The following is a 144,179-nucleotide window of genomic DNA, read 5'->3' on the forward strand; positions in this document are numbered from 1 at the left end:
TCATGTGTTGAAGATGTGACCCCTCCCCAGCTGGTAGCACTCTTTGAGAAGTTTGGGTGTGGGACCTTGCTGGGGGAAACAAGTCACTGGGGACGTGTCTTTGTAAGCTAAATCTCATCTCAGCCTCCTTCCTCCCTCTCTGCGGCTTCCACTGTCACGTCTCTCTCTCTCTCTCTCTCTCTCTCTCTTTCTCTAGATTCCTGGCTACCATGAGATGACAAGCCTTCTCAGCCACAAGCGTCTACCATGATGCTCTGCTGACTTTCCCGGTGCTAAGGAACCACAGACTGAGCCTTCCGAAACCATGAACGAAACCAAAATGTTCCTTAAGTTACTTACACAAAGCATTATGTCAAACAGATGAAACGCCCACATAAAATACGTTCCCTAGTCTATAGGATAATAACGTAAGTATATTTCATGGTTTGTAACATGTATCTTGCAGGGACATAGAGTGGATGCATAAAACGTTGTTAAGATCGACATCATTCCTGGAACAAACGTTAAGCTTTCAAGGTGATTGCTTCAATTGTCAATATAATTTGGGGTGCGATGAGGTTAGCAATCATTTCTTCCATCAAATCCTGCGAAGTGCCGTGAAAGAATCTAATGCGATATGGCCATAAAGAAGGTCGTGAGAAGAGTCGGGCAGAGCAGCAGCAACACAGGAGAAATGATGGCGTGTGTGGGTGCTCTCGGGTGGGCATTAGTGCAGATATCTTGGCATCAAAAGGAAGCCTCAGAAACAGAGTTTGAGAATCTGAGATCATGATCTAAGGAGGAGGTGGGAAAGGAATTTAGCGAGCAATTTGATCGCTCTTGCAGACCTGGCGGGAAATGTATTTACAATCTTTAACACATTCTTTTTACCAGTCATAACACAGACTTTACCTCCCCACCACACCCCAGGTTTCCTATATCACAGAGCCACGGTGGAAAGAGTTGACATCATACAGAATTTGATACCTATCCTCTATACCCAATAGGCTCTTCTCTGGCCCTTCTGTAGAGCCCTTAAGAAAGCTGTTGTCCATGAACTGTAGGCACTACTGCACTGAATTACAAGAGGAAAGGCTATACGGTTCCTTTCCTTCCAGAGGCCACATGTGTAAGATGACATCATTGTCTCCTAGATGCACTCCTGGTAGCGCTAAGCATAAGAATAATAATAAGACTGGGCAACTCCCATGAGGCTTGGCTCTCCTCTGGAAAAGGAGAAGTTGCCCGGGGTGGGGTTGGGGGTGCTCCTCAGACTATGACGGCAGCTCACTGATGCAGGGGAATCTCACAGCATTTGGTTAGCAGGAGGACGACATGGTTTTAAAACTCCCAAGTGAGTCTCAACCTCCCTCCTTCTTGGGGAAAGGACATTCTCCTTCAAGGCTTTCACTATGGTTTGAATGTCAAATGTCTCAAGTGTTTCAACAGTCCATCCTCATCAATGACATTGGGGAGGTTGTAGGACCCATGGGGCACAAGGCATAGCCAGAGAAATAGGTTTGCTGCCAGCAGCATTGGGTATTATAGCCTGGCCCCATTTCCGCCCTAGTCTCAATTTCCAATGCTACTCTGGGAAGGAGCTCCCTCCTGGGAGGTGCTCCCATCATGGTGGCCTCCCTGAGCCAGTAATAAATGAGTTTCCTCCTGTCCTGGGTTGTTCTGTCAACCAGCAAGGATTAAATGGGTATTGTAACCTTCTCAGAGTTCTATTGAACACACGGTGGAGAGGGCTTTTATGTTATAATTACGATCTGAGGCCACCCTGGGAAAATCATTCTTTCTGAAGCCACTATTCTGCGTGCCTCAATGAGAGGTTCGGATTGGACGGCTTTCTGATTTTTCACCTCTGGTTGTAAGTTCAATGCTTTGATGGGCAGCAGGGTGAGGTAGAAAATACCTGAAGACTGAGTTTGTAAAATATTGCAGGAGTTTGAGCTTTTCTAGTTTTACTAGTCACTTGAGGACAAGCCCTACCTGTCTGTGCCCATCTCCTCATTTCTAAGAAACAATAATACATAATTTAACTCCTTCTAGTGTGAGATCACGAGACAATAGACTTACTACTTAAAAATTGTAAATTGTGGGGCTGGAGAGATGGCTCAGCAGTTAAGAGCATTGCCTGCTCTTCCAAAGGCCTGAGTTCAATTCCAGCAACCACATGGTGGCTCACAACCATCTGTAATGAGGTCTGGTGCCCTCTTCATGGCCTTCAAGGCATACATGCAGAGGAGAATATGTATACATAATAAATAAATAAATATTTTAAACAGGAATACTTTAAAAAATTGTAATTGTACAAAGATTGTTGTGAGTTGTATTGCAGGTAACTGTAAGATGCCAGAAGGGTGTTGAGATTAAGCCCTGAATCCTCTGGAAGAGTGATGTGGGATTCACTTCTGTATGTTGTGAATATCATTGGTTAATAAAGAACTGCTTTGGGCCTATGCAGGGGGGAACAGAAGCTAGCGGGAAAACTAAACTGAATATGGGGAGAAAGGAGAGAGAATCAGAGAGAAGCCATGTAGCCCTGCCGGAGACAGATGCCAGAACTTTAGCCAGTAAGCCACAGCCACATGGCCATACACAGATTAATAGAAATGGGTTAAAGTTATATGTAAGTGTTAGTCATAAGAAGCTAGAGGTAATAGGCCAAGCAGTAATATAATTAAAACAGTTTCTGTGAGATTATTTCGGGGATAAGCAGCCGGGGAACCAACAAGTGGCTCTTCCTTCAACGAAGAGCAATTGCTGGTTTTAATCACGAGCCATCTCTGACCTTCTCATAGCTTCCTGAGTCATAGCCCAAATGGAAAAGCTTGCCCTTTGTGTGAAGTTATCCATCATGACATATATTCACATCTCTGCAGCAAAATACCTTCTTTAGAATTGTCACCAGAAGTTATAATCAGGAGGGCTAAATCAGGAGGGCTGCAAATAGAGCCTCTACTAACAAGACATTCCCAGTCAAACACACAGTTCCAAAATCTGAGGAACCTTAAAAATATTTCAGAATGAAAAGGTTGAAAAATCAAAAACTTTTTAAAAACCCTCACATTGACATTTCTGTGTGCATGTCCTTTATATACGTCAATTTGTCCCTTTGCGGCCACCCCCTTCCCTGCACTGCCCCAGGCAAGCACTTCCTCTAAAATGCCCTTGTTACAGTTCAACCACAGCGTCCAACTGAGAGTCTCTGCTAATGACAGCAAGGATTCTCTGGCAGAATTTCAAAAGCAGCAGGCAACAATTTAATTAGCTCTGAGTCAATAACTCTCCACGAACCCCAGCTGGTCAGTAAACCATAAGCCTTATAGCAATTATCTGCAATAGAGCATCATGAGGGGCTATGGTGCTGAATTCTTGGCAATACCCAGCACAGGACAGTCACAGGGTTTAGTTTTGTTTTAGAGTGACCAGAGATGAAGAACGACATTTAAAGGACTCAAGGATTCTGCTGGAGCTCTCGATTTAGGAAGAACTCACAGAAATACATAGCATGCAGGCAATCCCAAAAAGTCAACGGAAGAGAAAAAATTTGTAATTAATAATAATAATAATAATAATAATAATAATTTCATAGGCACTTTGTAAAGTTTGGGGATTTTGATATCTCTAGAATGACAACATGGGGAGTTCAGACAGCAACAGTGTTGATCCTAGCCATGGTCCACACCTGTTTCTCCTATATGCTTTATATAGATTCACCATATAATTCCTTCACTTGATTCATTCCTTATGTTAAGCATCCCTTGGAATGTGTCCCTCCTCCCAAACTCATCAATGATTCAAACTTACTGTGGGTGATTTTTCAGCTTTGATAGTAGTGTTCAGATTTGAGAAGCTGTGAGTTTTGATCGAAGAATATAATAGTATAATAATATTGTAATAAGATGAGCCTTGGAACTTGGTTCCCAGATCCACCTCCTTCACAACACACCCACTATGTTGTGGAACATTAGCGGAAGACGTGTTACATTCATTGATGCTGTGAAATAGTTGTTCAATGATGTAAAGATACGTTGCATTCTCTATGTTGTATTTGTGTAACTCTGTGAAGCTGTGTTACTGTGCCTGTCTAAAACACCTGGTTGGTCTAATAAGGAGATGAAAGGCCAATAGCTAGGCAGGAGAAAGGATGGGTGAGGCTGGTAGGCAGGGGAGAAATCTAGGAAGAGAAGATAGAGAAGAGAGAAAAGGAGGGGGAGAGGGAGGACATCAGGGGCCAGCCATGAGCCACCCAGCCATCCGCTACCCAGCCAGCCACCAAGTAAGAAGGAAAGAAAGGTACATAGAATAGAAAAGGTAAAAACTCAAAGGCAAAAGGTTGACGGGACAATTTAAATTAAGAAAAGCTGGCTAAAAACAAGGCAAACTCAGGCCAGGCATTCATAAGGAAGAATAAGTCTCCGTGTATTTATTTGGCAGCTGGGTGGTGAGACCTCAAAGAGTAACCTGTAAAAAGAAAGCCAACTGCACCATTAAGAGCCATACAGTCTCAGTCCTCAGAATTACTCAGTGTTTTAGGGCTTCTCTTTGACTACACATAGCAGGTCAGATACAAGATTTCTTCCTACAAAGATTAGTAAGTCACGCTTATAAGAGGTTGGTGAGGTGTTTTTCCTATTCTATCGTATGATTACTCTTGTTGCCTAATTTCTTCAGGGTGGTCATTGCTCATCCTGTTGACCTTGGTAATCAGCAGAAATTAGGTTTAGCTGTGTGATGCACGCCCTCTTCCAACAGCTGTGTGTAGGGAGCTCTAGATATCATCTTTGTAAGCAAGAAAGAAGACCCTAGGTAGTTTCGAATGGTTACTGTGATGTTCCACAATGATGTGGATGTTTTGCTTCTCTATGATAGCTGCTTGCTTTTGGACCAGGATAGTGGAGAGTTACATTCTAGGCAGTAGGATGGAGGGAAAGAAGAAAGACAGAGAGAGAGAGAGTACAAAGACACATACATACCATGTCTTTACACAGACAGACAGACAGACAGACAGACAGACAGACACACACACACACACACACACCACTCCATACACGGGCCTTTGTGATGTCCCTAAACAAGTCTCTGAAACTCCGTGCCAACCATCAAGAAGTGTCTCCCACATGCTCCTCCCTTTGAACCTGTGTAATCCTTTGGAAACGATGCTGAGAAGCTTCCGGATGTGTAGAGCACAAAGCCCTGACTTTCTAGGACATTCACGCTGGGCTTCTTCAGCCATGAAGAAGCAACGGTGATGTGCCAACATACCAGACCTTGTAATAAGTGACGGTCTCCCTAGGGAGAAATCGGGGGAAAAAAGTATCCGTCAGAAAGAAGGGACTTGTAAGAGAGCTGAGTCAGCTCCTCTGTGTCCACCTCTTTCTGTCTAGTCCGCCAGGCTACTGGACGGTGCTGTGCCACATACTTGGTGGCTCTTCTGCTGTTCCCTCATAGACAAAGGGGGGGTGTCACTAGTCCTCTAGGTATCTCTCGGCCCAGTCAATGACAGGATTAACTGTCACATGAATCCTCTCAGAAATCACATTTGTCTACAGGACCACAGGTGTGCACTTCTTAAAAATAATGCAAAGTAGTGGCATGCTTCTTTAGTCCCAGCACTGGGGAGGCAGAGGAAGACAAATCTCTGGGACTTTAAGGTCCTCCTGGCTGACAGAGTGAGCTCCAGGACAGTCAGAGGTACTGAGTGAAACCCTGTCTTGAAAAGACAAAAACAAAACAAACAACCAAAGCAAAACAAAGTAAATACTAGCTGCCTATGATCCCCGCACCTGGAGTTGGAAGGAGAAAGGGAAGGAGCTCGGTGCCACCATTTGTCTACATAGTGAGTTTGAGGTCAGCTTGGGTGATTTGGGACCATGTTACCAATAAATAAATAATATGTGTACACAATAAACAAACCATACTATATATTGTAAGTACAACTTTATACTAGATACAAATTTACAACTAAATAGAAACTATATACAAATATATATTATATACTGTAAATGAGAACTTACTTTTTTCCTATTAAAATAAATTTGGGACATTTTTTCTTATAAAATTAGGCATTCATAAACTTATTTGTATACAAATTACTCACATTTAAATTGTAGTAAATTTCCATCAATATAATTTTACCTATCAATAGTTAATTTTATTTTTGCTACGTTGTATGTGAAAATAGATAGATAGAGAGAGAGAGAGAGAGAGAAAAGAGAAAGAGAGAGAGAGCTATGTAACATCACTCCCAGAGAGAAATGCAGAAATGTCATATAACTATATAATTTTCTGTCCTCTAGATAAAAATAATTAGTGACAGATCAAGGTAACCATATCACTAGTCCAACTTGTAAACTAATATGTTTATTGGGGTTACTTACAGGCACACAGATGAGGGGCTACTCAAGAGAGCACCGATGGACTCAAAGACAATTGTGTCACCAAAAAGCCCCCCCAGCATGGCAACTGGAAGGCAGCTCTGCAGGTCAGAAAGTCTCTCCTCTACAGTCCTTACCCCTTATATAACCTCAGGAGGGAGAGGTCCTGCGAATCCCAGGATGGGTTAGTTTTAGGATATAAGAGCTATCTGCCAATATGCTTAAGCTATTGGCCAAACGTATTGCAAATATAATATAGTTTCTGAGTAGTTATTTGGGAGTCCTGGGTGGCCGGAAATGAACAAGCCGCCTCCACCAACATAAACCCATCTCCATTAATCTGTGCATCACCACGAGGTCATGGCCTACTGACAAAATTTTGGCAGGCTCTGGTGGAGGCACCTGTCCCCTGTGGTGGCATCTGTCCCAGGTGGAAGTTACACAACTTCTCCCTGACTCTGCCTTCTTTTTCCCAGCATTCAGTTTAATTTTACCGCCTAGTTCTACTCTGCCCTATCAAAGGCCAAAGCAGCTTCTTTATTCATTAACCAATAAAAGGCAACACATATACAGTCCTCCCACACCAGTTTATTTTCTCTAAATTGAGAACATTCCTAAATACAATGACAAATGTACCAAGAAAGAAATCAGGAAAACAATAGCCTCAAAATAGATAAATTGATAATAAATAATCTTAGAATAAATCTAGCCAGGGGAGTGAAAGACTGGTAGAATGAAAACTTTAAGATGCTGAAAAAAATAAATTAAGGAAGATATCAGAAGATGGCAAGGCCTCTCACAGCCATGGCTTGTCAGGATTAATACTGTGAAAAATGACCACCCTACACTTTAGTGATTCAATACAATCATCATCAAAATCCTAACACAATTCTTTACAGAAATTGAAAAAAAAATCTTAAATTTCATATGAAACACCAAAGACATCAGATGGCCTAAGCAAACCGAACAGTAAAAAAAGCTTCTGGAAGAATCGAAATACCAAATTTCATACTACAGAGCTCTCTTGCTGAAAACATTAGGACCTGGCATAGGAACAGACACATGAGCCCTTGGAATCGAATTGAGGACCCAGACATAAGCCTAGAGAGTTTTTCTTTCCATTTCCATTTCCCCAGTGCTGGGTGAGAAAAATCAAAAGTGAAAATTTCCCAAGGGAATTGGTAGTGTCTGCTTGGTCAAGGAGTCAATATCTAAAGCAAGTCTTAAGGTCATAGTTGGCACTTTATGCTTACAGCTGCTAAGAAGAAATATATACACTTTGAAAGATGAAGTGTCTCATTGGCTCAGCCTAATTCCCAGAGTAATCATTTGTGACCTGACCATTTTCTTTCTACATTATTTTAAAAGGGTGTATATGGTAAGAATATTTTTATTTTTTGTGTGTTCCATTTCCACCACGCCATGGGCTGGTAAGAACAGCTGTCTTTTACACATTGCCTTGTTGTAATGTGTGGTTCCTATGAGCCAGTGACTGATGGCTTCTGGTCATTGTCATTGCTGGCTACTTTAGATGTAGCACTTTAAACAGCTTTATTGTTCTGGCACTTATTGAAGACGACAGAGTAAATGATGCCCAGAAAGTACCTTCCACTAAGTACAAAGCACACGTCGACAAATAGCTAAGTCCTTGTCAATCCGCATTTCATGTGGAACATTGCTGTAGAACTTTTCTACTGCCATCCGCGGAGAGCAAAGCTAATATGTTTCTGTTCTGGAAATAGCTTAGGCTCCGTAATAACTTGTAAACAATAGATTTTGGAAGTCACAAGAGCGTCTGGATATAACGACCCAGCTTCGGAGAGCAGTCAGCTTTAGGAGACACTGTGGGAAGATGAGTCACTGTTTTCATGAGCAGCAATTGTCTGCGTTTGGTCATGCTTATGGCTGATTTGGAAGTAATTGTGTTTTTGTAAAAAATAACATTTAGGAGTTGAATGAGTCTTTGGGAACTTTGCTTAACACAGTGAGACAATCTCAGACAGATGGCAATCCATTTTTCTCAGAGGAAGGATGATGTTCACCCTGTTGTAGCAAATAATTCCTGTATAATTCCTCGTCATCCTGATGAGATCTTTGATCGTCATTATCCCCGTGCTCTCTGTGACTGTTGAACATAAGTGACTCTGAATTGCTTAGAAAGTTCTGTCCTTAACAGCATACTTTTCTGATTTAGTAATTCCTCCCTGTGAGCTCATCTCTCTTGGGAGGCTATGTGTCCTTCCTCTTCCCTCTGCCCCCACAGGGGCTCCAGCATCTTCTGTCCTACTTGTGTTATGTTAATATATTTGTTCCATCTCCTCTTACAAGTTGTAGGCAGAAAGTGGGATGGTGTAACGCTTCTACCTCATCTTCTACCCCAGGCCTTACCATACACATTTAATCAGTAAACTGGAGACAATTGAAGAACCAGCCTGCCTCCATCTTAGCTTAAAAGCTGTCTTATAGTAAAGACAAGCTAGGTTTATTCCTGTTTATGATTAAACCTCTGTTTCTCCAGGATTGGGCTATGTCCCACCTGTAACCTTAACTACAAATGGTTCTGCACTGCCTGTTCGCAGAATGGCATAATGTCCTTTGTTTCAGAAAGTTAATAACCATCCGCAACCCTACTTTTGTTTCAAAGTTTTGTTGTGGCTACCTTGTTATGACTACTGGTTGTCATGACCACCTTGCAATCATATCCTTGTTTCAGGAGGTTTGTTAGGACTAAATTGTTACATTTATATTCATTGCCCCTGTAATCCACCTATTTTGCTCACCAAATTCCCCATCTGGAAACCCCTACCCTTTAGCTATAAAAGCCTTGCCTTCTTCACATTCAAGGCCAACCTCTCAAACCCAACCTTAGGGGGAGGCAGCCCATGTGCAGAATTAAAAAGCTTGCTTTAATAAATTTGGCCATGATGGTTTGGGTGTGTAGTCTTTCTCCTCCCATCTTTGAGGTTAACACAATAAGTGTTGTAGCTTGTTTTCAGAGCTTTCAATCCCTCCACAGCCTCCTCTTCGTTCCCTGGTTCTCGTTCTGGTCTCTAGCAAAGCAATTTCACAGCTTTCAATGAGTAATAAATTTGCTTATTCTGATGGCAACAGTCATTCCTACATTTTACTATTTATTCTTATGTGTATGACTGTTTTGCCTGCAATGCATAGGTCTATGCACCATATTTGCACAATGTCTACAGAGGTCAGAAGAAGGCATCCTGTTGTCACTTGTGCCTGGAATCCTGGATGGTTGGGAGCTTCTATGTGGGTTGCTAAGAATTGAACCTAGGTCCCTCTGCAAGACCAGCCTGTTTTCTTCACCACTGTGGCCATCTCTCCCAGCCCTGAACAGCTATTTCTAATTTAATTGCTATTGAGAATAAATAGTGGCTGTTCCTTTTATAAAAAATGCCTTTGATAAAATGCATATGTTAAAGCTTTATTCATAAATAACATCCTATTTGTTTTTCCTGATAATCTCATTACATAGCCAAGTTTGGAAGGCAGCTCGTTGGGTTCTCCCTTTTCCTTCTCTTTCCTCCTTCTCTTTTTCTCACTCTTTCTCCCTGTCCACCCTTCTCTGTTCCTCCTTCTTGATCCTTCTTGGTTTGTGGGGTGTGTGTGCGTGTGCATGTGTGTGGTGTGTGTTTGTGTAGCAGGGTCCTTGCACCTATTGCTCAATTCCTTGTCTTTAGATAAGAACTTTGGCTTGGATGTTTTCTAAGATTTCCCACAATCTAGTGACCTCTTCTAAAGAGATTAGACCGGTGAAGATGTGGAACTTGCCTTCCTTTTGGAGAGGGGGGCTTCTCAGACATCAGCCTTGGGGATGTTTCCACAGCACCAAGCAGCTCCTCCTTCTTGCTCCCCTTGGCAGTGTTTTCCACAGCCAGAAATGAGCTGGTTTCCAGCATATGTCAACAGGGATGCGGAGCACATGGGCATTGCTCCTTGGGCGCCATTTTCTCTTCCTTGTTTGATAGCTCTGTTTGCTGATAGCCAATGCCTTCTCCAATCTTAAGTTCCTCTGAGCACCTCTTTCTGCAGTCATCTGGTTTTTCCTTTCATCTAATCAAATTGTATTTCTCTTGTTTTCCCAATTCTCAGCTCTCCTTTAGGTAAGAGCTTATGAATTGAATAATTCCTGCCAATCACAAACAAACAAACAAACAATTGTTAATCTATGTGATCCTCCAAGTCACTGGTGAAGATGCAATAATAAGATGCCAGCGGAAGGGAAATAAAACCCCCCTGAGACCTTTTCCACACGGTCCTCTCCTGCAAAATCAGCTCACCTTTCACCCGTCCCAACAATGCCTCTTAGGACACAGATGGGAGAGTGGGTGGGGGGAATGCTGCATTCGGGAGGTCCTGTTGCCCAGAAAGGTGAGGAAAGTGGACTATGAATTTGTTAGTGTTTTCTATCTTCTCTCAAGCATGCCTGCAGAGAATCCCACGTGTAACTGCATCACAGGAACATGCATTGTGCAAAGGACTAGAACAGGTGGTCTCGACCATGCCGAGGACGTGCTGTGCAGCTGAACTACAATCCCAGACATGTAGTCTTTACTGAAGAAGCGCATGTCCAACACAATTGTCTCAATACAAAGCAATTGTTATACTTTAGGAAGTCTGTATGTGGACTTTTAGGGTGCCCTTAAAATACTTTTCCCAAGGGAACTAAATTTCAAGCGACACCATTTGCAAACCAGTCTAAAAGGTCTTATGTAACCTAATCATTCTTTGTTGTTGTTTTGAGGCAGGGTTTCTCTGTTTAGCCCTGACTGTCCTAGATCTGGACCAGTCTGGCCTCTAACTCACAGAGACCCCCTGCCTCTGCCTCCCCAGTGCTGAAATTGAATTTGTGCCACCAGGCCCAATCCCTGATAATTCCCTTGTAGTTCTCTTAACAAAAGAATTAAGTCAAGCTCGTGTACGTGTGTGTGTGTGTGTATGAGTGTGTGTGTGTAGTTGTGTATGCATATGTGAGTGTATCTTGATAATGAAGATGCAATGCAATGTTTTTCTGTCTTTTCCACGTGTGGGAATTTCTATCAATATGTTGAAACAAATGAAATTTCTCTTTGGTGTCCTCCAACTTCCTGTCTACACTGTGATGTTGCAGCATGCTCTCACTAGCTACCCAGGAAAAGCCGGCCTTTTCAACGCCTGACCTTAGCCTCTCATTCCCCTGCCCCACCGAATTCTCCACTAAGGACTACCCATTCCTCATAGATGTTCCCTTTGTCTCAATCAGTAAACTCATCACATGAAAATTAATAAATGAGTGATGGACAGGTGGGTTAAGAATAAAATAAAAAAATGGAGGGCATTTGCAGCTTTGGGGGGGGGGGTAGACGCTAAGACATTGCATAATTGCAACCAGAATGTCTAGAGAATGGCAGACACTAGAGAGTGCAGATGCAGAATCAGTCCTGTCTTGGACCAAGGAGGAGATCCATACTAAGCAAATGACATTTACGATGACTCGTGAAGGGTGAGCTGACTGTCCTGGGTTGGGAGCCATCAGGATAACCAGAACCCTCTGCATTCATATCCATAAACCTGTGTATGATCTGGTGACTAAGAGGTAGCTTAATGATGTTGCCCAGGGGTGATATTTTGAGTGGGACACTAAAAAATACCTGAGAGTCGGCACAGAGGTTAAGGGCGCTTACAGCTCTTGCAGAGGACCCGGGTTTGGATCCCAGCATCCACACAGAAGTCTACAACTGCCAGAAACTCCGATTCTAAGGATCCTGTGTTCTCTTCTAACTGTCATGGGCTTCTACATGCATGTGGTACACGTAAAACAAACATTTTAAGAAGAAAAACAGGCTCAGGGCGCTTCAAATCTCAACTTACTCACATGTGGCTTCTCCTGAGGAGACATAAGCAAATGTCTGTTCACCCTAAATAGGTTATAGGTCATGAACAACAGACCCAAGAGACAATTAACCCACACCTAGCTTAGTGAACTAATGAATTTAGTGAGTTTACTGCCAAGGACATGGTTGAGGGGTTACTCATGGGAGCAGAGGTGACTGCAGGGTAGCTGAAAGCTGGAAAGTCCCATACTAGCCTCAACAGCTGTAGACAGTGTTCCTTCTTCAGCTAACCTCCCACCTTCTCCAGACTCTACCGCCTCCAAAGGTGGCAAGCAGCCAGGGCAGAACTTTACTGAGCCGGGGTGAAGGGTAGGGTGAGGCCCAGGAAGGAGGGAATGGGTGGGCTCCCAGGCGAAGTTCTAATGACCCTTCTGTGGGGGAACATCAACAGGCCTGATCTTGTGAGGTTTCGCGGTGATCTGATTAAGACGGTGATGGGTATGCGATGTTGCCAGTGCCCCACAGCTTGAAGAAGTCAATATGGGCTGGGAAAAATTGTCCAACATCCCTAAGCCTCTGTTTCCTCATTTCTAGAACAGGGAGAAACGCCGACTGTAATAAACAGAAACCCTTGTTTAAACTGGCTTAAGTGATAAAAGATGTGTTAACTCAGAGAAATGGAAACCTGCTCTGGGACAGTGTGTCTGAACTCTGGCTCGTGGCCATGCCCCACCCAACTCGCCAGCTATCCTCTCCCTCTCAAACCTACTTTATTTGTGTGTGTGTGTGTGTGTGTGTGTGTGTGTGTAAGTGTACATGCACAGAGGCCAGAAGAATCAGATGCGTCTGGATCTGGAGTTAAAGACAGTTGTGAGCCCCCAGGAGGATGCTAGGAACTGAACTTGGGTCCTCAACAAGAGCAGTACACATTCTTAACCACTGAGCCAGGTCTCCAGCCCTGGTTACTAATCCTGATTCTCCTGGCCCATGCTGTCCCCTGAGCAGGTTTCAACTCCAGGCATGTTGCAAGTCAGCAGCTCCAAAACAATCTCCTACTTCTCATGTTTCTCTTGAGGATGATGGAACACCCCAGACCTCTGGAGCGTGTCCCCTCCTTAGCTAAAACTGGGCCTGGTGCCCATTCCTGAAAAATGCTGAAGGGGCATGGGGAGACAAATCAGGTCTACCCTAAAGCAGAGTGTTGGGGGCAGTGGGAAGTGAGAAGAGGGAGTGAGTGGACTCTGGAGCAGGGTATCCTTGGTGCTGGGCGAGGGCTGCTCATGGGTGTAGGATGCCCAGGGCTAACCACTACAGTGCACTTGGACAGCCAACTCAGCAACATTACTACAATACAAGGACAATTCAGGAGACTTCTGGGGTTCAGTGGGGATCAAAATACCTACTGTGTTCCCTTCAGCACCAGTCAGAACACCGCACTGGACAATTTTCTCAAGGATGTCCCGTTTTCTAATAGACCTACTGTCAAAATAAATCATTGGGCAGTGGCTGTCAGTCCCTCAAGGGGGACATCTCAGTGAAAGATACTGGGTGTCCCCAGTTTTGAAGACCTGAACCTTAAGAAATCAGATTTCTTAAAGGACCACCTGAATCCTTTATGCAGCTTCTGTATGTTTCTTCTTCCATGTTCCTCCTTCTGGAACTATCTAGACCATGATCCTCAGACCGCTATTCCTGTTAGCTCTTTCTCCAGTGACTGTCTGACCTGGAACACTGATCCCAGCCACATTGACTTTTATCCACTGTGACAATGGGAGATTCAACTACCTTAGAATGTAAGCCTCCCATCCTCGTGGGAACATTCTATGAGACAGATCTAGGGAGAAGCCATGGGTAAGAACCTGGAGGTACTGGTGGGGCTGGCATTACTTTGGGTCTCTATTAGTTCTAAATGCAGTCCGCTGACCTCAGAGAGTGGTCTCTGGCTCCTTCTGGGAGATAGCACCAAGCCCTTCTTTCTGTTGTTTTGCTAACCCATTTGGCATCTTACCTTAGAGCTCACTCTCTATTTGGCTGTTGAGATCGCTGACCCAGTTTTACAATGTTTATTCTGGCTCCGACTTTGCATTCCTTGGGGACCTGACTTTCAGTATGTGCCTGTCTGTACATTGCCCGACTCCCGACAATTAATGCCTCACTTCTCTGCCACACCCAAGCCACAGTCGGAGTATGCACCTGGGCTAGGGCCCAGAGATGATCCTAGAATCCATAGTCACATCTCCTTTCCCCCTACCGTGGGAAAACCGCTGTTCCTCCTGAGCTCCGAGGAGGAGGCAGGCAATCAGATTAAACCGATTCTAGGTCATACAGGAATGACTAGAACCCATTCTGTGCACAAGGGTGCATCTTAAATATATCTCTGGTTTTTTAGACGTCAGTGTGTATAACGAAGTGCAGTGTTTAAAATGCCATGAGTTGATCCCTTCTGAGAGAAGGACTCTCCCCACCCCAGTCTCAGCTGGGCCTTTGAGGATGCCCCTGTCCTTACTTCTGAATCCATGGACTTCCAAAATGTTTAGAAATTTCAAATGGTTTCGGTGTATGTGCGTGTGTGCGTGCGTGCATGCGTGTGTGTGTGTGTGTGTGTGTGTGTGTGTGTGTGTGTAAGGCGGTGGCTCACACATGGGCATTCAGAGGCCTGTCTGAATGGCATGTTTGGGTTGTGAACAACATATTTAATTTACTTTAACCAATACTGGATCTTTTCTGTGTCTCTAAGTAAGCTGGTGCAAAGGGCACGAGTGTACAAGCCTTTGCTTTCAATTCTGTCTTGAACATTCACTTGGATAATTACTTTTGTGTTTGCTGCTTCACTCAGTGGAACTCCACAGGATGAAAGGCGTGGGGGAGGGGATTAGACATAGTAAAGGAAGAATTATCTCTCTCTCTTCTGTTTTCAACACCAGGGACCAAACACGGGGCTTTAGTGCAGGCGAGGCAACCACTTAACTCTTCTTGCTTTTATCGTCAGCCTTAAGTGAAATTTTAAGATGGGGTCTGTCTAGTGCTCTGTTTGGAAAGGTATCCAGTGAGGTTCTGTTCTTTTTTATAACCTGTTGTATTGAAAAGTCGGAGATTGCAGATAACCAAAACCTGCCTCTAGGCAGGGGAACCTGTCCTGCAGATATTTAGCAATACAATGAAAGGATTAAAGTCAGCAGACTGGTGGCTAGGGGCTCTCCCCAGGTGAGGTCTGGTTAAATCCAGGAACCGCAGGCAGATCCCTGAGTCACCAATGCAAACGAAGATACGTGTGACTTTATAGACTCTAAGGATGTAGAAATAGCTAGACGAAGCATTTATTATGTATCTCACCAAGCCTGTGTGAAGAAAACCTTCCCTACTGCTAAGTCAAAGCCTTTGAACTCACCTGCACAGACAGTCCTCATAAGTGCCAGGTTATTTTTATGAGGCTGGGAAAGAAAACGTTTGCATAAGCATGTTAAACTCCTTTTAATGCACGTCTCTGGGATCTTAGTGACATACATGCCTGTAGGGAGACCATGGAAAGTCAGCAAAGAACACAAACGCACCCTGGGATCTCACATGATGTGCCCCGTGCAAGAACACGGGACATTTCTCCACTCAAGGACATTTCCTTGAGCGAATGCACCACCCAGTACCTGCATCTGCTGGAACTGCGTTCTGCTGAGTCGGCTTATGCAGAAAACGGGAGGTACGTAGCAGAGTGAAGTTGATAGTAATGTTAACTGACAAGGTTTTCAGTTGGAACGCCTTGGGGTTACAGAGTGTGCGTGGTCTCGAGGCCAGATGCTCCCACGTAGTGATAATGATTTCGTGATTGTTTGGAAAAACTGGCATAGCTTCCGAAACATTTATCTATATACGTGGCAAGACCAGAAAATATGTCTGTTGACAAAATGCTTGCAGCTAGAAGAAAACCAGGAAAAAAAAATGCAGCATTTCTAAAACTGAGTATTTCTCAGATGCTGATGGACTCTGTTTCCTCTGAGTCACTGAGAACACAGAGGCAGATGCTTGACCCTTTCTGCGCTCCACTTCAGAAGCACAGCCGGAGAGGAGCCAAAAGAATGAGAAATTTAAAATTACTATAAAACTGCCCTTGCTTTTCCTAATTAAAGAGCAGGCTAGTCTGATTCACGGAAGGGCTAAATGAGAGAACGCCTCATAAGAAAGACAATTTATGGCAACTGACAGGAGGAGAATCAAATTAAAAGATTGAGGGGTTTTTTTTTTTGTACCAATAAAGACAGAACTATTGTAAATCATTCATTACTGCACACAAAGGATACACTAGACTGGTTTCTTGTATTCTATAGGGAAAAGCACATTCACGTCAATATTTATGAGACTAAATATGCCCTTTCTTTAATGATCACTGTCCAACTGTGTGGTTAGTCTGGAGGGACACCAAAACCTAAATCAAGAGTCCAAACTAATGAATTACATTGGTTGTTCCACTATTGGGCCAGTGAGAGTTTACATCAGTAAACACTGTTGGCTTTGCCAATAACACGGCTTGTAGAGCTCTGCGTTTAGGGAGATACAACTTTTAATATTTTCAGAAAAAAAAAATTGAGTGTGTGACGACAAAAATGCACATTTCCAATGTGGCCACCAGAGGTCTACTGGAACTGCAGAAGTGGCCGGCTGCCGCGGGAACTGTGGGCGCAAACCCGCGCATGCGCACTCTGCCTGGTGAGAGCCGCAGACTCTCCAGCCCTCCCCAGGCCTGCTGACTCAGAGATTTTCTGTAACCCCCACAGGTGACTCACATTTGCGAGGAAGAGTGAGAAAGACTGCTGCAAGGGATGAAAAGGAAATTTGGTATGTCCTATGTGTGAGGGAGATTAAGATATTTAAAAATTCAAGCAAAGGCACATGCCTTCAATCCCAGCACTCAGGAGACAGAGGCAAGTGAATTTCTCAGTTCAAAGCCAGCCTGGTCTACTAGTGGGTTCCTGGGCAGCCAGGGCAGCCAGGGCTTCACAATGACACCTTTCTTTGTCTGTCTCTGTCTGTCTGTCTGTCTGTCTGTCTGTCTGTCTCTGTCTGTCTGTCTCTGTCTCTCTTTGTCTGTCTGTCTCTCTCTTTGTCTGTCTCTCTCTGTCTCTGTCTCTCTGTCTCTCTCTCTGTATGTGTGTGTGTGTCCGTGTTCTCTCTCCCTCTCCCCTCTTCCTCCCCCCTCTCTGTGGCACACATATTGAGAGGAAGATGTCATCCACTTCCAAACTCACTCCCCCCCCACCATACACACTTAACACATTTTCCCTAACAGTGTTACAACTCAGATGCTACTTTCTTCTCAAAACCGCCCTACCTGGACCTGATGTCACAGCCTGTGACACCACAGCTCTAGATGATACAGAGGCAGGGGGATCACAAGTTCAAGGCCTACCTGGGCTACGGAGTGAACTCCTATCTCAAACAAGACTATCTCGAAATAAAAGGTTAAAATGGGTTTGGGGATACAGGTCAGTGGTAAATAAAAGTAAATGTTGTTATTTACTCGGCTTGCATAAAGCCATAGCTTCAACCTCCAGCACAAAAACAGTTTAAAATAAGAAGAAAAACACTACTCTGAGGAATTCCTTGTAGGGTACTATCTAACTCCGTAAATGACCAAGGCTGTATTTTTAATTCATTATTTGGCTTCCATACTTGAAAGGGGAAGAAGCCTTACATATCCCCCAATGCTAGTCTACATTTTCTTGTTTTACAGAAGAAACACATGACCAGGGATTGGCGTGGGAGTCCATGCTCGATATGAGATACTTGTCTCTTAATAGAACCCAAACCTCCAGAGGGGGTCACTGAGGCTGTGGGTTCCTACTATGTTAATCAAGATGTTCAGAGCCCTGAGGTACAGGGGTACTCTCACCTTGAGTCTGTTGGGATTCTCTGGAGGACATCCCTGAACAATTATTAGACTGTTTTTATTCAGGGACAGGATTTCCTGTTGCCATGTTTCTCTTTGTCTTGCCAACTCTCTTTTTAAAGAACATATTATTATCCAGTTACCGAGGTTCCAATTTCAATTTTTTTCATTGGGTTCCCCCCACACACACACACTCTAAGACAGTGTCTCACTACATAGACCCTGCTAGCTTGGAACTCACTATGTAGACCAGGCTGGCCCCAAACTCATGGAGATCTGCCTGCTTCTCACTGTAAAGTCATGCAGCACCACACCTGGCTCTCACTTGGTTCTTCTTCAAGTCAATCCCGTCAGTTCTTATAACTTCTTACTCCACTGTCATTCTCTCAGTTCACCAAACACCACTTCAGTATCCATTGTCCCTTTACACCAATCTTTCCCCATGCTTCTCCATGATTCTCTTAGCAGCCTGTCTTTTTTCTTAACTGAGCTGGGTTTACAGGCCAGGGGCAATTTCCAGGTGGGCTGGGAACACAGTCACCCAAAGGACCCTATCAGCTAACAGTTACTTTAAGCTTCAACCTGTGGTTTTTTTAAGCCACACAGACAGCAAACATTCTAGTTTTGAACACCTGTAGTTAGAAATTTTCATGAATTCACTTCTGCTTCTCCCTTTGTCCCACCACAACCACAGGTAACACAGGCAGACCCACTCCTTGCCTTTTCCTCCAGGACAAGGTCCTTCTTAATTCAAACTAAGCTTGTCACCCAGGAGTTACAACAGCCTTGTGACAAGGTTCTCAGGTGGGGCTCTCCACGCTCAGGTGCTAGGCTCAGTCTCACACATAAGGAAGTTTAGATCTTGTCTATGTTATTACTGGAAATGTGTCTGGTTGGTTATTTGTGTGCACACAAAACTTGTTGGTTTGCCCAAGAAAATCTTTTATGAGTCTCTGTGATGGTTTGAACGAAAATGACCCTCATAGGCTCACAGAGAGTGGTGCTATTAGGAGGTGTGGCCTTGTTAGAGGAAGTTTGTCACTGGGGTGGGCTTTTGAGGTTTCAGATGTTCAAGCCAGGCCCAGTGTCACTCTTTGTTCCTGCTGCCTGAGGATCTGGATGTAGAACTCTCAGCTACTTCTCTAGCACCGTGTCTGCCTGCTGCCACCAGCCCCCCAATAAATGTTTCCCTTTAAAGGCTTGAGAGATGGCTCAGTGGTTAAGAGCACTGGCTGCTCTTCCAAAGGACCTGGATGGATTCCATTCTCAGCACCCACATGGCAGCTCACAACTGTCTGTAACTCCAGTTGTAGGGGATCCTACAACCTCCCACAGACAAACATGCAGGCAAAACAAAAAACAAACAAACAAAAAAAAACAGTGCACATAAAAAACAACCCAGTGTTTTCCTGTATAAGAGTTGTCGTGGTCATAGTGTCTCTTCGCAGCTATAGAAACAGCTAAACAGCTCAAGGGGGTGATAAGGGTGGGAGCATTGGAATGGTGGAAGTCGAGAGGACAGAGTCAGACTGATGGAGGCTTGGAGATTGTAAAGAGCCACAAGAAAGTCTTGGCCACTAGAAGAGTACCAGAGAGGCCTCAGGCTCAGAGCAAGGGTCTCAGACACCCCAGATCTGGAAACTGTAGCACTTAGCACGGTCAAGGCTGATGCCTAGATCTAATGCCCACTGAGGCCTAAGGCTGGCCATGCTCCTCTCTAGGCCCACATGGGAAATGCAACACTTGTAACCTAAGGGTCCTAGGCTGAGTTTTATTCAGCAGCGTTTTGCAGATCCAGCTGGCTCCCTGCCCTCCCGTTACGCACCTTCCATAATTAATAATCAACTGTTGGAAATTAAGGAAAGGACATTCAGAAATTCAATCATCTCAGAGCAAAGGAATCTGTGTGTGTAGCTTGTGATTTCCTAGCTGGTGTGCTAAGTGTATATCAGTACACTCCCCTGAAACCTCGGAAAGTGTTCTCAGTCCCCCCCCCCCCCATCTTCAGAGCTGCCTGGGGCTAATTACTCACTCCAGGCATTTCTGGTAGGACAGAAAGGTGGGAAACTGTTTATTAACTTCTCTACTTTTTGTTTTCTAGTGCTGGAGTTCATGGAGGATAATATTCTGAGGGCAGGAAGTGGTTGGCTTCTGTTCTCTCTGTCCCTGTCTGTCTTTCCCTCTGTCTGTCTCCCTTTCTGTGGGAAGATCATGCAGTCCATTGACCTGGGAACCCGCATCCAGTCTTCAGTAGGGAGACTATTGAAACTGGGCATGAAGGATCCTTGGCAAAGGCAGGGGTGGCTGGTCTCCCCCACCCCCGAGAGGAAGTCCAGCAAGGGCAGGCCAAGAAACACACATGGGTCTTTTTTTCCCTAAGGACCAAGCAGACCTCCTGGGCCTGTGTTTCAGAGAAAAGGTGCAACCAGTTGCAATGATTTTACAGAATTTTCTGCTCGTCCCATCAGGAGGGGAATCATAAGTCACTGAGATTTTGTGTTAAAAAGAAATATTTCTTTTTAAAGAGTTTCTTCTACACACAGATGTAGGTTTACGAGCGCGTGCCCCTCACCCACCCCCAGGTATCTGTGACCAGACAGCACTGTCCGTTCTCAGGCTGGCTGCACACGTACGGGCCCCACTTCCACAGGAAGCTGTGGGAGTTTTGAAGCGGAGATACCTGCAAACCACAGTGATTCCACCCACTGTTGAGCAACCCTGGGTGCAGATATTTACCCAGTTCGTATGGCTGAAAGGGATTGTTTTTCAAATAAATATGTATCAGGTCTTGCTTAAAGGACTGGGAGTAAGACACCTGTGAAGTTCTGAGGGTCCCCAAATCAAATTGCTCTCGAGATTTATGTAACTGAGCTTCATGTTATAAGCTTTATGTTTATGTTTAAATCAATTCAAAGTTACCTGGAATAATTTTGAATCTCAAATTTGGCGATTTTCTTAAATTCAATCATTTTCTTTCTTTCTTTCCTTTAATTACTTATTTATTATCTATCTATTTATTATTTGTTATTTTTAGGATATGGTCTTACCTACTCTGTAGCCCCAGATGGATTAAAGGCCCGGTTGCCATGCCCAGTACCCAGCTGAAATCTATTATTCTTTAATTTGCTTGAGTAAACGCAGTTGTCATCTTGTGAGGCAAGTGTTTGTGCAGTATCAAGGATTTCATATGGTTCACCTATATGCATGAGAGGAATTCTGTTTTCTGGTCAATATGTAAAGATCTTGAGACAGGTCCCTCTTGTCTTCCTAAGCAAAAAAAAACAAGAGGACAAAGTAGAAATCAACAGCCGTTCTAAAAACTGCTGGAGGATTGAGGTTCCCGGGCTGAATGAGGAATTCTTTCCCTGGCAGGAATGAGGAGGTTCTCAAGGGAGCTACCTATGCCCTTCCTTTTGGCTATCAGACAATTGATCCAATGGCCCGAAAGGAATTTAAAGTCTCCCAGGAATCTCTGGGGGTGGTGGAATGCAGGGTAATGGGCCTTAAGCCTTGGTGTCAGGATGGGCCAGGACTGTTTAGTAATGTTTCCCTCTTGCTCTCCATTTAAACCTAAAATCTCACATCCGTGCTCTGAAGATAGAGGTGTGAGGAGCCCCTTCATTTGTCCCTCCCCGAGGTGTGGCCACACTGAATAGATCACCTCTCTCTGCTCTTCTTGTCTATTTAATTGGCCCATTGAAAATGAGTGGCCAAGCCTAGCTTGTTAGGGCTGAGAGCTTTGGGTCTTGACCTTTAACACTCTGATAACAACCCCCAGCCCCCACCCCACCCCACCCCGCACTCAACAAGAAATGACAGGCAGAGGCGAAGAACCTCAGCTGACTAGTTGCTGAGCAGGAGGCAGCCGCCTGCACTGCAGCCCAAATCAGCAACCTTACTTTCCTAGTAGTTATGGTCATTGCTGAAGCTCTGTGAATTAGCCTGAGAGTTCCTCAGGAGGCGACAGTCAATCTCAAGTTAGTGACCCCTCGATTTCCCAGGAGACTTAGCAGGTTTGGAAGACCAAAGAAAGATTATCTTTTGTTTCCCACAGAGAAACAGGTGCATATGTTTTTTTTGGTTTTTTTTTTTTTTTTTTTTTGAAATATCTCCCCAGGCTTTTTGTTCAGAGGAGACCTATCCACCGGGGGAACTGTATTGCCAGAACTTGACCAGGGTTTTGTTTTGACCAAAGCCTGATCACTAGGCTTAAGTGAAAAGACAGAACCGAAGCTCCCCGAAGGCCTAAGCCAAATGCCTCTTCTTTCCCAGCTGAAGAAATTGCCATCTGCACATCCTACTTAGGGAATCTCTGGGAAAGCTCATCCACAATAGAAACGATAAAGCAAAGACCCTAACCATTGTTTCGGTCTCTGACTCCATCGCGTTGGCAAACAGTAAGGGCAGCTGAACACCTGCCTGGATGACCATACAACCTCGCAGCAAAGACTGGCCCGCTACACCGTGTGTTGCCCCGTGGAAAAGAGCCTGATGCCATCAGAAGGCCCACAGAGGCAGGACGCGGGCGTGCCCTCTGAATCACACGTCCACCTAGGCTGCAGCGGTTACAGGGACATCGTCGCAAGAGCCTCGAGAAAAACAGGTCCTTTCTGGATGGACAGATCCTGAGCTCTTCAATTAGAAAATGTCAGTGCTGGAAGAAACCCCTCGGTGTGTTCGGACCCTTCTTGGTAAAGGGTGACACTGTCCAGCATACTGCAAATGATGGCAGAGTCAATGATGCCCTCTGAACTCAGCCTTCCTGTAAAAAAAAAAATAGCAGGTGGAATCAGTTTATATATTTAACACTCGGGGACTTGGGATGTTGTCATGAAGATAAATTCATTTTCTATCTCCCCCTGTCCATGGTGGTGGTTCTCAACCTTCCTAATGCTGCAACCCTTTAACACAATTCCTCATGGTTTGGTGACCCCCCCCCCCCCCCCCCACAACCATGAAATTGTTTTCGTTGCTACTCCAAAGCTGTAATCTTGCTACTGTTTTAAATTGCATTGTAAATATCTGATATTCAGTGTATCTGGTCTGAGATGCTCTCGGTGGGTCATGACCCACAGGTTGAGAACTGCTGGTCTATGAGGTGTTCATTCAGGGAACTCTTTCCTGATGGCTGAAAGAAGAGCCAATCAACTTCCCAACTTCCCAGCTCAGTCTTGGACAGTGCCAAAGCCTATAGGATGATCATAATTTCATGTCTAATTTACAGTAAGCCTTCCTGCAATTATTCCTTCTACTGCAATACCAGATGTCCCAGAGGGTGCTGGCTAAGGGCTGGTTGGTCCCTGAAATGAGAAAGACAACCATCTACTTTCTTCTGTTGCCATAGCAGCTTGTGATACTAGTAGGTTGATACAGGGAGAGTACTTGGACGTTGAAATATTTTTTCTTTAAGAAGGTTTCAAATCCTCTGGATATGCAAACCCATCGACGTCCAGCTCTTGAATAAACCCGATATTTCAGGAGAAGCTATGCCGGGGATCCATGGCTGTTTTTGGCAGCCAGCCAGCCAGATGGTCTTCCGTGGCAATCACTCACCTCTGCCTGAGAGCACCACAGCTGTGCCGGTGAATGGGAGTGGCTGGTTTCCAGTAACCCGCCTTTATGGCAGGCTGGCAGCCCATCAACCGCAGCTTGCCAGCTTCTGATCCACCCAGTCACAGGTAGGTGGCCCCACCCCTAGCTGGGTGGAATTAGTGTTGCATGAGCCGATGCCTCACTCTCCCCATCTGCACTTTGCTGGTAGGCCACGACCTCGTGATGATGCACAGATGAATGAAGATGGGTTAAATAAAAATGTGGGAGTTAGCCAATAAGAAGCTAGAGCTCATGGGCCAACCAGTGATTTAAATAGTATGGTTTCTGCGTGATTTTTCATTTCTGGGCAGCCGGGAGCAACAAGCGGCTCCTGCAACAGGAAGGAACTGCTGGCAGGGAAAATGAGACAGAAGAAGAGGGGCAAAGGAATTGGAGGTACCCGGCTATAGAGATGATGTGATGGTGCACCCATTGAGACACTCAGTTTTTCTTTTCAGGAAACTCTTTAGTGTCTGTTCCACCCCTCCACAGATTTCCAGAACAGTCGGCATTTTATTCCTCTTTATTCTCATGTTGGCAGGAGAGGTTAGCATCATAGGGCAGAGGTTGGCTTCAAGACGGTCCAGCTACGTTTGGGCTGCGGTCCACATTGTTGTAAAAGTAAAGAGTTGCCACGTAATTTCAAAGTGCCTGTGATACCAATAACAAACCACCTTTGGCTGGTTATGCGGCTCTGTGTTAGAGCGGTTGCCTGGAACGCACAGGACTGTTGGTTCAATCCTCAGTCCTAGCCAAGAATAAGAAGAAAACCTTGAAGGGGGTGGAGAGGTGGCTCAGTGATTAAGAGCATATATTATTGCAGAAGGCTGGGATCCAATTCCCAGCACCCACATGGTGGCTTTCAGCCATCCATAATTGCAGTTCTAGGGGCTCCACTGCCCTCCTGGGGTACCAGGTACACTCAAACATGCAACAAAAACACCCAGATCCATCAAATAAATCTAAGATATTTTTTATTATTTTTATTTATTTTTTAAGATATTTTTTAAAAAGAAGGTTGCCTTTTGTGATTCCCCCATTTACTCAGAGTAAACTTGATTATTGTCCGTTTTTCCAGCCTAATAAATAATGATGCTCCCCTTCCCCTCTCAAACCATCCATATTTGAATAATAGATTATGCGTCTCATTTTCTGTGACATTTAACTGTAGTTGTAGAATCTCTCACTGCTCGGATGGCCTTAGACTATACCCTGCTTTATACTGTCAAAAGCAGAAGTGGAAAGTTACTCCTACTGACAGCAGCAATTCATAACTTGGGAAAGAAGTCCTGTTCCAAGAGTCAGTCATTTATCTAGACTCTCTTGCATAGGGGCTGACTGAGGTGTGACATAAATGTAGCCCAAATGCTGCTAGCCAGCCTGGCATCTGTAACACCAGAAACCAGAGGAGTGCATTTCACCCATGGTGCCACACACAGGCATTTCTAGACACAAAACATCGTATCCCCTCCTCCCAAGCATAATATTTTTGAGACTTTCCAAATATTCGCATGTGTTTCCATCCCAGACTAACCACGCTAGTGTCCCCAATCTGCTCGGTTCCTCGTTTCCTGCTTGTCTCTTCCTTTGCCACGTCTGCTGCCTACAAAGACACTTGGAGGAGTCCCATTCTCAGGGCAGCCTCAAAGAAGGATGAGAATCTATGCAAAGCCCTTGCCCAGTAGCCCCAAAGCCACCCACATTAAGTGGCACAGCCAGTGTTGGATTCCAGAGGCCTTTAAAGGAATGCCTTCGTCTTTTACTACCGCAGATGGTCATTGGGTTCTTCAGAAGCTCCGTGTTTCATTGTCTGGCCTTTAGTTCTTATTTCCACGAGAGACTGAATCAGAACAAAGAGCAAGAAGAAATCCTGAACACTTGTATTCTGTTCCTTCTTTCTGTTCTGTAAGGAGCCCTCGCCCTTGCCAGGGTGTCCTTTTGAGCACATAGTTACTCAGCGACGGAGATGCCAACCTCCACTGGAATCCAGTCCTAGCCCCATATTATCCCCCGAGGACTTGGTGATAAATAGGCATGCTTGCAGCTACAATGACATGTCTAGTTGGGCCATGCTGTCTTCAAAATACTAGTGATGTCACAAGAATAGCTGCTCTGTGTCGCTATCCACAGAGGGAGTCTCTGCCATCCATGAGACTTCAGCTGTGAGTCCAGTGGGCTACCTGCAGTTCCGAGTCTGTCACTCTAAAGGGAAGCTGCTGCCTAGTGACATACTTAAGGAAATGGAAAATAGACCCGTAGTGAGCTGGGCATGTAGTTCAGCATCAGAATGTATGCTTAATGTGAACAAGGGATTGGATTTAATCCCTGGCAACCAAAAGGATAACTAAACCCATGATATATTTATTAAGTCGTGTTATTTCTGAGCTTGGAAAGGGTAAATGAACAAAGATGCACTTCCTAAAAAACGCTTTACCCCCGGTTCCCGCCTTTCTTGCCTCATGTGCCCTATACACATAGTTTGAGACCTGACATTCTTTGGCAGCTTGTCGGCCATCTCTGTTTAGAGCTGAATCTCGGAAGCTGTTTCAGCAGGCCGCGGGGTGAGCAGACCTCTCTCCCTCCCCTCCTGCATGTGTATGAAGTCCACTTAGTTGTCCCACCTTCTCCTGCCAGGAGATGTGGCCATGCCAGCGTGTTTATCACTTCCTTGTTTCCGGTCACATCCTATTCATCGGGGCAGGATGGCTGACAGGATGTGTGTGGGGCTATGAGTAATAGCTCTTCCCTGAGAGCACCTAATCTTTCATTTGGTTGCTGTTGCTATTTCACCATCCTTGCTACCCAGGCAAGAGGTCGGCTTGGCAGAAGAGCTGACGCACTGGGTAAAAAGGAGGTCACACCAATGCCTACTACTATGGTTCCATTTGTAGAAAACTTAGAACCTTGGAGAATCAAAGACATCTAAGAGCCTAACCAGCCTGAATACTTACAACATTGCATCTAAAAAATGTAGCTTTACGTACCATATATGGTATGCATATGCTAAGCATATGTAAAGTTCTATTTTTAGAGGCAATGATGTAAGTATTCAGGGTATTTAGGTTATAAATAAATAAATATAGTAGAGGAAGAAAGTATATGTATACCATATATATGGTGTATAAAAATATACACACGGTCTGGATATGTAAGGTGTACATATACCATATGCGTGGAATATATACATCGTATATATTGCACACATGGCATATGTGTGGCAGATATTATACACCATATGCTATTATTATACATATACATGTAGTGTATATATTATATATCTCATGTACATACAAATACATATATAAATACACCTTATATGATATATGCCATATATGGTCTCTTTAAAACTGTTAAGATGACATTTAACACATGGGGAAAAGTGGTGTAAGGAGACTCACTATGCAAAAAATACCTGCAGAACTGGAAATACTACCCTCCATTTTCCTCTTCTCTTCCTTGCACGTTTCCGTTATAATTTGATTACAGAACAGAGCAACACATTGCTGCTTCTGTTTGGTGCATTGAGTTGGGTGTCGGATGATCAACGTCTGAATGCTTTTCAAGGCTTAAGTAAAGCCTGGGACAACTCACTTCACCTGCTGCGAAGTCTTTTCGTGTTTACCTATTCCATCGCGCTGCTCGCATTTAGGAGAGAGGCAAATGTACCTACGGGAGCACAGACACTGAAAACACACCTGTGCAGGACGGCCACGCGTATTCCATGAGAAGTTGCTCTGAGCTTCCTTTGCTGTGATTTTATTCAGTGTAAGCTGAGACAGGCGATTCTGACTCAACCATTTCCACAACTGGCATAGGTCAGTTTGATGGATGGTAATTTTTTTTCCAGTTTGCTTTTGATAAGCAGTCAACATTCAGCAAAAGATTAGTTTTGTGTATAAACACATATTCCCTGTGCCCGGGATGTCAGGTGTGCACTAACCCCCTTTGTGTAAAGAGATCATGCTTAAATCCCTTGAGTGGCTGTTCAGCTAAAGTTTAGTCTCTTAATCTAGTATTTGATGCTAAACCAAATAGGCCCTTAGGGAAGAATTAAGAACAAGCCAGACAGTATAAAATTCTTGTTTTGTTCAAGTTGAACAGTTTCTGTGGTATGGGGTGGAACCAGGGCAGTTGCTGTGGGGGATAGTTAAGAACACTGTCTGTACACAAACCCTCTGAGATAAAGGGGTGTGGGAATGCACATGGGCTAAAGAGATGAATATTTTATCCTAGATTTTGCTATTCAAAGTCTTGCCCTTTTCAGTGAATGAAATGTCACTCAGATGAATAGATAAGGTCAAGCTGAAAACAGTAACAACTAAATGGGGCTAGTATTGAAAATCTTGACCCAAATGCCATATATTTTCTTCCCCCAAGACAGAGTTTCTCTGTGTAGCCCTAGCTGCCTAGAACTTGCTTTGTAGACCATGCTTCCCTCCAACTCAGAGATCTGCCTGCCTCTGCCTCCTGAGTGCTGGGATTAAAGGAGTACACCACTACCACCCAGCAACTTCTGTATTCTTAAGCCTCGGATCCTGTCTACAGAAACACTCTGGGATTATCCAAAAGGAAAAGACTCAGTGACAAATAGAAAAAAAAAATCCAGTGGAAAAATGAAAAGGGACATGAACTCCATGGAGCACTTAACACTTAGACCTGTAATGACTAAGTCTCCTTCAAGGCCAATAGTTTTTTTTTTTTTTCTTGCAAGGAAAATAATTGTGCATGAACATATTTTTTTCTGCTAAATCACAGATCTTACCTAAAGCCTAAATTGAAGTGAAAATCTCTTAAATATTTCCACAAGGCTGACTGGGTTTCCTTCTCATTGGGGGTTAGTGACATTTACGGTTCTCACTTGTTTATTGGCCCTGCCTCGTATTCTATTTTCAGGGACTCTTTGGGGGTTGTTCTTTGATCTATTTGTGCATAATATGTTTTTCTGTTTCTTCCTGGCTTTCAGCTTAGCCATCACTTCACTACATGTTTCTGTGAGTGGCAGGTCCCACCATTGCTTCTAGACATGGTGGCACACATTTATTTCTTCGATGCCTCAGTCATCTCAGCCAGGAGAGTTACATAAATTAATCAATATTTTATGCTCTTAAAATGCTTATGCAGGCACTGCTATTTAAATCTCAGCTATTATTATAATTTCCCTTTCTATTGATGTCGTCATCTCCTGCGTCTCAGAAGCTCTTGCAGCGGTTTCCACAGGTGACTTGTTTTTCTCTTTCTCACTTTTATTTTTGCCTTCTTACTTCCTGTGTGAGGGTTTTTCCTTTCAGACATCCTTCCTGCCTTTGTGTAGCCCTCCCCTTCCCCAGACACTCTCACTACATGGCCCCAGGCTGGCCTCAAACTCTCCGTACCCCTTCCTCTGCCTCCCTGGATGTGGGAATTAGACAGGTGCTGTTCGTTACACGGGGCTTGTATGTCATCTTTGCTGGGAGTCCTGTCGTGGTTGGTTTCTCTGTTCCTTTACTTGTTAGATTCATGATGTTTCTTTCCCCCCTCTATGCACCAAGTAAATAATACATTATTGCTAGGGAAAGTGTTGGATCTGGGTGACAGTCATCTAGCAACGAATGATCCAGAAGGAGACATGTTTTCACTACTCCCCTCAGATGTCTAAATTCAGACACTGCATGATTTTTTTTCATGGTGGCAGGGATTAGAAGTCCAGCCCTGTCTCTGCCTAACTTTCCCGGCACATACAGGCTTATTATTGTTCGTTCAAAATGCCTGAAACCGGAAGGAAGAGACCAGGAGTAAGACAGGTTTCCTGGTAGGCAGACAGATGGGGAAAAGGGCCTTCCTTGGCTGGGTGGTAAAGGTGGCAAATTCAAAGATGGCTGACTTCTTCCTCACTCTCCCAACCTGAGACAAACACCTGGTGGCCTCAAAGACCTGGCTAGTCTGTGACAATCCACCCCATGTCCGCCAACCCCCGGTAGGGCCCTCTGATGATGGATATGCTCTGATAAGTTCAAGGCCAGATCAGGATCTGTTTATACCAAAGTTGTGGGCCAATCGCCACCTTGTTTCTTTGATGAAATTGACCAATCCTAAATTAGGGGAGGAAGACCCCTCCATCCCCTCAAACCTTCAACCTCTGATGAAACTGGATTTTCAGATTTCTGAATTCCCTCTCTGCTTTGCCGAGCATCTTTTCTTCTTTGTGAGCTTGCTGTGTGTGTGTGTGTGTGTGTGTGTGTGTGTGTGTGTGTGTGTGTGTTTGCGTGTGTATGCTTTCTCACACCTAATAAAAGCTGTTCTTCATCAGCTGATTCTGTTTTCTGAGTTTGAGGTTTTTCCTGTTCCTAACTGTCACTCAAGGTTTTTCCCGCCTTTTGATTCTTTAAGTGTCAGAGAAAACAAACCCTATCAAGAACTCTAGATGGTAACAGAGTGTTTTTGGATTGGGCATTTTTTTAAATTTAAGACTATTAGTATACTGTATTAGTCAGGGTTCTCTAGAGGAACAGAACTAAAGGAATGAATATATATACATACACACATACACATGATTTATTAGACTGTCTTACAGGTATTCCAACAACGACTGTGTACCAATGGAAAGCTCAAGAAACCAGTAGTAGTTCAGTCCCGTGAGACTATCTTAATTGGTCTTCAGTATATGCTGGAATCTGAAGAAGTAGACTCTAAAGGCAGTAAAGGAATGGGCTTGCCAGTAAGAGCTACGATGGGCAGGCAAAGACCTCCTTCGTCCCTGATCCTTTATACATAGGCTGCACCAGAAGAAGGTGTGGCCCAGATTAGAGGTGGGTCTTCCTAGCTCAAAAGCCAGCCTGAGGGTGGGTCTTCCCACTTCAATGATTTAATTAAGAGAAATCCATCACAGGTGCTTGGGTTTCAGTTTAGTTCTAGATGCAGTCGAGCTGACAGCCAAGAACAGCCATCACGCACAGACACCCGGAGCTATCTCAGAGACGGAGCTCAGGACCCACAGAATCCATCTGGGTTACACACGCATCTTACGTCACAGCCAGAAGGCGATGCTGTGCAGTAGTTTCTGCATGAATGCTGACTGTCACCTGAGGTCAGATGCAGGATTTTCCAGTTGTGGCATCCTCGGTGCGCTCCAGAAGGTTCTAGAGCATTTCAGATTGCAGGCTTTCACATTAGGGGTTCTTAGCCCGTGCAAGCTGCTGTAAATTCTGACATGGCCGACTGCTGCTGCTTCCTGAGATGCAACATGATTCTCCAATCTTGGGCCGATTGAGTAGCCCTTCAGCTGTCAAGACCCGGCTTGAATCTGGGGCCTGTCGGCCCTTTGAGAATCCTCCCTCCCGTATCTTGACAACAGATCTCTGCTAGGGACCCACCTGATTTACTTCTTCCTACCAACAGTGAATATCCAATAGGTCCTCCTGAAGGTATAGGTAAAACTCTCTAGAAGGAAGACTGGGTCCTTGTACACAGTACACAAGTGTATGGAAAGGGGTGTAGCACATGGTAACTACTCAGTCATCCCTACACAACAGAGTGAAAAGGAGAAAGAATAACTGAGCAGCACTGACAGGAGAGGAAAGAGTTGGTATGAAAAGAGGGAGGCAGTGGACTCCCTTTAAAGCCTGCGTAGGCAGAGATCACCATGTCTAAAGAAGCCAGAGTGAGAGGAGACAATAAGTAAGAATATAGGGTTTTCTCTCCTGTAAATGAGGCACTTGATTGAGTTTTACCCTGTCTGCCCAGCTGGTCCGGCTGAAGGTCTGTGCCCAGTCATCATTGACTGACAGGAGATGAGGTCAAGTTTACTACCTTCCGTTTACTCCTTGATTGTGCAAAAGGCTGCTCCCAGAGTAATGAGAGATGCTGGGACCAGATCCAGCTCTAAAACACATCAAGCATGTACTGAGCATCAAAGCCCAGCAAAACCAGCTCACTACCCCTTCTGCCACAGGGTTTTTTGTTACCATGAAGCATTGTCCTTTACGCTCAGACCTTCCACAACTGTGACTTTCAGAGAACTTCAGAACCTAGAACACCAAACCCATGCTCCAAGTAACATACCTACCCAAACTGCAGTGTGGAGCCCCACTAGACTCCTCCTGGTTCCACCCTGGTAGGTAGTCGTTTCAGTAAGGCCCATGATATATTTAGAAATGAGTTGTCACTTGGAATCCTCAGGAAATGGAATCCAGTCATACCCCTTCCCCTAATGGATATCCAGATCCACAGGTGCTCATATCCCCTGTATGAAGCAATGTAATTACACATAACCTCTGTGAATCTGCTGCACACTGGAAATCATCTTCTAGCACTTAGAAAATACAATACAACCTAAATTCCAGGCTGTACTCTATTGTTTAAGGATGATGGTAGGAAAAGTCTGCACATGCTCCATGTAGACATAATTCTTTTCTTCCCCCTACATTTTTAATCTAAACTTGAATAAATCTAGAAATACAGAACCAATATAATGGTGTGGGGGGGCTGTATTTGGGGAATGACAATAGGCTGTACTCACTGCCAGGGCCACTGCAATCTTGTCTCACTCTCTCAGCTGCCAGTTTTTCACCTTTCCAAGTGCTGCACCCACCAGTGCTGATTCTGTGGCAGTGAATTTTGCCCTTCAATCTTTTCTTCAAGGAAAGATGACTCAGTGAGGGCTTAAGGGAGGGAGTTCTGGGACTCGGAGTAAACGCAGACCTTCCTATGTTCAACTCAGTGAGTCAACAGGTGTAGGTTCCGTACCATGTATAAGAACACCACACCACCTTGTCCTCTGCACAGGTTAAGATTTCCCCTCTTCCTTATGGCGGCAGCTGGTGGAGACCAGTTGCTTCCAAGTCATCAAAAGAAGACCCAAGTCATTCAGGAAAGAGCAGAGAGTTTCAGTTTGTTAGATGAGAATGTGCCAGTCTAGCTGGATGGGACTTGCGTTGAACCCAAACCTGAGTTCTAGCAACAGCCAAGTATTCCTCTGCTCCTCTGTTGGGGATAGCACATACTTCCTCCTTGTGTTTTTTTCTTTGCCCATGGCGTGCAGCTTTGCATGCGTCTACCAGGGCTCCTCTCTTGCTTCTGACTCACAGACCTCATCTTCAACCTTGACTGGAAGGAGTGACGCCCATAACATTCCATTGAGTTGACTGCAACAGTCACCACTGCCTCACCCACAGGGCACTTCGGCCATGACCACTGTCGGCTTGCCACCTCCCTTTTCACAGACAGGTCCTGGGAGAAAGCAGTTTTACTGGGAACTCTGCAAATGACACCTTCTCAGACGCCTGAGCATTTCCATATGGGGGTAAGATAGCGACAGAGCAGTGAGCAACCTTAAGAAGAGGCATCTGGATGAAAGAAAGAGAGCTCACCCAAACAGGACTCTAGGGCTTCTGGTTCAGAGAACATAGAACATTTTCTCCATCACAACCATGTATGGGGTGGAAAGGGGCTGCTAAGGGACCTTGAAGAGCCCCGGGAAGGCTCGCTAGCTGTGGGAAAGGAATGATTAATGGTCTCTTCTCCATATTCATGAGTCCATCCCATAAATCCCCATACATTTTTGGAAGCATCCTTCCAAGGAACAGAAAAAGACTGGATCAAGTAAAAGGCCACATTGAGTTCTGCTGATTCAGAGGATAAGTCAAATAAGATGATGAGAATCTGGGTCATCGTTGGCCTCCGAGTCACCGTGGAACCCAGTGATGCAGTCTTTGGCTTTGGTCCCATCCTCCCCTGATTTTAAACAGAGTTAATGGTATCTATCTCCAGCCATATCCAAATGACATGGGATCAACAAACGCTTAAACAGTAGTCGCAGTGTGGTCAGAAAAAAAAAAAACCAACAATCTCTACTCTGCCAGAACAAGACTGGGAAAGACCAAGTGTGGGAAGAAATTCCCCTTCCCACTGCTAGCGGATGGGTTAGTATCTTGGATCTGCAGCTCTGCTTTGGGAGGTGGGCAGACTCAGAAAGGAAATGTACTACTTCCGGAAGCACTGGCCACCTGGACAGGGCTGAGGACTCCGCTGGGAAATCCCCCTGGGTGGGGAAATTCTCTGGGAGTCTTTCAATTCATGGAAATGCCTTCCCACAGGCACAAAGTGGGAGAGAACCCAGGGAAGCCAGAGAGAGCCAAGAGAAGGGTAGCGTGAGGAGAAAAAGGGGTAAAGGAAGTTGCTTGTGAGTTGGGGGAGTCAGGGGCAAAGTCCTGCTAAAAGGCGACTTGAGCATCTCCAAATGGTCTTGACTTTGTACAGAAAAAAAAAAAAAAAAACATGAGCTGGACGCAGCAACTCTCAAGAGACATTTCGGACGAATGATGGTCCGAAAAGTGCGGTGGAAGACATTCTTCTTTAATGAACTCCACTATTAATGGTGAAGGTGGAGGCTCGGAATGGTCTGTATATTTCAATAATCTTCACTGTAAGTTAAGACTGACTGCATCCAGTTGCAGCTGCCAGTGCCAACCCCCGCCCCCCCCATATGCCCCAAGACAGGGCCTCCGAGGTGACTACAAACACAGGCCATGCCACTAGAATGTCCCTAAACACTACCAAAACAAATGGCAGCATCAGAGAACCAGCTCCTGCCCAGAGTCCATGGGATGATACATCCTGTGCCCTTGGACCTCCATTGGGGCTGGTTGTTGTATGACAAGAGTCATCATGCCCAGTTCCTCTCCAGGGTGGGACAGGACTGAATTCCCAGACTTAGCAGTAATGCAAAATGATGGGATTGTATACATTTTTTAAAAACCTTACTTTTAACTATATATTTTATGTGTATGAATGTTTTACCTGTGTATTAGCCAGAGTTCTCTAGAGTAATAAAATTTACAGAATGAATCTCTCTGTGTATATATATAGAAAGAGGATTTATTAGAATGACTTAGGGGCTGTTTATTATAATAGAGGATTTATCAGAATGACTGATAGGCTGTAATTCGGCTAATTCAACAGTGGATACCTAGGAAAGAAAGGTCCAACAATCAAGAAGTCGTTCAGTCAGTGTGGCTGGGTGTCTCCCCTGATCTTTTCTTTTCTCCCCATCTTTAGTTTACAATGGAACCTCAAAGAAGTAGGCGCTAATGCCAGTGAAGGGATTGAGCTACTTCCGGAAGAACTAGCCACCTGGACAGGACCTTGCTAGCAAGGTGAGGGCAAGCAGGCAAAACAGCAAAAGCTTCCTTCTTCCATGTCCTGTAGGCTTCCAGCAGAAGGCATGGCTGAGGTTAGAGGTGGGTTTTTCCACCTCCGAAAATCTGTATTGTTTTCCCATCTCAAAGATTCAGGTTAGAAGTGCATCTTCCCACTTCAAACTAAACAAAAATCCCTCATAGGTATGTCCCACTGTTCCGTTTTAGCTGATTTCAGGTGTAGTCCATTTGATAGTGTCTGTATATATGTGCACCACATGCATGTCTGGGACATGAAGGGGTCAAAAGAAGAGATCCGATTCCCAGGAAATGGAGTTACAGATGGTTGTAAGCCACTGTGTTGGTGCTAGGAACCAAACCCAGGTCCCCTGAAAGAACAGTGAGTGCTCACAGCCTCTGAGTCGTCTCGTCTGCTCCAGGGATTGTACTCATGATGAAGCCTTTCAGCATTTATGAAAGGAAAATCCACTGCTAGAAAGACAGAAGTTACTGGGCAGTGGTGGCGCACACCTTTCATCCCAGCACTTGGGAGGGAGAGACAGGAGTTCGAGTCCAGCTTGGTCTACAATGTGAGTTCCAGGACAGCCAAGGCTACACAGAGAAACCCTGTCTCAGGAAAAAAAGAAGAAGAAGAGGAGGAGGAGGATAAGGAGGAGGAGGAGGAGGAGGAGGAGGAGGAGAAGGAGAAGAAGAAGAAGAAGAAGAAGAAGAAGAAGAAGAAGAAGAAGAAGAAGAAGAAGAAGAAGAAGAAGAAAAGAAAGAAGTGGCACTTCTAAAATAGTCCTAAGAAAATTGTGTAACTGAAAAATATATTAGCAATTACCTTCTAATGTAACTTCAGGGCTGATTTTTTTTTTAAGCAGAATGATTATAAAAGTCAGGCATATTCACATGATTACAAATAAGTGGTTTGTAAGACAGAAAAAAATAAAATCTGTGTTTTAAATCAGGCTGTGAGTAGCTATAAGTAAACCCCATGCTTGGGTAGAAACTCCAGCCAAAGCCTGGAAACAGGCCCTGGGTGCTTTTGACAGCTCCTTTCCATTGTCACCCCAGGCTGCGGCTCCTGGCTCCCTACTTCACTGGCTTCCTTTACCTTGTCCTCCAGAGAGATGTACAGAAGAGCTGGAGAATCATAGCAGAGGCCAATGATCACAATAGCAAGAGAATTTGGAGGTGTGAAGCCCAGCAAGACAAAACCTTCACTAGGATGGTGAATTAGTTTGGGTGGATGTTATTTATAAAGATAATTTGTGATACAGAACAGGGAGCTGAAAATGCTCATATCATGTCTATGATTGTCTCTTACGGGAATCACCAGAAATTACCCCCTTCAACACACACCCGACGCAGACACAGATGGATGAAGTTAAAATGAAAAAGACTACCCTTGCCAGCTTATACGGAGGAACTAGAACTTCAATATGCTGCGTGTGAGATGCATTACTTTAGAAAACCCGAAAATACTTGGTTAACACCTACTCTGGAAGCCTCTTACTCTTAACATTTTTACCGGGATAACAGAAAGCGCATGTCTAACTAAAGTGTGTATATGTGAGTGCTCCCTATGAGTACTCCCTATGAGTGCTCCCTATGAGTGCTCCTGGCCATCTTACCTATTGTAACACCACACTGGAGGCATCACAGTCTCATCAAGAGATGACGATGACTGTACATGTTACTATTGAGAACAGTTATATACCATATATTATTTAAAAAGAAAACTACAAGAAAATATTTTGAAAGTTTTTCCATAGGGAAATATCAAGTGCTTAACAAGATAAGCATTCCTTTAACCTTACTTGAACACTGCCCCATGTGCACATTTGCCAGATAATCCATGGAACCCTAGTAATGGGCACAATTTTGATGCTCTTTGTTTACCAGATTAAAAAAGAAAAAGTTAAGGAGCACTATAAACTGTTTTGTATTCATACAACAGAGATGTCACCCAACAACAGGAAGGAATAAGGTATGAACACACACAGTAATATAGCTCCATCTCCAGAATGTTTAATACTAGATGAAGGACCAGAAGATCCATATTCTATGATTCTATTGCATGAAACTCTCAGAAAACACAATTTACCTGTAGTCAGTGGGAGCAACAGCAAAGGGATGGGTTATAGGGAACCATAAGAAACATTTCCAAGTAAATATATTCATTATTTCAGTCATGGCATTGATCTCATGGGTATATGTATGTTTATATACAGATATATGTGTTTATATACAGATATATGTGGAAAAGCCGATTGCATTATATTATATTATATTATATTATATTATATTATATTATATATATTATATCCCAAAATACATTAAAAATAAAATTTCCACCCCATCCTTGTCCAAATGATAGATTTCTAATTATCCTCAGCGTGTGTTTCCAGTATCACTTTATCTGTGATGTTTCTCATGCTTCTCTTCGCCCACCACATAAGGCAAATCTTTTTGCTCTTATACATTGTACTTGCACACAGAAGCATCTCCATTCTAGTGCACATGTATGTTTATGTTTGTAGCTCTTCCACGTATCACCATTTCTGTTGTTATTTCCATCACCATTAAGGTTCTAACAAAGGTTCGTGATATAAAGAGCACCCTAAAGATGGCCTGGCCAGCACCTTAAAGACCACAGATAGTTAGAAAGACATGCAGAAAGCTGGCATTCAACTAATGGCAAATGACTCTTTAAGCCTACGTCTGTCTTGCCTGGTAGAAATCAGGGGGCCCTACACAGTTCGAAGAGCCTACTAGTGAGGGGAAGGCTGAGAAGAAGGAGCCACTGTCTTGGACTTAGTTTCTGTATTATTATCTTTTGAAAAAGTCACTCCTTCCAACTGCCCTCAGCCATCAGTAGAAATGGGCAGTTCTGAAATATTGTTTTCTTATTGGTGCGCTACCCATACAATGAACTGAATGTCAAAAGACATTCTACTGCTCCACAGGCAAGGCAACCACGTAGAGCTCAGCTTCCTTGTGTTCTAAAAGGACACAGCTGGCTTTGTGTTCTATGAAGTCAGCATATAAAGGCTTCTGAACTGCAACACAAACTCAGTCTTATATAGAGAGAGATGAAAAGGGTCATATGAAAACCTGTTACTATAGAAGCTTCTTAAAACACATACATAGATGAAAGAAATATAAATGGAATAACCAAACAATGGGGGAGACAACGCCCAAACTGGACATCTTTTGGCAACAAATGAAACTTCTAATGCCAGGAATGGGTTACATCTAATTGAGTTGTTGGCCTAAGGAGCCCATCCCCCACACTTCCAAACAACTCAGGCTATTGCCATAGCTCATTGTCCTTTTTTGAGTTGTCCTCCAAAAACTGATGGTAAGGTTGTAATGCTTAAGACAATATTAACATACCTCATTGAACACAGAGAAGTCATGCTGGTGCTTGACTGTAGCCTTCACCCCTGCTGACTAATATTCATGCTCTTTTTTATGGGTTCTGTTTTTATGTGTGTTTCCTGTGCTCTTTCATTGTCTTCCCTTTTTCTTCCTTCCTTCCTTCCTTCCTTTCTTCCTTCCTTCCTTCCTTCCTTCCTTCCTTCCTTCCTTCCTTCCATCTGTCGTCTTCTTTCTGGTTCGTTTGTTTATTTACCTGTTTGTTTTCCAAAGGGAGAAAGAAAGAAGATGTGGAGTAAATGGTTGGGGAGATGGGGAGGATTTAGGAGGAGATGGGAAAGGGAAAACCATGATCAGACATACTATATGGATTTTCAATAAAAAATAACAATAAAATATGTCACGTAAATGTGCACAGCAATTGTAATCATTTTGCCAAATCCAAATATTCATCAGCTGGTGGGTGGCCAATGAATTTTTTACTAAGGATGTTGAAGTCATGTGGTACACAACTGGAAGTATCTTAGAGGTATCAAAGGGATTTGAGATAACTTACCAAGATTATTACAGTTCTTAATAAAGTAACATACCTCCAATTTCTACCCATCAAAAAAGCAGTGGCTGCTAAAGGCCTCAGAATATCAAACAATGATTTAATCACAGTGTGTAGATTGACAAAGGAAAGACATGACATACTCCTGGATTTCAATTTATGACATGTTCCACAAATGTTTGAGTGGAGATAAATTTCCTTGGGAGTTTTCTGGATGCGAGAACTAGTTAAATTGTTAAGATTTGCATATTTTATCTCCTGAGTGTCTTTTTTAAAAAAAATAATTTCAGGGTTGGGGAGATGGCCTACATACCAGAGTTCAATTCTTACAGCCTACCTAAAAGGTTGGCTGTAATGGCAGGTGCCTTTTATCCCATTCCTCCTACATTCATAAGGGAGGTGCAAACAAGAGACTCACCCAGAGGCTTTGAACCAGCCTGGAGTACCCTGCTCCATGGCAGACACAAGACCTTGCCTTGGAAAAGTAGGCAAGCATGGGCTCCTCACAAATTGGCCTCTGACCTCCAGATGTGTGCCCTGGAACAAATGTACCTGCATGCACACACATTAATATGTCTATTCTAATTAAAAGATAATGTAGATCTCTATCAAGATCTCAGAGTTTGCCAAGCATTGGGTGTTGCTAGCAACATTCCAGAGATAAGGTCTGAGGCCTTCTCACTCAGCAGGTTTTGATTGCTGGTCTCCAGTTCCTGGTGGTCTATGCATCTCTCCTCTCTCTCTCTCTCTCTCTCTCTCTCTCTCTCTCTCTCTCTCTCTCTCTCTCTTTCTCTCTCCCTCTGTCTCTCTCTTTCTGTCTCTCTCTGTGTCTCTGTCTCTCTCTCTGTCTCTGTCTCTCTCTCTGTGTCTCTGTCTCTGTCTCTCTCTGTCTCTGTCTCTCTCTGTGTCTCTCTCTTTCTGTCTCTCTCTTCTGTCTCTCTCTCTCTGTGTCTCTGTCTCTCTCTCTCTTTCTGTCTCTCTCTGTGTCTCTGTCTCTGTCTCTGTCTGTGTGTGTGTGTGTGTGTGTGTGTATGAGCTGGGGAAGCCTGCTTTTTATTGTCTTCACTTCCTCTGACTTTTCTGGATGATGGCAGCTGGGAGGAGCCAGTAGCTGCAAGCTTACCCTGCTACAGCCAGCAAGAGTCATTGCAGCTAGTCCCCACCCCCACCCCCTACTCCGGATGCACAGAAAATTGTCATTCTCAGCCAAAACAAACACTTTCCCATCTGGAAAAGCCCACTGAGTGACAAGTCGCTTTTGATGTAGACATCACTGCCCCAGAGAGCTATTTATTTGGAAGCAGGAAAAGGAGGAAGGAGCTTGTGTGCAGGGACCTGAGCTATCATATCCGCACTTCCGACAACACCATCTTCAGGGCCCAGGACTGGAGGAGATTAATTCCCCTGGCACTAGCAAAACAGTTTCTGAAGCCACGTTCTTCCTGCCATAGCTCTGACATGGCTTCAGAAGGACCCGTGAAATTATTTACTTGGGATTTAGCTTATTTTGACAGACCTTCAGACCAGAAATGGGAGCAAAATCAGGCAAGGTCTGAATCCGCTAAGCGCAGTGCAAGGGTACTGGGGTAGCTTCATCAGATTCCCGAGTCTCAGGAGCCAGAGAAATTACTTAGGAAAACCAAATTCCTGTTGTAAAAACCGAACAGTGGGAGGCAGCTCCGAATAAAAGCATCACGAGCCATTGCCAAGAAATAGAAGTGTATCTTTTAATGCAAATCCAAATTTGGGGAAATTCATCAATGGATTTTTTTTCCTTTCTGGAATTGGGACAGTATTCCTTTATAATGACAATGTTTAAAGGTTTTGTCTCTGTGACTCTAAGCAGAGAGTTGTGTATTCTGAGTCAACTTAACGCTTAGTGGCCCCAGAATAGTTTTATTTAGGAGTGGCTGGGACAGCCTTAGTTAACATAAAATGAGCACCAAACAAATTAGCCTTATAATAACACAAAGATTTCTAAACAGATCATAACAACACAAAGATTTCTAGAGCACAAAGCAGCTAAGGAAACCCTCATTGTGTAAAAGCCGAGGCAGGAGATCATGGGTCCCAGGCTAGCCTGGGCTGTATAGCAAGACTTTGTCCTTCAAAAGGAAGCTTTCCCTGATATGTTATCTCTCTCTTCATCTTGCTCGAGAAAGGCAGACAGTATTGCATGGCATGCCTAACAAAGCATAAAATGCTTGCTTGAGCTTCATAGTTGGTTGTCGCTTTGAGATAGGGCCTTCTTTTATGGTCTAGACTGGCTTTGAACTCATGGTAACCCTCCTGCCTCAACTCTCCAAATACTAGATTACAGGTGTGTGCCATCACACCTGGCTGACTTTAATGCTAATGGCGTACTATGCTGTCACCCTTGTGGTGGAAGCTGCCTAAGACAAGAAAAAAGAATGATCATCTTTAGTATGAAGGGCAGAGGTCTGTGGGTTTTTGGGCAGTGGCCTGTCCGCCTTTTCCAGAAACAAGGATGACACTATACCATGAGGAAAAGAATACTGGCTCTGAATATGGAAGAACTCCACTCTGGCTGTGCCCTGCCTCTTCTGAGGCATGGGACCCTCCAGCAACTCAATCTCTCTGAGGCTTCTTGCCCTATAGGGATGCTGTGTGACCCTAGATAGTTATAGGGAGAAAGAGCAGGTGAAAGCATTCTTCCCACTACAAACCTGGCACAGCTCGTGGGGAATCATTGGTTTGTCAATCATCACCTGTAGCCAAGCAACCATCAGAGATGTCATAACGTATTTGTTATGGTTTGAGTCAGAATGTCCTTCTCAGGCTCAAGTTTTGAGTTCTTGGTCCTCAACTGTTGTTACACATTTAAGGACTGTAGGGTTTTGGAAGGTACAACCGGGCTGGCAGAAGTGAGTCACTAGCGGGCCTTTGAATGTTGTACCTGATGCTGTTTCTGGGGCTGGTGGATTCTGCAGCTATGGCAGGAGTGGCTGCAGCTCCCATGCCTCTCTCTTTTATGACACACTGAAACTTCTAGGAAACAGTGAACCAAAAGAAATCTTTTCCCCTCTAAATCGTTTCTGTCACAGTGGTTAAAAAAGTGGCGTTGGCTTAATACTTACTGTATACAATACAAGAGACTAGGGAGATGGGAAGGTGTCCGGGACATTGTCAGTGCTGTCAAATGGCTTACGAGGTCTACTTAATGAAAAAGAATGTGCTTATGATGGAACAAAAGGATGGATCTCCCAGATCAAGAATGATCTAGAAGTGAAATGAGTTCAGAGAGAGAAAGAAGCGTTACTGTCTTGAGCCAGGGTGACTTGAACTGAATGTTGAAGGAATGCTAAAACATTAAAGACTCTCTCTCTCTCTCTATGTAGTAGACATTTAATAACCCATACGGGGCATAGGTGCTTAGCTTAGCAGAAAGAGAAAGGCACCCCGGCCAGACTCTAGCCTTGAATACACTTTTCTTTCATGTATGTAAACATTAAGCTTCTGTTAAACTCTGGCTTACCTGTCCAGATTTCCCCATAAAGCAGAGGTAGACTAATATTTCAAATATCAAGACTTGCTTAAGTCTTCTGGAATAGAGAAGGCAGGTATACAAAGAGACCGTTATTACACCATTCATAATTTTCCAGTATTTACACCAGACACTACACTAAACCCTCTTCTCATGCAACCATACTAGGTCATGGGTATTAACGAATAACTGTCTTGCCCCACAGACCACGGGGGTGTTTGAGTGAAAGCTACACAGAAGACCTGAATGTCCGGCCAGTTTCTCGTCACCAAAGGGAGTGCTGTCCACTTACAGACGCTCAGACACCACACAGAGCCCAGTCGTAGCATTCTTTCCCAGGGCTCCCTGCATGCTCTCAGCAACATTGCTCTCTCGGAATATTAAGTGTCTTTCTCTACCTCCTTTTTTTTTTTTTTTTTTTTTTGCCCCTTCAGAGAATTGTCCACAAAAGAGAAATTCCAGACCTCACAGGGCCTGTCCCCTGGAATGTGATAATACTCCCCCCCCCCCAGCAGAGCAACACCCACCCCCATGCCTGAGCCCCAGTAGAAAGCTCCTTTGTAGGGACACTTAGGCGCTGGGTGTTGCTTAGAAATGGTTATCCTACCAAAAGGACTCAAATGGCCTCCGTCTCCACTGAACAATGCCCTTGGTTTTTGTCATTCCAATGCTGTCCCCAGTGGGCTATTATTGCCTTTTCAGAATTGAAACAAAAGGGACTGTGGGGTGATAAGCCAGAACCCAGCAGCTGGCCAGGGTCTTGGCTGCTATCAAATGTGTGATTCATAGCTGGGAGGAGCCTGCCAAGCCCAGCTGCAGGGGCTCAGAGAATGCCACTGCCACCGCTCTGTACCCTTTGCTGTGGGTGCTCTCATGTCCCTCTCAGAAGCTTGTCCCCACAGGGGATGGTTCCCATTGGTTCACACCCAGCCAGCTTCATTCTATCCTTGCTCCATCGGGTGCTCAGTCGGTGACACAGACAGAGTCAGCCAACACTAATGACAGCAGGCTTTTTTTTTTTGGTCCAAGTTCCATAAATGATTTCGATGAGCGGAGCCCTTGTTGCTGCGTACATTGAAGCTCTCTAAAGTCATGGAAAGAGATGACCACAGTGGAGTCACCAAAAAGCCAGGGCACAGGGTCATACAGCCTCATTCTTCCTTAGACTCCCGTCTGGAAGTTTATGCTCAAGTGCTTTCCCGGGAGAACTGGCCGCACTCATCAGGCTGGGTTTGCTGCCGAAGTTCAAAGCCATGTTTTTGAAGTCGAGGTTCAAATGCAAACACTAGCAGCGTTGCTCCGGGCACCAACACGGACGTCCGGTTGAATTTTATTATTGAATTTAGGAGTTCGCTGCCAATGCCAACTGTGGGTTAGGGTACACCGGAAGATTTCCGTATGGGAAGAAATCAATCTTTAATTTCCCGAGGGAACCAAACCCAGGAGGCAAGACCAGATGAGATACTTAAATTTGCTGAGTTGGGACTGTCCGAGCCTGCAGAGAGGTGGCAGGCGAGACTTAATCTGACACAATGGCGAGATGGTGATGCGTGCTTTTTCAGGACTATTTCTGTTGAGGCACTGTGATGAGAGGAAAGCCAAATGCATTCACCTGCCTACTGTGTTAATTCAGCATAGGAAAGAAGCATATGATTATCCCTCCATGGTCCTGAAGACCCCCCCCCACCCCCAGCCTGGCCCACGAACACCCAGCACTTTGGATACTCAAGCTCTTTATATAATAAAGCAGAATCGTGTTTGCATATAGCTTATGCAATCCTCCTTGGTACTTTAAATAGTATTAGACTGCTTATGATGCCTAACACAATGTTGTTCCACAGTACTGCTTAGGGAATAATGAGAAGAAAAATGTCTTTGTGTGTGCAGTACAGGTGCAAGTTGTTTCATGAATATTCATAATCTCTGGTTGGGTGACTCTGCGTGCACAGAAGCCACTGGTGTCTGGCTCGGCTGTGCAAACAAAACACACGGAGGCTAAGGCAGAGACTGGGCAGTTTGGCTACTCTAGAAAGTGGCTAAGGAGAAGGAAGAAGAGAGGAATAAGAACAGTCTGGAAACATGGGGGAAAGTTATTTCTCTGGGTTTACTGTTTGGAAAATCTTTAACTTTTCATTGCATCTATTATTTAGATAACAAACGAACAAAAACCCAATGAGGTGAGGAGGAAAGGGGAGAGAATCCCATTGCTCATTTAGGAGAGCAGTCTTGTTTATATCATCATGGTGACAGAAAGTCTCAGTCGTGGACACAACAGAGGTGGTACCGCTCTAAGCTGAGGGGTAGCGCAGGGCTAACTGAGCATGCCCAATCCTGAATTTTACTTTCTGTGCCACAGAGGGGCAGACTCTTAGTCTTTTATTCTTTAAGGAATCTAGGACTGCCAGTTTGGAAACTGAACTCCCCACAATCTAGAAAAGGGAAAATAGGCACAGCTTCCTCCTTCCTGCAGATGTGTAAGAAGAGCACAGACAAACAAGTGTGTTTATCATCCCTGTATATGGCAGGCAGACACAAATGGCCTTCTAGGGTTGCTGGGACAGTCACAGGGTTGGATGTAAGCATGTGGGAATGTGGGCGGCCTGTCTTGTCATCTTGTACTCTCATTTATTCTTTCTCCTCCACGTTCAACTTTTCCAACTATCTCTATCTCTGGTTATCATTGAGAAGGAAGAACAGTGTCTAGGAAGAGCCTTTTAAGAAATGACCATAGGATTGGCAGTGGTGGTGTACACCTTTAATCCCAGCACTTGGGAGGCAGAGGCAGGTGGATCTCTGTGAGTTCGAGGCCAGCCTGGTCTACAGAGCAAGTTCTAGGACAGCTAGGGCTACACAGAGTAACCCTGGTGATGTGGGATGTCCTTCTGTATATGTGTTGTTCTTATTGGTTAGTGAATAAAGCTACTTTGGCTTATGGCAGGGCAGGATATAGCCAGGCTGGAAGAGATATGGAGAGAGAGAAGGCAGAGTCAGGGAGATGCCATGTAGCTACAGAAGGAAACAGACACTCAGAACCTTACTGGGTAAACCATAGCCTTGTGGCAATACACAGATAAACAAAAATAAGTTGATTTACGATATAAAAGCTAGCTAAAAATATGCTTGAGCCATTGACCAAGCAGTGTTGTAATTGATACAGTTTTTGTGTGATTCAGGTCAGGGCAGCCGGGGAATAATGAATGAGCAGTCTCTGCTTATATAAGAGCACCCAACATGGGGCAACTGTATCCACATAAAACCTGAGAGAGCTTGGGAAGGAATTCTAGACACAAAAGAACAGAATTAAGCACAGCTTCTTGGTAGCAGCATTTTCTCAGGTAGGTTATGTTTGTTAGAGGCAAACAGAGGCACAATTCCTTTAAGAGGTTTCCTGATTCAGTGTTAGCAGCAAAAACTGTATGGCTCCTTTAGATTCAGCTTCCTGGTTCGTGCTGATCCTGTTCAGGAGCCCTTAAATGAGGTCTGTGAGCAGCATTTTACAAATTGCTTAATGGCAACATAGACCCCACTGCATCCCTGGAGCTGAGGTAGTGAGCATGGCCTTCAGAGGCAGTGACTATGCCTCCACCATGTTGGACAGAGAGATACCAACAGGCAGGGCTGCAGAGTTGGCCCTAGCCATGCCTGCTTAACATTTAAAAAAAAAGGCACTCCTAGTCAGAAAATGATTATGGATACACAATAAAAACAGATTCAGATAAAAATAAACCTCTGAACAGGTCATAGTATGTTTTAAAAATGCACGTAGGCTTGAGTGAGAGAAGAAAAAGAATATAGACAGTTATAAAAAGAAATAGTTTTAAAAAATAAAACAAAGCCTTTATAAAAAGACAGTAAAAGTAATAAAAAAGAGTACAGAGGGTCATAGATAAAAAGAGTAAAGAAAAATAAGCCGTGTAAAGATGAAATATACACAGAAAGCCTAACCTGGATTATGTATATTATTGTGTTTTCTTTGAATTTTTTGACTGCAGAAAGGCATTTGATTCTGGGGGTATGCTATGTTAAAACAACATAAAGATATCTTGACTTCAAAATTTGGGTCTAAGTTACACCCTGGTTCAAAAAGCAAAACTAATAAACAAACAAGGAAAGAAATGACCATAATTATTTCTCCGGGGTAAAGAGCTGGTGTCTTCATGACTTCACACCAGCATTAGAATGTGTAACCAGTGTGTATGCTCAAGTTCTCCTTGTGGTAGAATGGAAAGAACTGAAGTTGATTTGACTTTGGTCCCCTGAATCCTTCAAGTTGGGATAAATAAGGTTCTGGGAGTTGGGGACAAAGACGACTGAATCTCCCAGATCTGGTAAGGACTCATTGAGTAATGGCCCAATCTCATTTTTACCTGAATTGATGAAATTATTCATAATTTAACGTGGCAATGTTTTTCTGGAACCATGAAACCCAGCAAGCTACCTCCCCTTTGCTGGGATGTAAGTTCTGTTTCTAGGACAATTGTTTGTTACACACTGGCTGCCCCTTTGCCTATATTAAATTGTACTGGAACAAAGGAGAGAAGCTTGGCTTGGCATTCATCCTTAGCACCTGAAATAAATATTTTATTTTTAAAAAAAGCAATAACATAAACTAGGTTGCAATTTAAGTTTTTACAAGTGTGTGCATGTGCGTGTGAGCATGTGAGTGTGAGTATGTGTACCCGTTAAAGTAAGTAGAAGCCAGAGGTCAACTTAAGTTGTCATTCCTCTATGTTACCCACCTTGTAAACTTGAGACACGGCTTCTCATTAGCCTGGAATTTATCAAGTTGTGCAGAAAGCTTCAAGGATCTGCATGTCTTCATAGCCCTTCCACTGGGATTACAAAGCATTCCATCATGCCTGGCTTTTAGTTTTTTGCAATAATATTTTTATTAATTGAGAATCTTCTGCAATGCATTTTATCATATTTATTCTCCTCCCCCAACTCTTTCCAGATTCATTACCACCTCTCTCTCTCTCTCTCTCTCTCTCTCTCTCTCTCTCTCTCTCTCTCTCTTTCTCTCTCTCTCTATCCCCATTAGTGAGTTCAATTTGTGTTGCTCTGATACTCTCAGATATGGGCCTGTCCTGCCCTGGAATGTTGATGACTTACCAGGAGTCATTACCTTAAAGAAAGCTGTCTCTCTGTAAACAGAGGCTGTGCATTGGTTTCCCAGCTGCCCAGACCTGAATGCCACAGAAACTATATTACAACACTGTTTGGCCATTAGCTTAGGCATATTCCTAGCTAGCTCTTACAACTTAAATTAACCCATTTTTATTAATCTGTGTATCCTCACAAGGCTGTGGCTTACTGGTAACATTCTAGCGTCCTTCTCCTTTGGCATCTCACTGACTCTGCCTTCTTCCTATATCTTTGTTTGGACTTTCCACCTAGCTATATTCTGCCCCACCATAGGCCAAAGCAGCTTCTTTATTCATAGACTACAGAGGAAATTCCCAACCACCTCTCCTTCTTCTGGCAGGTATCCAAATGACAGTACCTCCTTGGCTTAGGGTGGGCCTTCTCTTTATGCAGGGATTTTGCAAGGTTTGAGCTTGCATAGGTCACAACTGCTGTGAGTTCATATAGGCAACTTCCCTGAGTCTAGAAAGCATTCTTTGTAGCTACCCACCACTTCTGACTCTTCAAACTTAGCACTTCTTCTGTGATGACTGCTGGGGCTTGGGAAGAAGAGGTATGATGGAGATGTCTCACTTAGGGCTGAGCACTTTCAATCTCTTATTCTCTGCATGCTGACCAATTGTGGGTCTCTGAATTAATTGCTATCTACTGCAAGTAGAAGTTTCTCTGGTAATATCCAAAGATGTACTAATCAATGGGTGAAGCAACAAGTCATTAGGAATTGTTTTATTATTATAGGGTTTGCCCCTAGGTCTCATGATCGATCTAGTCTCAGGTTCTTGACCTTGAAAATGGTGTAAGCTATTGGATCCATCCCATGGAGCAGGCCTTAAACCCAACCAGATACTGGTTGGTTATCCACACAAATCTAATTCCAAGATTGCACCAGTGGGTGACTACAAAGAATGATGTTTTCTAAACTCCCTAGGTAGTTGCATATATGAACTCATGGTGGTTGTGACCTTTGGGAGTTCAAACCTGACAATATACTTGCCAGGACAATCATTATTGTAGCTCATAGGGCTTCTATCTGGCTAAGACTGCTGAGTACTTTTCTTCTCTCATTCCATAACGGCATCTTTGGGCATCATGAAAGCTAGTCACTAGGGATCTGTATTCACTTAATTTCTATATGGTTTGTAACTCAAGGTGTGGTTTCTTCAGTAATAAAGTCTTACTGTTCTGGATGATAACCAAGATCAATGACAACAACCTATATTGTTTGGTGGTGGCGGTGGTGTCTTTGGGGCCTTTACTGTCCAACAGCTGAAAAAGAGATAAATAATTCCTGGTACTGGGGGTTTTATGTGCTAGTATGTAGTGTCTATATGGGGAGGGATAACTAACACTAAATAGAGACTTTTGTGAAAACCACATGGAAATCTACTACTGTAGAAGCTCCCTAAGAAATGGTTATACATGATACACATATATAAAAAGAGTTAAAATGATGGTACCCTTTCAAGGGGAAAGGTTCCTCAATGTGCCGGCTTTTTTGTTTGGTTTTTTATAAGATGGACTCTGGGGAATCAAACTCAAATTCTCTTGCTTGCACTTGGCAGGTGGCAAGCACTTTACCAACTGACTGATTCTCCACGGTCCCACATTTTGGGCTCTGTTGAATCAATTTCATTCCCATCAACCTTTATTAAAAACAGCAAGAAAGCTGGGTGGTGGTGATGCATACCTTTAATCCCAACACTTGGGAGCAGAGACAGGCAAACTCTGTGAGTTTGAGGCCAGCTTGGTCTACAAGAGCTAGTTCTAGGACAGCCAGAAAGAAAATTAGAAATCTACTGCTTTTAGTGAGATTTACCAGGTTTATCTTTAGATTTCGAAAGATTCTTAGATGGCAGCAGAGGAAAGAGGGTTTGCCTAGCTTACTGACTATCTTGTAAGTGTATGTTTTGGTATGTGTATTGGGGGGTGCTCATCTGTGGATGTTCGTGAGGAGGATAGAGGTTGACATTTGGTGTCTTCTAAGGATTACTGCTTCAAGGAATCTGTAGCTTACCATTTATCTAGACTGGCTGGCAAGCAAATCCTTGGGATTGGCTTATTTCACCCCACCAAACACTGGGGTTAGCAATGTGTGCTGGCCTGGCTGACTTTTACTCTGTTGGTAGAGACCCAAATTCAGGTTTTAATGTTCTCATAGTGAGTACTTCATCCACTGAGCCACCTCCCCCGCCCCATTGGCAATGCTGTTAAAGCACAGATTTCAGAGAAGTCATTGAAATAACATGTATGTTCGCTCTTCCAAATGTTCACAATATTTTGTGTGCATGTGTACATCACACGAGTTTTCTCCAACCCTTGGCTCTTGGAAACCAGTAAGTGTTATATAAAGTGGTAACTGGAGCGCTCTACAGAGCTGGGCTTTTTAGAGCTGAGCCATGTGTTATGATAAACAAACAACCCCCCAAGTGCTTGTCTTGCTTTTGGCAGGGGTGTTTGGGATTCAGCTGTGAGGCGGCGGAACTCCTACAGAAAGAATTTGGGTAAAGAGAAAATGATTCCACGCCTTAGCACAAAACTAGGAAAGGCCCACAAACAACAAAAATTGCGTATGGGCAAATGATATGGGGGCGACCTGACTCAGAACTTGAGAAGAAAAATACCAGTACTTAGTTTTCAAGCCAAGAGGAATGAGGGAGGTAAGCTCACAGAAGTGTTTTTAAAATCTTTGGTTCACTGTACTGAAAAAAATTTTATGATGGTGAGTGAACCAAGAGCCTCATAATACTTAAGCTCGTCCTCTTGTACCAAACACCAAGCTGCACCCTCAGCCCCAGAGGAAGTGTTAACCAGCCAGGTGCTGTACCAAGTCCTCATACCCTGGGTATTTCTGTCCTAAAGCCCTATGACAAAAATCTGTTGCTTCTGGTTGGGTTTAGAGCGGGAGCTTCAGGCAGGACGAAGCAGTACACCCAGGTGAAATCAGAATGAAAAAGACCGTTTTTTATTTTTATTTATTGACCCTCTGAATGTAGCGTGCCCGAAGCCATTCGCCAAACTGCTCTTTGTAGCTGGATGTCACAATGACTCCAGGGACATGCCTTTATGGGAAGAAGCTTGAACCCCACACACTTAGGCTTTGTCCATGGTGGTTATAAGAAATTGCCCTGTTTTAGAAAAATGCCTTTTCTTTCTTTCCCTTTCAAAACAGCTACTAGGATATTAATTATTCCATGTCTTCAAATGAAGGATCCTAGACAAATTCCCTCTAGAACTAAGGGCTGGGCAAAGGTTTGCTCCCCCTGGTGAATAGTTCCTTAAAATTACACGAGACAGAATTTTGCCAGAGGGGGCTTTCTTCTTCTAGGCAAGGCTGGTGATCCAAAAGTAAGTTTAATTGGTCTCATTCCTCTCAACTAGAATTTGTTGCCACTGTTTCTTCTTTCACACCCTCGCCTTCCCTCTTTATTTGGTTACTAAAATCATTTTCACAAATTCAACTCTTTTCTTTGCCTAAGGTGGGTGGCACATTAAAAAGGTCCAATTAACTCAGAGATTAGAAATATGCCTCTAGAAACGTTTGTGCTTCCAGCTGACCCTATAGCTCCCAGGCAGAATGCTCCTTTCTTCCCTCTCCATTGTTTAGTTATTTCAAGAAAGGACAAGAAAACAAAAGACAGCATCAAGGACCGAGGTTCTGCCTAAAAAAATTCCCAGCAACAAACCACAGCAGGCAAACACAGCTCCGTCCATTTAGACAGATCCTGCTGAGAATCACGATTTCCGTGTCCTAAGTTCCAAGACCTTCCATGGACATAGTGAGAGCTGGTTTGAGCCAGTTCTTTCCTCAATGAAAAAAAAATATATAAAGATGTCCCGGGTGCTTCTTCCATCACTGGTGGGAGGGGAAAATGGATGTGTTTACATGGTGTCAGAGGATGGAGCTGCCAAGGCAGCTAAGTAAATGTGCAAAAAGGGACAGGCTGCTGGGCTGCTAATCACACCCCCAGATCTCCCAGACATCTATACTATTACGGTCTTTATGTGTACTTAAAAACTGTCAGAGTCGTTAACAAGAAATGGGAAACCAGTGGGTTTGGTAGCTGGAAGAAGATCCTCAGGCAGAAATACAAGGGCCTGGGAGATACTTCTCCTTAAGTCATTAGTGTGTGCATCTGGTTTTAGGAGGAAAGCCCTAACTCTCCTAATTAGATTCTAATTCTCTTAATTGGATCTACTGCCTCTTAATTCTGTGCATTAAAAAAAGACATACCAATAATATTAGCTTCAGTTCATAACAAGTACTGATGCATGTTAAATGAGTTTGATGAGTTTTGTTCCTGTAGACAGGCCTTCACTAGGTAGTCTAGGCTTACCTGGAATTTGCTATGTAGATCAGGCTGGCCTCCAGCTCAGGGAGATGCAACCACCTCTGCCTCTAGAGTTCTGGGATTACTGTGGCCAGCTGTTCAATGATTTTTTTTTCTAAGATTCATAAGTGGGTTTAGAATGGAGATCTCCTGCTAGAGTTACATCCTTGCACTGGTTTTGTCTGGCAGGGAAGTATGCTGCTTGCTACTTGGCACCCCTTTCCTTCTTCCTGCCTGGGGAGACTGATGCTGTTAGTGGCATCATCCAAGCTCCCTTGCAGTCAGATGAGCCTGGGGATGGCAGGAAGGAAACGGATGCACTAGGAAATTCTACCCTTCCATCTCTGCTTGCAGAAGCCCCACAGCAAACACCTCCCGTGCACGTCCTGTGTCCTGTGCTTGCTTTTGTTTGTTCTTTTAATGACCCACACACTTTCTAAGAAGACTGTAAGGGTCTTTCCTTTGAACTCGGCTGGTGGACTTTGTTTGCAGCCAGGTCTCTCAGAGATACAATGGTGACAGCTTTGGCAAACTGGCGATGGGTTTGGAGCAGCAGTAGGGTTAAATTTCAAACATCTGGGATTCCACCCAAGTTTTCTTCCTCGCAGCCTGCTGGGTGGGAAGAGAAACAAGGAACATTGACCCACACCAACACACCCAGATTTCTGTGGATTGCTGCTATACCCGGTGAGAGATGCAGGGGCGGTGCCGGTCAGTTCACTCCTCTGCCGCCTCTGCAGTGAATAAGAGATTCTACTCATCAATGAGTATAGTGCACTCAGGCATTCGGAGGTAAAAGGGCTTTGCTTGTGACTCAATCTAAAATACTAATACTACTAATAATAATTCTGTACGACCTTTTCTTTCTTTTTTTATTGTGGAGGTTGTTTTTTTTTTTTTTTTTAAATAACAATTTGCAAAAGGGAAAGGAGACTCCGTAATGGGGTATTGAGGCAGGAATCTAAGCTTCATTCTGTCAGTGGAACTGTCCTCAGGCCCTAGTGCGAAGCTAGAACTGTACATAATTACAGAGGTGGTGGGGGTGGAGGGATGGGGGCTCGGTGAGGAAAGGGGACTGGCGTATGTGAAATGACATCCTCGATCTTTCATATTTATATTATATATGTATATGTATATAAAAATATTACATCCAAGGACGATAGTCATTTGTACCATTTCCCAGGGTAACCCGGATGCAGGCAAGGAAAGAGCTTGGGGCCTGTGTGGAAGGTGGCGGTGGAAGCGCCTGACTGGAGGCTCAGAGAAGCTGCAGGAGCTTCAGGGTCTGTAGGAGGGCCCCCGGCTCTGCCGAGGCCAGGTACTGGCAGCAGAGCCAGTCCTCCAGCTCCACACCCCGCCTCCGGTCCACCGCCTTCTCTGCAAACTTCATCATCATCAGGGCTCGCTTCATGTCGATCCAGTTGTGCAGAGTGCTACACAACACCTCCTCTGAGGTGCACGGCTGCTCCACCAGCTCCCGCCGGGGCCCCCACAGCAGACACTGCAGCACCCGCTTAGCCTCACCTATGCGGATGCGCTTGATGGGGTCGGCCTCGAGCAGCAGGTGAGCCAGCTGCTGGAGGCCAGGAGAGTAGAGGGACAGAGTGGGTAGCGGGGGTAGGTCCTCCCGCCGGTAATCGCGCTCCCGCAGCTGGGCCCGCACCTCAAATGGGTTGGGCTGGTGGAGCAGCTCATAGATGAGGATGCCCGTCTGGAACTCATCAAACTTGCGGTACTGGGAGGCAGACACGATCTCGGGGGCCAGCCGGGCCTGGCTCTTCTTCTGTTGCAGGTTGGTGGTGCCGCCTGGCTTCTGCTTGGCTTTCAGGAAGTTGCTGATGATGAGCCGGGGCAGGTGCTTCTCACCAGGTCCTCCCTGGCATGCATTGGTGGCTGTTGGCGTGGCCGAGGGGCACCGGGATGTGGTGGTGGTGGTGGTGGTGGGCGCTGTGGGAGTGGCAGAGGATCCCGGGGAACCCTGCGGGCTGCAATGCGCCAGCAGCAGATTCTCCAAACACAGGTCCCGGTGGATGATCCCGTGCTCCTTCAGGTGCTCCAGCCCATTGCAGAGCTGCAGAAGCAGGAAGCATACCCGCCGCTCGTAAACCTCAGGTTCTGCCCGATGGCTGGCCGAAGAGTCCCGCACGAAGTCGGAGGCCGTCTGATGCGGCACCTCCCGGGTGATGACAACCACGCAGTCCTGTTCCTGGGCAGGGGAATGCGAGGGTGCAGCAACAGCAGGGTCCTTACTGGATGTGTCCGGGGGAGCGAGCATGCTGGAGGGCACAGAGGCCACAAAGTGGCCACAGTCTTGTTGGATGTTGAAGTGTACGGGCACAGACGGGCTACAGTATGATGCTGATTTGGGTTCTGGGGTTTTGCAGATCTGTGGAGAGATGGAAAAATGAGGTGAGGAATGGGATCCGTGGTTCTCTGAAACAAATGCCAGGCTATTCAGTATTGTAACAAGAGGTGGACACCTCCTTACATCATATCATACATTAAAAAAAATCACCAAAGGGCTCACCAAGACTTAAGAGTTAGTTCGAAAGCATTCAAATTTTAGAAAAATATGGAATATATGATAGCATTTCTGAGACTTCAATTTAAGCAGCATTTTCTCCCCACCTCTTCCCCCTTCTTTTTTCCCTCCCCCCTCTTCCTCTTTCCTCTTTTTCTTTCTGCCACGCTGGAAGTGTGGTCCACAGAAAATAATCCAACCCCGTGTTGCTTCAGCAGCACTGTGGAACAAGAGAAAGATGGCTCTCGTCTCGTCCACCGAGTGGCCAGGATGGAGTCTCAACAAAGCAGACCAGTTTCCACAGAACTCAGACTCACTCCCCACCCTTTCGTGTGAAAGCAGGGTGGGGCTGTGAGGGGATTTCAGCAACCAGGGTATTCCCGCACCTTTAGGACTTGGCCATGTTCTCCAAGTCACCTCGCTTCCTAGATCTAGGTAGATATGCAATGCCTGCTCTCTGAAACGACTTAAGGGCTGACTGGGTAGCTGCTGCGCAGGAAAACTGTACTCTGCCCCAAGCCATAGCCAGCAGGCGAGGGCTGATCACAATGGTGTTTATGAACTGACACAGGACTTCCTGAAGTTCCGTTGCCTAGACCTCTCATGCCATTTATTTCTATTGTAGCCATATAAACCATACAGCATGGAACTCTGAATCAAAGAGTTCATTCAGTCTCTGAATAAAGTTTTTTTTTTTTCTTTTACAAAGCTAACCAGGGAGTGGGTAACACATTAATGAACTAATCTCTTTATTGTGGAGGAAGACTTGCAATGAAAGGGAAGTATGTCTACCCAGACATTGTTCCCTATTATACTAATAAAACTGATTTGGAATCCACGTAAAGGAGCTTGCCTCGGGATCTTATTGCAACATACCCAGCCATGCCGCTTTTAAATGACATTCCTCTGGAATCCTTTTATTTATTAAGTGCAACGCTATTTATCATTTTTATTATGAAGATGATATATGTGTGCAAGGAGAGGGGGATGATGTACATGATTGTGGAGCCATGGAATGTGGGAGAAGTGGAGGGTATCAAGGGACAACTTCCCCTGATTGGTTCCCTCCTACCACAGTGAGTTCTGGGGCTCAGACTCATGTTGAGGCTTGCATGGCAAATGGTTCCACTGGCTGAGTCAACTCTTTGGCCTTGGAACGCTTTTAAATGAACAGAAATTTGTGGGGACAGGTCCCTGAGAAAGCCTTGCCTATAAATATCCAGTGACTGCCCAGCCACTGTCAAGCTCTCGGAGGACAGGTGGAGGATGTCACTCTGCATCCACACAGATACACACCGGACCCTTGCGTGGGTTGGGCACCGTGTCACCCATGCAGCTCTCACGAGATGGCTCCTTAAATCCCTGCAAGTAGATGCTCAAACAAAGGGGAAACCGTGGCTTTGGGAGTTGAAACTACCCCACTAGGCCCCAGAGAAGCGTTCTCTAAGTCAAATGCCCAAGCTTTGGGAAGAAGGAGAGGTGGGTTTAAATGTCAACTCAGCAACCTTCGACAAGTCCCAGGAGATTCTTTTCTGAAGTGGTTGTGGTCTATCGAGAAGCTTCAAATATGGAATTGAAAAATATGGAACAACGCAGGCTTCAATAAATACAGGGCACGGTTTCAATGGTTCTTGTCACAGTATTTTTTCAATAACCGATGGTTGTGTGACTCTGTCTTTTGCACATTTCCATTTAGAGTGGCCTTATTTAATCTATATTGTCAACAGTGAATGCGCAGCTAACACACTACGTAACTCATATATTCTCAGTAAGTCCCATCCTGGGCTCCCTGTGTAGGAACACTAACAATCCCTTAGCATTACACTCGACGGGGAGGGGGTTAAATATCAAACTCATGAGCAACACCAACAATGCAAAGTATAAAAATAGTGAAAAGGGGGGTGCGGAGCACCCTCAAAACAGAACACATGCTCTTGGTTGGAGCAGAGAGCAGATGCTGAGCGTGTTCTAATTTAATTCCCCATCAGCTGGAAACACGCACACTGGGCCATCCCCCCATTTTCTTCTGCCCTGCACACGTCCGCAAAGGATGGGGAAATGCTCCGAGTATTGATCTATGGGTGACAAATGAATTTCGGCGGGCAGATTATGCTACATATACGGAAGCGACAATGCTGAGGATCGGCGGCATCTCTCATTCTGTTTTCTTTGTGCTTTTAACTGGGACAGTGGAGGCTCCTGAGGATTAGCTTAAATGATACAGGTATGGCTTTGGGCACCAAGCCTGGCCCATGGTGAGCCTGCAATGAAAGGGTTGCTATGGTGACCGCTCCTGCCATTATGTCTGTAGCCATGTGGTGGGGCAGAGCTACCCAGAGCTGGTTTGCAAGTTCTCTACAACCCTTAACGGAGCAGCTGCCAGGGCCTGGGACGGGCTTCCAAAGCCCTCTTTCCTTCAGGGTATAAAAGGCTCCAGCCTAGCACGTGCAGGGGCCTGGAGCCTCAGCTGAGCCACTGACATTTTGCACAGAGATGTAAATGAAGGAGCAGGGTAAATAGTAACGGGCTGGATGCTTTACAAAATCAGTGAGCAGGGCCTCAAGAAAGGCCCTCACCACAACCACCCCCTCCACTGGAGAGAGTTGCTCTTGGAACAGCTTAACCAGCACCCTCCCAGCCCTGGGTGGGGCATCCTACAGCGTGAGATGAAGACTGAAAAATGGAGAAGTGACGGCGATCTTCACCCCTTCCTCCTCTGCCACCCGACACATTTCCAGGGGACCCTGTCCTTGGGCTTTAGCTCTGGAACTTTCCAAAGACCTTGGGATCGGCTCAGGTTGCAAACTTTGTTGTGCCTTAAGCTTTGGGGCTCATTGATGGGTAAAAATCTGGACTAGATCATGTCTGTTAAGCAATATATAAATAAATAAAAAGAAATAAAAGAAAAAAGATCCAAAGCCTCATTGGTTCCCTAATGATGAGCTATATCTCTACATGGCGGAGAAACAGCTTCAACCCCCAACTCCCAAGAACTTGTGATTTTTCTCCTTCTCTCTGGCGCATATTCAGGGAGTCAGGCTCGAAGAGCCAGTTTATGTCTTGATGTTGCAGGTCAATGAGCCTGTGATTGGGGGTTCCAGAGTCAGGTGCGAGCAGGTGCCTGTCTGACATTGTTCACTGGGATTCAGGAGCAATGCTGCATTTGATTTCGGTGTCAGCTCCCTGCTTAACATGCATAGATGAACTGAGCTCAGGGATGTGCGCGCACACAGGCGGCGGCTGGGAAGGAGCCCAGCTCCCCCTCCCCTGGGCTCTCAGATGACTGTATTCCGTCTAGACTGCAGAGCTAATGAAGTGGAACAGCTGCACGTGCCAAACGATGCTTGCAGCTCACTGCCCCTCCCCCCACCGCCACACCAGGCACACTTACAAAGTCATAATGCCTTTCCCAATTACAGGATCGTCTCATGCGTATGTGATACTGTTCTCCGAACTTTTTTTTTTTTTTTTTTACAGGTGGTTCAATGAACAACCACTTCTCCAGGAGAGTCAAATAGGAACCCTCTGTGGCCCTATCCCCATTGGAGATCAAGGCTAATCTTCAGGATTCCCCCAGGTTTAAACTCCTAATGCAATAAGGGGTAACACTTGCTCTGCCATCCTCTGGGGAGGCTGAATTTTTTGCTATGTATTGGGGGAACATTGGCTGTAGATTTCAAGCTACTTGGCACAATCACTCATAGGTAGGGAAAGAGTCTCTGACCAAGGTTTGAACTTGGTGCTAGCCCCTCCCTTGGTTCTTGCCATGTAATCCCATCACTTTCTTTGAATTAAAGACTTTCTTCAAGACTGCATGAGACTGATGTGGGATTCCCTTCTGTATGCTATGAATATGTTTTATTACCATTGGTTAATAAAGAATCTGCTTTGGCCTGTGACAGGGTAGAATATAGCTAGGCGGAAAACTAAACTGAATGCAGGAAGGAAGAAGGCAGAGTCAGGCAGATGTCATATAGCTGCCGAAGGAGAAGGACACCAGAACCTTACTGGTAAGCCACAGCCTCGTGGCGATTCACAGATGAATAGAAATGGGTTAATTTAAGAAGTAAGAGCTCGCTAGGAATATGCCTGAGCCACTGGCCAAACAGTGTTGTAATTAATATAGTTTCTGTGTGATTATTCAGGTCTAGGCGGCCAGGAAACCGATGCACAGTCTCCGTTTACATTTACACGACACCTCCAGGTTCAGCATGGGGAAGCGAGGTGAAAGTAACCAAAGCTCATGAGCACAAGACAGGGTCACGGTCTGGAGGACAAGTCACATACCAAGTTCTCACATTCATGGAGCATCTAAACGTCTGTCCAACCTCTCCACTCAGGGAGCTCGCATGGCAACATAGGGGCATCCAGTTCATCTTGCTCAGATCCCTTCCCAGTCACCCTCTGCCCTTCAGATGCTCCCCAGTTGCAGTTACATATATGACTGCCTGCTCTACTTTGCGCTGGTGCCAAGGCAGAAAGACAAATCCAGTAGCAATTGTGCTTCACGGTTGTGAATTGCTCTTTCCCTCGGTTGGCAAGATACAGGGAGACTTTTCCTTGGGATGGGGCAGGGGCAGTAAGAAACATTTCTCGTCACAGTGGGAAACAATGGTGACGCCATGTTGGCTGAGCTGCTGAGTCGGACATTAGATTGCATTTTCAACTTCCCACATCTTGCAACTTATAATGGGTACTTGGGGGCAGAGCTTCAGTCTAAGTCAAGAAGTAAATTTACTGGATACAACCATTCTAACAGAAAAAGAAACTATGGGCCCTTTTCTTTTAACTTCGGTTGGGGTGTGGGGTAGGGGTAGGACATGAAGTTTAGTTTACAAAGAAGGCGGCTTCTAGATTCAGACATGAAGTGCCAATGAAGTCCAAGAACTAATACCATAGAAGCTCCCTTGGGACAGTCACCCTCTTCCTCCCCTTTCCTCCCTCCTCTCTCTTCATTTCCTGTGGGCTCGGTGATTAAAGCAGTGTCCTCACATACACCAAGCAAGCGCTTTACTACTGAGTTACACCCTCAAATTCCTTTTTTATTGTAAGACAGTCTGGTTGACTTATGCAGATTGGCCTTGAGCCCAGGCCGTGGGCTACAGGCTGTGAACTTTAAATCCTCCTACTTCAGCCTCCTAAGTAGATAGGATCACCAGGCCTGGCAGTATTTTCTTGCTACCAGTGCCTATTCTCTTAGCCAGGATCTGATCCATGTCTTCTGTGACCCTGGTATCTGTATAACTACATGGAGCTTTCTAGTAGCTGTCCCTGTATCCTCTTTATAGAGGGGTGGCTTCCAAGTGTGCAGAACCCCCTTGAACTTACTCGCCAGGGCTCTCGATCTGTCTTTTCTGTGTGGTATCACAAGTTTCTCCAAAGAAAAATCTTAAGTAAGATTTCACTCCAGTGGCATTGGTAACTAATCCACCAGCCAAGAGTCTAACTGTAACAGTAAATACTGAGCAAATGTTACCATCACTTACACGGTTCAGGACAATGTCTAAGTCTAATGCTCCTGCCTCCAACACTTGAGAGCAGGCACCTTAATGATCCATTTCTTTTACCGGATTATAAACTCCGCAAGGAATCTCACGTCCACACCTCTATCTTCAGATCTTTGGGAAATATCCAGCAGAGAGTAAAAACCCGCAGAATATTTGACTGAACTCTGCTGCACTAAAAGCTCTTTTTCTATTGCAACCACAACCCTAAGAACACTGTCCACATCTTATACCCATGCTAAGAATCTCACGGCGCTGCTTCCCAGGGCCAGGCAGAGAGCGAGAGCACCAAGCACCAAGTATAAAAGGCAGCTTGCTATCTATACTTCCAAAACCTTGGAGAGGTGGAATGATGGGCCAGGATGGGCTAGTCAGAGCACAGAATGGGAGGGGCGGGGTGGTACCTACTTTCACAGCATAGGTGCTGCCAGGGTCCTCGGAGCAGGTGGCGCAGTAGTAAATCGCATCCCCCGAGTCGCAACAAGGCTTGTTGCACGTCAGCTTGAAGAGCGACCAGTTATTTTCATTGAAGCGCAGTTCTTTCTTCTGGCCACCCATGAAGAGGTCTTCACACTTGGTCACCAAGCGGGCCAGTGACTGTGTGTAGAGGCCCCCCAGCTTGGCGTAGGTGCCCTCCTTGCTGCTGATGCTACTCAGCAGACTGTGCAGCTGGAGTTGGGTGCTGCCGGAGGAGGCCTGGCTGGACACGCTGAGCTGGGAAGAGGAAGTGGAGGTGGCCACTCGGCACGGGAGACTGGGGCTCCCACAGCTCCCTTTGCTGCCTGCCAGCCCCAGAGCTGGACCCCAGGGGGCACTGCCTTTGAAAGCTTTCTCCAGAGGCTCAGAAGAGGAGAAGACAGGGTGGGGATGGTCTCCAGAGTTTAAGGAATAGCTAAAAGGAGGTTCATCGTGGACACAAACATTGGTATCCGAGTGGCTTAGGTTCAGCTTGGGACTTGCCGTTTGTGGCTTAGGGGAGCCTTGGGTCCAGAAGAAGCCATCAGGGGATGAGGCTGCACGGCTCACTATCTTTTTCTGGGGCAGAGGAGGAGGCTGTGCGGGACCACTGGGGGACACATCCTCGGTGGAGCCTGAGGGAAAAGGGACAGGAGCAAAGAGTTTTTTCCCACTGATGGTGGGTGAGTGGGCGGGCTCATATGATGGACCTAAAAAAAAAAAAAAAAAAAAAAAAGAAGAAATCATCAGGTTAGAGACCAATGCCACTGACCCAGGTGCTGTAGGATTTTTTTTCTTAATTGGTCAAAGCAATTCACTTTATAATATTCCTTTTCTATTTTTTCAAATGGTGGATGCACATTAGACAAAATGCAAACTACACGAATGGTAGAGACTGACAGTCAAGTCTCCCTCATGCCTTTTCCCTTAGCACTAAGTACCTTTGATCAGAGGCCTTCTCTGTCAGCAATTCCTCACACATTGTTCTAATAACCCAAATAAATCTGCCTGCGTAGGCGCAAACAGCATCCGTGCTTTGGAATACTGCTTTTTCTTTCACGCCTTGGGTAGAGTTCATCTACTTCATTCTTCTGAATAGTGGTGTCATAATATATTATTGGAGGTAAGTATCACGATCTAACTAGCAATCTCTTGACAGACACTCAGGTGATTGTAAAGCTTCACCCACCACGCTGCTACAGCAACAGTAAACTTGAACGCACGTGACTTTCGTGACTTGAGTCCACTTCCTGAAAAGTCAGGTTTAAGGAAGTGTTATCTACTAGAGTAAATGTGGCTCTTCCCCATCTTTGATGTATGTGTTTCTGTGATGTGCGCATGTGCGTTTATACATGTATGCACAAATACACGTGTGTGTATGAATGTGGAACCCAGAGGTCAACCTTGAGTGTCATTTCTCAGGTGCCACCCACCCTGATCTTTGAGAAACGGTCTCTGGTTGGCAGGAGGCTTACCCATGAGGCCAGCAAGCTGGGCAATAAGCCCCAGATATGAAATTATATCTGTTTCCCTGGTACTGGAATCATAGGTGGTGTTGTCACACCTGATACACACACACACACACACACACACACACACACACACACAAAACGCATTTTAATATGGGCTCTAGCACAGATCTCTGTGTTTACTGTGTAGTTCTTTGGGATTTCACAAATACCTTTCTGGTGTCAGAGAATGGCAAGTCTGCAGAAAGTTTAGAAATCAGAAAGGCTAGAAATTCAAAATCATCTTTAATTGCGTATTGAGTTCAATCAAGGCTAGCCAGGGCTACACAAGGCCCTATCTCAAGACAAAAACAAACAAACAAACAAACAAACAAACAGCAAGACGCGGGGTGGCGGGGGTGGCACACGGCCCTCCTTGCCCTCTTCCAGCCTGAAGTGGCGTTTGCTCTTGGTTCCTGGTTGATCACTCACACACAGCTTATCAGGGTCACTGCAGCTGTCCTTCCCACCTGGCCCTGCTCAGCTCACGATGGGCAGGTTCAGTTGGGGAGGGAGCATTGGGTGTTCCTGCCAGCAAGGCTGAGTGAATGATTTATGTTTCTTCCAGGAGTCTCAGGTTAATAACAAGTGAGAGAGGCACAGTGCGGACCAGCAGGCCTTCCGTATCCGGGAATTCTCCCCTTGCAGTCTCAGCAGACAGTGATCCAGAACCAGCCAGCATGCGGCAGGGAGACCACACTGGACTCTGCAAACCTGGAGTCCTCAGGTTTCCTGTCCCAGGCTTCCCAGGAAAGTGCCTCTGCTCCCATGGACTGGGTCAGGAATGGGGACAAAGTTTACAGATGATTCATTTCCTCTGGGCGCTAGCAGGAGAAGTGGAGGGGGGAGGAGGGTTGTTTCCTCATACCCTGCATTAAAAAAGCCAGGGACATGACACCTGCCTATGAGGCTCCCTGTGCCCAGAAAGCCTCTGCTAGTGAGTGGATCCTTGGGCTCAGGAGAAGGAAGGCAAGTGCTTTTACATACATCTATGTCCTCATCAATTTGCCTCTTGGGTACCAGAAAACAGCCAGTGTATTACCACCGGGGTAAGGGCTGGAAGTGAAGGTTGGGAGTGCAGTGAAATCTGAATACTTGATTCAGGCCCGAATCAGTGCCTCCAGGGTCAGAGGCCCAGAGACAGCGTTCCTTTCCCACCCCAAGTTCAAGATGCCAGTGGGGCTGCCACCAAGTCATTGTCTAGGCCCATCGGCTCTTTAAGCTATGTTCTAATTTCCCAAGCTTGACTGCTTTTGTCCTCATCTTTAATGTCAACTGTCTGGATGTCACCAACATGTCCCTTTACTTTGCTTCTACTTGGGATTGAGGGCAAATGACAGGAATAAACTGGTCATATCCAGCTGAGTCACCCCCATTTAAAAAGAAGAGAGAGAGAGAGAGAGAGAGAGAGAGAGAGAGAGAGAGAGAGAGAGGACATAAATTGTGCCATTTGGAATTCTACCACTAATGATCTGTAATTTCAACCTTCCTGAACACGCATTTTGTCTGAAAGTCACCCCAGAAACCCCAAAACAATCTCTAGGCAGATGGCTCTCTTGCTTCTGTCATTCCTCTCTCCATCTCTAGTCCCTACACTGGAGGCTGGTCACCTTTCCAATGAAGAACAATGGGGACACCCTAGTCCATCCCACACACCTTCCCTAGATGGCCAAGGAGGATCAAAATGTCAGGTACAGGCCCTGTGTGGAACCCATGTTCAGGCCGCCGAGAGGAAGAATGCCCAACCCTGTTCTGTGTTCCCATGGCAATCCTGTAGGAACTGCATTGGTGGGAAGTTTTGATCGGATCCAAAGTCTACAGTTGCTTGGGGAACCTGGTAAGGAGTCTAGGTATTCAGAAGCAGGTGCAGCTCCAAGGATTAGCATATAGGCTGGTCAAATGCATTTAATTTCTTAGATGCTGTGAATGTTTGCCATGGTGTTCCAGCTAATGGAGGGAGGCAATGCAGAAATGCTCCTGCATCACACACCTGCCCAGCAGAGGGAAAAGCACGAAGAGGGAACAATCACACAACGCTTATCAGTGATGGCTGACTCACTTGAAGTGTAGACTTCATGTATCCAACTGGGCATTATATACACAGAAAAAAATTTTCATTTTTTTTTTAAATACAAATGCATCTGGAGAGACAGCTTAGGTGGTAAAGAGACCTGTGTTTGAGCTCCCGAACCCGTGCAAAAAGAAAGGCACGGCGGTACAAGTTTGAAATTCCATCACTAGTCTTGAGGAGGGGAGACAGGCAGACTCCCCCAGGGCTTGCCCATCTAGACTACTTGGTCAGTTTCAGGTCAATGAGACTATGCCTTAAACCTTAAAACAACAACGAAAAGTTAATGACACGAGTCTGTCCTCTGATCTTTACACATATGCGCACACATATGCACATGCCTGTACCTGTGCAACCAGGCATACAAACCACAGGCCAGTGAGAAGGCTGCTGTAGACACCCCAAGTTCCTATCATATCTCCAGCGTGGACAGACTCGAGCTACCTGGACATGGATGCCAAAATGTGACCTTCTAGGCAGAACCGACTTTTCTAGCATATGATGGAGCTGTCACTCCGGGGTGACTCTGACATTTTCCTGATTCATTCTTAGAGAACCAGTCTTCAGCACTGCCCTGGAGCAAACAGCCTTCGAACGCTGTGTTGGCCTAAGTTCCTATTTACAGCAGCCGCTACAGGCTGTACTTAGCAAGGCCTGAAGAAGACATGCCTCTCCTGACACCCAAAATGCTTTCGTAGTTTACAGGTAAGCCATTGGTCCAGGCCTAAAAAGACAACCTGAATGACTCTGGCCAATGGCCAGAAAGACTCAAATTCAATGGCAAACAAAACTTAATTCTACTATATCCTGGTTGTATGTGGCACTGGGCAGCTGTCTCCAAATTCTGACTACAGTGAACAGTAGGAAAGGCTAAGAAAGATTTCTGGGAACTAGGCAAACGCTCTAATGTTGAGCTAAATTCCCAGCTGAGTAACTTTGCATGAGAACTAAGACTAAGGGTTCCGAACACCATTTCCCAAGTTTTCCTTCTGGTCTCCAGTGCCACACACAGCATACCCAGTTAGAGATGAACACCCAGCACCCCTTCAGTGCGTATGCTTCTGATGAGAGAAGGCTCCAGCATCACCTGTGGTATGCTGGGTGGGTCTCCCGAAGGCAGAGGATGTATGCGGGTTTGATATCTTTATATCGAGAAGCAAAGGAGTCAGGATTTCAACAGTTGGGAAAAACAGGTTAGTCCCCACTCAGAAGGCAGGGCAAAAGTTCAAATGTGGCAGCGTGAGGTCTACCTTATGATAGTCTTCTCTTCCTGCTGGGCTTAATAGGTACTTCCACTGTCTCTACAGCCAAAACAGAGCTGGCCTTACAGAGGAAGTGGTCAGCCCTGTTTGAAGCCACAAGTGAGCATCATTCAGCTCTTCTCTGCACCATTCTCTGCCTGTAGCCAGGCTGGAGCAAGCATTGAGGCAGAAGGCACAGTCTCTCCCAAGATCTCCAAGCTCTGCACATGTATGTTAGTCCCTACCCTAAACATGGGTGAGGAAAAGCCAACTGAATGTGTGTGGGTGCGTGTGTGCGCGCGCATGCTTGCGTCCAAAACTTGGAATATTCTACAGATTGACACCTGGCAACCAATTATAGCTGGGTAAACAGCCTTAGAGATTTCTCATTCCTCAGTTAATGTTTCTTCAGCATCTACGAAATGAGAGACATTAGCAATGAATCAAGTGGGAAAAACTCTGCCCAGACCCTGGGGCAGTTTGATCCCTCGTTAGAGATGAGGAAGGTACAGCCAAACCACCTGTGTTGGCACCTTGGCAAGCACAAAGAGGCAGTCAGGGAGGTTCCTGCCAACCAATGGGTAAGACAGAGGCTCACGGGTTCTCTAGCCTCGCAATTTTCCAAAGGAAAGTTGTGCAACGTCTCATTTGATTCCAGAATCTGAAGAGGCTCCCCATCACATGTCAAAGTAAAGGGACAAAGCAGAGCCTTCCTTTCAGAGGAATGCCTGGCTTTTCCAGGAAGATAAACGTGGCTCGAGTTGGAAGCATGTTATTAGCATTTTGCAGCTGGATGGAAAATGTGGCATTTGGGAGGAATCTCTCCGGACCGTCCCTGCAAGCGACAATATGATTTGCAGGGAGCGAAAGGTCTCAGTTTGGAAGACAGTTCTCAAGTCTCCTGTGCCAGCCAGTGCCCCGCTGGCGCTCTGGAGTCGGGGGGGGGGGGCCTTTTGCCTCTTGCCATGACACAGCCAATGAAGCTTTCTCCTTGGGTAGTTAAACTGAAATTTCATTCAAATCACTTTCCATTGTTGGGAGAAAAGTAAGCTGACATTTTCAGAGGACCAACTGAGGATGACTACTTGAAGGACACCCACACATTAATGCACCAACTCCATTTCTTCTAAGAATTTATCTCAGATATTCTAACCAAATCTCCCCACGATCCCACTTTAGTTTTCTAACAGAACAGCTTGAACAAGTATTGGGGTTTAAATGAAGGTTCTGACTGGAAGATTTTAAGTACAAAAACGTATACAAGTGAATGTTAGGACACCCGAGAGATTCATAACGAAGTAGTAAATGGGATGGGGTGTTGGGAAAGAGACCTTTCACCGCTTATCTCCCTGCCTTGGTTGATATTTAATCATAGACACATACGAGCTTACTGAAGTAATAGTTTAAGACTCAATTTAAAGAAAACCATTTAAGATAAAGCTTCTTTACTGACAGAGTAGCTCAGGATATTGAAAGAGAGTATTTAAACAGAATATATTTTTCTCTGGGACAAACTCCTGTCCTTCAGTAACGTCTCCAAGGACAGAGTGCCCGACTTAGTTCCTGATGGGCTGGGGGTATATACGGTGTTAGGACAGTTACTTATATAATATATTGGACTGAATCTATGGCTTTAAGATCAAGCGATCTAATAAGCCCATCTAATCTAATAGAGCATACCATACATTCAATTTAGGTAGACAGTTGCCAGAGGATCTTTTTGAAAAAAAAGTGACCTCTTCTGCAGAGCTAGAGGAGACTGTCGGGGAGGGGAACAAGGGCCTGCTGAAGGTCACGCTGTCACTCATTCTGACTACAGTCTAATCTTTGTGGCCTTCCTGTCTCTTGCCTTGACAGGCATTCCTACCCCTCCCCGCCCCCTTCCTGGCTTGTTCTCTTGCCACAGAGCTTACTGCATGTGTGGAACTAGCCACGTGCCCTCTGAAGAAAGGGACTGGCAGTCATTTCTGGGTCTTCGGCATCTGGAGTCATACCCACCCCATAGCGGATGACAAACAGCTGCCAACGAATGACAGAGCGTGTACACAAACACACCCGCACCCCACACATATGTATGTATTATTTTAAAACCTATCGGCATTGCTGAGGAGGAAAACAAGCTGATTTATGCCACCGTGTTTAGTGACGTTGCTCTAGCTCTGACTTGCTAGCTATAAAATAAGAATCAGCAGTGCATATCTGGCTCTTATATCGGGTGAGGTCCTACCGTCCCCTGCATGGGTAAAGCTCTCTGCCCTGTTCCGTTGCTGATGCTGGCTGCCTCTTTTCAACAGCAAATTCTAACCTCTGTCTGTTGAATCACTCAGTTAAAAGAGGGAAGTGATCGTAATATGACAGTAAGTCTGTGTTTATTTGGGGTTTTGTCGTTGTTTTGAGTCAGCGTCTCTTTACAGGAGGCTGGCTTGGATTCCGATCACATTGCAGAGGACGACTTGGCACGCCCAGTGTTCTTGCTTCCCCCAGCCACGCGCTAGGACCGAAGGTCCAAACCACCACCCTTGGCTTTAGGTTTGGATAGTTCAAGGTGGCCACTTCGAGCATAAGCTGGCCATTTAGCTGATGACGTCCCCCTCACAGCCACCCACCGGCTCTCCAGAACAGACTCCACTACAACCACATTTATTCTTCCAACTGCTGAGACCACTCTGTCCTACTCAGGTGACTGTCTGCTTAACACACTGCCCGCACAGAAAAGATGCCCTAACAGATGTACTAGGAGGGATACGAGATCTGATAAAGGTAGAAAGTGGAAATTTTAAAAATGATATAAAAATACCATTTTGTTACTTTAGAATTTTGACAAATGCCTACTTAAAAAATTTAACGGGTTTGAAATATATATATATATATATATATATATATATATATATATATATATAGGAAGGGGTTGGCTTTTTTTTTTGTCTAGACAGGGTTTCTCTGTGTGTCCCTGACTGCTTGGAACTTACTCTGTAGACCTGGCTGGCCTTCAACTCAAAGATCCACCTGCCTCTGCCTTCAAATGCTGAGATTAGAGGTGTGTGCCACCACCAGGCCTTACATTCTTATAAAATTTAAATTAAAATATTTCTTTTGCTATGAAACCTGGACAGAAGATCTCTAAGTTTGGCCACCAACCGTGATAAATTCCTAACAACTTTCCATAAGCTACTGCTCTGATGGAATAGTCAGGAACGACTTTTTCCTTAACACAGGCCACAGCATGGATGCAAAAGCCAAGCCAGATGCATTGCTTCACCAGCGAATTCTTGCTGCAGAGAAACGCATAACCCAATGATTTCTTTTGACTGTCCTTAAGGCTCTAGAGAGGTTGACACTAATTCTCATTTCACACAACTTCAGCTTGAACAGATGCCGCGTCCCTTCTGATTCGCTGCCTTGCCTCATTGTCTGTCCTAAATATCGAAAAGTTAAGATGCACAAGTGTTTCCATTGTAAGATAAAGGCAGATAAGAACCTGAGGGCAAGCTGACAGTGTTGGCCCATTCCTTCAATCCAAGCACTCAGGAGGTAGAGGCAGGTGGATCTCTGGGTCTGAGGCCAATCTGATCTACAGGTGAGTCCCAGGAAAGCCAGGGCTACGGAAAGAAATCTTATCTCAAAAACAAAACAAAAGGATCTGAAAGTGAGTGGACCTGAGCTGAGGTGAGAGGCAGAATGAAGGATTTCTCTTGTCAGTTTCAAAACTCAGCCCTAATCCAGACCCATATAAAAGAGCAGAAGCCAGTACAGGAAGGGCCAGCATGCTTGGCTTGGGAGGAACCTACGTTTGAAGAGTCTTACCCACTGAATATCTGACTTGTGCTAAAGCAATGACCATGGGAATAAATTCATTTTGACTGCTGCTATTCAGAAATTAACTTGAGAAAAATTCCTTTATTGGGTGCCACCCCTTTCCTCACAAGATGCAGGTGGCTCTCTGTGCCCTACTCTACACAGCTTCTAAATGCACCCAGCTCCCAGCAGCACAGCTCCCCTTACCTGCACCCAGAATAGCACATCAAGCTGTTCTGCTTTCCCAGCATGCTCAGAATAGCACATCAAGTTGCTCTCCTTTTCCCAGGATGCAGCGCTCCCCTGCGCCTTTGGCTCTTCTTGAACAGTTTAGTACCCTGGAAAATCCTTGATCCTCCTCTCCTATGTCCTCTTGTCTAACCATACCCGTCTTCTCAAAAAAGGCTTTTCTGAAGCCCTCCCTCCATACTCATTCTAGAAGCTCTAGTGTTCAGGGGCAACCTGACTTCCTTTCTTAGCCCATCCACCCATGTGTCATGCATCTTATCTTTCCCAGCACTGAGAACAGACATCAGGATTTAGGATGAAGCACCTCAGTCCAGTTCTCATGGGCCAGTCACGTGGTGGCTGAGGGCAGGGTGCATTGTTGATAGCCTCTTAGAACTCATCCAGGATCCTCAAGAGAGTGAAGGGGAACTGGCTGGCATGGGAGCAGGGCTCAGACACGCAAGCCTTTAGGGAATAATCTGCCTCATTGAAATTTTGCACAGTGGAATAAGAAAAGGAAGGAGATACGAGTCCAGAGGAGCTACAGAAAAACAAAACAATCTTGCTTTTGCTACATTTTCCCCAAATCTAGACAAATACATTTCCTGTTTGTGAGTGAGAGCTAGCAGAACTTTCTCATGAGAAAAGTTATAATCCACATTTGCTGACAGAAATGTGCCTTGGGGTTCTCTACCCCAAAAATGCCCTTTAAGAAGAAGTACTTGCATAGAATGAGGACGTCACACAGGCGAGGTGTAACCCTAACATGCTAAGGCAGCCTAGAAGAAGTGCAGGAGAGAGGATGCGCACAGAGCATGCCCAAGGGGTGAAAGGTCATAAACACTACCATGACATCTACAAGGACAGAAAACCTCAAGCTCCTTTTTGGGAACATGCCTAACAGGACACATCCACATATTATACTTCAACAGTTAATATGGAATAGGGGCGGGCAATGACCGCCTTCTTTCATGTTTTAATTAGTAAACATTTGTGCAAACATCTACTGTGTACATGTATGCATACATGTGTATGCATATAAATGAGACACCAAGATATCTGACGTTCCAGGGTCCTCCATGGACAGGAAGAATATAAACATCTAACTTGTGACTCATTACTCTGAGAATCAGGAGCCTTCCAACAAGCTTTGTGTGTGTGTGTGTGTTTGTGTGTCTGTGTTCACACACATGTGTTAGCTGAGTCAGCTGCACTGGAGTAAGCCTCAGAGATCCTCTGATCTTTGCCTCCTTAGTGACCAGGATTGAAACCCAAGCCTTTATGCCTGCACAGCAAGTACTTCATGAGCAGAGCCATCTGGTCAACCCTCAACACATGTTTGAATGTAGCCTCCTTCTACCGTGTCCCCAAGCCAGTGCACTTCTAACTGCGAGGGTGACACAAGGAGGTAGCTTGTCATGTTCATAAGGGATGAACTTCCCCAGCCCCTGGGAAGGGTCTACTTCTAGCACAAAGCAGCACCAGGACTAAAGGCCTTGCTTGAGCCTTCCAAATCATGGCAACTGACTCAGGTCTGGTTTGCAGACTCTGTAGATTGGAAGCCCATCTGTCGAGGACTGCTTTGTTACCTCCATCACTGCAGGTCCTGGAGTCAGAGGCCAGGCTGTCCGTGGAGCCCGTGGTGAAGCTGACGTGGGCCCCCCTGAAGGATGGGCTGAGGCTTTCTGCAGAACTCTGGCTCACTTTTTCCAAGTCAGAGCTGCTCTTGTTCATTTTTAACAGGTGCCTGGAGAGGGAACAAACAATGGACGTGAGGATGTGATTCAGCTGGTTTCCAATGAGAGACCCTGCTGATGGGCCACAGGTCTCCCATGCTCTCAAAAACTGCCTAGCACCAGGAAGTTATACACAAAATAATCTGGGGGGGAGCAAGAACAGGGGTTCTTATGAAATCTTATGCACAGGAATAGTGTTTGCCGAGACAGTCTGGGAGAAGAGTCGATGAATTCAGACAAGCTCCAATGTCCCGTCTTGGGAGGAGCTGGCTTTACATCTGATCCTGTCTGCCATCGATCATCGATGCCATCTAATATATTCTGGGAAATGTGGCTTTAAAAAGAAAAACTGGGAGCAGCGGCACCCAGTCCACTTCGGAGTGACGCATGGAGATTGTATAGAGAGTTGCAGAAACTGGATGCTTTTGCAAGCATTGGACTGAATTGCAAACTAGGCCTTAAGCCCAAACTGCCCTTTGGCTTTCTATGAGACAGTCTGTTCTATGACTTGGATAACATTACCAACATATAAGAAATGGGAATTTCAACTGTAGGAACAAACCCTTGCCTCAAAACAAGCAGTACCAGGTCGAGTGTTCAGGTCACTGAACCCTCCTTCCTTCCTTAAGAGCCACATGACAAGTCACTCGTCACCTGACAGTTTCACTGTGAAGTGAGACAGACCCGCCATCAGTCCAGTTCTTCCCCATTTGCCTGAGTGGAGGATGCTCCTGACGGCCTCGCTGCCTTACTGTGGTAGGACCCACACTGCGGTATCTGCTGTGGGAAACATTCAGTGCGGTATTGATGGATTGCGAACGGAAATGGTTTTCCCAGAAGTCACAAGATGAAGCTTTGACAAGGACAGCTCCCTGAAGGAGAGAGGCTGACTCCAAAGTGTTGTCTAGATGTGCCCAGTCCCCAGACCTAGACAATCAGGGACGAGGGAGATGGCTCAGTGGCTAGAACACTTAATCTGCAAGGATGAGGACTTGAGTTTGAATTCTCATCACCTCCAGAAAAGGCAGGTGTCGCTGCAGAAGGCAGAGAAGGGGGATCCTGCGAGCTTGCTGGCTATATAGCCTAGCGGAAGGGGGAGCTTCCGTTTCAGTGAGAGACTCTGTCTTGAAAAGTGAGAAAGCAATAGAAGAAGAAACTTGGCTTCCTCGGGCCTTTGCATGACTAAGTGGGCACTTGTACCTACACACACACACACACACACACACACACACACACACACACACACACAGAGAGAGAGAGAGAGAGAGAGAGAGAGAGATTAACAAACAGTGAGAGAGCAAGGCGGTAGTGGTGCACATCTTTAATCCCAGCACTCAGGAGACAGAGACCAGTGGATCTCTGTGACCTTGAGGCCAGCCTGGTCCACAAAGCAAGTTCCAGGACAGTCGGGGCTACACAGAGAGATCCTGTCTCGAAAGAGCGAAAAAGAGAGGTGGAGGAGAGAGAGAGAGAAGGAGAAAGGGAGAGAGAGAATCACTAAGGCAGAAACTTGAGCACCCTGATTCCTGAGCTGGCACTATGCCTACTCCACACACTGAGGAAACACTTGACGACTTGTGTATAAATAAACAAATTTAAGAGACTCACAAATTCGCATATGTGTGAACACACACATATGCAGGTGTGACAAATTTGAAAGAAAAGGGAGCACTTAGGTACTGGATGCCAATCTTTTTACGAAAGCAGGACCAAGAATGATGCTTCTACACAAAGCAGGACAAAGGATGCTTCTATACAAAGCAGAACAAAGGATGCTTCTATACAAAGCAGGACTAATGAAGCTTATTAGAAATCAGGACCAAGAGTGCTTCAACATGAAACATGAGCTTGTTGTGGGCTCTGGCAGGCACTTTTTTATTTACAATTTATCACCCATTGCTGAATTTTATTGACATGTAATTTAGGGGTTTCATATTTATATTCATTTAGAGGCCAGCCCACAATTTCTCTTTTTTTGTCTTTTTGTAAAGGTTAAATCAGAAGTACAGAATGAACCAAGTCATTTTTTTTTCTTTTTCAATTATCTGGTGTTATTTTTATAAGGCTTAAGCGATTCTTGAAAGGTCACTGGAACTTCCCATACAGTCACCGAGGCCTTACAGTGTAAATGACATCTGTAAAGAGTGCGCTCTGGTGATCACAGGACCAAGATATGACGTGAGTCTTGCAGGTGTCAGAACTTGCCGTGTGAGACATACCGCACTGGAGAGACGGGAAGAGGGCGAGCGAGTCTGAAACTTCAAACAACCGGCTGTGATGGGCACAGACAGTAAAGCGGTATCTCAAACTGTGCGTAAGCACGATTTTTGGGGTGGTTAAAAATAAAACAGGGTATCTTTAAGTCTTACAAGTGGAAGCTATCAAGGAAAATGATTCTGACCTTAGGTAAGAAAGTATGACTTACAAAAGAAAAGAAAAGAAGAGAAGAGAAGAGAAGAGAAGAAGAGAAGAGAAGAGAAAAGGTAGACAAATGGCTAGATAATTTCCAGGGCTTTGAAATTGCACATTTCTGGGTGATGGAAGGCGCTGTACAGAAAGTGAAAAGCCAAGCCTTGGAGTAAACAAGCTACAAATCTGTGCGCCCCCCCCCCCCCACCACACTGTAAGTTGGTTCCAGAATATCCAAAGAAGGCCTAAAGAAAATGGCCGATGAATCCATTGTAGTAGAGAACAGCAGGATGGCTCAGAGGGTAGGGGTGAGGGCAACCAAGCCTTCCTGGAACTCACAAGGCAGAAGGAGAAAACTGGCTCCCCAAAGCTGTCCTGTGACCTCCACATGCACGCCACGGCAGGCACAGGCCCATGCACGTGTACTCAGTAAGTTCAGTTTTTTTTGAGACAATAGAAATGAACAAAGAATTCATCAAACAAGACTCAAGAAGTCAGCTAATGCACAGAAAGATGGTCAGCCTCACCAAGTAAAAAGTCTGTAGGCCAAAGAAACTCTCACTTCATCCAGTAGGATTAGCAATCAACAGGCATTGTTTGAAGATGTAGGAGAAGGTGGGACCATAGATATACAGACACACATATATGTATATATATGTACATATATACAGACATACACCACCACCATCATCGCCACCACCAATTTAAAGAATCCTGAAAATTAATCCAGTGTAACCCTGTGTCCACCTTGAGGCCTACATAAGAAGAACCTTGAGTGAAGTTATTAAAATCACTAGCAGAGAATGGGTGGCTAAATCATTCTAGTGGTCACAATAATTATTACCCAATAGTTCATTTCAACTAAGTAGAAATAACCAGAAAATATCTACAGGGAGCTTTTGTGAAAATCTGTTTTGTAAAACTTTTGTTTTAGGTGCATGTTTATGTGTGTTGGATAAAATACTAAATGGTCCCTATGTGGTCCTTATCTTTTACAAAAGCTACTCTAGAATTCAGATCAACAAACAGTTTTCCTTGGACAGCCACGCAGTGAGTGCTATAGGCTTGAGGACCACAGGGATGGTAACTGCTCAAGTCTGCTGGCATCTGGCATGGCAGGAAAACTGCCCCAGCCACTGAAGACGAGTGGGGATGCTTTCTAATAAAACTTTATTTCCAGGAGGCTGTAGATATGCAACAGTCACCAACTCCTGTTCTAGAGGAGCCTTTTCCAGAAGAAATATAATGCGAATTATACACATGACTTAAAATTTTCAAGTAGTTACATTTAAAAATATAAAAGATCAGTGCAACTGGTTCCAGTCTTGTATTTTAGTGTAACAAACCAAAGGACTGTCATTTCAACAGGTAATCAATTTTTTAAAATTTTTCTTTGACAAGGTTTTTATATAATAGCTTAGGTTGCCCCGGCACTCGCTATACGGCCCACACTGGCATCAAACTCTTGGCAATCCTCCTACCTCAGCCTCCCAAGGGCTGAAATTACAAGTATGCAACCACTATTCCCAGCGAATACAAAAAGAAAAAAAATTAATGAGTCACTTTAAGTTCTTTTTTCATTCTAAGTCTTCAAAATCCTCCATGTATTTTATATTTATAGCCCAGTGACCGTGCTAACTATACTTTAAGCTAGGAGCCACCGTGCTACATACAGAGTGAACACTTAGACACTCTCATTCACGTACAAGAAGGTTGAGGACAGGCAGAACGCTCCATAAGAAAGGAACACAAAAACTGTGGTCCAGTCTTCTAGTGGAGTAAAATACAGCTGTCCAAAACAAGTGAACGGGATTACGTGCAAACATAAAAAAAATTCTCAGAATGCTAAAAGATGGGGAGCAGTTTGGACAGAGGCGCAAGTGCAGTGTGACGCCATCCGCAGATGTTCAAAACATTTAACGATGGGCTTATTCTTTAAACCATCTAATAAAACGTAAATGATGCTTGTCGGCTTTAAGGCGGTATCTGTGCTCGGTGGCAACAGAGTTGATGTGGGAACTGGATAGGGAGGACTCTTCCATGGTAACAGTCAAGTTTCACTAAAATAAACCCAGGACGGAGGGAGCTGCTCAGTGGTGTAGTGTGTTGCTTCACGCACTCCCAACACCACACAAGTAAACAAAACAAACAAAAAAGAGTTACTATTTGAAAAATCCTAGGGGAAGACACCTGAGCATCAGTTAAATTACTACTTGAATTTCACTGTATGCTTAAAATATATGATCCAGAGAAAATGAATATGTCTCCTTTGGGTGTGTAGGGGGGACAGGACCCACTAGAGCCTGAATAGAAGGCAAGGGCCTGGTATGACCTGGAGAAGCATCATCCTTCCGACTCCCCGAGGAAACTGCAGGCTCAGAGATTGTTGGTTCCCCTTCAAGAGAGTCTGTAGATGGAAATCGGTGCTTCTCAGATCTTAGTCGTTGTGAATCTGTGCCATATGATGGGGGAAGCCATCTCTGTAGAGTCTCACCCATGGACACAGAGCACATCTTTTCTTGTCTGTGATTTCGGGATAAACTCTCAGTGTATGTGTGTACGCACACTTGGGGAAGGACAGAGGGACCCAACCGGAGACTGGGCAAGTATTCACATCTGAGGCGCAAGCAGAATTCGTGACTTCTGAAGATCAGAATATTGCTTCCTACGGGCAAATCTCATCTCATGCAGTTGGATTCCCATAAATAATTCAAGAGGCCTTGGGAGTGCTTAGATATACATAGGGACATATTTCTGATTAACAATGGGGCAGGGGGGGGGGGAGATCCATTAAAAAAACAGTAAAATGTTAGGAAGGGTCAAGAACGCACAGGTTAAACACTTGCCTATGTACACGAGGCCCTGAGTTTCATCCTCACTGCTGCCAATCATAAAACCAGCAGCCGAATCCCAGAAGCGAAGACTCTCACGGAACAGCATCAACAACTTCCACCCTGGAAACCTGGGCCATCTGCCCTCTTTGAGGATTGCCACTTTAATCAGGGAACAAGCCAAAACCACATCAAAATTTAAAATGAAAGGCAAGCTTGCCATCAAAGCCCAGACTTACAATCAAGATGGTTTTGATTCTCCAGTCTGTGTGTGCCACAGACTTCTTAAGACTCCCTGAGAAGGGCTTAAAAATCCCAAAGGTAGCCTCTGAATCTCAGTGGAGTGTTCTGTCAGATGTAAGGTCAAGTGACAGCAGGAGAAATCTAACGATGTTTCACAAGGCTATACTTACAACGACAAGCCAATTTGTTTTGTTTTTCACAGAGCTGGGGCAAACCCTCTACAAAATGAAATCTGACATCCTATGCCTTAAGGAAGTAACTTCAACCGACAAACCCCCCATACATTAGCCTTTTCTCTTCGGTGGGTAAACAGATCCCATGATGTCTGCTCCGTCCTGTGACACACGACCTATTCTTGCTTAGACTTCCTTTCTTGCCGCCCACTGTTGATTGTGTGCAGGGTCACAGGAGATCTGTGTGAAACACACAACGCAGCGGTACAGCGTCTTTCCACACCTCGCTCTGCAGCTGCTACCGGGTGCTTCTAGAATGGCTTTTCCCTCCATTGTCCTGAGAGAGTGAAGTTTCGCAGGAGTGGTCTCTACGCTACACTGGAAGAAAGCTGGGGGGTAGGGTGGAGGGGAGGATCAGCCGGAAGTGCCATCTGCCAGACTTCCTCATTCATAGGAAGAAGCCTCATCTAAAAATACCCTCCAGAACTTCCAGAATGAGAGCTTTCCGAATGGCTGCAATCCTTCATGGAGGCCATGTGCCAGTGTGCAGCTTGAGGCCACAGCTCCTGCTGCACACGGCAGCGGGAACCGGCTGGTGACAGCACAGTTAACAGTGTGACGGAAGCACACTGTCATTCTCTCGGCTGGATTTAGTTCAGCTCCGAGACACTTACAGAAGAGCTTCCTGCCTCGGCAGCTAAAGATCTGAAAACACAACACCTGCATCGGAGTTTGAAGCGAACTCTTCCAATTTTGATAAACACACTACCAAGTGTCGTAAGCCATCACCTCTAATAATAAGTTTAGTGATAACGTGGAGACAGCCGAACGTAAAAACTTCTGGGCTAACATTCACGCCCCAGAAGCGGAAACCCACTGGACACTTCTACACACCTTTCGAGATCACTGAGCTGAGGTCAAGCACTGCTTTCAGATTCGAACGGTCGGCGGACGCCCCTAGGAACAAGGAACAGCTCTTACCATCCTAGGCTCCTGCTCGAGGTGCCGTCCTCATCACGGTGGCCTCATGAGCCCCCTGACTGGCCAGCCAGTGATTTCGGGGTTGCATAGAGCAAGCAGAGGTGAAGGGCCAGCTCCAGAGGCGGTCCAGAGTGCTTCCTTACACAGCTGTGGGTCCCCAGCTCCGGGCTCTGTGCCTCCCTCAGTTCCTCTCTGACTTTTCTATAAAATGCACTTCCTGCAGGAGCACAGGAAAGCAGGGACGGCACTGCCTCTGACTCGCGCCTTTAATCACCAATTGTCTCATTTGGGCCGGCTCTAAAAATACATTACATTTTTCTCTTTACTTACTAGTACCGAGCCTCTCTCTGAAAGTTCATAAAGAGATTCATAGTGGCTTGATGACTAGGGTGAACACCCCACTTTGAATTTCTCCCACACGTCCGTGTTCATTGCAACCCGTCCTTCTTGCTGTCTAGCTGCAGTAGCTGTCCTAGGATCCCTGATGCTACATACACATTGTCTGCTCTGTGCTGACCGTTGTGTTAGGGGCTGGAGGATGTAATGGTGAGAGGAACTGACAAAATCCCTGGGCTTCAAACCTGCAGATGGGTGGGGAAATATTTAAGCCCTTTTAGGGAGAATGCAAGCCACATCTTCAGAAAGTCTTGCAATCCTGGCTCAAACTTTTTTTTTTTTTTTTTTTTTTTTTTTTTGGATCAATGCTATCTTCACGACAGCTGAAGGCAGAATCCGACAGAGTCCCCACAGGGATCCTTTATCTTGTTTGCCATATTTTTATCACTTGTTTGTGACAGAAAAACAAATCACACACTTTCTTTGATAATCTCATTTTGAAATATTCTCCACTAGTATCTACATACACATTAAAAAACCCGCTAGGAGGGAGAGCTGGGCAGGCTGCAACATATCTGCAACCACGGTGCTGGGCAGGGGTGGGTGGAAAGTGGATCCCAGAGCTGAAGGCATCTAGACCAGTGGTCCTCAACCTTCCTAACACTGTGACCCTTTAATATATAGCTCCTCACATTGTGGTCATTCTCAACCATAAAATTGTTTCACTGTTACTTCATAACTGTAATTTTGCTACTGTTATGAATTGTAATATAAACATCTGATATGCAGGATGTCTGATATGGGACCCAGTTGAGAACCGGTGATCTAGCTGTCTGGATAATGTGGTTTGAACTCCAAATGTCCCCTGACTTGCTCATCCTTTTAAATACTTGATCCTCGGGTGGCAGAGATGTTGGGGAAGGTTTAGAAGGTGTGGGCTGGTTTGAAGAAGTACATCCCCGGAAACAGGCTTTGAGAGTTTAAAGACTCAAACCCTTTTTAGTTAGCTTTCTCTGCTACATGTGTGTGGTTCAAGATGAGCGCCCTTGACTGCCTGCTCCTGCCACCAAGCCTGCTGCCCCTGCTTCCACACCTGCCATGATAGACTAACCCTCTGGAACCATAAGCTAAAATAACCTTTTTCTTTTTCTTTTTAACTTTTTTCCTATAAGTTGCCTTGGTCATGGTGTTTTAACATGGCAACAGAAAAGTAGCAAATACAGTAAGTTCTAGGTTCAGGGATAAACTGTCTCAAAATAATAATAATAATAATAATAATAATAATAATAAAAATAATAATGTGGAGAGTGGAAGAAGACTCCTAGTATTAACCCCTGGCCTCCTGCACACATACACATATACACACTCTCCCTACATACACACACACACACACACACACACACACACACACACACATCTACCCAACCCCCAACACACATCCAAACACTCCTATACACACACACATCCAAACACTCCTACACACACACACACACACACACACACATACACACACACATACTTTCCCTACCTCCCCAACACACATAGAAATGTTGTGGGATATTTTTAACTCCTGACTAGCTATGGGTCATTCAGCTTTTTATTACACTAAGGCAGGAGGTATAGGCAGGATTTCCAGGGAGAAAAAAGAAGAGGAGGAGGAAGCTAGGCGCGTAAGAGAAGCCAGGAGACCTGGAGAGGACACAGGAGGTGCAAGATGGAAGAGACATAAAACGGTAGGACATAGATTGATAGAAACGGGTTTAATTTAAATTATAAAAACTGCTTAAGAACACGCCTAAGCTATAGGCTGAACTTTCATAACTAATAAGCCTCCATGTCATTACTTGTGCGCGGGTGGCGCAAAGAAACATCCAACTACATATGACAGAGAAGAGGTGCCAACAGGCTCCACACACAGCAGTTGCACTCACAGAGTTGGCTGCTGCAAACCAGACTCAGCAACTTCCCAGAGCTGAGGTGGTAAGCGTGGCTCCCACCCATACCCCCCAGAATAACATAATAGAGTGAGGTCTTTAAAGAAAGAGTAAAACAATTTTTTTTTTAAAAAAAGTGCCACATAAACATGGGAAATGCACAGGGAGTCTGGATCTTGTAGGCTGCTTTGTTGACTTTGAACTTTTTGAGTGCTGGTAAGTGACCAACAGCTGCTGAAAGACACTGGATTCGGGAAGGGACTGCCGAATTAAACCAGCCTAGATACTTTAGAGATATCTTGGCTTCAAAATGGAAGCTGAAACATGTGTTGCACTGGAGGAGAGGTTATGCCTTTACTTCCACAGGAAACAAACAGCTTTGGATTCCTTCAAAGTTAATAGAGATCAGATTTGACCAGTGGAGACCAACTGAGACATGAGCGAGAAAGTCACTACAGACAGGTGATGTGTATGCTCATCCTTCTGCATGGGAACAACTCTGAGACTGGATGAGACACGATAAATCTTGTCTACAGAGTCCTCGTGCCATCTTTTCATGACACGGATGGAAATTTATGGTTTGGTTATACAATCCAAAATGATTTATAAAATTAACAGATGTCCTTTATCTGCTCAAACATACAACAACAACAACAACAAAATCTTTAGTCGACTTGTGTACACTGTATATTCCATACTTATGTTAATGCAGATAAAGGCTACCTTTAAAAGTCTATGTATTTTCAGAACAAAAGAACCAGACACCAATGAAGACAAGTAGCCTCTCAGAATGCCTCTGTTGCAGTTTCCTGAAAATTCTGCATCTAGAACAACTTCAAAGCTGCTAGCTGAGATGGTCCAGTCCCACAAACTATCCAGCCCATGCTTCAGATAAGCCCTATACTTTCCCATTACACAGATTTTAAACAACTGTTGTGGAGGGAGAGGGCCCTTTGGTTGTCCCAGCTAGCTTAATCCCCAAAATAACCACACAGTAATTGTATTAATTAAATTACTGCTTGACCCCCCAAAAGCTCTAGCCTCTTATTGGCTAACTCTCACATCTTGATTCAACCCATTTCTAATCATCTGTATGTCACCACAAGGTTGTGGCTTACCAGGAAAGATTCAGCATGTCTGACCTGGCAGCTTCATGGCGGCTTGGCTCGTCCTGCTGCTTTCTTCCTCCCAGAATACAACAGTTCTGTCTTCTCCACCTATCTAAGTTCTGCCCTATCAGGCCAAGCAGTTTCTTTATTGATTAACCAATGAAAGCAACACAAATACTGAAAGACCTCCTACACCGAACAACAACAACAAAAAAAAATTAATACAATCAGCTCTTCTAGTAGTTGACCATTATCCCAATTTTCTCAGGGTCACCTAAAGACGCCATCACCCCCAGGAAACAGGAAGCAGTCTAGAGAACACACTGTCCACAATGGATGTTTTGGGGTGGATGTTTCTCAGTCGTTCAATGTATTATGGATGTTTACCATTGTTTAGGAGTTGGCTGCAAGTTGTTCATGGTAAGGGAAAATAACTAAACCAAGAAGATTAGATGTAGGGATCTCTTTCTGAAGTGAAAAGGGGGGATATATTATTAAAAATGATAGGATGAAAGGGTAGATTACTGAATCTACTTTTAGGCTAAAAAGGAACCACAAAGTCTCAAATATTTAATACAGGCATGGTTGCAGAGCTGTGCCATCGGCAGGGCATGCTGGAACAGAGTGATTAGGAAGCACTTCTTGACTCAGTTTTTTTTTTTTTTTTGCCTCTGTTTCAGTATCTCCCTGGCATCCGGGAGAAGAATGCTTTCTTTAAGAAAGAATTACCCTGGCTTAGCAAAACAGGCAAGGGGCAGGAATGCTGAGCAACTTTTGTCTGAATGAAACTGTTATCTACAAAATACAATGGTCTTAAAATAACTTACATTTCAATACATTGTATAGTCTTTTTGGAGAATATGGGATTAGGCTGGAAACAAACCTAACAAGAATTTATTACTTTTATTATTATTATTACTGTCTTTGGTGATTGTTTAAAATTTTTTCTTGTTTGTTTTGTTTTGTTTTGTTTTTGAGACAAGGTTTCTCTGTATAGCCTTGGCTGTCTTAAAACAGGTCTCTGTAGATCAGGCTGGCCTAGAACTCAGAGATTTACCTGCTTCTCCATCTACTTCTGGGATGAAAGGCATGAGGCATCAATCCCAGGCTTCTTTCTTTCTTTCTTTCTTTCTTTCTTTCTTTCTTTCTTTCTTTCTTTCTTAAAGACAGGGTCTCGTGTGTTCCTAGCTGACTTTCAGCTTGTGATGACCCTGAGCTTGCCCTATTGGCGTTGTGTGACAAAGATGTTCTAAGAGCTATTTTGCAAGGGCCCCAGTGCCACCTGAACAGACTAAAAGGAACAGACTACTCTGTGGTACTTTCCCCACTCGTTTGTTTGCACGAATAAGTATAGAAAAACCAGTTTCCTCTGCGGTTAGATGACCTCTCTGGTTCCCCACCATGGAGGCTTATTCATTTGCATGTACAACCAATGCCTCTGCATTCTGATCAGATTTTTACAGCCTTAAAAGGCCTTTTGGGCTCAATTTTGCATGTAGTGCAAACCATTTAAAAGTAAGAATACATCTTTTAAATAAAATAAAAATGGAAACAAAGTCATAATTCATTCAAGAAAGACTGTGGTAATGTAAAATGTCTATTTAATCTTTGCCCTCGTTTCTTTGACACACAACTCCTGAAGTTCTTAAACTCTCTAAAACACTAAGGATCTTTTATACACCAATGAGTTAGTTGACAGCTGACAGCATCTAGAGGAGTCCTAGGGTGGAAGATGGTCACAGGAAGGAAGACCACGACAGGATCAGAGGGTTGGGACTTTTAGCCCCATTTCCCAAGCTCCAGGGAATGGAGAGGGCTGAAGGTTAAATTGATCACTAATAAGGAATGCTTTAATCAATCATGGCTGCATCATAAATCCAAGGGATGGGGCTTAAGGAGCTTTTAGGGAACTGAGAACATCTGTTTCCTGGGAGTAGTGACCAGAAAGGACACGGAAGCTCCGCACCCCGGCCATGCACCTTGACTTATTATCACTCCAGCTGGTATTCATCAGAAGCCTTTGGGAGATCTTTATAATAAACCTGTAAATGGACCTATTTCCTGAGTTGTTCTAGCAAATCAATCAAGCCTAGGGAAGGAATTATGGGAGCCCAATGCACAGCTCAGTCAGAAGCACAGGTAAAAAAACAACCTGGGGCTTGTCATCAGGATCTGAAAGAGGGCAGACGCAACCAGGGACTAAAACCTTAAACCACGGAAGCTGATACTGTCTCCAGGCAAGAAAGTGACAGGACAGGGCTGACTTAGAAGATGCCTTGATCCGGTTCTCTGCATAACTAACTGCTTGGTGTGTGCAAAAAGGCCCATGTAATTGATTAGAGAAGCCTTCTGTGTGTGAGTGAGCTCGTATTAGACCAAGCGAGACTGGTTTTTCCTGTTGCTATACTTGCATCTGGAATCTCACCCACAGACTCAATGTCCCCCATAAACTCATATGCTGAGTCCCCAGCACAACCGTGCCCAGAGATGGCACCTAGAAGAAGAGACTGGCTTATAGTGCTAACCCACTCGCATGGGAGAGGGGCAGGGGGCTTCACCTGAGTCATTACTGTGAGACAATGGAAAGTTTAGAAGATGTGGCGAAAGGGTATGCTTGTTCACAACCCCTTCCTCATTATCACCCTGCTTCCTGGCTGATGGGGGTGAGCAGGCTACTCTGCCGGGCCATTCTGAATTACCTCAGGCCCAAAGCAAAGGAGCTAGCTGACCATCTTCAGAATCTTCTGAAGCATGAACCAAAATGAATCCTCCTACCCTCCCACCGCTGAGTTCTTCTCTGAGGTATTTTGTCATTGACAGTAAGCTGGCTAGCATACCGCTAGTCTCAGAGGAACACACACACACACACACACACACACACACACACACAGAGCGTTCTGGTTCCCAGTTGTGTTTAGCCAATGATCAAAACGGTGAAATTGGTCAACAGAAATTCTCAGGTATCTGCCCTGACTCTGCACTCTGCTGCTAAAAGACACAACATTCGTTAAAGATGGATCATTTGGGTTTCTAAGAGGCAGTCTTGTGTTTACGCCACAAGTGTGTGCTTTCTCATAGATGTGCTGTGCTGCCAGGTATCTGGAGCCTCCTGGGATGAGATTTCAGGGAAGATGGAAGATGGAGACACGGCAGTTGAGGCGCGAGTGGTGAGCGCTGAAGAACTCAACTCCATTAAGAACACGTGTTCCAGCCCACAGTCTGGAAAGTTTGTAAGAAAGAAGGAGGCTTCACCCTTCTGTTCACACAAGAGGGGTGGCTGGGGAGAGGAGATAAAGGCCGTTAAAAACAAGCAACTGCTGGTCACAGAGGGTACTCCCATGAGCTGCCCTGTGCATTGGCTGGGCCTTCGGGAGCCTGTGGGAGAACAGCCATCCAAGCAATTGATTGACCTCCTGAATGGGTTTCCGGGTCACCTCAGAGGCCACCCGTGTGGTAGCTTAGCCCGAACATGGGAATTTCCCAAGATTACTAGTTATGGTTTAGGGGGAAAAAAGTACTTAGTGTCTTTGCTTTATCTTCCCATTTATAATGTAAAGAATGAAGATTTGTCTTTAAGGATGCTGGGAAGGTTCTAGGGTTAGTATTTACAAAGTTCTACAAATAATCCGTGCATACAGAAAGTGCTAGTTGGACGGATGGACAGACAGAGGAATAGAAGACAGGATGGAAAAATGGAGAGATAACGGAGCGATGACATCAGCGGTCTCTAGTAAATCAAGCCGTGTCTTTGCCACTACAAAATCAGAAGGGTGGGCGGCTTCACTCCACCTTCCTGCTTCTGTTCTCCTTAAGGCATTTCAGGGAGTCTAAAGGGGAAAGGATAACCAAGTCGACACATTTAATTTTCAATGAACCAGAAAGAGCTGATTTGTTCAGACCTCGTTTTGAATCTATGTGTTAAACATTTGGATCATTTAGAGCACAGCTCCAGATGGAGACATCATGACAGCTCCCAGCCAATCAAGTTACACAACTCATTGTCCCCAGCCAATCAAGTTACACAACTCATTGTCCCCAGCCAGTCAAGTTACTCAACTCATTGCCCTCAGCCAACCAGGTTACTTAACTCATTGTCCACAGCCAGTCAGGTTACTCAACTCAATACTACCAGCCAATCAGGTTACTCGACTTATTGCCTGGCTTTCAGCATAGGAATCTGTAGGAAAAGAGCAGCCCTTATTGTATTATCCTCTTGTTTGCAGAAGAGAAGCTCCTTTGAATACCTCAGGCTCCCTAGGACAAAAAATCATCCTCTGAACATCACGTCCTCATGAGCCAGCAAATACTTCTAGTGGCTGACTCAACCTCCTGTCACTATGTGAGTCACTTTGGTTGGAGCATTAATCATCTATCCACCTGCAAAGATTCCCCAGGCCTGGTGGTAATATTTTTCTTCCTAAGCTATTGGCTTTGGTGAGTCTGGTTTCAGAACTCTCACACTCTTGTCTTTGGCTGACAAATAGTTCAAGTCCACTCTCCTGATGATGCACCTGTACCCAGCGACTGGTCTTAAGAAACCAGTGTCTCTTTATAGCTGACCCAGTTTCTACTGTCCTTGCTTGGAAGGCTGCTTGGAACAAAGCTGATAGGGTGAACTCTTCCCCTTCTTCATGCTGCTCCAGGCTGCGATCCAAGAAAAGTCAGAACTACCCACACGCTCTTTTGACACACCCTGGTCAGTTAGTTCCTCAACACGCTCTTTCCTCAATAGCTCCATTTCCCTACCTTCAGCCTTGGCTACAACCGCCTCAGTCTGGATTACCCCAAACACCTGCCATCTTTGCTTCTGCCAAGTACTTTTCTGGAAAAATGCAGCAATCACCTAGGGCCACAATTAATTCACAATAAATCCCCCCAGGAACTGAGATTTCACCCTAAGATTGACACAAATTCTTGAGCCACAACAAATAGATGAAATAATGTTGTTAAAGCTGGAAATCTCATGTTTTTTAATTTAAAAAGTTATTAGAAAATAGTGATGATTGAGATTGTGGAACTTATTTAAACAAATACGTTCTAACAATAATTCACCAAGGCGGCAAGACCATTTGATGGAAAAGGACAATCATTCCAGTAAGTGGTGTTAGATTAGAATATTGAATAGATTTGGACCCTAACCAATGAAAACTAACCCAATATGGATCAAAGACCCAAATGTAAAGTCTAGAGCCATCACATTGCTAGAAGGAAATGGGACCAAAGCTTCATGACATTGCATTTGGCGTTGACTTCTGGGAACTGAATCAAGGAATGCACAGAGGAAAACGATGAGTTGGACTGCACCAAAATGAAAAGCTTCATACATTAGTGGGCACACTCAACATAGGGAGAGAGGATAAATACATTTGCAAACACTACATCTAATAAGGATTCAACACGCAGTGCACATGGGCTTCCACAACTCAGTAACTATGACAAAGTAACAACAACGGAAGTTTAAGATGGGGAAAGACCTCAGACATTCCTCCAAAGTTTAGAATAGCCAAGAAACGCATGGAAAGATTTTTTTAAACATCAGTAATCATGAATCATGAAAGTAATGTCAATCAAAATCACAATGAGGGGCTACTTCATACTTATAAAAAGAGCATATATATATATATATATATATATCAAATAATCTTCAGGAAGTAACAAGTTTTAGAGAAAATGTGGGGAAATCTGAGCCCTTGTTTACCTCTTTATGTAAAAATAATGGTGGCACAACAATTGTAAGACATCACTGGGTGGCAGTTCCTTCAAAAGATTTTTTAAATCAGATATAAAATGATTCAGCTATTCTAACTCCTGACTATATACTCTCCCCCACAACCCCCCAAATCAAAGGCAGGGCACAGGAGGCTATGAACGAAGCAACATTATTCACAACTGCTATAAAAATGGAAGCCATCCAAGTGTCCATTAACAGATGAATGGACAAGGTACAGGACACAGAAGAATAAATATTAAGCCTTAAGAGGAAATTCTGTCAAAGCATGACATAGACGAAACTTGAAGATGTTGTTTGTGCCAAGGGCCCATCACAAAAAGACATCTAGCACGTGACCCTACTTACATGAAATATCTAACGCAGAATCAGAAGCAGGAAATTGAATGGTTGCTGTCAGGGCCAGGGGTAAGGGAAAGTGGTGGGTTTATTGTTTGATGTGCAGTTTCAGCTTTGCAAGATGAAAAGAATTCTGGAGATCGACTAAACAGCTATGTGAATGTGTAGTCAACTCTCAACCCACAGGTTCCGTTTCTGCAGGCCTAGCCAGCCATGGGGAGACGGTATTTAAGAAACCGTGGTTTCTGTTGGGAATATTCACAACTTTGTTTCCTACCATTGTTTTCCATGCACTCCAGTAAACAACTATTGACAAACCATTTACACTGTGTGGGTTGTTCATATAACTCTACCGATGATTTAGGGTAACTGGGCGAGGGGCTGGAGGTAGGTCATACGTAAATGCTAAGGTGTGTGACAAGAGGCCTGAGCATCCAGGGAGGTTGGGATCCTTGGGTAGAATCCATTTCCTACGGATATGGAGGAGTATTGACTACTCACCTTTGCATGTAAAAATGATTGACTCGCAATCTCTGAGCTAGGTGTAATTCACCCCAGCTTAAAAAAAAAAAAAAATCACCTAAAAAGGTAAGAAAATTTTGGGAAGGGAAGCTGGGCCTGGAGGTGCAGACCTGTAATCCCAGAAAGCTTTAAGAAAGGCCTGGGCATGTGGTTCAGTGGTAGAGCACTGGCTTAGTGGGTGCCAGGCCCTGGGTTCCCTTGCTGGAAACCTTCCCACGGCCCAGAGAGATATGGCCTGTTACAATGCTATTCGTGCCTGCCTTAATGTATATTAACTGCATTCTGCAATGCATCCTTGGTCCTTCGATAGGTCCATCTATGTGTCTGGACACATTTCTCCTTCACTGTTTTGGGCTTTCATTAAGCAGTTCATACTCAATGACAATTCACTTACCTGTTTCTCGAGAGATGAGTATCTGAGGTTGTTCAAACTTCCTGCTATTATGAACAATACTGCAGTGGTTTTCCTTGTGTATGTCCCTTTACTGACCCCTGGGTGTACTTCTCAGGAATGAAGATTGTATGGATATGGTATACTCTAATCGTTAATTTTATGAGATAACACCAGACTATTTACGAAAATAAAAGTCACTTCAGCCTCAACTTTTACCACCAGGACATAGACAGCTTTATTCTCCTTTACTAAAATTTGGTAATACCTGATGTATAAATCTGGTGTGTGGCAAGCTTGTTGTTTCTTAATTTCGCTTCTCTTTATCGCTACTGCCATAGTTTTCCATCTTTGTGTGTGTGTGTGTGTGTGTGTGTGTGTCTGTCTGTCTGTGTGTCTGTGTGCGTGCACAGGTATGCTGTGATGTGCAAGTTGAGGTTTGGGAACAACCTCGGGTCTCAGTCCTGGCCTTCTATTTTCACTGAGACAGAGTCTCCTGTCCATGGCACACAGCAGGCTAGCCATCCCCCAAGCTTCTAGGGATTTTCCTATGTCTGCCTCCCATCTCACCATAGGAATGCTGGGATTACACACGCATACTATAGCATCTGCCTTTCCGTGGTTCTAAGGATCTGAGCTCAAGACCTCATACCTGCGCAGCAAACGCTTTGCCCACTGAGCCAACTCCCCACAGTCTTCCTTTGAGTATCATTAAGATGAAAGAACTCCACCATCCCTGTACAGTTTGGTTTCCCCCCATGGTCTACCCACATCTCTTGCCCCTTTAGCTACTGGTTTCCTCATGTGTCCCAGGTGCACTGTGACCATCTGACACCCTCTGTATCTGTCTTTTGTCACCTTTCCATCTCCTACGCAGTAGCTCCCTGTGTGTGGTACCCCCATTCAATAGAAACCTCCCAATTGTGCTACCGCTTGTATGTTAGGGCCAAGATTTTCCAGTCCTCCTTTGGGTTCTCTCTCACACCATCATTATCCCTGTGCAATCCATCGTTATATATGATGATATAAAGCAGGCTTTCAGTATGGGTTTATTTTCATTTTTTTTCCTTATGATAGACTAGTTTGCAAAAATCATCTAAGAAACAATCCATACTTTCCCCACTAGTAAATGGTCCAGGTTCTACTCAGACCTGGTCCTCACTATATAGGGATGAAATAAACATCAACATAAAAGAAGCCGCCACCCCTGAACTACAAGGGCCTGGTCCGCTACACAGAAGGCACTTGGAAACTTTCTTTACACTTTTGGAGGAAATGGGGACAAGCTTTGAGAGCAGTATCAGCGGAGAATGGAGGGTATATGTCTATAATTTCAAGAAAATTTCTCTCTTGTAAAATTTGGTGGTAATGTACATACATAAAGGACATTTTTAAAAAGTAATAACTGAGGCTGAGGGAATAGCTCAGTTAGTGCTTCTGTGCAAACATGGAGGCCTGGGTTTGATCTCTAACATCCACACCAAAAGTTAGGACTAGAGGCAATTAATAACCCCAGAACTGGGGAAGTGGGGGCAAGGGGCTTAGTGGTCAGCTGGCCTGGACCAATTGGTAAGCCGTAGGTACTGGTGAGAGATTCTGAGTCTGTGGCAGTAGAAGCATCAGGCAGCTGGTTACATCCATGGTCTGCCAGGAGCAGAGAAGACAGGAAATTGAATGGGTCTATAAATCTCAAGGCTCAGTCCCTAGTTGCTATGAGACAATGCTCTTGTCCATTGTAAAGATTTGTCACTGGTATTGGTTTAATAAAACTCTGATTGGTCAGTGGTCAGGCAGGAAGTATAGGCGGGGCAACCAGACTAGGAGATTTCCGGGAAGAGGAAAGGAAGAGACAGTCACAAGTCAGACACAGAAGAAGCAAGATAAGGATGCCTTACCTTACTTAGAAAAGGTACCAAGCCATGTGACTAAACATGAATGAGAATTATGGGTTAATTTAAGTTGTAAGAGCTAGTTAATAATAAACTTGACATAATAGGCCAAACAGTTCATAATTAATATGAACCTCTGTGTATTTATTTGGAAGTGAATGGCTGTGGGATCAGGTAGGACCGAAACTTTTGTCTACACTTAGCGATCCACTTCCTTCAGCTAGACATCTCCCTCCTCCTAAATGTTGCCCCTATAGAAATGACCGGGGACAAAGTATTCAAATACAAGGGGACATTCTAGACCCAAGCCATAACACTAAGTAAACATAACACATTGGCACATTGACTCGTAGAGATGGGCCCTGTCCCCAGAAACCATCTTTATATAAAAGATGATCTTTTATCAGCATGTGTTAGGAAAATCAGTTTTGTTCTGTTTGTCTAATTCAAATTCAGAACATTTCATTTCCACATACAGACTCACTACACTCAGGATTCTGACACATTTCCCATATCCGCTCAAGGGACAAGCCAAAAAGGAAAGGGTTGAACACACTCTGCTTAACAGGTTTAAAGACTGAAAAAATTAATTTAAGGTCTATAAAAATAAGTACCCCCTTAAGGGATAGGTAGTCACTTAGTGATGATTCATGGATCATCTAAATCACTCATTGAAAGGGAACAAGACTTTTTGGCTTGCCAGCCAGAAATCAAAGGTTACATTTTCTATTAATACTCAATTTAGGAACTCTAGGCTAGACAGAATAAAGATCCCCATCCCCAAAATAAAAGTACTACTGAATTACTAAGTTACTATAAAGAATGGTTATGGAGCACTAGACTTTTTTGCATCTTAGATGGCAAATTTTAGGGTTTTACGCTGATTTTACAAATAGCTACCACATGTGTCGGGTCTTCCATCTCTGCACACCCCGCAGACAGTACTAATCAATTGTGGCAAACTTTCTCACAGGCTAGGTTCTCACATAAAGCTCCAGGGAAGTATTCTAATGGATCTGAGCTGGCAGAGATAGATGATTCAAGGACACTAGGCTGCAAAGTCTTACTTGTGCTCTGACCTACACATTTGAGGAAGAAGTATATTAAATGATGACTTATTTTAAAATTCCAGACTCTGTTCTCTGACCTGTCTTCAAGTTTATGTTACTTACTGCTATGTCCACTGATCTAAACGATTCTTGTATTTATGCAGCGTGTTTTTATTCCCATTCATCTTGACCTACTGACATGGAACTCCCAAAGCACAACAGCCGTCCTGATGAGTTTCCGACAGTTTGAGGGCACGCTGTGACACCCGATGGTCTAGCTTGGTTCTAGACTTTTAGAGAGGTTTTGAAAACACGTAGGTAAACAGGTATGAAATGGCTGCAAGCCAAACTCCAGGTAAGTTGGGGTCATCTGATAGTGTCAGAAACAACATCTGAGTAACAAGCAAGCCCACTGGACTGAGGCAATGGCTCGCCAGGTAACATTTGTGAACCAAGAATGAAGTCCTGGGTTGGGATCCCCAGCACCCTCCTAAAACACTGGACAATGGTGATGCAGGCCTGTCACTCTAATGCTGGGGGAAGGATGGTGTATGTGAGGGCAGAGGAGCTCGCTGGCCAATCTAGTAGAAATGGTGGCTTCAGGTTCAGTGAGAGAGTTTGTCTCCAAAACTGAGGTGTACCCTCACAGAGCTACATACCTGCACGCATACACGCACATGCATTTATTACACATGTAAAAGAGAGAGAAAGAAAGAGGAGAGAGAGGAGAGAGAGAGAGAGAGAGAGAGAGAGAGAGAGGAGAGAGGAGAGAGAGAGAGAGAGAGAGAGAGAGAGAGAGAGAGAGAGAGAGAGAGAGAGAGAGAGAGAGAAAATAATCTAGGACACTGGGTATAAGCTAGGTGAAGCAGGGAATTTTGACAACGCTGCATGGGAAGAGTATGAACATGCAGAACACCTAACATTTCCTGGGATCTACCCACAGCCATTTAGAACGATTTTAAACACAGAGACTGAAGATGTTTAACATCAGAAACACGCTTGCTGCCTGCACGAAGGGCAGCCAGGCCTCTCTGCCGTGTATCTACCAATCACTAAAGAAGGAATCAACATTCATCAAATCCACTATCCCCATGTAACAAAACAAGCTTTGGGGCACCCATGAGAAAACTGTCTACCAGTTGGTTACTTCCATGTCTCCAAAGCCGTCAGGTCACCCCAGCAATCAAGTCCCTTTGGTTACTAGATGCAGACAGAGAGGTCCCTGTTACACAGAGACCTTAATCTGTGTTTCCTAACCAACCTCACTCAGAAAGGACAAAAAAGTCATGCTCAGAGAAGCAATGTCACCCTAGAATTCTTATAATTCGCTGCTGGGGAAAGAAGATTCTAGGTGATTACTACCTGAAAGGAACATTCTTGTGGCTAGAGGGGACTGGCTCCACACACCTGTTCGGCTTAAAAAAAAATACAAAAAACCCGACAACAACAACAACAAAAAACAAAGCTAAGTAGCAGACGCCACTTGCAAGATTAAAATGGACAATCACTGGAGAGTGATTAATCCATGAAAGAATGCTTTGTCCCCCACCCTGTTCGCCCACCTTGAAGCACGGACAATGATTAACCTCAGCTTATTTAACCCAAGGTGGCAACATTTACTGAGCAGAGACAGCCACGGAATTACAATGGGTGTCCGTTGAAAAGTCAGATGAAAAGTTGTTTAATCCATAGTGTGCTATGGCCTTCTTAAAAATTAAAAGTTCTGGGCGGGTGAGATGGCTCAGCAGGTAAGGGCATCTGAGCAGGTCTGGTGCTCTGAGTTCGAGCCTCAGAACCCTCACAAAGGCGCAAGAGGCTCCACAACGTTGTCCTCTGACCTTTACACAAATCTCATGGCACATATGCCCACACACAACAATAACTGTTTAATGTCTACTTGTGTAATCTTATGTGTATCTATGCGGGCCTGCATATATTATGTACAGTATGTGTGTGGAGGTCAGAGGAGGTGTTGGATCAAAGCAGGGTGGGCCTTCGGTGGTCATACTGCAGGCCTGCACATTTAATTCGCACGGGTGAATCCTCAGACCCTAAGAGAAGAAAATCCCCACAGCTCTTCACACTGATGAAATCCTGAGAACCTAAGAAGAAAAACCCTTACGACTGGACTCTAAGGATCTTGCACACAGTCCAATAAAAAAGCAGGTCATTAGTAGACGTCCAATGATTTAAAGATTATCTAACTTCTAGGCAGTCAAGGACATGCTCAAAATTGCATAGAAGTTCCTTAAAGATTATATATATATATAATATTATATATATATAATATCTCCAATGATGGATGGATATACATATACATATATATGTATGTATTGTATATATATATATATATGTATCTCCACCAAGTCAAAAATTGTTTTAAAAAATTACAGAACAAGAGAACGAGAAGATAGAAATTAACTTTAATACTTCCTGCTTATGGCGTATGAGGTGCCGACAGAACAAGAGAACGAGAAGATAGAAATTAACTTTAATACTTCCTGCTTATGGCGTATGAGGTGCCGTTTCCAGATTCTGCCTACAAGCTCATGGGAAGGGGCCGACTGCTGGCTTGCCTGTGGCAGAGCGGAGTATAAACTTCATTGTTGACACATGTACCTTGCTCCATTTGCTACACTGCGTGTGGAGGGCATGGAGCTTCTCCCACGGACTGCGTCCAGCATGCAGTCTCCCTCACCCCGTTCCACCTCTTACTTAATTTAAACATCATCAGAAAGGCTACACACAGTCAGAAAAGGTTCTCTATACACAGTGCTCTCTAATAAAAACTGGTTTTTCAATTTGCCATCCAGGTGAGCCTGCGATGTTTCGAGACTTCCTAGGCATTGGTGTCACCCCTATAACTCACTATAGTAAGAAATGGGGCTGAAATCAAGTGTTAGAAGCTTTAATCAGATCGGGTATGGAGGCTGAGGACAAATGGCCATTTTACTCACGCCCTTCCGGTCCTTGGGGCCACACTGTGTGACCACGTTTCGAGGGAGACCACACAGTGAAGATGTGTCACTTCCTCCTGTCTACCAGGGACGTTGTCCCTCTGACACAGGAGGGAACTGAACAAGGAAGAACATTGCCTCCCAGTATCCTCCAAACAGAAAGAATAACACAGCATGGAGTGGGTTAAATAGAAAACTGGTAACATTGAAACAAACAAACAAAAAATCTCCGCCTTCCACGGGAAACTTTTCTCTGAATTAGCCTGACCTGGACCCACCCAGACTGTAGAGAAGCACGAACCCACCTGTGTTCTTGTTCCACTCTCAAGGCCACCTCTGAGCCCAGACCTACCCTTCTAACTTGGGTCCCTCTGTGAACTGCTCGCCTGCTGGTCCTAATCAGAAGAATCGCCTCCCGCTGACCTTGTCTCTCAAAAGCCGTAAGTCAAGTCACACTAGATTTGCGTCCGCCCAGAAACAAAAGGCAGAAAGAAATGGGATTCTTGTGCATCTTAATTGTTTTCCCAGGTGCTGCTGCTCTCATTTAACGGCCTCAAGACTTGAAGGGGAAACGGGCATGCATGCGCGCACGCACAGCCCACACTTCTTGCCTGCAGTTTTCTGTTTCCTAGCCAACAACCAACAGTACTTGTCAATCCTTATCTTAGACTCCTGCCCTGAATGGGGACAAGGTGACCCAGAAACCTGGTAAGGTCCGTCATCCTAAGCCTTGTGGGTTTGTAGGCAGCTGTGAGGATGTAGGCAGTTGCCTTGGCAGCAATCAGTAAGAAAGAGCCCAGACTCAGCCAAGAAAGGCACATTAAATAGGCTTGCAGCGTTGTCTTGCAAAACATGACAGCAAGAAGTTAAGTATCTCAAAGACAGATAAGCAACTCCACATTCACCATAGGAAAGCCAAGCCACTCCCGTCAAGATAGGGGTCAGGAAGCAGGTGAATCTGTTTCTGTTTCTCCACACTATGTAAGTAGAACATGACACAGCCCTTGCAAGAAACAACCTTTGTCCGGGTCCATATACATAACACACATAACGAAGCTGATCGTTAGAAACAAAGCCTAGCCCTCTACATGGAAATCAGATTAACCGTCCACGTTGCCTGAAGACGCTCCACAATTTCCATCTTGGAAAACTGATATCATCTTCCCTAATTACCGATGTGCCCTGTGACTGGTATTGACTCAGCTAGGGCTGTGTGGCTCCTAATGGTCTCATTTGCCTTCCACCTTGCTTTCTGAGATCAGAATACTTTGGGATACTTTGCTGCCTTCCTTAAAAGAATTCAATGCATACTGAGTTCCAGATTTCAAAGACAGATTATAGTCCCAAGCCTCCCGTCTACCTACTCACAGGAGAGATGCAAAGACTCCAAAGACAATGCCGGCAGCCCAGGAAGATGTGAATGCTTTGCAAACGTGCTAGTTTGACTTACTCTAAACTGAATGCCGTGGTTTTGAGGTTTTTGTTTGTTTGTTCTTGAAAAAATGGAACCCAGAACCTCCGAGGTTCCTACCTCATTTGAGCTACATATAATCTTCGTCATAGCATATTGGACCTAGAGTTTCTCAACTCACCCTAGATGCTAATTAAAACCCTTCCTGAGTCATGTTGCTATGGTGACCAGAACTTCTCCAAGTCCTATGACTCTTCAGCGAGAAGTTTGAGTTACTTTTCTAAGTCTTGGCTGGTATTTCCAGGACTGGGTCAGGCTGATTCCTACAAGATAGGGATGCCACTGCCACACCTGAAACCCTGTGGCACCTTTTACCTGAGTGATAACTACCGTCCTCAGTGAACTTTGTCCATTTCGTTTCAAAAATGGGGTAAAGAGTCCGAGCTGGTTCAGCTGGTAACGGAGCTCAGTGCAAAGCCCGACCCCACAGGAACGGATAGGGTAGAAGGAGAGAACTGACTTTCTGCAAATTGTCCTCTGGCCACAACACATGTCACGTGGGCAGGGGCACATACACAGAAATAAGTGTAGAAAATGACTGAGAGAAAGTGTGTCAGACAAGTACAGCATCCCATTTTGGAGACTCTGGGAGACAGCGTGGGACTTGCTCAACCGATAAACGTGAGGCAGCCTAGGCTGGCATTGTGATGTTGAATCTGGTGTTCTTCTGGCACCCAGGACTGTTCTGCTCCCACACCGTGCTCTGGTCCTATATGCTTGGATGTGTATGGTAAGATTAGGAGCTGAGCTACAAGTTACAGTGAAGCTGCCAGGGATGGATTTCTTTAGCTCTCAATCCATTCTTTGATCTGTAGACTGTGACTGGCAATTCATGTCTCGGGGGTCTAATCCAAGAATCAAATGAGTTATTATGTCTCACGTCTGAAGAACAAAATCCATGCTACCCCCATAGTAAGTGTCCTATAATGCGAACTCAGCTACTGCATCCATTCCTTCAGGGAGTTAAAAGTGTAGCTGAGGGACCCAGCTGAGTCTACAATCCCCTATGACTCTAGAGGGTGTCAGTACAGTGTGGTGGGTAGCCAATGGAATACCGGCACAGAGCAGCGGCCAGGAGGGCAAGCCCATGTTAGACCACATCACAGGCTAAAACGCCTTGATGTTCAAAGCCAAATGTCACAGCAGCTTCTGTCTGTGCTCAAACCTAGAGGTCGCTGCTCAAACAGAACCCCGGCAGCCACAGATCTAGAGGGACCGTGTGGAAAGCCTGGCTTTTGTAACAGCAGGTCGTTCCTTCCGCCATCAGAATCAGTCTTGCTTGCTTTCACTAAAAGGGGAGGACAATTCCCCAGAATTTAAATTCCATTCACAGTTCAATAGCTTAGAGAAGACATTTATCTCCCTGGAGCTTTTGAAAGGCGCGTTAGACTAGCAGAGGAAGAGCAGGGCTATGGAGAGAGCTGTGGGTTGCAGTGTGCCGAGCTTTTCTCTGTTGCAACAGATGAAGTTTCCAACTTTTCAAGAAAACACTATGGAAGATACTTAGAGATTCCAGGCGGGGTGGGGGTCAGCTTTTTAAAAAGTAGCAAAAGGAGCAACAACTTAGCAGTGTTATTTTGTTTGGTTTTGTGATGTTGGTGAGCCAACCCCAGGCCTCACTGGGCTAAGCATGGGCTCTGTCATTGAGCTTGCCCACACTGCAGCCCCAAGCTTTTTTTTTTCTTTTTCTTTCTTTCTTTTTTTTTTCTTTTTCTTTCTTTTTTTTTTTTTTACCGTGCTAAAGATCAAACGCGCACAGTCTAGCATCTGCTACAAGCGCTCTGCCACTGAACTATATCCCCAGCCCCCTGGTGCTTCTTTGCTCTGTAAGATTCATTATAAATAGCCAGTCCACACACGGCTTCTTGGCTTGTTTGCCGAGCACACACACCAAGCAAGAGTTCCTGCTTTCTCAAGGCTGAGCTGGGGCTCTGGGAAATTTACATAATGCACAATGGCCTTTGGGCAGACACTGGCACTGGCAGGCAGCACTCCAGGATGGACCCTAGGCTTTCCAGAGAGGCGGCAAAAGCAAAGGCTTCTGGGAAAGGCCCTACAGACCTGTGCCTTTTCTTAGGACCGTTGCCACACAGGCAGTGGTACTCACCTTGACTTTGGAGGCGGGGGAGGTGGTGAGAAGGCCTCCATCCTGCTTCTGTCCTTGGGGAACTCAAAGGCGAAGGAAGCCGATTTGCTCATCCCAGTGCTGGCTTTGTTGTAATGGCCAGAGGAGCCGTCCGTGGGATGGAGCCGGTGCCAGGTAGAGGAGTTTGAATGCTCTGTGGTACCATTTTCCACTTCTTTCCCCCAACTTTGACTCAACAGTTCCTGCCCGACCTCCTTCTCTTCCTCTATCCGACACTGGCGGCTCCAAGCACCAGTCTGGTATCTTGGCCGTCTCTGGTCCGAGGCTGAAGAGGAGGTGACTTGTGGGGGACACTTGGCCGGGTCCCCAGTGGCAACGCCATTGGTCTGGCAGGAAGAAGTTCGGTTAGTAGGAACTCTAGACAAAAGCTGGGGTCCAACGCTACCGCAACCAGTGTTCCCATCATTGTGCTCAGTCAGAGGGGAGGCTGCCGGCGACGCTGGCGACCCTCCTGGGCTGCTTTTGGACAGCTTGGGAGGAATGGCGGGTTTCTCTTTGGGCATGTTCTCAGTCACATTACGCAGATGGCTCTCCCTTGAGTTTAGCACAACCGAGGGTTCCTCTTCGCCGGCCTGTGTGTCCTGGGTCAAAGACCCATGTGGCCACTGCACCCCCACGGCGGAATCAGGACTGCTTAGGCAGATGGTCCTATGGTCCTCTTCTGAGTGAGCAGCAACAACAGTGATGGTGGTTGCCACCTGAGGAGCCACGCTTGCGCCTTCCTTGTCCTGGCTCCAGCCAGAGGATGTCTTCTGAGCCCAGGTGTTGCCTGTCCATACTTGGCCCTGGCTGTGGTCAGCGGCGACCTGCTCCGCCTTGGTCTCGGACCTCGAGGGCACTGGCACTGCCTTCTTCCTCTTCGTACTTTCCGCATAGATGGGTTCAGGTTGCACAGCCTCCCGAGGCAGGGCTGGCGGCTGGCGCTCCCCAGCTTGCCCCACACATTTGCCAGAGGTGATGTCATGGCAACCAGAGTCCTGCTGCTTCCCCTGGCCTGGCTCCTTCACAAGAGAGCAGTAGTCATTCTCAAGGTGGGGAGCAAAGGGGCTGCTGGCTCCGCTGCTGCCGCTGCCACAGGACAGGCCGTCCGAAGAGCTGGCAGCCTCCGAGTTAAGGGATGGCTTCTTGGGGCCCAGACGAGGTGGGTTCGCTGTGGATCCTTGGCTACAACACTCTCTGGGCAAGTTGAGAACCCGCTTTTCCTCTTCTGTCGGTCTTGTCCATGTCCTCTGCTCCCAGCACATGGGTGAGCAGGCCCCTCCCCGTCTGCCAGGGCTCTCCGTGCTGTGCACAGCATCCTTGGATTCTGGACAACAGTCCAGAATGGAGCAGTACTCTCCGCCTTCGCTGTCTCCAGAGGGTGAGCACCTCTGGTCGCTGTCATCCTCTGAGGGCAGGGACTCCCGCAGGGGCTGTGGAGAAGGGCAGGGCCTGGGGCCCTTGGGACAGCTGGATGTCAGCCCTGCAAAGGCAGCTAGCTTCTGGCGGAAGCTCTCCTGAGCCGAGGGCAGCTCTTCCCTCCCAGCCTTCTCTTCCTGGAAGTTTACTGGTTGGAAAGCAGTGTTCTTCTCCACTCGGGCCTCTAGGCTGTGCAGTCCAACCATGGCGTAGGCCGGGGGACAACAAGAGTTGCCGTCTGTGCAGGCCAGGGCGCCCGCAGGCTTCTGCATTCCTCGGAAACTGCCTAGGTAAACTATCGGCCCATCATCCTGTTTCTGGAGTGGGAGCTTGTTTGGGGCCCTTCTCCAGTTGACCTGCACAGCCCCCGGGTTAAGAAAAGAAAAAGAAAGAAAGAAACACATTACCCTTTATCAGAGAAGAGAGAAGAGAAAAAGCTAAAAGCAAGTAATATCGTTGTCACCTGCCCATGTTTGACCTTTGACCTCCCCAGTGGAATGATCATTAGGGCACCCCGTGAGCCATCTGTCTTCCTAGATACTGAGCCATGCAATCCCACCCAGGAATTATAATGTTTTCACCTCATGTCTGCTAGGTAAGAAAGATCAAAACCCGAAACCGAAAAAGAGTAAAAATTCACAATGGCTAGGGGAAAGAATTCCACCGGATTGGAAAAAGTTTGAAATTTCGTTTAGTATTTCCTTCTGCTGACTGGTCACTGGATAAGCCCGGCTATGGAACATTCCTGAAGAAACAAGCCATAGTGATTATTTTCCTTTCTCTTCTTTTTAAAAAAAATATTCTATTATTCTGGGTGTATGGGTGTTTTGGCTGCATGTATATCTGAGCACCACGTGTGAGTGCCTGGTGCCCAAGGGGGACAGAAGAGGGCACCGGATTTCCTGGAATTGGAGTCAAAGACTATTGTAAGTACACATGTGGGCGCTGGGAATGAAGAGCAGTCATCTCTCCAGGTTCCTGTATGATTTTGTTTGTTTGTTTTGTTTTTTAAGACAAGGGATTCTCTGTGTAATAGCTCTGGCTACCTGGAACTCACTCTGTAGACCAGGCTGGCCTTGAACTCAGAGATCTGCCTGTGTCTGATTCCCAAGTACTGGGATTAAGCACACACCACCACTGCCCGGCTCCTGAATGATTTTTAAACGCACCGCATATGAGAAGTAGGTGCAGACTAGGAGGCAAAGAGATGGCTTCTGAGCTGGGTCCAGGCTTCCCTTTGAGCCATGCCACACAGCTGCCCTTTCTGCCAGCTTACAGCCATGCATGCTCCACTCCCACCGGATTAAGCGGCTGGACGGGTTGGACAACAAGACAGAGATGTGTGTGACCTGATCATACCCATCAATGAAGTTACTGTCTCTTTCCCTTCCCTTCCTCACCACTGCTATTTCTACAGATAGCCTTGAAGCAGGGCTCGTCTGGGGCTCCTCGCCCATGGTATTTGGACTCCAGAGTTGGCTTATGTAGGTGAAAGTTGAAGGTGTCAAGACTGGCTGGGTGAATGGGTAGAGCCAGCTCACAGAAAACGGAACAGCTCCAAAGGGGACACAGGGCTGGCTGCCACCACAGGAAATGCCTCTCTTCACAGAAACCGCTCTCCACAAGTGACCTTTGGTTTCACAGACCCTCACACGCCCTTCCTGATCTGTGTACCACACGGGCTGAAGAAACCTGGACACTGAAGAGGTCACTGTGGAACAGCAGTTCTTAGACCGTCTTAGGCATAACGCCTCTGAGACACGTCCACAGACAGCAGCCTCCAGAGCCCTGGCCCACACACCCTCTCCATAATTACCCCTTTCGAAAGGTTCCTTTCAGGAGACGAAGAAAGGTCTAACTTCTAGCCATATAAATGTTTAGTGGTCCTCAATAGAGCTGACTAAACCTATACTTCCAAACTGGAAGTACAAGGGCCAGGGAGGAGGCTCGATGGGTAAAGAAAGCACTTGCTCAGTAAAGATGCATCCCTGATACAGATGCCCAGAACTCTCCTAAAAGCCTGGGTGGTGTTACAAACTGCTAACACCAGGGCTGGCGGAATGGGCAGAGACAGGCAGATACTGGGGACTCACTGGGCAGTCAATTCAGCCAAGAAGTGTTGAGGGGCCAGGAGGGACAGGTTAAGAGTACTCGCTGCTCTTCCAGAGGACCTAGGTTTTGATGGTTCCCAGCACTCACACGGCACCCTGCAACCATCTGCAATCCCAGTTTCAGGAGATCTGAAAGATTTTTCTGGCCTCTGCACGCACCAGGCATATATATGGTGTATACATATGCAAGCAAAATATTCATACACATAAAACAAACAAACACACAAATAAAATCTGTAAAACTAAACAAACAAATGAATAAGAAGGGAAAGAGAAACCGAGGAAGAAACCTTAGTGGACATCTGGCACACATACACAGGTACATATATACGCACACCCCACATACATGTGCCTACATGTACACGTACAATTTCAAAAGAAAGACTATAAGCATGAACAATGGCTGAATAGCAAATGATTCTAAGGAATTAATTTGCTAGTTTAGAGGTGATTGTGCATTGTGGTTGTATCTTTGAAGGCTTTATCTTCTAAATATATGTAGTGATGCTTCCTCTGCGATGCACAGAGAAGGGAAGTGGCAGAGATAGTGGTGACAATAATACTCACTGAGGAAGGGTGCTGGATGCATGGCAGGCACTGAACAATGGCCACAGCTTCTATAATACCTAAAGTTACACCCAGTAATGCCAAGCTTTTGTTTTTCTTTGTTTTGCTTTTTGTTTATAAGTCTCCAAATCGACAGAAAATCCTACAGTACTAGACTAGTGGATATTAGCCTACAGGAAGAAATAGAAAGGCAGATGGGAATAGCCAAAGAGCCGCTGTAGGGAGGCGGTAACCTCAGGGCAAGCTAATAGGCAACTATCCCTGCAGAATTCTTGCTCCAACAGCCATCCCTGGCTAGCAGCCAGCCACCATGTGTTAGACGAGGAACAGCCCCTGTAAAAATACCAGCGGGGTTAATCAGCCTCACCTTAGGGACTTCAGCGCTCAGGCTGGCCTCAGTCCACAAGTCGGAGGCCTCAGAACTCATCATGGTGGGCTTGACTGCAATGGTGGGCTTTGAGTAGGCCAAGCCATTCACACCTTCTTCTTCCAGGCGGCAGTTCTCAGGCCTGGCAGGCAGGCGACCTACAGCGGGGAGGCTGCTCGCTCTAGCCTTGGGAAGGCCAGTTGCTAGCTGGTGGTCGCTCCGCAGGCAGAAGCAGTTCTTGCAAGATCCAGGTTTCCAGATGTGCTCCACAAAGTCACTGCACGCAGACATCTTTGGGCTCTCGGGGTTCAGTCGAATGGTCTGGAGCACTGTGAGCCGAGAGAATGAAGGTTCATCTTGGGCCCGGCTCTCTGATGTAGTCTTGTTGGAGGCAGAGATGGGTTCCAGATCAGCTCCCTGGAAGGCAGATCATTGCCTGATTAGGAATCTAGCCCACCAGAAGATGTGTGAAGCAATAAGAGGCTATTATGAAACTGGAGATGCGGAAGGAGAAAGTAAAGGTGTAATGATGACCATAGGGGAATCGACCTGGTTTTCCGGAGCCTGGGCTCAGCTGTCACAAGCTCCTCGATATTCCTTAGTCAGGCAGATTTATCTGAAACTATACAGATTATCATTGCCCCTTTTCTCAAATAGACAACACAGAAGACATTCCAGGCCCCGTGAAGAGGGCTCAGTAGGCAAAATGCTTTCTGTGCAAACGTGAGGATCTGGGTTCAGATCCCCAACACCCACTGAAAAGCTGGGCATGATGGCACATTGCACATGTGTAATTCCAGAACTGAGCAGTAGCAACAGGAAGACCCCAGGCTCTTGATGGCCAAGCAGTCTAGACAATCAGCAAGCTCCAGGTTTAGTGAGTAGTCCCATCTCAAAATAAAAAGTGTACTCCTGGTTTCATATGGACCAATTGGACTGATTTGTTGTTTAGTGGGCAGCCAAAGTCAAGATTCTCCAGGCAATGGAGGTCGAAAGAGCTAATGTCAAGAGCTTGTAGATTGGCCAAACCCTCAAACACAGTGCAATTACTGCCCTATGAGGACACGCACACTTCACATCCATTTTGGTGTTGTTCACAGATAGGGAATTAACCAATATCACCATCTATATCACCATCTCTGTGGCATAGCCATAACTCTATCTGTATGTCTATGTGATGTGTATAGACTTATAGATGTTACTCAACCTTTAACATGGGAAATTTTATCATTTCTCATATCATAAATAAATTTGAAGAACATTAAACCCATGAAATAGAGGCTGAAAAGATGGATCAGAGGTGAACCATGCAAAATGCTCTTTCTATGGACTACAGTTTGGTTCCATACCATAGATGAAGACACCAAATATCAATGTCTGGCCTCCACATACGTATGTGTGGGTGCACGTGCATGCGCACATATACACGTATATACACACACACACACGAATGCATGCACACACGCATGCAGGCACACAAACATGAAACAATTCAGTTCCTCAAACACTGCATGTTTTAGAGTTTGATATAAGAAGCCTGCACCTAGTCCCTACATTCTTCCAGAAATTGAGGTGTCCAAAGTCTGAGGCACAGCCCAAGAACAAAAACCACAAAGTAGTACCACATATAAAATCTAGGGTTTATAGGTAATAATGAAGGTTTTGGACAAGAACTAAACGGGAACAGAACAGAAGCAGGCAGGGACTCTGAAATGGAAGCTGTTATCCATACTTCTGACAGGCTGTGAAAAGGGAGAACGGTGTGGTGCTAGCCTGTCCCTAGGGACACCTCGTCGGGATGTTTGGCATCACACGAGTTCTGCCCCCCGCCCCTTGCTTACTTTGCACCACTCTATTCTGTGCCGAGGAAAACAAAACAGGGTGCTACATGCCAAGTTGGAAACAGAAGACAGAAATGCCTAACTCCGCAGTCCTGGCCTAAGAGAGCCTGGACAGAATATGGGAGAAGGGGTTATTCTTCAATAGGTTTTCCCTATCGTATCCGTGGGGAGAGGTGGTCACCTTGTCGAAACAGTTTGTTGGTTCTGAAAATAAATATAACAGCTCAATTTTCTCCCATGGTCCTCAGGACATTCACTCCTCAAGAAGAGTTGTGGCCTTTTGGATGATGATCCAAAACCATCACCCAGATGATCCAAATAACATCCTATAAGGTAGCTGTGAATCCTATTCTACAGGTGCGGATCTTATAGCATCGGCAAAGCCTGGAACCTGGCCATCGGCGCTAAGTGTGCTGGTCTAGGAAGATAAAGCAACTGCCTGGACTGCCCCACCTCACCTTCACCTGGTTCAGGATGCCAAGTAGCTTGCCATTATCTGCCTGTTGCCCATGGCTCATCTTCTTTACTAAGGATAAACTGGCATCCTTGAGGGGACTGCTCCTGATGGAAAATCTGTGGCCACTCCTGTGATGAACAGATTCTCCTTAAACAGGGAAAGCACTGCCCTTGGGGGTTAGACTCCACTTCAGCTGGTGAGAATTTGCCTGAGGTTAATTCTCTCCAAACAATCAACAGCCAGACTAGCCAGATAGAATCACCGGGAGCTCCAAAGATCTTTCCAGATTCCTTGTGGGAAGAACTCCTTCTCTCCTCTCCCACACTCATGGCAAGGTGCTTATCCAAGGAGTATAGGAGCCAGATGTACCCCTATCCAGCCAATTAACGAGGAAACAGCTTCATCACTGAGCTAAATGAACACTCTGAAATGTGAATGTTTCTGCTGTCACTGTAGGGGCTTTAACGATGCAGGCTAGGCTCTTCTCCTCCCAGTACACCCAAACAGCAGGTCCCTTCCTTATCAAATCTCCCAGAAGAGGTCACAGGCCTTCAGCAAAGCAGAGGAATCATGACCATATTGTGTCTCTCCCCTACAGTCACCAGCCCCAGAGAGCTGCAGGCTTGCTGCTAAATTTTCTAAGGGGTGCAGGGATAGGGGTGGCTGAGTGTGGGAGGAGGAAATTTTTTGGTCTTCAGAGAAGTGGAGTTTGATATTCTAGGGACTCTGATGCCAACTAGACCTGCCAAGTCACAGGAAAGCCATGTCCAGGCCCACATACACTGTAGACAAGGTTCCAGTGCCCCTCAGTGGACTTTGGGAAGAGAGCATGAACATTAATTCCACGGGGCTCCTCTGCTTCCTGGTCAGGCTGGGGGAGCTAAGCTGAGGAGGTTGGCACCCAACCACTTCCTCAGAGGCTGCCACACATTCAGACAGAAGCAGTATGGGTGACCCACGGCTCATTTCCTCTTCAACAGTCAATCCAGAACACCCAGACACCCCACTTTCTAAGCTTCCCCCTCCTTTTCTTGGTAGCCATTAGCCTCTGACAGCCCAGAGAGTTCAGTGGGCTCCTGATTACCATAAATCTTGCCAGAAGCTACCTTGAGACCCTTCACTAAATTCTGAGTACTCCTTTGCTCTCTCCCGCAACTCTGACATTTTCTGTAGGCTGATCACAACACGGACCATACAACCGCTCAGAAACACAGAGAATTTTAAGGGGACATCACGGAATCAAATAAACAAAGGAAACCCTGGGCTCCCCACCACCATTGACTCACTATGTGGGGCTGGTTTCTTAGTCTCTGCACACGGAAATTCCCACCTTGTCTATGGAGCTAGAAGAGCCTCTTCCAGCTACACTCCCGCGCCTGGAACTGCCTCCTATTTGCTTTCAGTAAAATGATGGGGAAACATGCAAGCAACGCTCACAAAGCAGGAGCAGAGCGCCCTGGGTAGTGCCAGTTCTCCAAAGCCTGGGAATGGTACCTTTCTGGCTCACATTCCTACCACAGAGGGTAGGCGGGCCCCCAGAATTATGCAAATTCTCCCATTTCTCAGTGGGAGGCTGCCGGTGTAAGATTAGAAAAAGGTCTCAGCATTCTTTGTGATCCAAGTCATGATAAAATTGCTTTGCCTCTGCAAACTTCTGCACTAGCTTTGCGGCTACAGTTTACAAGGCTGAGCTGTCAGATACACTCCCACCCCATCTCTAAAAGAATCTGAAGAATCAGGGTGGCCAAACCCATTAAACTAAGTATTTGGGTTCCAAATACCCCTCATATTTGCATCCAAATTTCCTTATGCCTTACCCCGATAGAATTCCAGCAAATTCTCATCTTAATAATTCTATTATATTTTTGCAAAGTAATGAACATTAATTAGTGTAAATTTTAAGAATTAAATTAATGCAACACCCAAAAAGGTATGCATGAAAAGCATCTAGATTGTGTCATGTTCCATTGGCCAGAGTGGTCCAGGCAGAAAGCAGAAGGTGACCACCCTAACACCCCACCCCCAGTCACTGAGGGTAAATTATGATATTTACATAACTTTTTTTTTGCTTTCTCCATTACTAAGCCATCTAACTCAGCAGGAGGAATATGGACTTGCAGCCTCTACGGTCTGAACCAATAAGGGGAGCAAAGTTCTGAAGAACCCCACAAGAAAGCCAACTTGCATTCCTCGGGGCTTCCTGTCAAATGTCCTCAGAAAGAGCTATAAGAGATAGTTGAAAGCTTCAGATCGGTTAAACCTTCGCAGCCTGACTCTGGACTGAATCCATTGCAAAACTCCTCACCCTTAGACCTTTGGGCTCTGCAATCGGCTTTTCAAAACCGTTGTAGAGCTTTACCTGGGAGAGAGACACAGTGAAAGAGCGCTGTGGACTGGGAGTGCTTTACCTCCTCCATTCCCATTCCCAGGACTCACAAGTGGAGATTCTATTTTCCGAGTGCAAGCGTGCATGCGTGTGCATGTGGGTTCATGTGGGTGTGTGCGCCCGGCTGGAGAGGGGGCAGTACAAGCAAAGGTTGCGAGCCAGTTCCAGGTATGGAATGCTCACCAAGGTTCGGCAAAAGGGCATCACCTTCCTGCGGAGATCCGCTGCTGCCTAGAGGTGAGAGGTGGTTTCTCTGAACCCCTAAATCCTCACCCCCGGGTCTGGTCGGAGCAGCCCGGATGGCCTCTGTCCCTCTGCTCCTTTAACAATACTCACGGCGAAAAGCAGTCCCAAAGAAACAAAACAGCGTGGCCAGACCAGCAAGACCAGTAAAATCATCACAGCAGTCGATTCCCCCCTGCCCGGAACTCCAAGGAAAAGTTTCCCGGCTTCAAAGCGAGCGTTTCTCGAATGAATTGAAAACACCCCCTCCGACTCCCCAGCCTTCCCGGCTCGGCGCCTGCACCGAAGGCACAACCCAGCGCACGCGGTCCGGACTCTCCACGCGCTCGGATCCGCCTGTCACCCCGGGGGACGCCAGCAGGGGCTGGCCCGCCTGGCCACCGCAGCGACCCCGCGAAAGCCCCTGGGCCGCCACGTTCGCCAGACAAAAAGCAACGGGATCTGGAGAGAACGTGGTGGGCTCACCTCGGGGCTGCACTCCCGAAGCCTTGCCGTCGGTGGCCCAGTCGTCCGCTGCCCCTCCGGGCGCCTCTGAGCATTGTCTGTAGCGTGTCTGGGCGCAGAGCTTGCCCGGCCGCGGGCGGCTGTCTTCTGCCTGGGCCCGGCGGCCGGGTGGCAGCTGCGATCGCGGCTCCGCCCCCTCCGCCTCGAGTGACGCCGCCCGCCCGGCTCCCGCCGCACCCCCGCAGTCCTCGGCCGTGCCCGGCGTTCCCACCGGGCCTGCGCGTCCCGCCACTCCACTCGTTCCCAGACCAGCCAGGAGGGCGGCCGTCCCGGCCCGGGTCCCTTAGAACTCCGCACCGCGCCCCGCCCTCTCGCTCGCCACCCCGAGGCTCCGCCCCCAGCCCGTGCCCTGGCGCCCCTCGACCTGGTGCTGAGCCCCCGAGAGCGTCCCCAGCTCAATTCCTGCTCAGCGCAGTTCGGCTTGAATTTGCTCTCGTGCTCCCAGCCGTCCTTAACCCAAGTGCACACCATAGGTGTGTCGGGATAGATGCATTCCACATCTCTCCATCCAGCCGACCCAGGGAGACCCTGGCGGGGAGCGAGAAAACGCGGAAGAGAGGGGTCGGTGTGCTGTGCGAGATCAAGGGCGGTGGGTTGTGAAAGGGGCGTGGTCATCGTCACCGCCACTTACTGTTATCCTGGAGAACCTTAAGTTGACTGGTGCAGGGCTAGCAATACTGATCTTCCAGGTCCCGCTCAGCGCCTCGTGTTCAGGCCTTCAGCAAATGGCTCAGCACACCTCTTTGAACTTTAGCGTTTAGCAATGGAATGCAAAAGCTGGCCTAGGGGACTGGCCTTCAGTCATGCTGGGGCACCCCGTCCTCCACCTGTGTTTACACCGTTTTCAGTTGCGTGAGTCACTCGCCGAGATACAACGAGTTCGAGATATTGTTCCTCAGGCGAAAAATCTCTTAACTGCCAGGAGGAGGACAGCCTATGAACCAGCCAGTCTCCTCCCTTCCTCCAGCTGCCTGAGTAGGACAGACTTGCACCTTGACCTGGGTGTTCCCTAAGCACCCAGACACAGAAGTTGCGTCAAGTACCAGGCCCGAGTGTAAGCGGAAAGACCCCCACAAACACACCTGGGTGCCTTCCTCTGCCCCTTGGCTTCACCGAGAGGCAGCTTGGTGTAACTCCTACTTGGGTCCTTAATCAGGGTGACTCTGCTGAGAGAAGGAAGGCACCACCCCAGAACTCCATGTCCTCTCCTCTTTATCTGGTATTAACACAGCAGGACTATATAAAAGATGAAAGAGAGCGATATGGGTAGCGTCTATGTGGAAAGGGACCATAAAGAATATTTACTCATCACTCAACTCCCCCACCCCCCCGTTAGTCCTAAGAATACGGGTAGAATGGAAGGAAGGTATAGACGGATGGGAGTAGTCCTAGCATTCAGAAAGAACCTACTTCGTGCTAGGCAACCTCACAGGACCTGGTTAGCTCATTTTCCACAGCATGGAATGGGCCTGGAAGGTCATATCATTGCCGGGTTCCTCTGGTGAAAAGTGGCAGGATTGAGATCGGAACCAAGAACCTCTTGACTCCGCTGATCATCTGCCATGTTAGCCTACCAGACACAGGCAGTTCTGCCCTAGTCCCCTTCTTAACGGGAGGAGAAATCATTTCCACAAACACATAGGAAAACCAGCAGCATTCGGTTCTAATGAAGGATCCTGCCCACTTACAAAGATGCCAGAGAGAAAGGTGCCAACGACAGGCGTGTATACAATGGTCTGTACTGGAGACACATAATCCAGATAGCAGGTGCTGGCAGTTCAGTGGCACTGGGTCCTCGTGTGTGTGTGTGTGTGTGTGTGTGTGTGTGTGTGTGTGTGTTGTAGGGGGGGTGAGACATTCATGGCTCTTGGGATTCAGGCTCCCTCCACAAACCATTCAGTTCTTTCTCTGTAAAGTCCTCTCCAAGGGGCACACCCACCTAGAGGGATAAATAAAGGTCACGCCAAATGCACAGGGGACACCTTCACTCTTCTTACTGCCTCTACCTAATTTATTCTTAATGCACAGATAACTTAAGGGACACAATTAAAAAAAAAGCAAAGTTTACAACATAGCAAGACTGCTGGCTCCATAGCATGCCACAGTAAGTGAGGGGTTAATTTGGAGTTTCTGCTCGATAAACTGTTCTCAGATGGTTTGCTATACCCACAGGAGATGAATGCACAATACTGTTCCTGCTGATCCATAACGTGGCTTCTTCTTTTATGCCAGCAACATGGCCACAAAGAGGGCTATAGCCTGCCTAATGAAAAGACTAAAAGAAAAAAAAATAAAAATAAAAATGAAACTTCAAAAGAGTGCCTGAGACGTGCATGAAATACCACCCTCCTGCACAGTGTTCCTCCTGTAGCTGGTCAGTGTGTCATAGCCGCTATGACGCTGGTGAGCCCATGCATGCGGTGGACATTCTGCTTGGACTTGTACCCTGCCCTCTGCAATGCAGTACAGTTTGTGTATGTGCAGCATTTTGTATGTGGCGACTTACTGGTTGATTTTCATGATGCTTTCTACCCAGGGCTTGAGGGCTCTGATACAGATCAGCTCTTCCATAAGAGCAATTCTCTGGGGTGTTTTAGTCCTTAGGTGCCATTCTGTACAAGAGAACAGCTAAATTTTAGGAGCTTGAGAGACAAGATTGGGGTGGGGGAGGGTGCTTTGGGGTAAGGTAATATAGTTTATATCTAGAAAGTCAATGGGGCCCAATCAGGAAGTGTGTGCCATTCATTAAACTATCCTGGGAAAAATGCAAGCTGGGATAGTTAGAGGGTTCAGACAGCACGAGGACTGCACCAAAGAATTCTCATGCATAGTGTTTCTCCATCCGGATGAAACAGAAATGTCTCTCACCTTAACATCAGAAAGCTATTCAATTCCAGTCAGTGAATATTTATTGAGTAGCTTCTACTTAGGAAGCACTGGATGAGATTTTATAGGAAAAGCAGTAAAAGACAAATAGAAACTCTCAGCAAGGGATAGATGTGAGTTGGGGCAGTTCAGAAAAAGGGACACAGGCAGTCCTTTCATGGAGGAAGGGGCCTTTGGACAACAAGGAAGGCCGCTATTTGGGGACAATGGGGACTTTCCAGGCAGAAGGAATGGATGTGGGAGTGGCCCGAGACTTCTCTGGCAGTCCGTCCTGAGTGTGATGACAGGGGACACACTAGAACTGCAAGGTGGCACTGGATAGAAAGGGTTGGTTTCCAGGGCAAGGACTCTTCTGAGTAGCAGGGTCTTCTGGGTTAGTTTCTCATCAGTGCTCCCTGGATCTTGCATTCCAGATGGAGTATGAAGTGGGTAAAGAGGGTAAAGAGATGAGAAACAAGAAGCATGACAGAGAGTTTCTGTCCCGGGGCCAGATGAGAGACAACGGGCTTTGATAAGGACAAGGCAAGGAAGAGAACACAGATGGGAATCGGTGGCTTTTGAGAGGGGCAGACTTGGAGACCACTACAGACTGATCAGATGCCATGTTTACTTAATGAAAGGCTACATAATGAAGCATCGACTGCGTCGAGCTGAACATGCCCAGTGACCTACTTGGTTTCTCTCATTCAAACCTCACAGAAACGACCTTGTGGAGGGCATTAAGAGGGAAGACAAAAGAATTAAAGATGCCCAACAGATCTCTAATCTCTAAGGGCTCACAGGATGATAGATAGTATCCTCAACACAGATAAGAAAGTCAGTGGGATTGTAACTCTGTGGTAGAAAGCTTACCTGGAGGGCAGGAGACCCTACATGCAATCCCCGGCAGCCATCTGGCAGAGGAGAGGATGGTATTGCAATCCTGAGAGTCAATATTGTCAACAGGAAGCACAAACGACATGAAGAAGTGGAGGGCTGGAGAACATGGTAGTCTAGAAGAGACCACGGAAACGAATGCCAGCCCATTTCCTCCTGACTTTGAAAATCCTGACTGAAGAGAATCCTGGCTGAGGAGAAGTCTTTGAAGTCTAGAGAGCCATGGAAGAGGAGTTGTCTGTTACAGGAGTTCCAGGCTTAGTCTCTACCTTGAGGTAGGGGAGAGGTTGAGATAAGTTTCAACTCTTAGTTACTTTGTGGCTAACAGGAGAAGGCTGCAAACAACACCACAGAAGAAAGAACCCAAGTGGACAGGTGGACTGGACAGGGTCCCACAGGGAGAACAAGAGCATTTCACTGGCAGGTGGCAGCAGCTTGTGACCAGGAAATTTACCATCAGCACGCCATCAGCAAGGTACACCCTGAGAACTTGGTTTGATAATAGGCCCGGGCTGGTGACATTCAAGGTCCCAAAACCGCCACAGAAGAGACTGAGAATGAGTAAGGCAGGAAGGGAAAGTTCTTCCTCAAAGTTATTGTGAAGAACTCTCCTGGGCGGGGTGGGGCTGGCATCAAGATCTCATAGCAAGTACGTTTGCTGAACAACCCTGAATGACCTGAGTTTGACCTCAGGAACTAACTGACTCCTCAAAGTGGTCCTCTGATCTTCATAATTGTACACACACACACACACACACACGACACAAACATACTACTAATACTAATAATACTGTCTGAGCTCCTCTGTCCCACTAGTGAGTGACATTCCTTACAAACTGGAGAAAGGGTGGCTTGCCAATCATTCATGGCCTGGCTCTTCCACATCTTTCCTCCCTCAGTCATAGCCACAACCCAGAACTATTTCTAACTCATCTGAGGAAGTCTTACTAGTTTATCCTTGTCCTATAATAATTATATTGTCACATCCTTGTGGGTCAAAATATTTTTTTAAATTCAATCAGTGTGTACAAGGGTGTATACTGACTCCTTATTGACCCAATTCTATTCAAGAAGCTGAGGCAGGAGCATTACTTGGATCCAGGGTTTTGACACCAGACTTTGTGATGCAGTATGCAGGACACCCATCTCGAACCACAAAACAAACAAAACTAAGCTAAATTAAACTTCTAGGTTGTGCTGGGGTACAGTCAGTGGTAGAAGGTTTGTCTCGCATGTGCAAGGTGCAAGAGTTGATCTCCAGAATCCACCTCCACCTCAAAATAAAGAACCCAAATTATTTTGTTTTAGTTTATGTTGTTGCTGTTTTGTCTTGTTTTGGTTTTGGTTTTTCGAGACAGGGTTTCTCTATGTAGCTTTGGCTCTCCTGGAACTCACTCTGTAGACCAGGCTGGCCTCATACTCAGAGATCCACCTGCCTCTCTCTCCTAAGTGCTGGGATTAAAGGTGTGCACCACTACACCTGGCCCAAATTAAATTTATAAGCAAAACTTGCCCAACACCTGATTCTTCTCTAACTTTGGTCCTAGGCTTCTCTACTCAGGATCAAACATTTGGAATAATTTGTTATATACTAAGCACTAGATAGTTGTTTTTATCTTTTTCTGCCCAAACTGGAAGGCATTTAAATATCAGTGCAAGATGCCTAAAACACAAGCCGCATGGAACTGAGAGCTGGAAGTTTATTTCCAAGTCTCTATGGGTTTTCTTCCTGCCCACACACTGTATGGCCCAGATGTCAATACTGGGAGTGGGGGGAGCCATCACATGTTCTCTTTCACATATGATAATTTTCATTAGATGTACATTCAATAAAATATTAATGTTTTTACAAGAAGCAATTTTTTAAAATGTTGCTGCCATTGTTTGAGTTGTGCCTCTCCCAAAGATATGTTATAACCATAACCCCTAGACCTTAGAATATGATCTTATTCAGCAGGAAGTTCTTAATGGTATAACTAAGGTAAAATGAGGTCATTAGGGTGGGTCCTCATCTGATGTAGCTGATGTCCTTCTGAAGAGGGAAACTTGGACAGAGGCAGGCACACAAAGGACGGCAGAGTGACGGCACACAGGAAGAAGACATTATGGGTAGTGCCATGCTTTGGGGCCACAGAATGCCAAGGATAGTCTGCTAGGCTCAGTCACCATTTGAGAAAGAGGGCATCATGCATCCATGAAACAGAATGCCAAGGACTACCTGCACACATCAGACACCAGGGGAGACAACAGAGGACTCTCCTAGGACCAAAAGACAGAGCCTTGCCCTGTTAACACTCAGATTTTAGATTTCAGAATGGTGAGAATAAAATCTGTATGATTTTGTTACCCAGTTTTGGATGCTTTTTGGAGTAGCCAGTAAGAAACTAACATATTTCTTAAAATAAAAAAAAAAAAAAAAACATTCTACTGAGTGGCAGGCCCTCCCAAGTGAGAAGATAAATGGTTTTCTAAGACCAACTTTGTAAGAGTCTGTAATTCCGGAGCCAAGTTCCTAAAAGCCACCTTGTAATAAGAAGTTCACGATCCCTTCGTTCTGTCCAAACCCCTTTCCCTGACTGGCAAAGAGGATGCCCGTTTTTGATTGATAGTTCCTCCCCTCTCCAGCTTTAGGGTGTCTGCTTGGGAGCATGGCCTGGTTCCATAATTGAGCTTTCATGCGTCTGGGTGAAAAAAGTACATGGCTTCCCTCGGACAACGTGAAGTGACATGTACAAGGGGACAACCGGGGAATGAATTCATAACTCCCAGAGCTTGACTTGCTGTCTACACTGTAGTCCAAGCCAGGTGAAGCGGAGCCCATCACAGGAGAAGGGATTGCATCCCCCTGCCCACTTTGAATGGTCTATTAGGTTGCTCAAAGGAAGCCTCCTTCATGGGAAACTGTCTCACAGTTTCTTTACAGGTTATACATAAGCCTGTCACATGAGCCGGCATCCCACTCTGACCTTCTGCCCAGGAGACAGGAAAATATGTCCACCCAAAGGCTTACACCCACAGTCATACAGCATAACCGATAACAGCCGGAGTGGGAAGAGCTCACATGTCCGTCGGTTCGGGAATGAGTAAATAATATGTGATATACTTGGTACGATGGGATTACTATTCAGGAATTGAAAAAAAAAGGAAGAAGAAACTATTGGTTCATGTTAAAACACTCGATGTTTCTCTAGACGCTCACCTGCCCTATGCTAAGTGAAACGGAACGAACACGGACAACTGCTTGTGGTATCCTCCATTTGTATGGAATAGCCAGAAAAGGCAAGTCTGCGGAGACAGGAAGGAGACTGGGGGTGGAATAGAGAGGAGGGAGCGAGAGGGACGGAGGACACTGCCATCAACAGACACCAGGGACCTTGGCGAGATACTACACATGTTCTCAAATGAGATTTCTGACTGTGGTTGAACAACACGACCAATTTGCTATAATTTATCACGGATCATAATTTGATGCGAATTGTGCACCAGCCAAGTTGCTCACTGGAGGAAAGGCCGATGTTCAGGCTGGAAGGAGAGCAAAATTCTGATGCCTGCTCCAACTTTCATGAATGCAGAGGGAATAGTGTCTAGTAAAAACCAGTTATACGATGACACTCACCATACAGTTTTGTTTATTTGAGAGACACAGAGAGGTCAATTTCAAACAGGCAGGACGGATAACAGGGGTGGCCAGAGCTGGGGGAGGAGGAGGGGAGACTTCCGGTTTAATGGGCACAAGAAGACGCGAAGTTCTAAAGAAGGACCGTCCTGATGGCTGCAGAACAGCGAGAAAACATACTGAGTGCCATTGTGTTTGTGTATTCAAAATGAATAAAACAGTAAACCTCATGTTTATCAATCCATACACACACACACACACACACACACACACACACACACACACACACACTCAAGGTTTGAGCCAGAGACAGGGAATCTGTTTCCATAACTGTTTTTGAAAGTTGAAATAGGTCAGAGAAACCCCATTGCTTTAGTCACTGAATAAGGCTGCCATTTATAACGCTTATGAAGGAAGTAGATCAACCTGTGAAATTATGGAAACCCTGGATAGTTTGCTGCTCAGTAACTCTTCATAAGGAAACAGTACATACTTTGCTGAGGTTCAGTGGTCCCATCCCTAGAGTCTCTTCTCTGTCTTCCCACAGTGTGGGCCTCAGCCATCTCTGGCATTTTGCTCATAACCAGGGCTGGAGAAATCCCATCTGGGAAAATCTTGTATTTCTCTGCATGGTACACAAGGTTAAACCAGTTCAAATAAAAACAACCTTCTTTTCAGGTTTCTGATGGCATAAAATTCGGCTCAGAGACGTATGTTATCTGATTTCTGTGAGGGACAGAGGAGGTGGCAACAGGGAGGAAGTGAAACCTTTAGCCTAGGGTCTATGGGTGTGTGAAGACTTTGTTTTTTTTGTTTCAGGCCCACAGTTGCCAAGGTCCTCTCTAAGCCCATTAGACCAATTGCAGAGACATCCGCAAACACAACCGCATTTTCTGAAGTCATAACCCGTATGATTAATAGTCTTCCCATTTGAATCTCAGTGAAGTGAGGTGTGGGATACTCTCACAGCCGGACTAGTCAATAATCCACTATCGAAAGTTGTAGAAAATAGATTTTTCTTTCCAGGCTCCTATCTCAGGATTTCTATTGCTGTAAAGAGACACCGTGACCATGGCAGCTCTTAGAAAGGAAAGCATTTCACTGTAGCTGGCTGTAGTTCAGAGGGTTAGCCATTATCAGCACAGCAGGAAGCATGAGATCATACACGCAAACATGGTGCCGGAGAAGTAGCGTAAAGTTCAACATCCAGATCCTCAGACAGAAGAGAGAGCGACATTGGACCTGACTTGAGCATCTGAAACCTCAAAGCCCACCCTGCAGTGACACACTTCCTCCAGCAAGGCCACACCTCCTAATACAGCCTATGAACTCCCTATGAACCTTTGGGGGGACATTTTCCCTATGAACCTTTGGGGGGGACATTTTCATTCAAACTACCATATCGCCAATTTAAATAAACCAATGGCTATGCACAGTATCAATACTGTTGCCTTTCATAGAGAGTCAGAGGGTGGCAAACATGTGGTCCAACATTCCCAGCTACGACTGGAGGGGAGGCCACAGCAATGGCGGCTGAGAGGCTTCTTAGAATGTCCAGTGGCCACCGAACAGAGACTTAGCAAGCTTTGCCGTGACCCAGGAATGGGAGAAGGTTGGGGGGGGGCAGGGGTCAGCTGGTCTAGAAGTGGGAGGGATAGAGCGGCGTGGACTCATTTACTGGAAAGCTCTAGGCCTTGCTAAGGACTCTTTAGGATAATAGCTCTTTTGACTGGCTCTTCAGCTTCTCCGTCCTTTTGAAGGGGTAGCAGTGGTTGGCTGGAAGAGATGTGGAGAAAGCAGGGTAGGAAGGGGGTCAAAAACCACGTGATGGACTCTTTAACAAGTAAGCTTTGTGAGCAGAGGCCGAGGGGACACCCGCAGAGCTGCCAGACAGGCTTGCCCGGGTGCGTGTGTATGGGGGGGGGGGTGTTCGGGGTTGGAAGGGCTGAAGAGGGGTGAAGGGGTGGGGACGTGGGGGGGTTGGATGAGAAAGCAGGTTCCAGAAAGACACGGCACAGAGGCATAAAAGCAGAGGAAAATGTACATCTGACACCAGGGAACTGAAGGGTGTTATCTCTAATTCCCTTTTAAATAAATCTTCCATTATCTAACATTTTCAACCCAGGGTCACGAGAGAGGACTCGTAGCCATGGCACAGAGCTAGGGGTTTTGATAACAAAGGAATCCGTCTTCAAACAGAAATAGATCCTCACAAAAATAATAAAACAAACACAAAAATCTCTCGCAACTCAGCTGACTGAGCCCGGGATGACGGCAGCCTTCACTTGCAGGGCCCTATGGAGCTTATGTCCAGAGTAAAAGAAAAGTGACTTTCAGATCAGGGCACAGACGAGCTTTGTTTATTGACCAGTGGCACACACCACACTGCTATTGTATTGCAGAGAGCGGCCTGAGAGTCACATCTCTCAACAGCGCAACCTGTGCTCAGCAAACTGGCCTCAGTAACTCATGGGGGGATAGAAGGACCCAGTCTTTGTTTCCCAAGAAGCTACATTCGGATGGCATGAAGGAAGGAGAATAGAAAAACAAAAATTCTATGCCTTCTATTATTCCAGATGGCCTTGTCTTGGTAGGTAACAATTTGTGTATATTGTATCTCTACAGAGATGGTTAGAAAGTCAACTAGAAAGACAAATTTTTTGTTGTTTTGTTTTGATTTTTGTTTTTCAAGACAGGGTTTCTCTGTGTAGCTCTGTCTGTTCTGGAACTTACTCTGTAGATCAGGCTGACCTCAAACTCACAGAGATCTGCCTACCTCTTTCTCCCAAGTGCTGGGATTAAAGGGGTACGCCACCACCATCTGGGGGCATGGGGGCCTGGATAAGTCAACTCTTAAATTCAGTTCCTGCAAGACTGTGGAGGGTTTAACAAGGATGCCATCACTGTTATCCCTTTGACTCTGGGATGGCCCTTCTTGGTGCTTCTATTGACTTCTATTTCCTATCAAATGAGATGTATGTACATCTTCAGGGGGAATTACTTTAATTTTTAAAATTGTTTTTATTTCATGTGTATGAGCACTTTGCCTAAATGTATGTCTGTTTGCCACATGCATGCCTGGCACCTGGAGAGGCTAGAAAATGGCATCAGATCCCTTGGGTCTAGAGTTATAGACTGTTATGAATGGCCATAAAGGTGCTGGGAGATGAACCCATGTCCTCTGGAAGAATAATAGGTGTTTCTATCATTGAGTCACTTCTCTTGCCCTGAAAGCAAGTACTTTGTAAATTAACGACACTACATTTCCTACTGTATCTAGTTTAGAGTTTGGTATTTATTACATTTTCAATAAATGCGGATATTTTTAAAGCATCTATCAAATGGTGAAAGTCATTTTCATTGTTGTTGCTTTTTTTTGAGATAAAGTTTCTGTGTGATTCCCTGGTTGTTCTGGAACTCACTCTGTAGACCAGACTGTCTCAAACTCAGAGATCCGCTGCCTCTGCCTCCCAACTGTTGGGTTCAAAGGTGTGTGTGCCACCACCACCTTACAACGAAGGCCATTTTTTATATAGAACTGTTCCATAACTGAGGACCCTTGCCAGGCTTTCCTTAATGTCCCAATGGTGTGATGATGAAGCAGCTGGGTGTCTCTGGACCCTCTTAATGGGACAGAGCCAGTGGGATCCCAATTTTATTCTTTGGAGGGATACCACACTCCAAGACCATAGACTGGGAACTCTGAGGTTCAGGGAGCCAAACAGGACTTCCTTACCTACCCAGGGATATTGGGATCTGAGAGCTCAAGGATCCAAGAACGAGGATGTGGGAAAGGCTCTCTGGTCTGTTATTTAATTTCATGTTCTTGCAGAATCAGAGTGTCTACTCCTGTGGACTAGAAAGAACTAGATCTCACGTTCTTTTGGGGACGTGGGTTCTACCCTTTGCAGCATAGAGCCCAGCTGAGGCCAAGGAGAACGGCTGTGGGGAACCGTGTGGATGTCACTGAGGTGAAGGTGACTGTAGGTAATATAGCACTGGACCAGGAGCCTTGACCAGGAGGTTGGAGGGTCCAGTTCCATCTCTGGTCATGAGAAAGTTGGAGTCCCAAAGAATGGTAAGATTCAGGCTAAAATTCAGGTTTTTGAATTTCAGGTTTCTGGACGAGGCCACTTTTCTGAGTTGGAAAACAGAAATTGAAAACACAACTGCTAAGCCCCCTTCCAGGTCCAAAGACCAATATTAACGAAGGATGCGCATGAAGTTTTCTTAACGTCAAAAGGGGAAGAAGACAAGAATGATGAAACAGTAAGAGAGGAAGAAAAAAATAGGAAAGACAGAGCAAAAGAAAAAAAAGTATCTTAAACTTTCAGCTTTGGACCACCCAAATCTGATGACTGCCTGAGCAGATGAAAATCCATCCCAGCAGCCATCACCAAATAAAACTTCTGCCTCCATTCTACCAAGAAAGCAAGCCTAGAGACTCCAGGTGTTTCCATGCTACTCTAATGGAGCAGTTCTCAACCTGTGGATCGCAACCCTGTGGAGAAGGAGGGCCGTCAAATGACCCTTTCACGGGGGTCACCTGAGACCATCGGAGATATCAGATATTTTACATTACGATTCATAACAGTAGTAAAACCACAGTCATGAAGTAGCAACAAAACTAATTTTATGGGTGGGGTCACCACAGAATGAGGAACTGTATCAAAGGGTCGCAGCATTAGGAAGACTCTAAGATTATCATCCGTAGCATGGTTCCATGTGCCAAGTTCAAGGCCAGCCACAGAGACACAAACCCCTCTGAGAATTCAACCAGTTCATCATTATCTCCAGCATCTTCAGAGATGCAAAAGTTGGCATGCTGGAGGCTTCTGCTGGGCTCATTCCCTTAATCAACTCCCTGGTCTTCCTACAGGTCAAAACAGTAAGTTATCTCCACCCGGTGAAACAACTTGGTCTTTGTTGTTGTCTAGATTTTTTTTCCAACTTTTAATTATTTTATTTTATTTTATGCTCATTGGTATTTTGCCTGCATGTGTGTCTGTGTGAGGGTGTCAGAACCTCCAGAACTGGAAGTAACAGACAGTTGTGAACTACCACGTGGATGCTAGGAATTGAACCGGGTCCTCTGGAAAAGCAGCCAGTACTCTTAACCTCTGAGCCTACCTTTGTTTCTTTGCTTTTTGTTTTTGCTTGCTTGTTTGTTTTTCTCTCTGCATAGACCAGGCAGGCCTCCAACCCAGAGATCCTCCCGCCTCTGTCTCCTAAGTGCTGGGATTAAAGTCATGCACCACTATGCCCACCCAGCCTGTCCTCTTAGGATTTATACCAGTTCTTCTTTGGCTACTTCAGGTGTAAGACCAATACACTCTCTCAAAAGGCATTTGAGTGTCTCTTTAATCCCCAAGGCCACGGCAACCACAAGCAGTGTTCTCTGTGTTTGCCTCAACACTCCCATTTCCCCTTTGTACTTTGAGAAAAAAAAATTAAATGTATTCCAGTTAATTAGAATTTTAAGTATCCAATAATCTCTGTTTGTTTCCGTTAGGAGAAAGGGATCATGACAAAAGATAAGTTTTCTAGTTCTAATGCAGCTTCAATATCTTTTAAAAGGTTATATTACATCTAGTGCCTGTGCGTGCGTGTGCTGGAGATCAAACTCACGTCCTCAATTTCGGTGACAAGAACCTTTGCCCCTGAGTCACTTCACCAACCATTTTATATATACATCTTGAAACATAACCATTCCTTACCAAACACAGAGCAAGAACAACCCCTCCAAAAAAAAAAAAAAAAAAAAAAAAAACCTCTCATTTTATAAAACAAATTGCCAAAAAAGTAAAACCCGCTTTTTCTAGAGACGAGAAATGTAGGCGTGAGATTAGAAGTTGCTAGCAATACTGAGCTCTTGGGTTGTCTGTAGTGTAGTAAACCAAAGTAGGAACTATTGTTGAGGTGCTCTGACGCATGGTGGCACACACCTTTAACCCCAGCATTCCGGAGGCAGAAGCTGGTGGACCCTTGTGGGCTTAAGGCCAGCCTGTTCTAGTTCTAATCTAGCCAGGGTTACAAACTGAGATCCTATCTTTTTTGTTTGGTTGGTTTGGTTTATTGGTTTTTTGAGATAGGGTTTCTCTGTGTAGTGTAGGCCTTCCTGGAACTCACTCTGTAAACCAGGCTGACCTGGAACTCACAGAGATCTGCCTGCCTCTGCCTCCTAAGTGCTGGGATTTAAACTGTGCAACCCCCACCTCTGAGGTCCTGTCTTAAAAAAAAAAAAAAAACTTGTAAGGTTTCTCACAAGTCAGTGAAGAGATGCTCAGTTTCATTCTCCAAAAGCTGGTGTCTCCTACATCCAGCAGTGAATCTGCTCTCCCATGTGAGCTCCAGCAAGGTGCTCACAGTCTCTAATTATTTCCCAGGCTATCTCTCTCCAGGTCTTCCCCGAGCTTTCAAGTATAAGGTCTCCTAAGTGACACAGCTTCTTTCACGGGTGGGTGGCCACGCCACTGACAGGTGGCTCTAAAGACTTTTCCTTCTATGACTTCTAATTTAATAGGCTCTAGAACCCTCCTTTTCCCTTTCTCCTCCCCAACCTAATGCTGTTTTCCAGGTTTTGTGTGTTTGTTTTTGCAGTGCTCATCCTAGGTCCCTGTCTTCCCCCACTTCCTCAAGCTCTGGCCCTCTTCTCCAATCTGTCCTGACCTCCCAGCTACCAGCCTCTTTTAGCCATTCCTTCCAAACCTACCTTGGTTGTTTTTAAATATTTTACGACATTTTCCTTGTCTCAGTGATAGCAACAACAAAATACTCAACCAGCCAAGCACACAATCAACCAGAGGTCAGAATTCCCGCTTTACAACCATTTTACATCCACTTCCTCCTGCGGTGGCTGTTCTGAAGTCTGGCAGTTTTCCCGCCAACCTTGGTCAAGAAGGCATTTATTCTAACTTGGTCTTGCAGCAAAGTTTGTTTCCTGCCTTGATGGATGTTTTTCTGCCTAAGCACACAAGTGCTCCTATGAGCACAGACACAAGGCATTCCCGCAGGAGGAAGTAGGAAGGGGGCTTGGTTCTCTGAGCTATGGTCGTGGGTGAAGATCTGCTATACATGAAGTACCTGCGGATCTTATGGAGCAGCAGATTAGGAATCCCGTGTCCTTGTGCACTGAATCTGAGTCACTTCTGTCTGCTGAAATAGCCAAATATTGCTCCTTTTTTTTTTTTAAACTAATCCTCTTGTGTTCTTTTAATCAGTCCCAGTGGTCTTCCTGCCATAGGCAGCATGACTTCAGGATATTCATTGGACTTAGGTCCTCTGCACGCATGAACACACATACACACACTCACACACACATGCACATACATGCACGCATGCACACACGCACGCACATACCATGCCAGGGTCTTATGGCTGTTGTTCTGATGGAGGGGCCTCATCTTTACCTACGCAGTCCTTATTATCATAGGTTAGTGTTAAAGCCAACACCAAGCCAATAAGTTGCCAAAAACAAGTCAGTTTTCTATTAAGCAAAGTTGAAAGTCCAGCTCAACCCAGAGTCTCCAGGTTGTTGGGAAACAGTAAAATGTGAGACGCTCCATCACCCAGAAAAGTGGCCTTTTGCCTTGAAGGATTGAAATAAAACATATGGAATTGCTAAGGTAAAGCTATCACATTTCCTGGCAGTGATGTGCCACCTACAGAGCCAGCCAGCATTTCATTTGAATTCAGGGTGCACTTTTGGTGCAGGGGAGTACAGCACGTGAGAGGTCTCAGGTGTGGAAGAATGCACATCACCAAGAAGGCTGGGCTCTGCTGTGCATAGCCAACACTTGGCTGAGCAGGTTAGTTAGCATGGTGCTAATGATGCCTTTTTCTGCAGCTCTCTCAGGAAGGGGGAGACAGCAGTGCCCATGTAAGTCAGCAGCATGCCAGGCGGTAGTGCATGCATTAATGCTCCTGGGTAGCCAAGAAGTAAACAAGTTTAGACCCAGCTGAATCCGCGGGAGACAAGAAAATATGCAAATGATGCTCTGGGGATGGTTCATGGTTCAAGTCACTGTTGGGCGCCATTTGAGAATCCTCACTTCACTCTGATTTGGCTTATCTTTCATCTGTCTCTTCTCATCCCTGTGAAACCTCCGGTTTCTCTACCCCTCCTCCTCTTCAGTCAATTAGGATTCAATTATACTGTTTCTCGGGCTGACAGCCCATGGCCCAGAGTTCAAATGAAATGCTGGCTGGCACTGTAGGTGGCACAATCACTGCCCTGAAATTTGATAGCTTTACCTTAGCAACTGCGTATACTTTGTTTCCATCCTTCAAGGCAAATAAAAATTCTGTCTTTTAGTCATCTTGTCATAACATCTGAAGGTACTATGTTAGTCTGTTTTCTGTTGCTAGAACATAATGCTAAAGACTGAGGAAGTTGTAAAGAGTCTATTATTGGCTCAGAGTTTAGGTTCAAGACTAGGGGCCCACCCATGTCGGCGGTGGCTTGCTTGCTGGCGAAGCCAAGAAGTGATGCTTGTGTGTGTAGTTTCTCTCTTTTATAAACAGGAGGACTCAGTAAAAGACTTTGCTCCAAGGACTTTATCTAACAGAAATCACCTCCCAGAGGCCCTATCTCTAAGCATCAGGATTAGGTTACATTTCCATCCCTGATTATCTCACAATGTGGGTTAAATTCCAACAGGAGTCTGGAAGCCACAGCCCACATTCAAACAGTAAGTAGCATGAGGAGGAACAGTTTACTCGGTGGGAGCCCAGCGAAAGTGTCCATGCAGATCACAAACCAGCCAGGCCCGCAGCAGGTTCCTCTAGGGAGCCATCCCTACTCACAAGTACCCAGAAGCTTTATGTTGACTTGCATGTTTCCAGTCTTCCAAAACATAAGGAAAGAGCTAGAGAAACAGCCCAGGTGCTGGCAAAGCTCACCTGGTGGAATTGCACAGGAAGTGTGGTTTGTACCCTGCCCTGTCTAGTCTCCCTGAAAGGCAGTGACTTGGGTGCTTACGGATGCCTGGAGCTCTGGGAGAGTAAGCAGGGAAGAAAGGCCAGCAAGATTCACCCAGTCACCTGCCTTCCTCTTTCCTCGGTGACTGGTTTCCAGGAATGACCATCCCTTGAGATTCTGTCACACCACACACACACACACACACACACACACACACACACACGCCATTTCAAGGTCACGTGTGCTGAGATATATCATGGACACCAAATTAGCCATCTTTAGGTGTTATAGTTTTATGATCTACTTAAAATGCAATCGCCCTTCTTAGGGCGATCTTTTGAAAATTTACATAAAACAAGAGTCATGGGCCCACCAAAGTCAAGATACCCCCAGATTTCTCTCCTTCGTTGTCTTCCCTCTCCTGTCTCCCCACACCTGCAAACACTCTCTTCTGTTTCTGTCCCAATAGTTTTGCCTTTTCCTAGACGTCTTACAAATAGGAGCATGCGGTATATAGCAAACTCAAGCTAGGCTTCTTACATTAAACATGACACCTCTAACACTAACTCACCGTGTTCCACATGGCAGTGGTTTCTCTTTCTTCTTGCTAAGTAGTATTCTACAGAAGAACCCACTAAAATTCATTTATCCATTTGTAAATGGATGGATATTTAAGCTATCTCTCAAGTTTGGTACTATTCTATAAAGCCCATTAAAAATCCTTCTCTTCCTTTTTTTTTCTTTTTTAACTTGGCTTAACTCTCCCCCACCCCCAGCGGCTTATAATTTATTTATATAGCAATTAGACTTGCAGTTTGGTGTGAACTAAAAGAACTGTCCTTTGCTTTTCGTTTGAAGCCTATAACTTGAAATATGATTCTAACCAGTGCAGGCTGGTCACGGCGATTTGTCACAGACATTCCAACAGGCATCATTGTGTCTGCCCTTGTCCTTCTGGGTCTGAGTTTCTCCACGTGGGGAAGAGCACACCACTTCCTGTCCATATCTGTACCAGCTGTAGGTCCGAAGACTGGAGCAGCCACAGGTGTCCGCTCCTGTGCTGCCTTTTGCAACAGAGCTTACATAAATTATTGCATGTGAAAGGTTTTTAAAACTTTTCCCATAGGAAATTGGGAGCCAGGGCTTTAAACTTGTTTCATTTTGAAAATCACCTACCAGAATAAGAAGAAAAATACATATAGAGACATCAAAGGGCAAAGCGCAGTAAGTGCCGAGTTATGTGTGGTGTGCACCTAAAAGAGGAATTTGTCTCACGCACATTTGCCTCGGGCATAAGAGTGTTGCAACATGCCATGGTATCGCCCTGTAAAAGCACTGCAATTAAGCTGACTTTTTATTATTTTTTTTCTCCAGCATCTTTCTCCTCTGAGAAGAACAAGCGAGAGGGAGCCTGAAGGAACTGGAGGACCACAGAGGACGAGAAGTGGGAGGAGGGGATGGAGAAAAAAGAAGTGGAAAACACGGTCAGTTTTACAGGGCCTCCCATCGTCATAGAATCTCAAAAGGTGTTTGCATAATCAGACCCATTTGATATTACATGATTGCCAGGACGTGGGAAACACAACAGAAACTGGAATGAGTTGTTATGAACCACGGCGTGGTGGTTCATTGTATGTGCCCACTTGGCTGAGTCCTGGAGTGCCTAGATATGTGGACAGTCATTGTTTTGGGTGTTTCTGTGAAGGTGTTTCTTGGAGAAGATGGAATAGAGATTAACCTTCTAATGTGGGTGGGTCCTGTCCGGGCACTTGAGGCCTCAGTAGATCAAAGAGGCTGCTTCTCTGAGCAAGAGGGGATTCTGCCCGCAGATGACCTCTGGGCTGAACTGCAGTTTCCTGGGTTTCCAGTCTGCTGGTCTACCCTGAAGATCTTCATTAACCAATCCTCCAAATCTCCAAAAGTCCATGTGCTGATTGTCTACTGAGCCTCCTCTTTCCCTTCTGTTCCCCTTCTCTTCATTTCCCTTCCTTCTTCTCTCCTTTCCCCTCCCCTTCCCTTCTCTTCCCTTCCCTTCCTTTCCCTTTTCCCTTCTCTTCCCTCTTCTCTCATCTCCCCCTCATCTTCCCTCCTCTCTCTCTCTCTCTCTCTCTCTCTCTCTCTCTCTCTCTTTCTCTCTCTCTCCATTTCTATCTCTGTCTTTCCTTCTTTTCCCTATATTCTTTGTGAATACACACAGAGAGACACACAGGGACACAGTCCTTCCCAAAGAATCCCATTCCAGATGATATTAAGAATCATCATCTAGCCCTTCCTCATCCATCTCTTCTGTAGTATCTAAGCAAGCATCAGACCCTCACCTGAGCATTTCCTGTCCAGGAACGGGCTGGTCCCGAAGCAGCTACTATCAATTTTGGACAGCCCTAATCATTTCAATTTTGTTGGCCTTGTTTGTTTGTTTGTTTGCTTTCAAATAGCAAGCTTGTTCTACTTCCCAGTGTCTTCTGTACTTTCTAGTAGCTTCTTTCCCAAGGACTTCACAGGCTATTTGTACACAGGTGCACATTCCTCTGATTCAATTCATCTTAATTTGAATGATCTATTTGGCAGGGGGATTCTGAACCATTAACCAGGTTTTGTTCCCCCCTTTGTATGTGAATGCTTATGTCCATTTCATTTCCTCATCCCTTTACCCTTCTTTCATAAATCACCCAGGACATTAATGCCTCTTGCCCCGGGGGCGTGAAGGAATCAGGATGGAGAGGACAGGGTCAACTGTGTGTGCCTGATGGATCAGGGACAGGCAGAAAAGGCACGACAGTGGCAGGAACTGCCAGGATGGCAGGTAACAACACACTGGCTCCCATGTACCTGATGCCCAGGGCTAGCCAGTGTGGTGGGTCCTTGGGCTGCAGACAGGGATTGTTCTAGGACTAGATGAAGCCCGGATGCCACCATGGTTCAAGAATAAAAGGAGCTGCAACGAACCAGACTAACTAAGCCTCTTCCACTGAGAGAACAGAGGAGCGTGAAACACAATTCTAGTTGAGTTTACAGAAAAGTCTCCTAATCGCTCTTGTTCAACTGGGTGTACAGAATGGATGCCATTATCAGCTTGCTCCTCCCTGGAATGAAGCTATCGAAATGAGTCTTCTCTTTGCGAATGGCCCTGTCCCTGGAAGAAGCTCCACACAGGGTAGGAAATCAGAGTCCCAAGAAAACAGCCTGCGAGTCACAGACTGCCACTTTGATCTTATATTAGTTCCTCATCTCCATTCCATCCTGCAGCCAACATTCCTCTAAAAGACATCTATGGACTGCGTGCTATGCGATCATTACTGTGCTAATTACTGGAAAAAATCAAAGACAAAAGAAGCCTTGTGTCTAGAGGAGAAGAACGGGAACACAAAAATGTGAGCTCATGCAATTAAATTAAATGATGCCATTAAACGGATTTAAAAATGCATGGAAAAGAACTCGGATCCTTTCCCTAGGTGGACCTGCTTAAAGGCAATGAATGAATATTTATCCTTAATGATGGGTCACTAGGTGAGACCCTGAAAGAGCCAGTCAGGATTTGGAACTTCTAGGGAGCTTGATCATGGTTGGAACCAGTTTACAGAGCTTAGAGTTTACACATACAGTTTACAGGCAGGGAAGCAATGCTTGACTTCCTTGTTGACAAATGCAGACTTTTGAGGACACCGTATGCGGGTGACAGTGCCGCCACTAAACAGTTATCATGCTTGACAACTATTATTTTCCCCAATCTTCAGCACGGTTCAAAATGATTATTGGCAAAATTGATATGGAAATCAAGGCTTAGAAAGTCAAATGACATGCCAAATGCTACATAGCTTATTAGGGGCAGAGCAAGCATTCAGATCCAGAATCCTTTTTCCATCACGTGTGATTACACCCTAAAAAATATGCAGAACAGAGGCAAGGAACACAGAGTACTTGCAGTGTGCTTGATTATTCTTGGGAAGCCATGCCTTTCCACAGCTGGGCTGCTGTGGCCAAGACCATATACAAAGCTTGCAAAATTGAACATATTTACTACCTGCCGCTTTCTATAAGGTTTGCTGACCTCTGTGTTCTTCCATGCTCATTTTGAGACTGGTGCCTTGTGTCAGGTTTCAGGACATTTACCGACACCAGACAATAGTGCTGGGTCTCTGTGACCTAAGTGGTCCTGTTGGAATGGAAATTAGTCCTCATGTGTAGTGAAATTTTGTTTGTTTCTGACAAATAAGGTGTGCCTGAAGATCAGAGGATGGGGCTAGCCACTAGTTAACTATACTGGCTAGGGAGTGGTGAGCACAGACCTTTAATCCCAGCACTTGGGAGGATAAAGCAGAACAATCAGGAGTTCAAAGCCACCCTGGGTTTACGAGATTGATCAGGTCTCAAAGAGAAACAGAGTCAGGTGGTAGAGGTTCAGGCCTTTAATCCCAGCACTAGGAAGGTGGAGACAGGATCTCCGGTGTATTCAGTCTGAGGACTTGTAGAGAGAGAGGGGATCTCGCCCCATTTGATTTGAGGATTTCGACAGAGGCAAGAAGTCTCTAGTGGCTGCTGCTCTGCTTCTCTGATTTTCCAGCCTTCACCCCTGATATCTGACTCTGGGTTTTTATTAATAAGACTAATTATGATTTTGCTACACTCATGTTTTCTTCAATAGGATCTGAAAGTGCCAATATCGTGAGTGGCAAACTTCAACCACCTGATTTCTGGGAGTTAGTGGTACGGCCTGATCACCTTTGAGAGAAGGACAGAAATAATTACTTTAAAACGACATGTTATCTGGGCTTTGGAATGGCAAGGTGAGTGATGCTGCTGGGATTATCTCATTTGAATTAGTGCCAGTCACGGCAAGGCAAGGAATGTTTTCTCAGGGGCAGAGAAAAGCACATCCCAGGTGGCTGGCATGTTCTTTTACAAAGCAGTGTGTATGCTGTACATATGCCTCTCACTCGCATGTATGTACAGACACACACTTGAGGCAAAACCTTTTCCCCGTTGGGAATGAGCTTTTGATGTAGCTCTCCTGCATTGCTGCCAAGATGCACAGTCGTCTCGATTTTCATCTGAGGGTGACAACATTAATCGTGGCCTTCTCTCGTGTGCGGCTGATTTCAGAGCAGGCAGTATCGACTTTGCAAGCTACTCTCCTCCCCAACACAGACCCATCCCACTTCCATCCCACTATTACTTCACAGTATCTGCGCGGGCAAATGTCCAAGCCACGATCATGCCACCATCAAGGGGATTCGGGGAGGGTTCACCCACTGGAGGGTGGTCCTGCCACAGACGTGATGGAAACACACGCTGTCTAAGCTACCCTGGCGCAAGAGCTGTTTCCTGGCCGAACATGATTAGGCTCTTAAGGGTCAGGGTAAGTAATGGTTGGTAAGTAAAGGAGAAAAGCAGGGAAGAGGCGGGAAGAGTTTCAGAAAGCAGGCAGCGGCAGGTCTTGAGCAGGCTCTCGGTAGCAAGTTCAGGATAGCCTTTTTCCAAGTGGGGTTCCTGTCTCACCCTATGGCCCACCTCCAGAGTGCAGATGGTGTAGAGGAAGATGAATGAAGCCTGAAGCCCAACCCTGTGCTTCAGACCATGCTCTGAGCATCCCCAGATGCCTGGAAGAGTTGGCTTACCCAGGCAGCGCCAGCTATAGCTCACTGAGTGAGGCTGGAATTGAGCATCCTCTTCTGGCAGGGAGGGCGTTCAGATAAGGATCCACTGTTAGGTCTTTCCATCTTTAATGAAACAATTGTTAAAACACCACAGCTCTACCCAGGCTCTCACCCACAGCACATCAAAGCCAGGTGGTTTCCTGAGCACCTCGTGACTTTTCCTTCCGTTCCAGACATCGCCACCTTTCCTGCAGGAGAGGTCAGCTGTCACGCCGGTATCTCATTAGCGTTTCTGGTTAACATTCAGCATTAATGAACCTTTTTTGCGGGTTACAGTTTTATAATATAAAGAAGAGTGGGCATATTGAGTCTGTGTGTCAAAAACTTTTGATCCCACTAATGTTCATACTTAAAATGTCTCTTTCCTGTGTAAAATAAGAATTTTAATGAAATTCACCCTTAATAAAAAAAAAACCTTAGAGTGCACACTGCCAAGTGTTCATAGACCGAGCTGAGGGGACTATGCTGAGCCTAGTGTCACTGATGATACTTGCAGGGGACTCCTGTCTACTCCAGAAAGTAGTTCTGTGTATTGATGCTGGCACTGCCTCCCACAGTAACATGACACAAGCTCCTGGCATTCAGCACATTTTGGAGCAGAAGCGTGACACTAAGACCCTCTGACAAGACCCCACTTTGACTCCTTGTAGATGACCAAGAGGACATTCTTCTTCCAAGACAGTCATGGAGAACAGCATAATTGGTCTCAGATTATGACTTGTTAACTATTTGTCACTTTGAGTTGATGTAAAAACCAGACAACCAGACGCCCTCAATCAAGTTCCCTAGGACCAAATGTTTAAGATAAAACCAGGTTAAAACCATTAAAAATGATCTCAGTAGCTTTCTTAACCCTTAAAATATCTGACTTTCCATTGAAGTATTTGACTAAATTTTGTAAAAAATGTTGTGCCATTGTCAGTTTTTACAAATCCTTTCTGCTCTATGGGGTTTGATCAGGAGAGAGCTCGTTCAAGGCCTCATTACAAATGCCTCATTTTGTCTTTGTAGAAGGTGTTGCTAAAAGAAGGCCAGGTCGTTATAAGTAGTTTGCTTGATTCCATTACATCTGATGTGTTTTAAAGTTGATTGAAGGAATCAACTTTCAGATATATTCCAAAGCACAGAGGAAATCTTCTGGAAAGGATAATAAAGTTTTGAGCATGGGAAGGAAGCATAAAGAGGCACCTGCACCTCAGAAGCAGCCGAGGCCCCGTGTTTCTTCATAAGCATCCTTAGAAGCAGCCGTGTTCCAGCATTTCTTCATGAGCATCCTTAGGAGCAGCCTAGGTCCAGCATTTTCTCAGGAGCATCCTCAGGAGCAGCCGTGGTCCACTGTTTCCTCATGAGCATCCTCAGAATCAGCTGTGGTCCAGTGTTTCCCCACGAGCATCCTCAGAATTAGCTGTGGTCCAGCGTTTCCTCGTGAGCATCCTCAGAAGTAGCTATGGTCCAGTGTTTCCTCATGAGCATCCTTAGAAGCAGCTGTGGTCCATTGTTTCCTCATGAGCACTTTCAGAATCAGTGGTGGGCCAGTGTTTGCTCATGAGCATCTTCAGGAGCAGCCGTGGTCCAGAATTTCTTCATGAGCATCCTCAGAAGCAGCCAGGGTCCAGCGTTTACTCACGAGAACACTCTGCAGTCTCTAGCCTCATCCTCACACAGTGACAATGATTAACCGTATTCCCACCCACTTCTCCTACGCATCCATGAGCTGCTGGTATCTGTTGTCTGTCATTTATGTTGCTCTCCTTGAATCCTCACCAAAGGACATGCTCAATAGGAAGGGAAGAAAAATGGAGAATGAAAGTATAAGCTCACTGATAAATATGAAGGCACTGGGTGAGATAGAACATGTGCTTAGTCTGATAAGACAAAACATTAACATTTAATAGGAGAATAAAATATTTATAGCCAAGAAAGATTTCCTTAGGATTAATATGAATTTATAATTTATCAGGCACCATGGGCCTTATGCAATGAAAAATGAGTGCAATACCAAGGGCTTTTAAGTCATAAATATAAAGTAAACAGGCGAGAATTTTCATCCCCAAGAATGACCTAGGATATTAGCTATGCAGAGAAGAAAACATAAAAGTAAGGTGTCACTAAAATGAGCTTCTGGGGTGACTACATAGTCACTGTAGACTTCTAAAGGATTTCAAAAGTCAACTATTATGAAAATAAGCTCTCCTTACTTATGTTTATACGTCATGTAAAAAAAATATTTCAGTAAGCCTTACTGATAAGTGGTTGATTGAATTCTTTGGAAACGAAGGACTTTTCCTTTTTCTTTTTTTTGTATCTTGAACAAGGTAAACATGTGGGTTAATCATTAGCGGACTCTCCAAGCCTTCCTTGTTGCTCCGATCCTCGAACGACAAGCTCATAAATCCTTGAGCTTCTTTGGAGTTACCGCGGCTGAGGTTCAGAGTTTAAGGTTGCAATTCCATAAGCCACGACCCTTGCCACCAAAGAGCCCCTGACGGCAGCAGAGCACCCAGCCCTCTCTCGCCCTGCCTTCAAACCCATTTCTCTGAGGAGTTGGTTGTTTACACTGTGGAAGGGGGAACAAAAAACTTTCAATTTTAGACCAGCTTTGGATTTTACTGTTGCTGTGATAAAATATTCTCGACAAAAGTAACTGAAAGACTCATTTGGCTCATAGTTCCAAACTAGGGCCCGTCATCATAGAGTGGCAGAAGCTTGCAAGAGCTCGTCACGTTCTACCCTCCCAGTGAATTAACGCTTGCTGGTGCTGGCTTACATCCTCCAATCATACACTGTCCAGGGTCCTCTGAGTAGGGAATGGTGCCCTCCACAATTAAAATGGTCTTCCTGCATTAATTAAATGATATCAAGACAGCTTTACACAGGCATTTTCAGAAGCTAACCTTAAGGTCAATGATACCACACAGGTGTGCCTGGAGGCCTGCCTCCTAGATGTCAAGTTAATGGATTTGTGAAGGGAAAAATCTCCATGAACCCTAAACCTAGTTTCCCATATTATTATGGTCTGTTTGCTGTAATTATTGGATCAATATGAATTTAAGCCCAGCAGTCAGGAGGCAGAGCCAGGAGGATCTCTGAGTTCGAGGCCAAAGTATAAGTCTTCAGGAGCCACCCACCTTGTTTTCTGAGTGGCCTGAGGATGGCCAATTAGGCTAGTCTAGGCCAGCAAATTCCAGCTATCCCCCTGGTTCCACCTTCCCAGTGCCGGGTTTACAAGCATAAATCATTGTGCCAGCTTTTTCACATGCGCTCTGAGGCTGGACCTCTGATGCTCAGACTCACACAGCAATCACTATACTAACTGAGCCATTTCCCCAGCTCTTTTTGTACATTTTAGAAGTGCATTCTTATTTTCTGGCACTATTAAAATTCTGGACCCTCTCTGACTCCAGGCCAATAATTAGCCTTTCTTTCCATGAACCCTCATTTCTCCTATTGAAGAATTGGAAGGTGACATTTATAAGCAAGATCTGGGTACTAGGTTTGTGACCTGCCATTTATCATAGTCCCTGCAAATTGACAGAACAGAGAAGTGCATCTATAAATATTCGGCACGTAGGCATAGTACATTCAGATGCATTTGTAGCTGTGAGAAGCAAAAGATAAAATCATACTGAGTGGTCCAGTTTAGATGCAGGAACTCACGGATGCCTATCTGTCAACTTTTATTCCAGCAGGGAATGCCTGACCCCTGCCATTTCTCATTCATTTGCCTGCTCACTTCCACTCTGTATCTACAGCAGCATGTGTGGTGTTAGCTGGTACTCCCATCGAAAACTGCTGTACCATCAGCCAGAGCACAGTGCTTAGGCACAGTTTCTTTGTGCTCTTGTAGACTGTGCTCAGTCCCAAGAGGTAAGGACAACACCTCACCCTGCTCTCTCCAGAGATGTTGCTTCATCCAATGCACTGAGACCTTCTGGCCACTTTCTACATTCTACCCCAAATTCTCCAAAGACCTAACTGATTGACATATATTTAAGAATTTTGAATGGAAATACAGCAATTGAGTATACTTATGATGTACCATGTGATATTTCAATACTTGCCGATATACAATGGACAGGGACAGATCAGAGTGATTGGCACATCAATCACTTCAGATATTTATCACTTCTCCATGTCAGCATTTGAAATCCATTTTAGTAGCTACTTTGAAAGTAGGCAATTAATTGTTGCTCACCAAGGACTGGGGGGTGTAGCTCAGTTGATAGAGCACTTGCCTAGAATGGCCAAAGCTCTAGGTTCCATTTTCAGCGCTACCTCACTCAGCCCCCGTGACCAACACACCTGTAATCCCAGAACCCAAGAAGTAGAGGAAGAAGGATCAGAAGTTCAAGGTCATCCTCAGCTTAATATAGCGTTTAAGGCCAGCCTCGGCTACACAAGGCTCTGACTCAAATCAAAGTTTTGCCAAGCCATGTTATCCTGCTATTCCTCCTACCCAGCTGCTCCTCAACCACCGTTTCCCTCTCCTTCCCTCTCCTGCACCCTTCCCAAGCTCTGCTGTAACCACTATTCTAGTCTATATTCTTGAGGTCAGATTTTTATCTTCCACATATAAGTGAGAACATGTATGTCTTTCTGTGCATGATTCATTTCATATAACATGCACTACTCTGGTTCCATCCATGTTGCCATCGAGAATTGACATGTATTCTTCTTTTCATCTGAATAGCATTCCATTGGAATATCCCCCACATTGCCTTAATCCACATCCATAACCTCACATCTCAGCTATTATGAATGCAGTGCTATACTTATGGGAGGGCAGCCATTGGACAAAATGACTTCATTGCCTTTGCATATACTCCACAGTAGGATTGCTGGACTGTAGAGTAGTTCTGTTTCTGATATTCTGAGGAACTTCACACACACACACACACACACACACACACACACACACGTGTGTGTGTGTGTGTGTGTGTGTGTGTATGATATATGTGTATATAAGATACATATGGTATATCTATCATATTGTGTCTATGCTAATTAACAATCCCCCTGGCTGTTTTCCCCATATCACCTGGTAGTGTCTAAGAGTTCCTCCTTCCCCATGTCCACTCTGGGATTTGTTACATGGGGTTTTAAAATAGTATTATTATGGACAATATTACTGAAGTCACTGTAGGTTTAATTTATCTGCCTCCCCGCAATGATTAGTCACATTGAATGTTTTATTTTCATCCACTCATTGGCCATTACATCTTGAGAAACATCAACCGAAGTCATTGTCCACCTTTGACCAACAGCTTATTTTTCTTTTGCTGCTGAGTCAAACACTGTTAAGTTTGTATCAGCTTGGTATTACTTGTCACTTTGACAAGCACCTCAGAGGAAATTTTGAGACGTACACTTTCAGAGGGTCAGGCCCATGGTCACGTGACTTCATGGCTCCTTGGTCATGGTGAGATCCCAGAACGTAGCTGCTCTCTTTGCGGTGACTAGGAAGCGGGGTGAGCGAGAGGGAAAGAGAGAAGGAGAGGAACTTGGTCATGCTGGAATAAGATATGGTCCCCAGAGACAAGGACACTGGAGTGACTTGAGTTTTCCACCTCTGGAATCTCCCACAACCTCCCGGCAACTCCATCAAAGTGTGACTCCTTTCCCAGCACAAGTCAGAGCCCACAATCCGGTCATTCGCCACGGCCACATCCACCAGCGGAGGACCAAGCCTTTCCCGGGAACGCTTCATATCTAAAATACGACAGCGGCTACAGCTCCTTGCCTCTTCAGCATACTTCCGTGTTGGCTGAGCACTTCACAAACACTCACTCCCATTTTGTAGGTTTTCTTTTCATCCTGTGGATTATTTCCTTTGATGCTCAAAAAGCCTTTTGTTTTGACTTCATCTCATCATCTGCAATTCTTGTTTTGTTGCCTGTGCTTTTAGGGTTGTGTCCAGAAACATTGTCTGGACCCTTAAATGGCTTGAAAATATTGTCATTTCAATTTATTCTTTGTAAGGACTTATTCTAATAGGAAAATAATGTTTTAAATCACTCAGCATCCAGTAAAACTGATAAGCCGTGGCCCTTTACTAATTCAACTATCATTTCCCAAGTGTCTACTTTATGTTGTGACCTAAGACTCTGAGACAGTGTCACCTGGGGGTGGGACTCTCACACTTTCCAGACCCTTTATGCCCTTGGGTAATCTAGACTTAGGCATCTCCATTTTAAAAGCTCTGGAAACCGAACCGTGGCAACCACAGCCACCTTTCAGAAATTCTCTCAGTCCTTGGACTTGTAAAACCCTTCCCAGTGGTTCCGGAGTCTGCAAAACTAATCTATTTGGAAGCTGGTATTTACATAAGGTTAGGATCATTTTTCTTCTACTGCTCTTTCACTTTTAGTTTTTTTTTTAAAGAAATTTAAATTTCAGGGGAGAATAATAACTATCAAAGGCTCTGTAGCTTTTGTCTAATATGTACTCCGCCAGCACAATTTAAATTAGAATCCTACTTGTCAATCTGGGAAGGCTGAAAACAACAGCTAAGCTCCTCTATCCTTGCAGGCAACCGACGACGAGCTTGCTTTCCCCTGAACTATATTTGTTGCACCAACTACATTATCTAAAATGCTAATGAAATTGCATGTGCAAAATTATGTCACTAAAGAAGGAAAAGGCAGCTGTCTGCTGCTCTTTAGGAGTGGAGGTGGAGCAATGGACTGGTCGCCTTCGGCAAACTAACAAGGACCCTTGGTATGGATGTTGATGCTTCCTTTGCAAATCTCCACCTTGCCTCACTCCGGGGATAGCCACATCTGCAATGGTGGTATGAGGAACATCTGTTTCTACACATGCTATAACAGAAGGTGTGACTGGAGACTAGATGAGAGCAATCAATATTCTGAGAGTACGGGACTGAACCGGAAAGCTCTAAGAAAGGCCTACTTAAAGCCAGCCCTTTGGAAACAGGATGCTCTGTGGACAGAGGGCTGGATCTTTGGATGTGTGAGCAGGCAGGGTTGAGGGCATAGGCAGTATTTTTGGAGCAGAGCCTCCCCTTGGGGTAGGAGGGGCTTCTGGGCAGAAACATTTAGCATAATTAATTGTAAGGCAAACAACTGTCCTCTGCCTATAGGGACTCGGAAGCCAGAGGAAGTATGTAGCAATATGATTAGTTAGAATGCTCTATCAGTTGAGCTAGAAAAAGCATTACCCATAAAACCTGCCCAGAAGTTGTTTCTGTATGTGTGGTATGTGAGCTTTGCTGTCCAGTTGCTTTGAAAGACTGGGAATGGACGGGGGAGCAAGGATGTACTTTTCCAAACTCTCTTCAGACTGGAGGCAGGAGTGAGAAGAGGAATTGCCTCTTGAGCCCTGCCACTCACGCTGCTGCCAGGGCCCATAGGAGGCAGAATTGGAGGTGGCTATGCCAGCCTTCAGGACAGTCTTGTGACTTCTGTGATGGACATGACCAAGTTCTGGAGGTCTGTGTGCACACACTGGGGAGCAGGGCACCCAGAGAAAAGGACTCTCAATTATCCCAGAAGATGAGCGGGAAGGGCTTTGAGGAAGACAATCTCCTTCCTTGACCAATGGAGTGGCCTCTGCTTGTGATAGGAGTAAAACCCTGGAGAGGCTCCGCCTGAAATTATGTGTGTATTAAATTTGAAAAGCAGTTGTGAGCAGACTTAGCTGTGCCCAAGGCTGCTCTGGAAGGTTTCTGTTTCAGACATCCTATGGACGACGTTCGGTTGTAGTCCCTGGAGTCGAGTCTCTCCTGGAGGCAGAGGCCATGATCAAGCTCTCTTCTAAGTGGCAATAGAAGCTAAGAAAATAAAAATAAACTCAGACCTGTCCTTGAGAGCGCACATTATGTCACCTTGGGAAAGCACAGAATAGCTGGGGTCAGGGTTAAAGCGGCACCTGGAGGCCATCAATCCAGCAACTGGATTAGGAAGGGCTCATGCATTCATATCGCAGGAGTACAAAGACCCCAGAGAGTTTTGGGTGAACGTCACCATAGTTTGGGAATTCCACAGACACCAAGGTTGCAATTGAGGCTCTGCAGCTCCTTGACACTTTTTCTATTCCTTTTCTATAATAAAAAGCATGATATTGATCACCAGGAACAAATTCAGCACTCAATTTAAAAAAAATTACATCTAAAATATTTTAAACCAATGACAGCTCACGGGAGTCAGGCCTCCCTTTATCCCTGTTATCTAGACCCTAATATATGTGCAGGTACATGCATAAATGTGCTCTTATTTTAGAGATTTTCTCTGCAGGTGGAGGACCTATGCTATCCAATTCTAAGAAACCCCTGATTGGGATTTCACTAAAATAGCAAAGATACCCCACATAATATAGAAGCTTGCTAAATGTTTATAGAGCACCATGTCCTTCATAATGTGTATGAAAGAGGTTTGACCTCACCCGAGTGACATTTTCTCACCAGCGTGGCTAGGTAGTTTTCATTCTTCTCTATTGTGTATTATTTCGAGGTAAAGGCATATGCACCAGCACATCACACAGGAGGAGGCAGATAGCATCTCCCGTTTGCTTTCTAGAAGTACCACAAGGGAGAATGTGTTCTGTTTCCTATAGGGAGTCTTTCTCTACCCCACCAGCCAGCTCCCAAATAAATACCACGGAGACTTCTTACTTAGTGGTGAAAGCTCAGCCAATAGCTTAGGCTTATTTTTAACTAGCTCTTAAAACTTAAGCTAACCCATTTATATGAATTTACTTTCTTAAAAATGTGACTTTCTTAATGTGACTTAATTACCTCTACTCTGTACTGCCCATGCTGTTTTCTTACTTCCTCCATCTCTGACTGGCAACTCCCTGCATCTCTACCCTTCTTCCCAGCATCCCCTCTGCTCTGAAAATCCATGCTCAAACAACAGATGCCTAGCAACTGTGCAGACTCATTTTACGACATGGCCAAGAGCGTGCCCCTCAATGAACTCACAGGACTCGGGTGTTTGGCAGGCAGAACGCTGTCCTTCATAACCTTTCTGTATCTTTTTTGAGTACCCAGCTAAGAGTCTGGCACAGAGGAAGTACCTGCTGTTTACTTGTTGAAAAGGGACAGATAGGCTAATTGCCACCATGGGAATCACCCAGGTCTGTGCTTGCCAACAATGCCAGATCAAGTCTGTGCTCTTACACTGTCATGCGATGTTTTGATTGCAACTCTTACAACAGAGAAAACTGTGGCCCACCATCTTACTCTTCTTAGTAGGACAGAGGGAGAGCTGGGATTCGAAACACCTTCCCCAGATTCTGATTATGTAACCACACAATTCACTTTTTAAAAAAAACACTCTGGACTGGGGATACAGCTCAATAGAAAGATGGTAGAGTACATGCCCCCATTCAATCCCCAGCATCTAAAACAACAACAAAAACAAATAAAATATGATTAACTTATAGAAGGATAATTATATTAATTATGTTAATCTTGTTGATGATAAAAATGGTATTTCGAGATCTCATAATAGACATGATGTATGTTTTTTCTTTTTCTATATAAAAGTTACTGAAGAAAAACAAAACTTCCACGAGGCCTGTGACTGGAGTGCCATGTCTGGGAGTTAACGCCCTCACAGTCCAGATTCACCACTGTAGCACAAGGTCTCAGAGGTCTTAATAATAAAAGCCCAGAGTCAGATACAAGGGGAAATGCTGAGAGGTCAGAGAGACGAAGGAGCCAAACTACTGTCACCTTACATCTCAACTTCCTAGCCAAAAAGAGGCTGAGTTCCTGTCTCCTCCCACCTTATCACTTCCTCTCTCTGCCCAGCCATATCACTTCCTGTCTGTCTGTACAGACCTCCAGACCTCTATGGTTAGCTAGTGGCCAGCTCTGCCCTCTGATCTTCGGGCAAGCTTTATGTATACAAAAAAAATATTACTACACATCATGGGGAGAACATTACTTCTGAAGCGATTAGTGCTGTCTCTATCTGCACTTTCAAAACCTAAGTGGCTCATCCTGTGTAGTGTCTCTTCTGAGGTCATCAGAAACCTCAGGAAGACTTGCTGTATGTTTCATTGGAGCCAGCTGGGCAAAGGGGGGAAAGAAATCTAAACAGCTCCTCTATTAAATGACAGTCAACCACTGCCACTGCCATTTTGCCATTGTCTTCTTCCTCATCATCACCCTCAACATCATCACCATCATCATCATCATCACCATCATCATCATCACCACCATCACCATCATCATCATCATCATCATCATCACCACCATCACCATCATCATCATCATCATCATCACCATCATCACCATCATCATGATCCCAGGTGGCAGCCCAGACTCCAGGCCTCAGCATAGCCTTAGATGCTATCATGAGTCACAGATGTCACAGACTTAGACATGGCCCTCAGCTGCAGCCAGGGTCCAGATATCACTATGGCATCTTGTGGCAGTGCAGGCCACTTGGATCTGTATGGACCCAGCTGCCGCATGACCCTCAAATCCCATCTGTCCTTAGGTAATGGCCCAGACCCCAGGTATTTGTATAGCCTTCAGGGGGTATCAGGAGTCATGGATAGCAACCCAGACCCTGGCTGTGGTAAGGTCATGGACCCAGATATGTCCCCTTGCTGCAGCCAGGGCATGGATGTCAACATGACCCTGGTGGCATCATGACCCTTAGGGATCAAAATGGTAACAGGTGGTGGCCAACACTCCAGGCATCCCTGTGGCATTGGAGGCAATGTGGGTTATGGGCATCGACATGTACCTTAGCTGTCATGGGCTGTCATAGGTAGCAGCCCAGGCCCAGATATTTCCCTGGTCCCAGGTGGCAAGCACACCACCAACATCAGCCCATTCCTCACAGCCCTCATTTCTTCAGAACTGCCTTGTACCACAGCACATGAACCACTCTGCCTCTTGTTCTCTCCAATTTTCCCACCATATACTTGCTGGTCGTATTGGCACCAGGCCACTAGCACCTGCTTATGGGTGCTTCAGGCAAGCTGGATTGTGAGGACTCAGGCTGCCCCAAAGACTCTTTTGCCTGCCTGAGTCACATGACGTCAGGAGGCCTGTGAATGCTTCAGGCAATCCAGACAATGATGTGTTTTATTAATTTTTAAAAATATATTTTTAACCTCCCTCCTTCTTAAATAGCTCATTTTCTCACAGGTGTGGGGCTATTCACAAGAACATGGCCAAGCTACCCAACAGAGGTCATATACTTAAAGAAAACTCACTCTCCCTTCCCCAGAGACCATTAACTTTCGATAGCTCCTTAGCTGGTATGGTACCTCTTGAGCTCTTACACCAGCCATTATAGTTAGAGTTTCCATTGCTGGGAAGAGCCAGAATGACCTTGTAAACTCTTATAAAGAAAGACATTTAATTGGGTGGCTTACAGTTCAGAGGGTTTAGTCCATTATCATCAGCATGTAGGCAGACACGGTGCTGGAGAAGGAGCTGAAAGTCCTACATCTTGATCCAGAGGCAGTAGAAGGAGCCTGTGTTCACACTGGGTGTCGCTTGAGTGTAGGTGACCTCAAAACCCACCCCCACAGTGACATACTTCCTTCAACAAAGCCATATTTCCTAATAGTGCCACTCCCTATTAGCTTATTGGGGCCAATTACATTCAGAGTATCACACCTTCCATGCTAGAATGATGACTGGCTTGACCTCGTACAAGTCTTGTGCATGCAACCACAGTTGCTATAAGTTCCTGAGTGCATTGGTCCCATCATGTCCAGAAGACACCGTTGTGGAATATTAGTTGAATATATGCTACATTCATTTATGCTTGGGAACATTTGCTTAATGATGCAAAGATATGTTGGATTCTTTTATGCTGCATTTTTTTAACACTGTAAAGCTGTGTTAGTTTGCCTGTCTAAAACACCTGATTCGACCAATAAAGAACTGAACAGCCAATGCTTAGGCAGGAGAGAGAGATAAGTGGGGCTGCCAGGCAGAAGGAATAAATAGAAGAAGAAACCGAGGCTTGAGAGAAGAGCTAGGAGCAAGGAAAGGAGAAGGAAAGGAGGATGCCGGGGGTCAGTCATGCAGCCACACAACCAGTCATGGAGTAAGAAGGGATGAAAGAGATGCAGGATAAAGAAAGGTAAAAAGCCCAGGTGCAAAATATAGAAGAGAAACAGGATAGTTTAAGTTAGAAAAGTTGGCTAGAAACAAGCTAAGCTAAAGTCAGGCATTCATAGTCTCCGTGTATTTATTTGGGAGCTGGGTGGCAGGCCCCCAAAAGAGTAAAGAAAAACAGCAACAGCAACAGCAAACAAAGGAAAACAACAACCAACAGCTACAAGACACTGCTTCACTTTGGAACACCTAGACCTCTGACTCTTATCTCCTTGTCCTCTTTCCTGGGTGGTCACTGAGCCTTGCTGGGAGTGGAACACACACTTGTTTCATTTCTGTTGAGGAATCCAAGTTACATAAATAGAAGCAGCTTTTCTCCAGGATCAGTCTCTTTTTCTTTTCTCTTTTCCCTGGCAATATTGAAGAATGAACTTAAGCCCATATTCATGCTGGGCAATGGTTCTACCACTGACCTACAACCCCAGCCCCAACCCCAGCCCCAACCTCAGCCCCAATCCTAGCCCCAATCCTAGCTCCAGCACCACAGCCAGTCCCAGCCCCAGGCCCAGATCTTTTTTCCTAAGTTCTATGGCTACTAGTCTAGGGTCAGACTTTTTATACATTGAGTTTGTTCTGCTAGACCTATATTATAGAGCAATGCATATGATGAATAACTATAACTAATACTTGAAACCATTACATGGAGTTTTCTTGTTCAACTGTTTAGATTCTGAGCACACAGATATTCTCATTTTCTGAACATGAATATAAAAAAAACCTTGAAGAATCTCTCCGAAATTGTCCTCAAAGTCTGGGTAATCTCTTCTTTTATGGTGGCATATTCTTCCTGCCTAACCTGGATTTGCTCACCTTCGGAGGGCAGGGTCAGCTTGTTTAAGAAAGTGGATAATCAGAGTGACTTTTTTTTCTTTTGTCAAAAGTAGATGAACTAAAATGTAATCTATGATTTTCAGTGAAAAAATAAAAATTGTCTTGATCTATTCTATCTGTGGCATGTTTTGAAAATGTATAAAGAGTTGAAAAATGAAAAAAAATTTCAACTTCTGACTTAAACTTTAGGTCAGAATTTAAGCATGAAACTTAAATGTGTTTGATTTGCATGTACTTGTGTGTCTGTATGTCTGCCTTTATGTGTGCCTATTTGTGTGCTAGTACTGTGTGTATTTATGGTGTGTGTGGTCAGAGGACAACCCTGGGGGTTAGCCTTTACCATCCTCCTTGTTTGAGACAAGTAGGTGACTCTTTGGTGTCACCTCTATGGTTGTATATCAGGCTAGCTGTCTCAAAAGCTTCTGGGGATTCTTCAGTTTTTGCCTCGTTTCTTAACAAACCTGAACTCAGGTCCTCAAGATGTTGGAGCAGGTGCCTTAGACAGAGAACCATATCCCCAGCCCAAGATATTTTTTGTTGTTGTTGTTGTTGTTTTGTTTTTCGAGACAGGGTTTCTCTGCGGCTTTGGAGCCTGTCCTGGAACTAGCTCTTGTAGACCAGGCTGGTCTCGAACTCACAGAGATCCGCCTGCCTCTGCCTCCCGAGTGCTGGGATTAAAGGCGTGCGCCACCACCGCCGGGCCAGCCCAAGATATTTTGACCAAGGTAAAAACCAATATGAAGGTATCTGGGTAAATGACGCCATAACTCCTAATTCTTGACATTTGAAGGACAAGGTGAACACTGAAGTGAAATGCATGACCACACCTAAGAAAACGGTCCATGCATTTTCCACTCTGTATCTCCCCTGCTCCATTGTAGACATGTAGTGTCTTGTCCATCGGTGCCCAATTTCTTAGACAAGAGAACAGCAAGTCAAGAGCTGTGTCACCAGCCAGCAATTTTTCCAACATGTAAGGTTCCTTTTGCCTCGCCGTGAAGCAGTTTTGCACGGCCCAAGCAGCTGTGCCTTCACGGAAATCCAACCAAGCCAAATGTCAGGAAGAAATGCCCTGATGGAGCCTGGGGGGGGGGGGGGGTGATGCATCTATTTTGGGGCTTCAGCTGGTGTCCCACCCCGTTCTACACCATCAAGAAGCCTCTGTGCTTCCTTTCATTCAGATAATTTGGGAAGAGTGGAATTTAGGCTCTACGTCATTGCCAGCGCTGCGTTACAGTCAACAAGTTCTTAGAATTCCTTCCATCAACCTGATAAGATCTGAGGCTCCCTCCTCCCTCCCGTATGGAGCGTAGAGGAAATTGCCGTGGAGCCGAGTGAGCTAAGAGTCTCGGGCTCCATCACGTTATTAGCGCGAGGTGGGGCCCCCTTCCATCGTAATTGTCCTTCCTGCCTCTGTAGACTTGCACCATATACCTACGGGTGCCTGATACATTTATATCCATAAACCCCTCCAAGGCCTTCCAAGTCCCCGAATTTGCATTTTCCAAGGGCTTCCAGGTGGTTCTCTTAGACGTGAAAGTTTGAGAACATTACCGACTAAGAGGCACTAAACCGGGTCAACTGTTGTGTCCTCCATTGCCCCAGCCATTTTCCAATCACCCTCCACAAAGGGTCCCTCTCTGCCCTTCCGTTCAAAGAAATGCTTCTGCGGCAAGCAAATAAAACGCTAGCATATTACTTTTTTTTCCACTGCTGTCAACATACCTGACAAATGTTTTAAGGGAAGAGGACTTATTTTGGCTCCCGTTTTGAGACGGTCTAGTACAATAATAGCAGGGGAGGCGTGGCGGAGTTCATGGCAGCTGGTGCCTGATGATGCAACACCTCCCATGTTGACACTTTGGGGACCCAATAGCAGGGCAATGGTGGCACTTAGTTGGATTTCTCTTCTTTTCCTTTTTCATTCGGTCTAGGACCCCATGGAAAGACACCATCCACACTCATTGTGAGTCTTCTTCCCTGAGTTAGACCACTCTGGAAAAAAAATCTCACAGACTTGTCCCAGTATGCTTGTCGATGCCCATTGTAGATTCACTCTGTTGCTTTCATGAGATGTAAGAGCAACAACAAAGTCTTAGGAAGACTGTGTTTTGTTCTGGTTAGCTTACAATTCCAGGTAACAATTTACTCTTGCC

The 144,179-nt window shown here is 45.3% G+C and overlaps 1 protein-coding gene across 1 annotated transcript; it reads right to left on the bottom strand.

Moving 5' to 3' along the window:
• Positions 1-52,652: 52,652 nt before the first annotated feature.
• Positions 52,653-107,210, bottom strand: Prag1 (PEAK1 related, kinase-activating pseudokinase 1). The gene is made up of 6 exons (XM_038327550.1): positions 107,093-107,210; positions 101,701-102,117; positions 97,219-99,011; positions 70,603-70,760; positions 60,126-60,883; positions 52,653-54,078 (listed from the first exon to the last, which is right to left on the bottom strand). Exons 2-6 carry the CDS (start codon positions 101,989-101,991, stop codon positions 52,951-52,953), a joined length of 4,128 nt encoding a protein of 1,375 aa, XP_038183478.1. The 5' UTR covers positions 101,992-102,117; positions 107,093-107,210; the 3' UTR covers positions 52,653-52,950.
• Between the last annotated feature and the right edge of the window lie 36,969 nt (positions 107,211-144,179).

This window comes from Arvicola amphibius, chromosome 4 (assembly GCF_903992535.2).
Source record: "Arvicola amphibius chromosome 4, mArvAmp1.2, whole genome shotgun sequence".
In the NCBI taxonomy this organism is placed as follows: domain Eukaryota; kingdom Metazoa; phylum Chordata; class Mammalia; order Rodentia; family Cricetidae; genus Arvicola; species Arvicola amphibius.

Excerpts from the sequence above, each read along its gene's own strand:
- Prag1 (XM_038327550.1), bottom strand. The coding sequence starts at position 101,991 with ATGTCTGCGTGCAGTGACTTTGTGGAGCACATCTGGAAACCTGGATCT. Across the intron at positions 99,012-101,700 it reads TGAGCGCTGAAGTCCCTAAG|GTCAACTGGAGAAGGGCCCC; the intron begins GTGAGGCTGATT and ends GGGGCTGTGCAG. Across the intron at positions 60,884-70,602 it reads CAGGACCTGCAGTGATGGAG|GTCCATCATATGAGCCCGCC; the intron begins GTAACAAAGCAG and ends TTTTTTTTTTAG.